Source organism: Paramormyrops kingsleyae, chromosome 6 (genome assembly GCF_048594095.1).
Source record: "Paramormyrops kingsleyae isolate MSU_618 chromosome 6, PKINGS_0.4, whole genome shotgun sequence".
In the NCBI taxonomy this organism is placed as follows: domain Eukaryota; kingdom Metazoa; phylum Chordata; class Actinopteri; order Osteoglossiformes; family Mormyridae; genus Paramormyrops; species Paramormyrops kingsleyae.
The window spans coordinates 30,981,027-31,120,244 of NC_132802.1; the positions used below are offsets into that span (position 1 = coordinate 30,981,027).

At 44.2% G+C, this 139,218-nt stretch overlaps 2 protein-coding genes across 4 annotated transcripts; both read right to left on the reverse strand.

The window, feature by feature from the left end:
- Positions 1-65,344: 65,344 nt before the first annotated feature.
- tbc1d22b (TBC1 domain family, member 22B) lies at positions 65,345-103,189 on the reverse strand. Of its 3 annotated transcripts, XM_023826716.2 has the most exons (13): positions 102,908-103,189; positions 98,129-98,185; positions 97,048-97,388; positions 96,494-96,661; positions 94,953-95,023; positions 91,601-91,729; positions 89,744-89,809; positions 87,305-87,419; positions 77,194-77,300; positions 76,156-76,231; positions 74,413-74,540; positions 68,909-69,004; positions 65,345-67,849 (listed from the first exon to the last, which is right to left on the reverse strand). In XM_023826716.2, exons 1-13 carry the CDS (start codon positions 102,961-102,963, stop codon positions 67,721-67,723), a joined length of 1,539 nt encoding a protein of 512 aa, XP_023682484.1. In that variant the 5' UTR covers positions 102,964-103,189; the 3' UTR covers positions 65,345-67,720. The 3 variants fall into 3 exon arrangements, 2 of the variants coding, with proteins under 2 accessions (XP_023682484.1, XP_023682485.1); XM_023826717.2 differs by lacking the exon at positions 98,129-98,185; XR_002840062.1 differs by lacking the exons at positions 65,345-67,849; positions 68,909-69,004 and having other exon boundaries at positions 74,433-74,540; positions 75,987-76,231.
- Positions 103,190-115,824: 12,635 nt separating this feature from the next.
- On the reverse strand, positions 115,825-120,028 carry pim1 (Pim-1 proto-oncogene, serine/threonine kinase). Its single transcript, XM_023826718.2, is given in 7 exon segments — positions 115,825-117,285; positions 117,393-117,569; positions 118,646-118,720; positions 118,723-119,008; positions 119,104-119,154; positions 119,330-119,436; positions 119,625-120,028. Coding segments are annotated over 7 exon segments (942 nt in total). The 5' UTR covers positions 119,707-120,028; the 3' UTR covers positions 115,825-117,121.
- Positions 120,029-139,218: the final 19,190 nt, after the last annotated feature.

Consider the following 139,218-nt stretch of genomic DNA (forward strand, 5'->3'; position numbering starts at 1 on the left):
TGATCGTTTTCAGATAATACATACTGTGCCTCTGCTGGCTTGTAGACGAATCTGCAGCTTTTGTGTGCAGCAGTGATGCATAACCTCAGCAGTGGACAAAAGCTGCGCTTCAGACAGTGCTGCCTAAAAATGCATTTTAAATGGCAGGAAAAAAAAATTAAAATGTGAGCCTCACTAAAACTGGATATCTGAGTCAGTACCTTATATATCTGCTGAAAACAAAGAAATACACAAGTCTAGAGGTGGTGGGCCTCTCCCTTCAGTCGGGCATCTTGTATGATGATTGCACTGATGCTGTAAAAGCAGAAGGAGGAATTGATTTTGAAAGAGGTGCCTACAATTTCCTTTGGTCTGTAATGAAACACAGATTTCTCTCTGGTCCTACTAAAATGGAGAAATTCCAGCGATGCCACTCGATTTTATTAAAGGCAGACTTTATAATCCTGTAATGGACTTCAAAGTCTGATCTATGTCATGTGTCAATTATGGAGTTTTGCAGTGGAGAAAGATCATTGTTTTCCAGTGGAAGGGTGGTTTAAAATTGCTTGAAGTAAATCAAATATTACATGAAGTACTTTCTGTAGACCTGACCTTGACACATTTCGGTAGGTGCGACTTGATCCAGACACAGCACTGGTAACATTTGTGCAGATAACAATATTTTCTAAGAGCATTTATTTTCTGGTGTTTCAGACTCATTTTTACAACAGAATCTCATGCACCTCTGGATTATGTTGGTCCACAAAAGTACTGACAAAATCAGGGAACGTTGAAAACAACTCTGGTCTAAGCCCAGTTGTACTGTACTGTATGTGAGATGTATCTGCAAGCTGGACCTCGGAGCATAATTCTAAGCAAATGGAGCAGGGAAACGAGAACATCTAGGACAACTGTAATGATGTCCTAAGGGGGACAGTGAGCAGCTAGCATCTGCAACAGGACCACAGTGTTACATGCAGTGTAGCAGAACTACATTATTTTTTGTATTGCTTTAGTGTTCATTTTGAATGTTCCCTTCAGACTTATAACTGCATGACAGAAAGTGCAAATGTGTTGAAGACATACTGAAGTCTTGCATATTTTCTGGATGTTATGTAAATAAGGAGATACAAGAAAACAACACAAGTCCTGGAGCTGCTGTATGGCACCTGTGTGAGGACGCGGATAAGCATGCTTGTATGGGTTTAACACTTTCACATGCTATAACTTTAATGCTTCCTCAGTGAGAACTGGCATTAAAGCGGTGAGGCAACCCAGTGAATCTGCTCTGAACTCTAAATCCTATCCACTTCTCCTCACCATAAAAAAGGCTATATTACAGTATGTTTATTCACTTGTGAGATTAATCCCACTGTCACCATTTATGCTGCATTGCAAAATAAGATTTATGGCTAAAAAAAACAATGGTAAATTCATACACTATTGTTATGGGCATATTTCCATTTCCTTGGTTAGTAAACAAATATTTCTTTGTTTATGGCATGCCTTTTGGACCATTACCGAGATTTTAATTTTTACCTTTCCTTGGAAAATACGCTGTTTCACTTTCCAAAATGTCTACAGTGACTTGTCGGCCGCATTCAGCCACCATGTGTCACCTGAGGCTTGGAGTAAAGCTCTGGGGCCGGCAGTGCGATCAATAAGCCTTCCGTGTGGCTCGGCCTGTTGGATTGGATTTCCCGCTGGTGTTCCATCTTCTAAAGCATCACCATTAAAAACTGCCCTCTTGTCGCAGCCGTCCCAGCTCCCTCATCGCTCTCCTGTTGCACAGGGAGAACCTGTGTGGCTTTACACATCCCACATCTGGTGCACTGCTATGCGCTGTCTGTCTTTGCTGATGTGCAGCACTAATGCACTGCACTATGTGTCCATGCATGTTCACACCACCATCCTTTGTATCCACGGTAACTCACAATAATGTTATGTGGGCCCACTCGACCATCCAAGGGATTTTCTATGATTACTGTGATTATTTCTTTCTTTCCCTGCTCCGCTGTGTACAATAACTTGGTGCTCAGATGGAACACTGAGTGCCTGTTTTTCTGGTCCACTGAAATGGAAACCATGTTGACTCGAGTGATTTAATTTGTTTTTCCTTTAAAATCAGTATCCAGAACCAGGGTCTTGACTAGGTGGTGAATTAGAATGCAGGTTCTAACCTAGTGAATGATTTGTAGCTGTGGTACAAACTAATCTGACATAAAACCCTGATAAAATATTAATTTAAGAAAGAATTAGTTACATTGAAGGATCAAAAATATATTAAAAAAAATGTTTGAATTAGCCACACAAAGTGTTGCCAGTTCCCTGGGGCTACATCAATAAAAAAATCTGAATTATTTTCATTAGCAAGTTATGTAGAAAGCCTCCTTGTAAATTGAACGTGTCTGTGGAGTTCATGTCATGTGGGATTCCTCCCACAATCCAAAGATGCAGGTATGTTGATTGCCATCTCTAAATTGCCTATAGTGTGTGATTGTGGTTTTGGGCATGTGTCTAAATATGTGCCCCGCAATGGACATGGATGCATTTGTGGTGTATCGATGCCTTATGAGCCAGGCAGCCCAGCATAACATCCTCTCCCAGGGGAAGCAGTTGGAAGTCAGATAGATGGATGTACCTGTAGAGACAGCACATACTAAAGACTGCAGACCACAAACACAAAACATACCTTGATGACCATGATGACTGCTTTTATTGAAGACTTTATTATCCAGACAGGATGAGTTAAATCTACATGCATATGCTTTATTATCAAGGTTTTTTATATATATATATATATATATATATATATATATATATATATATATATATATATATATATATATATATATATATATATATACAATCACCTAAAGGATTTTTAGGAACACCATACTAATATGGTGTTTGACCTCCTTTCGCCATCAGAACTGCCATAATTCTACGTGGCATTGATTCAACAAGGTGCTGAAAGCATTCTTTAGAAATGTTGGCCCATATTGATAGGATAGCATCTTGCAGTTGATGGAGATTTGTGGGATGCACATCCAGGGCACGAAGCTCCCGTTCCACCACATCCCAAAGATGCTCTATTGGGTTGAGATCTGGTGACTGTGGGGGCCATTTTAGTACAGTGAACTCATTGTCATGTTCAAGAAACCAATTTGAAATGATTCGAGCTTTGTGACATGGTGCATTATCCTGCTAGAAGTAGCCATCAGAGGATGGGTACATGGTGGTCATAAAGGGATGGACATGGTCAGAAACAATGCTCAGGTAGGCCGTGGCACGTAAACGATGCCCAATTGGCACTAAGGGGCCTAAAGTGTGCTAAGAAAACATCCCCCACACCATTACACCACCACCACGAGCCTGCACAGTGGTAACAAGCAGGGGCGGATTAACGCACAGGCTAGATATGGCTTAAGCCTAGGGGCCCCACGTGTGCCAGCCTGCAAGGGGGCCCCCATTGGCGCGGAGGGGGGCGGGGTTGGGGGGCCCACAGACTACTGTAGCCTAGGGGCCTCTGTGCACCTTAATCCGCCCCTGGTAACAAGGCATGATGGATCCATGTTCTCATTCTGTTTACGCCAAATTCTGAGACCATTTGTATGTCTCAACAGAAATCGAGACTCATCAGACCAGGCAACATTTTTCCAGTCTTCAACTGTCCAATTTTGATGAGCTCGTGCAAATTGTAGCCTCTTTTTCCTATTTGTAGTGGAGATGAGTGGTACCCGGTGGGGTCTTCTGCTGTTGTAGCCCATCCGCCTCAAGGTTGTGCGTGTTGTGGCTTCACAAATGCTTTGCTGCACACCTCGGTTGTAACGAGTGGTTATTTCAGTCAAAGTTGCTCTTCTATCAGCTTGAATCAGTCGGCCCATTCTCCTCTGACCTCTAGCATCAACAAGGCATTTTCGCCCACAGGACTGCCGCATACTGGATGTTTTTCCCTTTGCACACCATTCTTTGTAAACCCTAGAAATGGTTGTGCGTGAAAATCCCAGTAACTGAGCAGATTGTGAAATACTCAGACCAGCCCATCTGGCACCAACAACCATGCCACGCTCAAAATTGCTTAAATCACCTTTCTTTCCCATTCTGACATTCAGTTTGGAGTTCAGGAGATTGTCTTGACCAGGACCACACCCCTAAATGCACTGAAGCAACTGCCATGTGATTTGTTGATTAGATAATTGCATTAATGAGAAATTGAACAGGTGTTTCTAATAATCCTTTAGGTGAGTGTATATACAGTTTTTTTTATCACTGTTCCAAAGACAAAATTTCATAAACATTATTCAAAAATTCTGTTCGATGACTATTTAGGTTCATAACTAAAATTTAAATACCAGGGGTAAGAAAAGTGCTATTACCTAAAAAGCAGCTATGATGAAAATCCAGTGCAGTAACAAGTGGGCCATATATTGATTATAATCACCTACCAAGTGTACTCTCCAGAGCAGGATTAAAGCCACTACGAGAACATTGAAAACATTTTTTTTCTGCTTTACTTCCGGTGCTAAGAACCTCTTTTGGAACATTTCCCAATTATAGTCATACATTATTTTCTCTTGTACTTATCCATGATATCTCCCAATATGTCCTCTGGCCCAAGAAGCAGACAGCACCCAGATCTCTAATAGGCTGTTTCCCCTGCAGCCCTTTTTTAAAACATGCCTAGTACTAAAAAAACATGTGTAGTAGGGTGAAGAAGATACATGCACAACATGTTGGATCCATAATCAAAGTGTGTTCAGTTGCTAAAGAACATCCATTTAAAATGGTATGTTTTGTAAAGCCAATTAAGGAGGAAACATTTAGAGAGTGATGTTTAGGGTTCTTGGGACAGTATTGGTCTCTTGGGCATATCCAAGGTCTGCTTCATCATTTTCAGAAGAGGGGCTGCAAAATTCCAAAAGACTGCGCCCCCTTTGGGACTTCATGTTAATTATAATGCAAATGTTAAAGGCCGCCCCCAGGTGGACAGCCCCACATGGCACGGGCGAGGGCGAACGGAACTGGGATTTTATTTGGGCACAGAGGCGGGGTTGGATTTGACGAAATGATTTAACGGGATGAAAAACAAAAGACGGCAGATTCAGATTCAGCGGCAGCTGAATGGCAAAGACACAAGAAATCCGAATGGCCTTTAGGTCTGGAGACAGAGCCTTAATGGGCTGCCTGCGGAAGCGTCAGTGTTCAGGCGAGTCGTACAGCAGAATGGAATTTTATATTATTGGTACCAAGGCTCAAGAGATGCTTCCATGACCTGACTTCACCTCAACCTGGGACACACTCCATACTGCCGCCAACCTTCCTGCTTTGTTATCGTATTCCCAGTGCTACAGTATGCAGGCACTTGCGGTACCACAGTCATCCGGTTTGGCCCCACGATTCTCCACTAACAAGCTGCTATCAGAGGATACTGGAGCAGCAAGAGTGTAAATATAATATCTCTGCAGGATCTGCCTGGAGTATAATTTAGCTCAGGTGGTCTGCTGTTCTGACTTTAAGAGCAACAGCGGTGTGGCTTTTACCAGCTCAGCATAGATCAGGTACTAACAGGCTGCAGCGAGATCAGGCCTGCAGCAGAAGGATTCCTCAGCACTAAATAAAAGCTAAAGAGCTTTCGTTAGACGTACTGGTGTTTTGGGCTTTCACTGAAGGGACTGGCAATCCATTCAGATATTAAGATTCCTTTAATGTTTTGAAAGCACCACTGTAATTCTGGGGATCACCAATAATATAATGCTTTTATCATCACTCAAGCACAGTGGATGCAACCTGCCAACATGTGGAATTGCAGACACCTTGTGATGCCTGTCTACATTCTCCATTGTCAATCAGTTGGAAATATGTACAGTGTCATTTTTGCCTATAAAGAATTGTTGTCCTTCACAAACAATTCATTGTCACGTTCATCACCTCGATGTACTTAGTGCCAAAGGAATTTGTTTAAATAAACAAAAATATTCACATTACACTTCTTGTACATTACATTACATTCTTCTTTCTTGGGGGGGGGAGGCCCTGAGGAAAATAATTCCTTCATATTACCCTTTCCTCTCTTTCTGCCATCTCCCCTAACCCCACCTAAAAGTTTTGTCAGCTTCTTTAAGTTTAATTTAATGCAAATTTTCGCAGTAATTAATCAAGCTCCGAATGCATTATCCCTACCCCTTGGTGGCTGTTGCCATAGAAACAGCATTAGACTAGTAAAGGCAGAGATGAGCCTGGACTGCCAAATCTCTGTCCCAGTAGTTAATTCTGCCCAGTTAAGTGGTCCGGACCTGCCGGTAATCACATTCTTTCTTACATGGTATGTCCCAGGGCTGCCGCTATAGATTTTGGACCCCAACCCAGACCAATCCGAAAACGTTCCAGAATTTTAGGACCACTGTCACTCACGGGACCTCGGAATCACCCCCCCCCCCCCCAAAAAAAAAAATGGAATCCCAGTATGTCTTTTCATTGCACCTAAAACTGTATGTCTACTTGTGTGTTTTACATAAAAAGTCACAAGTTCTTGATCACAATGCTATTCATTGCATATCTTTCAATATTTTCATATACATATGTATATTAATCTAAACTATAGAAGGTGTAATAGGTTGCCATGGGGTCTAACCACCACAGTCAACAAAAATGACTTGCACAACCTTTGATTCGTTTTTCGGATTCAGCTAATGTCCCAATTCCCAGAACCAGGAATGTAATTACACTCATCAAACCTTTACCTTGAGTAAATGATGAGTCTGCCGAAAGCTCTGTGGTCAGGTGCGGACTGCTGCAGGACTCTTCTACGGTGGCCGAGAGAGCTCAACGCGCTGCAACTTCAAGAAAACACATGCAAACATAAAAAAAACACAACAAATTAAGAAAACGTCTCCATCAGTTTCACAACACAGGCGCTGCAAACACACGAACGCGCAGCAAACACAAAAAACGCGCTGCAAACACAAAAAACGTGCTGCAAACACAAAAAACGCGGTGCAAATACAAAAAACGTGCTGCAAACACAAAAAACGCGGTGCAAATACAAAAAACGTGCTGCAAACACAAAAAACGCGGTGCAAATACAAAAAACGTGCTGCAAACACAAAAAAAGCGCTGCAAATAGCAGGCACCACAACGGAAATGTTTCAGGGGGACCTCAAAAAGTGACGAACCCATCTGGGAGCTGATTATTTGTTCAGTGGCTTTTGGTCAGAGTAGAGGTGTTGTGCGTGAACTAAAAGGTGTTTTTTTTTTTTAACAACCTGATCATACGATTCATTGGTCTTTTGGATATTATTAGACTAATCTGACGAATCACACACTTAACTGTGGAACGTTATTAATTTAATTGCCAATAAATATCTAAATAAATATATATGCAAATAAATGACAAAATTCTGCAGTGCTTCATTAATGGTTAAAATCAGGTCAAAATTCATTATAGATTGATGGAAAAAAATATATTTTACAATTTATTCAGACCCCTTAATAATAATGAACAACGGAATACAAATAAAGCATGCTAAAATCGGTAACATTGTTATTTTTATTTATTTATTTATTTTGTTTTTTCAGATCAAAATGTATTGTCCGTTCTGTGGCTTTCAGCGGCCAACTTTGCACAAATTTTGTAGCTCATGTGGGCGAAATGTTAGTTTTGTCGTGGAGAATGCCCCTAAACCTGCAGGTGAGGACCGGTGGCCTGTACTACGAAGTGGGGTTACTGGCTTATCGGGGTAACTTGTCGGATTTAAGGTACCACAGTTTAAATGGACTTCATATTCGTTCACTTACATTTTGCCCAGACTACCTTAAATCCGACAAGTTACCCCGATAAGCCAGTAACCTCGCTTCGTAGTACAGGCCACTGGTGTCATGCCAGACTGTGCCCAGAGGTAATATGAACAAATAATCAGCTCCCAGATGGGTTCGTCACTTTTTGAGGTCCCCCCGAAACATTTCCGTTGTGGTGCCTGCTATTTGCAGCGCTTTTTTTGTGTTTGCAGCATGTTTTTTGTATTTGCACCGCGTTTTTTGTGTTTGCAGCACGTTTTTTGTATTTGCACCGCGTTTTTTGTGTTTGCAGCACGTTTTTTGTATTTGCACCGCGTTTTTTGTGTTTGCAGCATGTTTTTTGTGTTTGCACCGCGTTTTTTGTGTTTGCAGCACGTTTTTTGTGTTTGCAGCGCGTTTTTTGTGTTTGCTGCGCGTTCGTGTGTTTGCAGCGCCTGTGTTGTGAAACTGATGGAGACGTTTTCTTAATTTGTTGTGTTTTTTTTATGTTTGCATGTGTTTTCTTGAAGTTGCAGCGTGTTGAGCTCTCTCGGCCACCGTACTCTTCTGCCCATATAAGCTGTTTCAAGGCAGATGTTATTAAGAAGCCGACAAAACAAAACTTTATGTTTCTATCAAGTCCACAGAGATATGTCATAGTCCTGAACTGAATGTGGCGGAAATGATGACCTTAATATTCTGTAAAGACTGGTCTGTGCACGAGTGCCTTCCGGATCACATTAGATAAGAATGAATTTCTGCCTACAAGGAGCACTTCTTAGGAAACTCACTTGTGAAAATGTACGATATTAATTTCAGATGCACTGTATTTATTTCAGCTAAGTTTGATCAGTAGATTGACTGACTGAAAAAAGGTTCTGTTCACATAAGTGTGTGTGTGTGGGTGTATATATATAATAATTTTTTTATATAAATAATTTTGTTTGTGAAATATGTCAGAATCAGCAGTGCCTTAGACACCCTGCTCCAGGCCTCGTTGCCCTTTGCCCCCGTCGGCTTCATGTTGATACGTGGTATGGAAGGATCGATGTGATGGCTTCACTTTTCTTGCCAATTAAATTATTTAGCATCCCTGGACATGGCACATGTTTACAGAGAGCCTAACAACAGATCATAGTTCAAAACAGCTCATTACAGCAACATGAGCACACATGCTCCAATTCAGACACACTTTTCCTAATAATTTTTATTAACTTCTTAAACATTCCAGATATTTCTCATTGTACCTACAACCCTTTTCTCTTCACTGTTTGTTTAGATTGGTGCCATTTTTTCAGTACTGATGTGTTTTTTCTAAGTGTCATATTAGGATTTCATTTTATCTCTATGTCTATAAACACTGAAACATAAAAGAACATAGCTTAAGGTGAGGGACACCTTACTCATATACACACATTCATTTACACTGCCATGCATTAAGGTCAATCTCAATTCAGAATCACCATTTCATCTGAAAGGAATTATTGCTTGCAGGGAAATGTTATGGAGTCATTTCCTAGAGGAAATATCTAGGCACAATGCTAAGGTATAGGCACAATGCTAAAGTGAATGAAATTAACCCTATACACTCTGAAGCAGCACAACCGACTTTCATATGCTTTCTGTAGACAGTGTGGTCCTCTTTTTCAAATGGGGAAACAAAAGTAACTGACCATTGATTGTACACTGTTACTGATTCAATCCAAATATTTCAGACATGTGTTCTTTGTCCAGTAAAACAAGGAATCCTTGTGTAAAACAATTTGCTTGTACAGTAAGAGAAAAGGAAAAAAATTACATGACTATACAAATGAAATAAATGTAAAATTTTTAAAAGGCTCTTTCCGACAACTTTCGTCTGGGGCATTGAACAGCCATCATAAGCTGTAAGGAGACAGGAAACAGCTGCATTTCTGATGTACCCAGTGAGCAGCTCTGTGCAGTTATTTCTGTGCAGAAGCTGCCGCTAAACAGAACACGTTTCTCCTCAAGCATGTTGAGAACATATTGTTTTCAAGAGACATAAGACAATTAAAAGTTCCAGTACACTAATGTCTTTGACAAAAAAAAGCACTCATTCGTGCTTGGCAAGGGGTTTGACTGCAACCTTGGTAACCTGCTTTGAAGAGTCATAACCAGTTCTGAGCAGAGCCGTTTTCAAAGACCCATCTCACATTTGACCCCCTCGCCTGTTCAGAGACAGATCATGCAGCACCTCGGATATGGAATTTCTTCAGGGTGATTATCCTGTAGAAGCCCATTAACAACATGCTCATCTAATTAGGCAAATATTTCTATACCTTTTCTAAAGAGGCTTGTGGGCTTCCCCTCGTGAAAGAACTCTCCTCCTCCCAAATTAGCTGGTGTTTGGCACATTCTTTTTCTAGTTAAGTGCAGAACGTTTATCCATCCATCCACGTTCAATCAGCTAATCGTGTTCAGGGTCACCTGGAACTAGTGCTGTAGTTCTCGAGACCGGTCTTGAGACAAATTTTTTGTGGTCTCGGTCTTGTCTTGGTCTCGACTCTATTTGGTCTCAGTCTTGTCTTGGTCTCGACCCTATTTGGTCTCGGTCTTGTCTTGGTCTCGGACATAGCGGTCTCGATGGGATGGGGAAAAAGAGAGAAAACAGCACATCCTCACAGAACAGTATCATTATTCATTACGCGTCTCAATTCAAATGCAACCAGTCAGATGCATCTACTTTAAAAACGTTACATTGTATACATTTTCTCAATGGACACAGTGCTTCACAGTCCACACACTTCATACACATCGCATGATAGCGAAGTCGGCAAAGAAATGTTCCAAAACGTCACCACGCGTCACCATGTCACATGGTACAAAATCCTCGTGAGAGCAAGACGACTTGAGACAGACCGTGCAGCACAAACTGGAACCGCCTCCGTAACGACACAACTTTGCCCATATTGGCTGAAGATTTTAGTCACACGCATGACGTTTGTATCCCAGGAAGTTCTAATGCGTTATCTGCTATTTCTCCCGAAAAACACATAAAGCAGTGAGAACTGGTTTCAGTTCATTTACTGGTAAAATAAAGTTTAAATAAATTACATAAATGCTCTAACAGTACACGTAAGTTAGTGGTTTATTTATTGTTAGTTACTGTAATGTTGTGCTGCTTTATTTGTTTAATCGTCAGACATACCCTTCAGAAAGACATACCTATCGGACATACCCATCAGAAAGACATACCTATCAGAAAGACATATCGATCAGAAAGACATACCAATGAGACATGCCTATCAGAAAGACATACCCACTAGACACAACTATCAGAAAGACATACCAATCAGAAAGACATAACCATGAGGCATGCCCATCAGAAAGACATACTTATCAGAAAGACATACCCATGAAGACATACCAATCAGACATACCCATCAGACATGCCCATCAGAAAGACATACCAATCAGACATACCGATCAGAAAGACATACCTATCAGAAAGACATACCCATCAGACATAACTATCAGAAAGACATACCAATCAGACATACCGATCAGAAAGACATACCTATCAGACATACCGATCAGACAGACATACCAATGAGACATGCCGATCAGAAAGACATACCCATGAGACATGCCCATCAGAAAGACATACCGATCAGACATACCGATCAGAAAGACATACCTATCAGACATACCGATCAGACAGACATACCAATGAGACATGCCGATCAGAAAGACATACCCATGAGACATGCCCGTCAGAAAGACATACCGATCAGACATATCCATCAGACATACCTATCAGAAGGACATACCAATCAGACATACCTATCAGAAAGACATACCCATCAGAAAGACATACCCATGACACATGCCCATCAGAAAGACATACCCATCAGAAAGGCATACCAATCAGACATACCTATCAGAAAGACAAACCGATCAGACATGCCGATGTTAACTCTCTGGGGTCGAGTATGTCGTCGGCGACATCGCATACTTTTCGCGTCTATTTCAGTTTATATCTCGCTGAAATCTTAATGTAGAATCATGAAAAAAACGCTGGCTAAATCCGTAATCTGTCTTCTTTTCAAAACGTCCATTGTTGGAAGTATAAGTTAAATCGGCAGAAAAGTAAACCATGTCATCTTACTTTGTTTTACCTGCATCGGGGGCGTGTAGTGCCACTCTCACCTGAAGATCGCTATTCACATTCTAAATAGCCGCATTAGCGCGTATTCAAATCGCATTCGCATGGTAATTTGATTAACAGCGCAACGGTGAAATGCGATCCAGATACATCCCCTTCAGCGCCATAAAAGGGGGTTGGGGACATGGCCAGGTGACAATGGCTCATTCATACACATGAAAGGTGCTACATATTCAATGAAAGGAGCCAGAAATAGTGACATGAGTTAGGTTTTTCTTATTTATTTATCCAAATGAATGTTGCATCTACACCATTTAGTCATCTTCATGTAGCCAAGACTTTGGTTAAAATAAAGATGAGTGTAATGGCAAAACAAATATATAAGAAATAATTAATTTGCCATGAATTAAGTTTATGATATTTGAAGAAATGTGTGATCATGCCCCAGTCAGTGAAAGTGTGTTTCCTACCCCTAGACCCCAAAGGGTTAATGTCCTGGAAATACGGCCTTACTCTTGGGTGTTATTCTCTGGTGTTCCTCCCTCAGTGTTTCACCTCCAGTGTTACTCCTTGATGTTATTGTCCTGGCAATACGGCCTTGGCACTGCTCTCAGATGTTACTCCCCCAGAGTTAATCTTCGGTGTTCCTCCCTCAGTGTATTACTCCTTGATGTTATTGTCCTGGAAATACGGCCTTACTCTTTGGTGTTATTCTCTGGTGTTCCTCCCTCAGTGTTACACCTCCAGTGTTACTCCTTGATGTTTTTGTCCTGGAAATACGGCCTTACTCTTTGGTGGTATTCTCAGTGTTACATCCCCAGTGTTACTGCCCCAGAGTTACTGGTTATTTCCTGTTGTTATTCTTCAGTGTTATTTCCTGGTGTTATTCTCTGGTGTTATTCTTCAGTGTTATTTCCTGGTGTTATTCTTCACTGTTATTTCCTGGTGTTATTTCCTGATGTTATTCTTCAGTTTTATTTCCTGGTGTTATTTCCTGGTGTTATTCTTCACTGTTATTTCCTGGTGTTATTTTCTGTTGTTATTCTTGAGTATTATTTCCTGGTGTTATTTCCTGGTTATTTCCTGTTGATAAAATGGTTATAAGAGAGGATTTCTGAGAATATTATTTTGTGTCCTGAACTGCCTGATGCCTCGTAACTATGACAAATCTGGGAGATTTTAAATGAGAGACATATGGACATATGGACAATATAATTGAAAAGATAACATGAATTTGATTTAATGAGTAATGACACTTTACAGCAATGCCTTTTTTCTCTACAGTTGATCTGAGTAATGTGATGTCGATTCTAGCCCTAGTCTGTTTTTGGTCTTGGTCTCGACCAGTCTTGGTCTTGGTCTCGCCTTAGTGTGTCTTGGTCTTGGTCTTGGACTTCGTCTTGGTACCCTCAAGTCTCGGCAGTGTCTTGGTCTTGATACCCTCTGGTCTCGGCAATGTCTTGGTCTCGGTTTAGGCGGTCTTGACTACAACACTACCTGGAACCTATATCAGGCAGTTCAGGACACAAAGTCATACACAAAGGTACACTCTGGACAGGATGTCAGTCCATCGCAGGGCACACACATAATCATACTCTGCTGGCAATGTGAAGATGCACCTAACATATCTTTGGACTGCAGGAGGAGCCCAGAGTACTGGTGTAACGACACCAGGGGACGGTGCTGGCAGGAAAAGGCGACGATCCGCTTATGGCTCCAAGGAACACAGGATTTATTTAATGAAACAATAATACAAAAGCAAAGGATCACAATGGGTCAGAACTAAACAAATGAAAGAAAACCAATAAGCTAACATACAAAAACAAACCAGCAGCACTAGGACCAGAATTAGGAGGAAACAGAGTGACACACAGTAGAATTAGCACTAACCTAACACAACGATCAACCGGGCATCAAACTAAGGCAAGAATTTAAATACACCTAGAAAACTGGAGCAAACAAGGAACAGGTGTAAGTTATAATCAATCAACCGAGGCAGAAGAACAACAAGAAGCAGCTGTGATACTAAACACAGAACAAAGAGACACAGAAAACACTGAAACTAGGAACACTAATCATACACTTGGAAACTTAACTTGGAACAAAAATACACACAGGGAAAACTTAAGAGCAAGGGAACCAAAACAGAGCATAAACATGGGGGAAACGGAAACACAAATAAATACTAGTCATCAGGTGAGGCTAGACAAAGGCTGGTCCTGAACCCATGACCTTGAGGTTTACAGGCTGAGCTGCACACTGAGCCCACTACTCTGTGCAGCAGTCTGGGGGAACACACAGGGAAGACTAGGAACCAAGACAGAGAGGGGGAAAGGCAGAATGGCCAGCAATGCCTTCTGGCCAAATGGGGGAGAGTCACAGAGGGCAGGGTCACACAGTACAGACCCTGACAAGTTGGAGGAAACCCACACAGTCGGGGGTAATCAATGCATAAACAGAATGGAGTGTGCCATCTACTGCATGTTTACGAAAATCCATATTTTAAGTCTCACATCTTTACATGACTGTCATAGATTTATATAGCCTTAGCACTCACTCTATTAGGTACACCTGCTCATTAATGCAAATAGCCTGCTCCTCCATTCAAATCATGTGACTGCAACTGAATATGTACAGCATGCAGACGGGGTCAAGGGGTTCACTTACTGTGTGGCGAAGCATTAGAAGGCCTAAGACGTGTGATGGATATGAAACATAATATGATTGCTGGTGCCAGACAGGGTAGTTGCAGCATCTCAGAGACAGCCCACCCTCCTGGGCTGTCCGGAGTTTACAGAGTTGGTTGCAGTTCTGTGTATTCTTGTTAACAGGTCAGAGAATTGCCAAACTCATCTCCTTCTGTTTATGCTGTCGGCGAGGAAGGGCTCAAGTGCAAAAATGACAGCTCAAAAAAAAAAAAACAACCTTAAAAAACAACAGCAATGTGCAGAAAGGGTTCCCTAAATGCACCACTAATCTACCCTTGAAGCAATTCTGATGGCAAAAGGTCCTACTTGCTAGCTAGGTGTGCCTTATAAAATGGCGACATGTACACACTTGTCTGATTTCCCATCATAAAAATTAGGTTAGTGCGCGAATAGCTCTCAAAAATGAAAAATTAAATGCAAAGGTCTTTACAGCAGTCTCCCAAACATTGTCTCATGGCGTGTGTGCCTTCATCTCTGCCGATTCCCTACACACGGCATTTAGCAGCTAACTGACACTCATGCTCTCTCTCCCTCTCCCCCTCTCTCTCTTTCCTTTCCTTGAAACAGTCAGTACATTTCAGAAGCACAGGCGGGGCAGAGGGTGTCACACAGAAATCGATAGCGAAGGCCAGTTGTGACAATTTGAACAAGTTCAGACTCAAGAGTTGCTTCAGCCACGGCCCGATCAGACTGTTGCTTCCTATTAGCCTCTGTAAAGAAAACAATAATGGGAGCAGTGGAGCGTCGTGCTAGAAAACACTGACTAATCAATAGGGAGAAAACTCATTTCAAGGATGATAAAAGGAAATCTTTAAGAGCTTAAACAAGCTGGGTAAAGAGGAATTAAAGGTTTGTGACGTCTCTGACACATAAGCAGAGGCGCAGAGGCACACAGATTGACACACACATCCAGAGAGATAACAGCTACCACATGATTTATAATGTAGCTCCAGCAAATAAGTGAATCTCATGAAGACTGATATTACAATGACTATGTTTTGGTGACAAAGTGACCGGCAATGTCAATCCTTCTATGTCGCTTATCCAGTAGAGGGTCACAGTGACAAAGATGTCAAGATTACCAAAATGATTCTGTTATTCTTACATTAATAATCACATGAAAGTTAGTAGAAGAATATTGCAGGATCTGCCTGGGAGTCCCGTCCATAACTAATACCACAGAACAGGAAGAAGCAGTAAATTATTCAATGACTATGCAGGATTTTTGCAACCTGTGTGTGAATGTTCACTTCAGCAATAAAGCAAAACATTGTGGGAGCCAGTGGAAGTCTGTCCAATGTTTCTTAAATCTCCACGAGGCACAATGACAAATGGGAGCCACATGATCTCTTCTGCCGGTTCACAGCAGCGCCTTGGGTCAGCTGTCTGAGCCCTGGGGGTGTGTGGGTATGTTCCTTTGGCCATGGTGTGTCGCTCAGCGGGTTACTACTCAGTGCTTGTGATCAGAAGGTCGCTCGTTCGAATTCCAGGGCTGGCAGATTAATGGCACAGTTGGGCCCCTGAGCAAGGCCCTTAACCCCCAGCTCCAGGGGTGCCGTACACCAGCTGAGCCTGTGCTGTGACCCCCAAGCTTTCTCTCACCTGCATTTGTGTCTGTGCATCTCATGGAGCAGGGAAAAGAGGATTTCACTATAGTGATCAATAAGGTATCATTATTCCATCCAATGCAGAGAGTAACTCTGTTTGAGTCCAAGAAAACAGTGTGTGTGCGCGCGCACGCGCGTGTGTGTGTGTGTGTGTGTGTGTGTGTGTGTGTGTGTGTGGTCACGTCTCTGCAGATTTTCGTGTGTGTGTGTGAGAGACATCTGTCAGTGAAGGTGAAGGCCAGGAGCTCGCCTTGAGTGCTTCCCAATGCAATCCAAGAATAACACAGCATTTCCTGGCAAGATAAAGTTGTTTTTTGGTGTAAACAAAAAATACAAAACAAAGGGAGGCAAATCATGTTAAAAGCCATGGATTGCATCCGCTAACGAAAGTCAGTTCCCCGTACAGTTGTTACTGAGGAAATAATTTTCATATATTTATGAATTACTGCTCCATTTCACTCCTTACCAATCTACTTTGTTTTATGCTGTCGACCATATAATACAGCAGATCTGAAGCAGGATGTGGGACCGTTTCTGAGAGAAATAAACAAGCCCCTGACAAGTCTGTTGTTGACATGTGTTTATGAATGATCGTCCTTGTTTTTCTACAGCACATTCAAGACAGAGGGAGTTCATTTAAATAAAGGCATTTAAATGTGTTACTGTTCATTGTTCTTGTCAATTCAGCCTTTTCACATACCTGTAAAATGGGAGTGAAAAGTTTCCAAAGAGGTTCTTCCTCCTTTACAACATTTTCTGACAACGCAACAGTTCATCTACAGAATGTGATTATGACCGACAAGCAGTCAAACAGTGTAGCACTGACTGCATTCTTTTTTCAATCATTAATTAGAAATTTATCAAATGAGACTGAATGTATAATGAGTTTCTCGGCTTCAAAGAATGTCACGATTTGCTCAAATAGAAACTAATGTTCCCTGGTTAATAACAAACCCACATGAAATACAGTGACCACATGTGTTGTACATTAAATTGAAATGTCTAGCATGAAAGTACTCTGTGGCTCCTAACCCCCCCCCCCCCACCACCCAAAGTACTCTGTAGCTCCTAACCCCCCCACCCAAAGTACTCTGTGGCTCCTAACCCCCCCCCCCAAAGTACTCTGTGGCTCCTAACCCCCCCCCCCCCCCCCACCCCCACCCAAAGTACTCTGTGGCTCCTAACCCACCCCCCCCCCCAAAGTACTCTGTGGCTCCTAACCCCCCCCCCACCCCCACCCAAAGTACTCTGTAGCTCCTAACCCCCCCACCCAAAGTACTCTGTGGCTCCTAACCCCCCCCCCCCAAAGTACTCTGTAGCTTCTAACCCCCCCCCCCCCACCCAAAGTACTCTGTGGCTCCTAACCCCCCCCCCCCACCCAAAGTACTCTGTGTCTCCTAACCCCCTAAATGTACAGCACATGTTAAATATTGAGATAAATAAATAAATAGATGAAAACATGCAGTCAATGCATGGGCATTAATAATTAGTGGGTAATGTCAAGGATCTAAGTTTAGACTTAAAAAATTCACTGCATGCATGACATTTAACAAAAGGTTTGATTTTCAGAGTTGAATTCTATCCATGGAAGCAGAATTGACTGTTGTATGGTATGAAACAAGCTGTGATGTCAATAAAAAGGGATCACGCTTACGGGAAGGGAAAATTGGACTTGGCTCCCCTTCACTTTCTTCATAACGCGCTTTTGCCAAAGTCATGACAGATGATCATCCCCAGTACAGAATGTCGCTGAGCCTCCATCAAAGTTTAAATTGATAACAAAAATAAATGTCCCATATAAAGGATGGTGGTAAAATGACACTCTTTTTCCCGCATTCGTTGCAGCTGTCGGAGAGCGTACCTTAGCTAAGGCCACTTCATAAATCCTCCCTCTCTGCTTTCTGTTTGTTCCCGTTTCAGATCGCAGCAATGGAATAGAGAGTAAAAAGAAAAACAGCACAAAGAGATAACAAATGCCAGCACACTCATGGATATCGATTGTCTTCTGCCTGTGAGCTTGACTCGGTTCCGTCTGATGTGGCGCTGACACTCCCTGCTGAACTCTTATTCCTGCAACAGGTTCACACACACAAACACACACACACGCACATCACAAACAGTACATGCACGTTCATACACACACACACGAACACTGTCAATACCACTCACTGGATTGTTATGCACATAAATGCCAGCCATTACCAAACTAATCATAGCCACAAATATATGGGGACATATAATATTCTGATGCTCACGGCAAACAAAAAGTGCCCCTTACTTTCAGGTCTCACCCTTCCTACTTTCTGTACTTTTTCATTCTTGCTGAATGAAGCCTGGCTTCTTTCCTGTAACCCTCTGCACACTCCCTTGCCCTGGAGAGGTGTACGGCACTGCAGGGCGACGACCGAACATGGGGCCTCGGGGCAGGGATTTCTCCTCTTTCAGCAGTAGAACAACACATGGGACTCGCCTGCTTGCCATCCATTCAGAGCCTCTGTCACGCTTCACTTGACTCCATGCTAATCAGCTTGAATTCCGAGGCCATAATTCCTTGTGATTAACTAAGACATCGTCTCAGCTCACTTCTAATCTCCATCCTTTCCAACTCTCTGAAGAAACTGTGTTTGTGTAATACTATATTCCGTGCAACTACCAAACAAAATTTTTCACAGCGAAGCCTCCTATGGCACTGATTTTGTGAAACCCGTGTCCCAGGCAGCATACAGCATAAGACTGGGTCACTCCACTATGTGCTGTTTTGAGTATTGATTAATTTAATACATAATATAATAGCTTTTTGTTCTTCCATTCCTAACTACAGTACATGTCCCACATAATATGACCATCTCACCCCCAAAACTGGCACCACATTTCATTTCTTGGTAATTCGTACCCTTTTATTTATTAAATAATTTATCTTTGTCTTTTTCAATACACAATATATATAGACTGCCCTTCACCACCAAATATTAATATAACGCATGGAGGGCGTCAAACATGATTGTTCCAGGCCAGGATGGAAAATCCTTGTCCATGGTGGAAGATCAGTCTCAAGGGATAGTAAATAAGCCATAATCCTTCTTGAATTCTGGGCTGGACAGAATTCTGTGGCCATTTGTTTTGTAGCAGCAGAGGGGGACATGATTGCAGCAGCCTTGCGGACATCCACAATGAGAGGAGATCAAAGACAGGAAGCAAATTCATCCTATTGAAGCTGAGAGTCCCTGTTGCCTTCGCTCAGAGTTATGGCCACGGCTTTGCTAACTACCTCAATCATGTGTCCTCAGACAGTTATATTCGCGCTTTTAAAATCAGCTGTTATTTTTTTACTGCTCCATTTCAGCTTAATAATTCATTTGTCCGTTTATTACCTCATAAAAATTCAAATTTATGCAAAAGGTGAGAGGGGATAATTACATTTGTTAAAAATGGTAAGGCTTTATGTTTACCTGTCAAAAATAATGTATATAGTAAGGGTGGCTTTTGTAGAGATTTATAAGACACTTTTCAGCCCACATGGTCAATATCTTAGCTAAAGTTATTTTGCAAATTAGAGTAGAAAGGAACTAATCTAAAAGCAAGAACAATGAAAACAATAGATCTAATTGCTGAATCATATAAAAAACATTACAATCTTAATAAAGCTGGGGATTGTGCAGTAGCTTGTATAAAACAATTTTTGAGCTACCAAAGAAACTGAGAGCCATTTATAAATAAACGGGTGATATAACACTGATTTTTCACATTTGGTGAAAGGATTTAAGGTCTATCATTTTTTGATTAGGTATTCTGTTTCTCTGTTAATTTGAACTCCTAATTCTTCGCATAAAGGTTCCACATAGACATGCACGGACTCACACACGAGCATGCAATGTGAGTAAGCAGAGAACATCATGGGTGTCTCGTGCCTTCAGGGCTGGATGTTCCAATCCCATCTCCGTTCTTTGTGTGGAGTTTGCCAGTTTCCACTTTGTAAGTAAGCTATGCTTGTCAGTGAAGTGACCAACTTTACCCAGGAACTAACCTGGCTTCTTATTAGATGCCAAAGCAGAAAATAAGAGAAAAGCTAATAGGCTTTTCTTTCTGCGTCTTGCCATCTAGATTTAATCCCACTCAAATCGGATTAAAGAGAAAATGCAATTAAATGTTTAATTAAACTGAAAATCAATTATTCCATCATTAACTGGGAAGTCTTGGTTCTGGGGTAACCACAGCGCAGTTAAAAATGTCAGCACTAGATGAATTTGTAGACGAAAAGCAACATATAACTGGAGTCAGCCAGAAAAGCAATGTTCCATGCATTTCAACACTTGTGGTTGGTGCTTTTCCTAATGTACGACCTACATAATTAATTAAACCCAAATAAATAAACAGTGTTTTACACTAGTGCTCTTTGTAAAGCTTTTTTTGCTAATGGAATTGCTTGTTTGTGCTCATGGGTTTGCTGTGTTATTTCAGCGTCTCCGTTTGGATCTGCACTGCAAAGCTCTGGCTCAGGGAACCAAACAAACAGGGCTTTACTGACCAGGACGAGCCAGCAGATACCCAAGGGCCAAACTGGTAACTTGCTTCCTGTGGGCGGCCGGTGCCCAGAGCTTTACCTGGCATCAGCATATGAACATTGGCAGCTGAATAGCTGGTGACCAACAATGGCATTAATGAAATAGTGAAAATTAGTAGCTGAATTAATTAATCATGATAAACACAACTGTAATGTTGCATTTCCTACCCTAATTTACAAACTTACTAATGAACATAAACTTACTTATAATAAACACATTTTTCAACACGCCAAATATGTGCTTCCTCTCTAACTACAGCAAATCATTCCATTCGAAAGTGAATAGAGTTAGGGGAGTATGACATCACTTTGGGCTACATGTTAAACCGTGTGATGTACACTTACAGACTTGTCAGTTATGCTGAGCGCCCACAGTTTTCAAGTACTGTATCTCGGATATCCCAGTACGTACTGAAATGCTGAATGTACAAAAACAGTCCCTTTATCAGCCATGCTAATTTGTATTTGCATATGGGGGGGCCACTTATGACCACATAGAGCCGAAGTCAGACAATGTGTGTGTGCCCCAAGTCCCAAAGCGATAAATGCTCCTCACTGCAGAATCGGAGCACAGCTGCACTCTCAGCAAGTAAATACAGTACTGCATAAACAGGGCTAATGCTGACAATTAGATTTAAGGACAGAACTGTGCAGTGGAAGGCTGCACAGTTAAATTATTGGACAAATTAAAGATTAAATAGCTAAAGGCAAGCTGGAGAATGAAGATTAATGGAGGGCAGAGGGGTTCCATTAAGAGAGAGGGCCACTGGCACTGTAGCTGCTGTGACCCTCAGCTCCCGGTCCACTCGTATCCTCGCTCAAGTTCACGGCCCCCTCAGCTCTCATGTGGTGCTGCTCTTTCAGACGTCACAGGACAGCCTCACAAAGCCCCCCCCCTCCCGCCCCATTCCACCATTAAGCAGCCTTTTGCGCACAGTGGATCGGTGAATACTCGATTATGGGCCCTTATCTCCGTCCTGGTGTCTCCATCCTCCATGCCCTTTTGTGAGCGTGTTCTGTGCCAGTACAGCTTCTGGGTCTGTTTCGGGAAGTTGGCTTAATGTTGGATTAATCAATGGCTAAGCATTAACTTCCCTTAAGGCAGGGGTTTCCAAAGTAGGGGCCGTGAGACACCGGTGAGCAAGATGATTTACAGGGTATGTTAATAAAAATGTAATTATTGGGTTATTAATTTGTTTGTTTTGATTTTAAAACATGAAAAAAATCCATTGCAAGCATAATGAGATAAATCAACTGAGGAGGACACCCCCCCCCCCCCCTCCCCATTGGTGAAATGTTCCGAGGTAGACTCCCGACACACCTCCAGGCAAGGAAATCTACCGAGGGGAGCCTATGCTATAAGGCATCATTCAAACTCCAAACTAGGTGCCCTTCCTTATAGAGGTGCCCTTCCTTACAGGTGCCCTTCCTTACAGGCTTCCTTATACAGGTGCCCTTCCTTGCAGGCTTCCTTACAGGTGCTCTTCCTTACAGGCTTCCTTATACAGGTGCCCTTCCTTACAGGCTTCCTTATACAGGTTCCCTTCCTTACAGGTACCCTTCCTTATACAGGTGCCCTTCCTTACAGGCTTCCTTACAGGTGCCCTTCCTTACAGGCTTCCTTATACAGGTGCCCTTCCTTACAGGCTTCCTTATACAGGTGCCCTTCCTTACAGGCTTCCTTACAGGCTTCCACAGGCTTCCAAGAAAAATGACCCATTTGTAAAAACTGTTCAGGAATACCATCATAAGCTCAGTCAGTTGTTGGACTTGAACACTGGACACCTAGAATGAATCATTTATTATATGGAGGCATAGAACTGGTCATTTTACTGGGGTACAGGGATCAGAGAGGAAATGGGCCAACACCATTCAGAGGGAAAACACGCACACAAAAAACAAAAGACAAAAAAAAGGATTTAATTTAATAAGTGTTATAACAGGAGACAAGACTGGTGTTGGGCCCTCAACAGGTGTAGTGGGGTAATGAGAGCCCCCATCTCACAATTACAGCTAAAAGATGTGTTTATGCATATAGATATATGTATATCTACCCTTCCATTTTTCAACCACTTGGGGTTTATGTGTATGGAAAGAATACAGCATTTATTAAAATGTTGATTTTACATAGATAGCAGAGAGGAGAACAAGAGGGATTCCAGCAGATGCAAATGTGGAATATTAATTAGACATTAAAAGTCAATGTTGTTTAACAGATTAAGGAGGTGCACATCTAATGCAATGCAGTATAAATATTTACTCATACACTTATACCTCCATCAGCAGGCTATGGCTAAGGCAACCCCCCAGCGATGATGGGGCTCCATTAAACCCAGGCATATGGAAGAATTTATCTGGCCCATTTAAACTTTTAAACTTCCTTTACATTCCAGCTGTGAAACTAAAATAAATGTCCTAATGGGAGAGATGAGGCTCAGGACAGGACAGCGAACAGAGCTGCGCGAGGCAGGGGGGGGGGGGGGGGCGGGAGTGACAGGAACTTTATTAGGGTTCGGAAGTGGAGAGGAGGTCCACACAACAGCGTGGAGGAATGAAAACAAAGGCCTAGTGTCTCTTTTGGCATCAGCAGATGGAGGAACACACAGGAAAGAAGAACAGGCACGGAGGCGCAAGGAGGATGGCATCTGTAGGGCTCAGGTATCAGGGCTGGGTGTGTCTTATTGGGGGAAGGAATACCGGATGGAAACAGTCTGCCCTTACTTAACAGGGTCCTCACTCCAAGCTTAATGAGTTCCCATTTGGTTAAAACCCTATAGTGACTGGCATAGCACAATACAGTAAAACCCCTTCACACTCACACATTTGACATTTGCAATTGTGGATATTCAGAAATTGGCCGTAACAGTTAAATTGGAATGTTTTTGGATCTTGCTGAAAGATTGCAGGAACCCCCAGGCAGAGCATGTGGCAAGAACAATACTGGAAATGATTTGGATCACATGAAACCATAGAAATCACACACACACCCACATACACACACACACACACATACAGTATATAGATACTTTTAATATTAAAGATACGGAATGCACTTGCAATAACAAATATTATTTCTTTTATATATATATAACAAATAATATTTGTTAGTGCAAGTGCATTCCGTATCTTTAATATTAAAAGTCTTGGCTTGGCTACACCACGCATCATTGTCTTGGTAACCAGCCTCACTGATGTGTTAGTTGTCTTTGTGACCATGGAATCTCCCATTTCTCGCAGTGACTTTTCAGTGCCATTCATTTAGCATTTTTTATAATGAGTCAAAGACATAGTGCTCCCAGGGTGACCAGCAGTAACATTATACATACAGGGGCAGACTTTTGAGGATTGCCATATAATATAAAGGATAATTTCCTATATTTATTGGAAATGACTAAGTAATTTCAGATGCAAGGTGTACAATACAGTACTGTTTGTTTAGGAAATGGTAATAAATAGAGCAAATGATAATAAATAAATGGTTCAGGCTATCAGACTGTTATGGATTGAGGTTAGTGCTCAAGTATCATTTGCGATTTGTCACATTTGTAGGGATCTTCTGCTCCTAACCCTATGAAGGAATTAACAATTGAGCAATAGAAACTCAACCCACGTGTAATAGTGATATTTTCTCCAATTTGTCAATGTAACAATAAACCAGCCGAGATCAGAAAGTTCCTTACATAAAGCAGATTCTCATTACCTACATGTACCACAGCCTGCCAACAAGAATACCCTTCCTCCCAGTTAGCTGTGTTGGAATTTCACATACAGTATTAATTTCCAGAGGTGGAAAGTTCAGGTCCACAAAGTACAAATCCAGACCAAGATTTTTTTTCAACCAGCCAGTTGAATACAGAGTGATAGTCACAGAGTATTTGGGTGAAACAAAATCTTGGTCTGGATTTGTACTTTCTGGACCTGAACTTTGCATCCTGTTAATTTCAGGTCAACACACTTTCTAAATTTCCCTTCTCCAGCATGCTCAGTAGAGCTCAGTAGAGTAAAGCTGTATGGAGTTTTATTGCCTGCTGTGCTTGTGTCCGTTTCCACCCACGGTGGGAAACCTGCTGGTAGATGACCTGATGTCTCTAAATTGCTCGTATCATGCTTGAGTGTGTGATCTTGGGGTTGGGCTGGCATCCCACCCAAGGTATCTCCTGCCTCATGCCCTCTGATTCCCAGGATAGGCTCCAAGCTCAATGAGACCCTTCAGTGGGTTAGCATGTGGAAGATGGATGGAGGACAATCTGTTTAACATGTTGGCCATTGTCCTTATATCTTAAATAAGCCATCAGTCAAGATTACAAAGGAAGAGTAGCTGAATAAATCAGAATTATGGTGATTTGTGAAACGCTGTGAATTAGCTTCATTTTATGAACTGATATTGATTACTATTGTTAAATTATGAGGATTTATAATTTTAGTTTATTTCCAAGTCAATCATTAAGGAAAGGGTTTAAAAATTACAATAAAAATGTGACAACTTTTGTTGCTGTTTGGATGGAGAAAAATATATATAACTTCCTCTTTATGTAGAAAAATGTGTTTACTGTTGTATTCTTACAATACAACCTAAACACTATGTTAAACATTGTGCCTCTCATATGTATACAAATTTATGTTATACATAGACTTTACACACACAAACAATAATAGAACAGAATATATACATGTGCGGGTTTGTAAGGTTATACTGTGCTATGTGATATATATCAGAATAAAATGAAATGGACGTACAGAACTGCAGGAACCCCAGAGCCTGTGTGCCAAGCAGCCTAGAGACGTGTTTCCCAACCTGGTCCTCGGCGACCCCCTGACAGTCCACATTTATGCTCCCTCCCAGGTCTTTGCCAGACAGTCCACATTTATGCTCCCTCCCAGGTCTTTGCCAGACAGTCCACATTTATGCTCCCTCCCAGGTCTTTGCCAGACAGTCCAGATTTATGCTCCCTCCCAGCTCCCGGTAGACTTCCATACCATTTTCTAAAGCAGGGTTTCCCAACCTGGTCCCCGGAGACCTCTAGACAGTCCATGTTTTTGCTCCCTCTCAGCTCCTGGACTGCTGGGGTCCCTGAGGACCAGGTTGAGTAACACTGGCCTTGAGCACAAGGCAGGGGAACACTTTGGATGGGATTCTAGCCCGTCACAGGGTGGGAAGCAAGACTATGGTGGTGGTTTGTGTTTCAGTGGGTTAGGCTGCTGTGGCTGTGATTAGAAGGTCACTGGTTCAAATCTCACTGGTAGTGCAATTCCATTATTTTCCCCTCAGCAAGGATCTTAACCACCAATTGTTCTTGGGTCTGTCTGTAGGTGCCCTCTTGAAAAATTGTACTATCTATGAAAAAAAAAATCTGCTTAATGTATTGCAAAATAGATGGACAGGTAAAAGTTCTACAATTTTTTCTCTCAAAAACAATTTCACAGCAGGAAAGAAAAAAAAATCTTTTTTGTTTTCCAAAAGAAGTTTGCAAAATGTAACAGTATGTGAAGATGAAGCTGAAGCTGATTATTAAATTGCGGCTTGAAGGCGACCCAGAATATATTCTGACAGGAGAATTGGCACAAAGGGTCATTTCTTGTATGATTAAAATATTCCATTACATCAGTCCTGAAGTGCAGGGAGGAGAGCAGAGGATGACTGTTCAGGACTGAATGTTCTGTAAAATGCATTATTTTTTCACTAAGGAAACTAGTATGTAACATTATGGTAGATCAAGTCCAAAAATGGCCCTGAATTACATAACATTTCTTGACAAGACATTACGCAGCATGTCTCCATCCACATTTATAAAATGAAAGGCAGAGGAAAGGAGAGAGCAAGTAAACAACATGCGTTGTGTGATGGGGAATCTTCAGGCAGGCAGGCGTCTTACTGGATCCTATACGCGGAGACTGCCACTCAGGCATCACCTACCGTATTCACCCTGTCAGCTCCTCTCACTGTAAAAACACAGGACCGACACAGGCTGCTGCCTTTCTAGTCAATTTTCACCTTTTACTGAAATTGCTTTCTGCTGCCTTTAGGTACCGTAAATGACTGTGGCCTTTTCAGCATTGCAAGGCTTCACATGTGCATGGAGAAATTCATTGAGCATGACTTTATTGAAATTAAAGAGTAGTCTGACATAGACTACTAACACCATCTTCTCTTTTAGATAATAAAATCTAAAACGAACAACAGGTTTCTAATATTGGTAGAAACAGGCATCGCTGGCAACTGGATCGTTCTCTATTTCACTAAACCTATATAACTTGCCATTTTACATACACAGCACCAGGTCCCCTACTTGTGTGACACCTTGCATGACGCCTGTCTGCAAATATGATCACAGCTACTCCGTCACTCCATCAAAGCTCTCCATCAGGATACGAAGATTCAGACTGTTCCTCGCCTAACTTGCTGAAAACTAGGGACATGGCAGCAATGTCAATCCTGGCATTCACTGAGAACGTTTCCTTGGAGATCAAACCACTACGGCTCAAAAACAAACAAAAAAAAACAGCTAAACCAATCTAGCCTTCAGACAACCCAAGTATCACAGATCTCCAGCGGTTCTATTATAACTCACATCAGATCCAACGTGTCTGTGCTGCCACATACTGCAAGAAAGGGCGCAACAAGCATGGCCTCTGCAGTCATTTTATCAACCTCCATCTCCTTGCCCAAAAACGTTGCTCTGCAAAGTTTCCCTTTCTGCCCTTCTTCATCAGGCCCCAATTACCTGTGTCACTGCTGTGAAGGAGAAAGCCCACAGTATCCATCATGAGTCTGAACCAGCCACTGCCTTCAGAATGCAGCACTTTGCAGATTCTGAGAGTCATTTAATGCTCTAGCCTTCCTGGATATTGCATTAACAAGGAAATTACTGAGCATATTGGGATTTCTGCGTGGAGATTGCCTAACAGTAATGATTATGCCTATGTTTGGTTATGGCTGTTACCCGACTTCCTACATTATATGCTGATTATCTTTCTGAAGAACGCGCTAATTTGTTTTTACATGTTCACAAGTTGCTGTCAATATAGGTTGCATCAAAGCACAAATAACTACAGGAAATTAATCGGGCTGTTTAGGTCCTGTGACTATAGCTACAGACTGGCCTAAATTAGAGAAAACAAGGTTTTGCAGCCCCATAAGCTGGGGGAGTGGATGTCAAGCATTATACGTTTCCTTATAAAAGGAAGATAATTGTTTTGAGCATGTTACTTGCTGCTTCTTGGTTCTGTTCCTTAAGTGTCGCATTACCCTTATATCGGAGCTCTTTGCATCCCATGAATAAAAGAGTGACATACAGTATGTTACTGGTGGCATTTTTTTTGCAGCCTCCTTTGATCGATCCAGTTTCCAGAACAACTCCAGGATTATACAAGATTACTTGAAATGACTGAGTTTCACATTTTTATCCACTAAGGAAAAGAGAAAAAAAAATCTGGATATTTAATACCACCAGCAATATTGCTGGGAATACCTAAGGAAGTGAAGGGCAAGATAATCTTGCATACAACACATGGAACGAAGAAGACCCAGAAAAACAATTTCAGAAATACCAGAACAAATCAGAACTCATATTATACCATTCTGCTATAGATCAAAAGAAAATGAAATCAAAGGAAGAAAATATCAGTTTGATAAAAGATATTTCTCCAATATTTAGATTCTGAATGTATTAATCCGCTCTATTCAACCTTTGCACCTTCCCACTGAAATGAATTTCTCAAGGCACTCAGAACAATTGAAAAAATATGTGCTCAATTTCAACTCCGTCTCTAGTCTTCTGTTGGCGGCTGGAGTGTTTTTTTTTTTGTGTGTGTCTTTAATGCACCTGCTGGTAAATGGCTGTTTTGTTCCTTCTCTGGAGAGATGCTGCTTTTTGGCACTATTGTATGTTTTCCATATGCCTTTGTACTGTTTCGATTATGACAAAGTATGCAAAAAACAGTATCAATAAACCCAAAATCTGGACATTCATCAAGGGTGTAGATTTGGGTATTGTGGGAGTACTCTGTGTGTTGGGGGGGGGGGGGGGGGGGGGGGGTTGGTGCTGATTTGGGGTCTGTGTCATGAAGCAGGATTTCTTGCTTAGTTGGATAACATGTCAGATTCAAGGTAGTCTGGGCTAAATGAAAGTGAATGAAGTTATCCAACTAAGCAACACATCTCACATTATAATACAGGACCTTGGTCCCTATCAATATTGAAATACATGCTTATAAGTTATCACAAGATAATTAATATGTTTAACTATTAACATGTGTATGGATGTATTAGGCATACTACAGAAAGACAGAAATATGTTGTCATTGGCATAGCAGGGAAGTACAGACGCTCCTCTACTTACGAACGAGATACGTTCCAAACGGCCAATCGTAACTTGAAATGTCCGTAAGTCATCATTCAACATCATTTTAAGTATATACGCAAGTACAAAGAACTAGGATGCTGGAAGTACGCAGACTACGCTGCTGCGCGGTGGGAGTAGCGGCCAGAAGTCGTACTAGGTGGAACTGGCGTGCAAAAAAAAAAAATTGATGTTGCGGACAGGAATCTGGAGCGCAATGAACACAATTTGGACTTACAGTCCTCTTCATTCGTAAGTTGAAAGTTTGTAAGTAGTGGAGCGTCTGTATTTCATTCACCGCCATGGATAGATTTTGAGTCTGATCATGGTGAAGAGACATCTGTATGTCAATGCAGATATTGTAATGCATTCTAATCCCTTATACCTGCCACCTGTAGGTGATTATGGTCTGTTTCAGTCTTTGAAACTCTATAAAGGTGCAATATAAAGGAATAAAAAAATCATAAGGGTTTGGAAACACAGTATAAGGCTAGGTAGCATGCCCATTACAAGGTCAAAGTGGGGGGTCGGGGGGGCAGCACAGCGCTCAAGGTAAGTGTAAAAAACACATACATGAGCACTCTGACACACTATGGGCAATTTAGTGAAGTCAATCCAGCTGACTGCAGAGTACATGGAGGAGGCCCTCAAGGCATAAAGAGGAACTCGACACACCCTGACCCTGCGGGGGGAGGTAACAGCGCTACCCACTGAGCCACAGCGCCACCTGGGCACTACATACGGAAATTACATCATACACCTTGTGATGCAGTGGATGCTATCAGGACACCATAAGGCAGTGAAAAGATAGATTACCTGTCTTTGTTCTGTGGTATATATACAGCAGATTGACTTATCTAGACAGTATGCACTTTAATCAAGACACGGCCTGTGTTTGCCACTTCCCGCATGACACGGCCTGTCTTTTATCTGAATCACTAACACAAGAAGGCCAAATCAGCAGGAATACACATTTAAATAAAACATCTGGTGACACACACTAAGGACAATTTAGAGACACCAGTTAACCCAACACCACAGAGACAACATGCAAATTCCATACAGAAAACATGGACTGTTTCGGGGTCCTCAAGGACAGAGATGGGAAACTGCTCTAGAAAATATAATGAAAACCTACTGGGAACTGGGAGGGAGCATAAATGTGGACTGTCTGGCAAAGACCTGGGAGGGAGCATAAACATGGACTGGAGCATATAGAGGGTTGGAGGGTTCCTCGAGGACCGGGATGGGAAACACTGCTCTAGGCTGCTTGGCACACAGGCCCTGGGGCTCCTGCAGTTCAACCCTGAAGGTGCGAGGACACAATACTTACTACCCACCAAGTTCCTGAGCCACCCACTCACCCTTTACACAAAAATACCTACGTGAACTCCATTTTGCATAGGAGATGTATACATACACACACGTATACATACAGTACACACACACACACACACGTGTATTCATGTCTTTGTGAGAACTGTCCATTTATTTCTATGGGAAAAAACCTAATCCCAACGAAGACAACCGTAACCCCTACCCCAACATAAATAAGCAAACAAAATAAAAGGTTTTGGGCATTTTTAGTTTATTGATTACAGTTACAGATTTTTATTAAATTAAAAGTTTCCCCTTGTGGAGACAAAAAAAAATAATAGGTTTTTATGACATTGTGGGATCATTTGGGCCCTACAATTTATTTCCTCTATGTATTTATTATACATAGAGGATCTTGCCATTTAATACATTGCCCATATTTGTACACATGTTCCTGATTCTCCTAAACATGTCACTGGTATATATAGAGAGAGTACCCCTAACCCAGAGAGAACATCAGTCACACCAACATGGTCATCATGAAGACAGCTGGCCCAGGACGGCTCAACTGAGTGTGAAAAAAGTCTATGCAAATGCATTCTGTGTAGAACACGGCGCTTTCAGTCTCTTTCTTAGTTCAGTCGCTCTATCAGTAGTTCTTATGGCTCATAATAATCATTTAAAATAGTGGTGGATTAAAACACAGAGAAATAAAAAAAGAAAACATACAGATTGCTAATACATTTAATTAACAATAACATACACCTCAACCAATAATCATTAATTAAGCAATAGCTGTGATGACAATTACACCTGGCAGCACATTTCCAAAAAGATATTTATATAAACACACTGGTCAGCAAGAAGAAAATCAGTAAATCATTTTACCCAGACAGCAAATCCTTTATAAAGATCCATATTGCATCCCAGCTGCTCCACATATGCAAAAATATAGATGGCTGCTTAACTGAAGAGAGCGTGTAGGGCTGTCAAAGTGCGTATGAAAGGCAGAGGAGAAAAAAAAACAGCTCTTTAAGAAACTGGCATTTAAGATTCCTCCAGCACTCGCTACGGTCACACTCTGATTGCCTCAGACCTATAGCACAGAGGACAAAAGTTGGACCGTGCTTGTGTCAGCTCTTTTACAATGGATAAAGCAGTCACACTGTGCTGGTATCAGTTGTGTGACATCAAGCAAAATTCACACTGCGCCTGTGTCGACTTTGTAACATGGAGGCACAAAATAGCACTATAATTGTCGTGGCTCTGTAAAACTGGAGGACTGAAGGCTCAGTGTGCCTCTGTGAGCCCCGTAAGGAGAAAATCTGTGGATGGAAGATGTTCTCTATGTGAGGGCTGTAATTGCGATGAAAAGGCAGTGTCAGATCGCAGCTGCCAGTGCAGCTCCAATCTGCTGCATAGCAGCACAGAGCTGCTCCCTCTACATTGTTCTCTTCACATCTATTCAGTGAAAGCTAATAAGTAGCAGGGCATTTGAATGCATTCGGATAGTTAGTCTTTGTTTTGAATGTGATGCTGACGCAGTAAAGCCCTAGTTTGTGTAATAGCGTCTAACACTATTACGTTAATGGTATTACACTAACGCGCGAGCTGGGACAACAATGTGCAATAACACTTCCCTCCTTTGGCGTATATACACAGCTGAAGTAGAAGCACTCCTTAGCAACAAACCTGTTCGGCTTGTGAATAAAAGGAGAGTCTTAAGATGAGTTTTGTTACACGCTTAATGTTCTATTTATAAGCTGCAGTGTCACTCATCATTTAAAGTCCTCCATTACTGAGACCTAGGAGCACATATATAATACAGTGATTTCCCACTAGGTTCAGAAACATGGATATCCATCCAGCGTGAAGATAACGCTTTATCCGCGCTGTTTCGAAGGGTGTAACAGTTTGCCAGAGCAATCTGCCGACACACTCCATCCTGCTGCGCAGCACCATCTCTGGGGAAGCGGATCACCTGGCCGGTCACCAGGGTCTCTGCCCAGAGCCTTGCATTGGGTAACGTGGACGGTCTCTCGGAGGTAAAATCGATCGCTTAGCGCAGCAGGTATCCAGATCTGAAGAATAAGCAGGTTTTAACTCCCCTCGGGGAAAACAAAGTACTTTTGCATTGTTTAGCGACGCATAATAAAGCTGGCCACGTCTCAATGCGAATACCAACTGCAGAACTAAACACCATAAAAGCATAATTTTTTAAGCAGACAAATTATCGGCTCAAACTTTATTACTACTGTAATATTTAATGTTGCCATTTTTCCAATTTAATAGATCCCTCATACTTCCTGAACTCAGCAGTAAAGTGCTGTTCTGTTTGAAATGGCTGTTACACACAGGTAGAAAGAGGGAATTGCCTGTGCAAGCACATTTATGATTTATTAGATTAGTTGAGTAGATACCTATTAACACTTGCACATTTATATTCGACTACTGTATTGGTTACTCAGATTACACAGTTGACAATACGCATCATATTTTGATAGAACTAGGTCTATAAACTGTGCATAGTTAAAAACAAAACAAATGACCGTTAAGGATAAGCAGAAACATACCATAACAACATATTTTATTTGCAAAGTCAAAAAATTATCGTAGGTTTGACAGATTTTTTTACATTTTGGTATTAGTTAGAGTGCTGTTTTGTATCATTTGGTTACATGAAAAAATGCATTGTGTTCCAAGTAAAGTCTTATTTTTCTCTACAAAGCAGCCAGTAACGTCAGTGTCATGACTTGAAGGACGAAGGACTCGAGGGCAAGCATGTTGGTGAAACAGGGGTTTCATAGAACTAACTGAACAGGGACAGTAAACAAACAGGATTCGGGGGGATCAGAAACTGGAGATCTAAGACAAGAAAGGCCATAGGCAACAGGAAAGTTTGACTAGACTGGGGAACACAGGACTGTGAAGCACGTATATACAAGACTAACGAGTGAGCTAACGAGAGGCAGCTGGAAGTGATTAACACGAAGGTTAGGAATGAGTGGTAAAACAAACAAGTAACAGGTGTGGTTTATGAGGGTTGTGCTTGAGAGGAGACATTAGGGTCAGGTGAACGTGGTGGGCTGGACGTGACAATCAGCAGTTACATTGTATACGGTTCTTGTTCGGGTTTGAATAAGTAATGAGAAATCAGAATTTATTTGCAACAATGGAAATTACAATGACAAAGATCCACTTATTTCTTTGCAGATCATTAATTAGACCCATATGTCTGGGGAATGTTTTAACAGTTACTTCTGTTTGTGGAAATTACCCTAGTTTCTGAGTTTTTGGTGAACACTTTAATTTGAATAAATTATTCTTGGACAGACATGGAAGTTATTGGTTGGAATTGTGGAGTTATTTTTTTATCCTTCCTTCATCCTTCCTTTCCATGCATTACACATCCGGCCTCCTTTTAAATTGTATGAATTGCCTTTGGCCAGTCTTGTGACTTCCCATAATCTGAATACATGTTCTTAAGCTCGAATGGTGAGACTGAATTGCCCTTAATAGGTGCCCATATCATCAAAGTGAATGGATTTTTTGACATATTAACAACGCATTCAGGATGCTCCTCTGAAATAGGATTCCAAGATAGGTGCCACAAAACTGGATGCTTTTTTTTACCTTGCAGTATTATGGGATGTGGTTCAGACGTTTTAATTACTTAGCCTGTTTGTTGTACCCATGCCTTTTGATTACCATAGTGGCCTCTAATCAATCATGGCTTTACCTTGTTTTGCTGACAGAGGTACAGTAGCAGACCATATGCAATGCACCTATGGAAATTCACTGTTGATTAATTAATTTAGTGTGACTATATAATATCAGTGGTATATCAATGCTCTGGTTATTCCCCATACAAAAAATTTAGATTTTTTGTATTTTTTAGAAACGTTCAAAAATTCTCAAGTCATTAAGCCTTAGACTTGAGCTAGACCTTAACATTAAGCCTTAGACTTGAGCTAGACCTTAACTTTATTCACCTTCTGTCTTACAACCCTGTTTCCAAAAAAGTAAAATGTAAATAAAAACAGAATGCAATGATTTACAAATCATATAAACCTGTATTTAATTTAAAATTGCACAAGGACAACATATCAAATGTTGAAACTGAGAAATATTATTGTTTTATGACAAATATATGCTCAGTTTGAATTTGATGCCAGCAACGCGTTTTAAACATATTGGGACGGGCAACAAAAGACAGGAAAAATTGTGTAATGCTAAAAGAAAACACCTGCTTGAATATTTCACAACTAATTAGGTTAATTTGTAAAAGGTCTATAACTGACTGGGTATAAAAAGAGCCTCGCAGAGAGGCAGAGTCTCTGTGCAGTGAAGATGGGGGGAGGTTCACCACTCTGTGAAAGACTGTATGGGCAAATAGTGCAACAATTTAAGAATGTTTCTCACTGTAATATTGCAAAGAATTTGGGAATTTCCTCATCTAGAGTACATATTATTATTAAAAGATTCAGAAAATCCAGACAAATCTCTATATGCAAGGGACAAGGTCCATCCATCCATCCATCCATTAACTTCCGCTTGTCCGAGGTCAGGTCGCGGGGGCAGCAGTCTTAGCAGGGACACCCAGACTTCCTGCTCCCCGGCCACTTCCTCCAGCTCCTCCGGGGGAATCCCGAGGCATTCCCAGGCCAGCTGAGAGACATAGTCCCTCCAGCGTGTCCTGGGTCTTCCCCGGGGCCTCCTCCAAGTGGGACATGCCCGTAACACCTCACCAGGGAGGCGTCCAGGAGGCATCCTAAGCAGATGCCCTAGCCACCTCATCTGGCTCCTCTCAATGCAGAGGAGCAGCGGCTCTGAGTCCCACCCAAATGACCAAGCTCCTCACCCTATCTCTAAGGGAGAGCCCAGCCACCCTGCGGAGAAAACTCATTTCGGCCACTTGCACTCGCGATCTCGTTCTTTTGGTCACTACCCACAGCTCATGACCATAGGTGAGGGTAGGAACGTAGATTGACTGGTAAATCGAGAGCTTTGCCTTTTGGCTCAGCTCCTTCTTCACCATGACAGACCGAGGCAGCGCCCGCATCACTGCTGACACCGCACTGATCCGCCTGTCGATCTCCCACTCCATCCTTCCCTCACTCGTGAACAAGACCTCGAGATACAGTACTTAAACTCCTCCACTTGGGGAAGGACCTCCTCCCTGACCTGGAGAAAGCACTCCACCCTTCACCAGCTGAGGACCATGGTCTCGGATTTGGAGGTACTGATTTTCATTCCAGCCGCTTCACACTCGACTGCGAACTGTTCCAGTGAGAGCCGAAGGTCACGGTCTGATGAGGCCAACAGAACCACATCATCTGCAAAAAGCAGAGACCTAATCCTGAGGTCACCAAACCGGACACCCTCAACACCCTGGCTGCACCTAGAAATTCTGTCCATAAAGGTTATGAACAGAATCGGTGATAAAGGGCAGCCCTGGTGGAGTCCAACCCTCACCGGGAACGAGTCCAACTTACTGCTGGCAATGCGGACCAAGCTCTGACACCGGTTGTACAGGGACTGAACAGCCCTTATAAGGCATTCTGGCACCCCATACTCCCGGAGCACTCCCCACAGGACTCCCCGAGGGACACGGTCGAATGCCTTCTCCAAGTCCACAAAGCACATGTAGACTGGTTGGGCAAACTCCCACGCACCCTCCGGGACCCGGCCGAGAGTATAGAGCTGGTCTACTGTTCCACGGCCAGGGCGAAAACCACACTGCTCCTCCTGAATCCAAGGTTCAACTATCCGACAGACCCTCCTCTCCAAGCACCCCTGAATAGACCTTACCAGGGAGGCTGAGGAGTGTGATCCCCCTATAGTTGGAACACACCCTCAGGTCCCCCTTCTTGAAGATGGGAACCACCACCCCGGTCTGCCAATCCAGAGGCACCACCCCCGATGTCCACACGATGCCGCAGATGCGTGTCAACCAAGACAGCCCTGCAACATCCAGAGCCTTGAGAAACTCCGGGCGGATCTCATCCACCCCTGGGGCCCGGCCACCGAGGAGCTTTTTAACCACCTCAGCGACTTCTGCCCAAGAGATAGGCAAGTCCACCCCCAAGTCCCCAGACTCTGCTTCCTCATTGGAAGGCGTGTCGGTGGGATTGAGGAGGTCTCCGAAGTATTCTTTCCACCGACCCACAACGTCTCGAGCTGAGGTCAGCAGTGCACCATGCCCACCATAAACACTGTTCATGTTGCACTGCTTTCCCGCCCTGAGACGCCGGATGGTGGACCAGAATCTCCTCGAAGATGTCCGGAAGTCATTCTCATGGCATCGCCAAACTCCTCCCATACCCAAGTTTTTGCCTCAGTGACCACTAAAGCCGCGTTACGCTTCATCAGCTGCTTCCGGAGTCCCACAGGCCAAAAAGGCCCGATAGGACTCTTCAGCTTGACGGCATCCCTCACCGCCGGTGTCCACCAGCGGGTTCGAGGATTGCCGCCACGACAAGCACCGACCACCTTACCACCACAGCTCCGGTCAGCCGCCACCACAATGGAGGCGCGGAACATGGCCCATTCGGACTCTATGTCCCCCACCTCCCCCAGGACATGGGCGAAGTTCTGCCAGAGGTAGGAGTTGAAACTCCCTCTGACTGGAGGTTCCACCAGACATTCCCAGCAGACCCGCACTATACGCTTGGGTCTGCCAGGTCTGACCGGCTTCCTCCCCCACCAGCGGAGCCAACCCACCACCCCCTCTCCTCACCCGAGTGTCCAATACATGCGGCCGCAAGTCCAATGACACGACCACAAAGTCGATCATCGAACTGCGGCCTAGGGTGTCCTGGTGCCAAGTGCACATATGGACACCCTTATGCTTGAACATGGTTTTCATTAGGCACAATCCGTGACGAGCACACAAGTCCAACAACAAAACACCACTCGGGTTCAGATCGGGGGGGGGGGGGGCGTTCCCCCCAATCACGCCCCTCCAGGTCTCACTGTCATTGAAGTCCCCCAGCAGAACAAGAGAGTCCCCGGGAGGAGCGTTATCCAACATCCCTTCCAAGGATTCAAAAAAGGGTGGGTATTCTGAACTGCCGTTTGGCGCATAAGCGCAAACAACAGTCAGGATCCGTCCCCCCAATCGAAGGCGAAGGGAGGCTACCCTCTCGTCCACCGCGGTAAACCCCAATGTACAAGCGCCCAGCCAGGGGGCAATAAGTATGCCCACCCCAGCTCGGTGCCTCTCCCGTGTGCAACTCCAGAGTGGAAGAGGGTCCAACCCCCTTTGAGGAGACTGGTTCCAGAGCCCAAGCCGTACGTTGAGGTGAGCCCGACTACATCTACTCGGAACCTCACAGCCTCGCGCACCAGCTCAGGCTCCTTCCCCACCAGAGAGGTGACATTCCATGTCCCTAGAGCTAGCTTCTGCAGCCGAGGATCAGACCACCAAGGTCCCTGCCTTCGGCCACTGCCCAACTCACACTGCACCCGACCCCTATGGCCCCTCCTACAGGTGGTGAGCCCATGGGAAGGGGGACCCATGTGCCTTGTCCAGGCAAGGGAAATCGTGGATCCAATATTTTGTTCATCATTAAGGGTCTTGCCCCAGGCAACTTAGCTCCTGGGATCACTGGAACACGCAAACCCCTCCAGGTGTCGGCTCCAGGAGAGGAGGGACAAGGTCAAAAACCAATATTGGATAGCTGTGATCTTCGGGTCCACAGATGGCGCTGCATTAAAAACAGACACAATTATATAGTGGAAATCACTACATGGCCTCGGAATGCTTCCGAAAACCATTGACTGTGAACACAGTTTGTCGTTGCATCCAAAAATGTAGGATGAAACTCTACAATGCAAAGAAAAGCCATATCTAAACATGATTCAGAAACGCTGCCGACTTCTCTGGGTCCAAGTTCATTTAAGATGGACTGAGGCAAAATGGAAAACTGTCCTGTGGCCTGATGAATCAAAATTTCAAATCGTTTTTGGAAATAATATACACCACGTCTTACGGGCTAAATCAGCAGTCAGCATCCATGATGGTATGGGGGTGCATTAATGCTGAACGATATACACTCACCTAAAGGATTATTAGGAACACCTGTTCAATTTCTCATTAATGCAATTATTTAATCAACCAATCACATGGCAGTTGCTTCAATGCATTTAGGGGTGTGGTCCTGGTCAAGACAATCTCCTGAACTCCAAACTGAATGTCAGAATGGGAAAGAAAGGTGATTTAAGCAATTTTGAGCGTGGCATGGTTGTTGGTGCCAGACGGGCTGGTCTGAGTATTTCACAATCTGCTCAGTTACTGGGATTTTCACGCACAACCATTTTTAGGGTTCACAAAGAATGGTGTGCAAAGGGAAAAACATCCAGTATGCGGCAGTCCTGTGGGCGAAAATGCCTTGTTGATGCTAGAGGTCAGAGGAGAATGGGCCGACTGATTCAAGCTGATAGAAGAGCAACTTTGACTGAAATAACCACTCATTACAACCGAGGTATGCAGCAAAGCATTTGTGAAGCCACAACACGCACAACCTTGAGGCGGATGGGCTACAACAGCAGAAGACCCCACCGGGTACCACTCATCTCCACTACAAATAGGAAAAAGAGGCTACAATTTGCCCGAGCTCACCAAAATTGGACAGTTGAAGACTGGAAAAATGTTGCCTGGTCTGATGAGTCTCGATTTCTGTTGAGACATTCAAATGGTAGAGTCAGAATTTGGCGTAAACAGAATGAGAACATGGATCCATCATGCCTTGTTACCACTGTGCAGGCTGGTGGTGGTGGTGTAATGGTGTGGGGGATGTTTTCTTGGCCCCTTAGTGCCAATTGGGCATCGTTTAAATGCCATGGCCTACCTGAGCATTGTTTCTGACCATGTCCATCCCTTTATGACCACCATGTACCCATTCTCTGATGGCTACTTCCAGCAGGATAATGCACCATGTCACAAAGCTCGAATCATTTCAAATTGGTTTCTTGAACATGACAATGAGTTCACTGTACTAAAATGGCCCCCACAGTCACCAGATCTCAACCCAATAGAGCATCTTTGGGATGTGGTGGAACGGGAGCTTCGTGCCCTGGATGTGCATCCCACAAATCTCCATCAACTGCAAGATGCTATCCTATCAATATGGGCCAACATTTCTAAAGAATGCTTTCAGCACCTTGTTGAATCAATGCCACGTAGAATTAAGGCAGTTCTGAAGGCGAAAGGGGGTCAAACAACGTATTAGTATGGTGTTCCTAATAATCCTTTAGGTGAGTGTATATATACAGGTTTTGGAGCAACATATGCTGCCATACAGACAACGTCTTTTTCAGAGAAGGCCTTGTATATTTCAGCAGGATGTATTACAGCAGCATGGCTCCACAGCAGAAGAGTCCAGGTGCTAGACTGGCCTGCCTGCAGTACAGGCCTGCCATCCATTGAAAACATTTGGCGCATCATGAAACAGAAAATATGACAATGGAGACCCCAAACTGTAGAGCAATTAAAATTCTATATCAGGCAGGAATCGGACAATGTTTCACTTTCAAAGCAGCTGGTCTGCTCAGCTCCCAAACATTTACAGAGTGCTGTTAAAAGAAGAGGTGATGCAACACAGTAGTAAACACACCCCTGTCCCAACTTTTTTGAAATGTTTTGCTGGCATCAAATTCAAATTGAGCATATATTTGTCATAAAACAATAAAATTACTCAGTTTCAACATCTGATACAGTATGTCATCTTTGTTCTATTTTCAGTTAAATATGAGTTTATATAATTTGTTAATTATTGCATTCTGTTTTTAATTTACATTTTACACAGCATCCCCAACTTTTTTGGAAACGGGGTTGTACTAAGAGCACAAATTGTACATCCCAGGTCTGAGCACCAATGAGAATAAATGTCATGGGTGAGTCATGACTGCCACTCCCAAGTGAGTGGTTAAGGAAGACATATCTGAGAGCACTCTTTGGTGTCCTTCAGCTCCGTGTGGGAATGCAGGACCCTCTCGACCCCCCTCAACGCTCCTCTGCATTGCACTCTCTCACCGGAGGAGGTTTTCAACCCGCAGTGTGAGACTCCAACGGCATCTCCCTACCTTCGCACTGGACTGGATCCTCGACCGCCCCCCCCCCCCCCCCCCCCACACACACACACACACACACACACACACAGTCAGACACACACACTGAGTCCAAATCTGGACACCTCTGTGAGTCATCCTGCATGAACTTCATACACTATAATCACAGCAGACAGCTGTAGGTGGGTGTGCTTGTGTGCACTCATTTTTATTTATGTAAATTTGTTGATGCCAATGTGGTTTCCTACTTCTGTGTGAATGATTGTTCTAGATGAGCACATGATCAGCTATCCATTAAATTGAAATAGAAGTTCTACTTATTTAAAATGTATTTTTTGATGTAAGTTTGCAGAAGTACTTTAAACATGTAAAGTGAATTGACTATATTTATAATTAATGCCCCATTATGTCTAAGAGTGTCCTGCTTAAAACACAATGCATGAGCTGAAGGCGTAAAGTCCTTTGTCTGTCTGATCGCTGTAAGGTGTTTTGACAGCCGGCTAAAGTGCGGATCTCTCTAATGGCTCCTTAATTCTCTCCACTCCTTTGGACAGCACAAATAAGCCACTCACACTACTGATTAAACCGGAACACAGCTGAGAATTAGCGCGCTAAATCATCTTGTGCTGTGTAAGCCTCTCTCGAGTGAGCTATCTTGTCCACTGTTGCTGAGCTGCTATAGGTGGTAACGATCGAGCAAGCGCTCAGTATGCAGCCAAATAAGCGAGATCACGTAACCAATGCTGTCATGGCGACAGACAGCAAACAACATCTGGAAAACAGATGCAAAAGAAAGATTAAATAGTTAAGCAGTTATCGCTTACGAAAACACATCGGTTCATTATTATGTTCTTTATTATGCAGTCCATGCATCCATATTCATATTTTTCTTATATAGCAAATAAGGCTATTTATCACAGGCATGCTAAATGGGTTGTCATTACTTGTAGAAAAACTAGTTGCTGTTATCCATTTGGAAATTCATTACCTGTTACCTTTTGACAATGGATAGAAATGTCTTTCTTTGGTAAACTCATTTGGTATGAGAGCCTTGCAGGGAGGATATGTCGTACACTGGAATTAAATCCGGAATGTAGAGCAGGATGAGGAAGGGATTTGGAATCAGCTGAGATGGGCGGGGGTTTGTGTGAGTCCCTCAGAGAATTACAAAATATGAAGGATTTATTTTTACTGCATATGCTCTTCTGCTGCTCTTAGTTATACATATGAGCAAATTCTAGTACAATTATCATAACTGAAAGATCAAAGGGCAGAAGTTTAGAATTCTGTTGCAGATTCCTTTCTTTACATTAATACCATTATGGCATTAAATCCCAATGCAACGAAACACAGAACTTTCACCACAGATGGAAAAAACTACACTTATCTTATTTCACTGTAATGCATTATTTTAAATACTCTGCAATGGAGTCACCCTTGTCCCAAACAGTCTCCTTTTTCTCATTCCCTGACCTTCAAACCACTCTCTCCAGCTTTGCCTGATGCAGAATTAAGCACAGAAACAACTCCATTCCTTCATATAAGCAATTTGATGTACCGGAGGGGCTTTGATTATTCATAACTGAATGGCTTGTCAGGCGAAATGTAGAGTCCAGCCACTCATGCGCACCACGCAGTTCTTGATGTTGCCTGTTATTCGAGGGAAGGAGCCATGGAGGGAGTCTGGCTGGGTCTTCATCCTTCGGCCATCACTGCTGCTGTGCCACAGAGCAGGGCCACGAAATGGCAGTCATGTGCGAGAGATGGCTGTCTCAGTCATCATACTCTGCACGTTTTACTTATTGTACTGCTAGTTGATAATTTAAAAAAACAACAACAATAATAATTATATATGATGATATCTGGTGTGTGTGTGTGTGTGTGTATGTGTGTGTGTGTGTGTGTGATATGATGAGTGGTCCGGTGGTGGGAGTCTCCGCCATGGCTCCATGTGTGTGGAATCGTGGAATTTGCATGTTCTCCCCGTGTCATCATGGGGTTTGCTCCTGGTACTCCAGTTTCCCCCCATGGCCCAAAAATATGCTGAGTTACCAAATTGCTGTCATGACCTGCTCATCCGATCCACCAGTGTGCCATGCCCGCTCATTTACCTCGTGTGAAATCCCGGTGTTCTCAGTTGTGTGTAGTTGTTTTTAATCTATTTTGGTATTTAGTGCTTCCAAGTCTGTCTTACCCCTGTCCGGTCATTGACGTTCGTACGTGTTTTGTCCAGCATTTTGGTGTTTCCTGAAATAAAACCCCGGTTACCCGGCCCTTCGTGTCCCTGCTCTTGCTTCCCCATTTCAGACCATAACAGAATGACCAAACCTGAAAAGAAGACGCCTCCCCTCAGCGAGGCGGAACACCTCGATCTTTTGGACAAGGTAATATACTGGCTCGGACAGCCCGAGGTATTGCGGAGGAGGTGCGGATTCATTTGACCCGGCTGAGAAGCTGAGTTGCTGAGGATATGCTTCAGCAAGTGACCATAAACTGTGGCTTTCCTCCTCCCTTGCCGTGCGAGCTTATATAATTTGTTAATCATTGCATTCTGTTTTTAATTTACATTTTACACAGCATCCCAACTTTTTTGGAAACGGGGTTGTACTAAGAGCACAAATTGTACATCCCAGGTCTGAGCACCAATGAGAATAAATGTCATGGGTGAGTCATGACTGCCACTCCCAAGTGAGTGGTTAAAGAAGACATATCTGAGGGCACTTTTTGGTGTCCTTCAGCTCCGTGTGGGAATGCAGGACACTCTACCGTGGCAGATCCCGGCCGGGACCTCGGCTCTGTCCAGAAGAGGGAGAGGACACCTGTGCAGGGGTCGGTTCCCGCCCACCCTGCCCACTGGCTCGCTTTCTGTCCCCCTGGCTCCGGCTCGGTGGTCAGCTGCGGTCCCCCTGGCACTGGCTCGGCAGTTAGCTGTGGTGCCTCCTTCTCCGAATCGTTGGTCACCAGCGCCTTCACCAGCTGTGCCTGCACCTTCGTTTCCTGTGGCTTTTGCTTCCTCCTCGCCTCCTTCGTTAGTCCCTTCACCTTCGTCCTCGCCCCCTTCGGTGTCTCCTCTGGCTCCTGCCTCACGGTCTCCGAGGGTCCCGCCTGCTCCGCCCTCGCGGTCGCCTGTTGCCCCTGCAGCTTCCGCCCACTGGGATTCCCTCTAGCTCCCTGTTTCCCCCCGTCCTTTGCTTCCTTTCCTCCTGGTTTTGTGCCCCCTGTGTTTGCTCCCCATCCCTCTGTTCTGCCTTTGTTCCCTCCTGGTCCTTTTGTTCCTCCTACTGGTTTTCTGTCCCCTGGTGTGGTCCCTTCGTTCCCGTCTCTGGTGCCCCTGTGTCTCTCTGCGTTCCCCGTGGTTTGTCTGTCCTGGTTGATGTTTTGGTCCTTGTTCTGCATGTCGGTACTGTTTCCCATGGTGCGTTGACATTCTTGCTTTTGTTACCCCAGGTCCTGTCCTGTGCTGTCCCCCGGTTCTGTTCCCTCCGGTGTGCGCACCTTTGGGGGGAGGTTCTGTCATTATCTGCTCATCCGATCCTCCCATGTGCCACGCCCGCTCATTTACCTTCGTGTGGAATCCCAGTGTTCTCAGCTGTGTCTAGTTCTTGCTAATCTATTTTGGTATTTAATGCTTCCAAGTCTGTCTTACCCCTGTCCGGTCATTGACGTTCGTATGCGTTTTGTCCAGCGTTTTGGTCTTTCCTGAAATAAAACCATGTTTACCCGGCTCTTCGTGTCCCTGCTCCTGCTTCCCCGTTTTGGACCGTAACAATTGTAGGTGTGCATGTGTGAGTGGTGCTTGTGTCTGTGCCCACTGATGAGTTGGTGCCCCATCCTGGGTTGTTCCCTGCCTTGTGCCTGTAACCTCCAGGATAGGCTCCGGACCCCCTGTGACAGTGAATAGGACAAGCGTTTCAGAAAATGGGTGGCAGGATATATACAGTGGTACCTCGGTTCTCAAACTTAATCCGTTCCGGGCTCCGGATTGAATCCTAAAAAGTTTGAGTTCTGATCGAATTTTTCCCATAAGAAATAATGGAAAACCAATTAATTGGTTCCCGGCCCCCAAAAATTACACCTAAATATGTTTTTTTTTTTTTAGCATTTAAACATTATGGAAGCCCGTTTCCGCCACCGGGGAGAAAAATAATATAAAATTTAAGTAAAAATTTTGACTTAGTTATCTCGTTATTTCGAGATATTATCTCAAAATTTTGACTTCTTATCTCGAAACAAGTTTCTAGCTTTAATAACTTTTCACGGAAGGTGGGGTGTTTTTAATGATAGAATTGTGTTGTTGACTTCACAGACAACGATGCACACCGATTATGAAACACGTAATCAAGCAATTCAGCTGTGATACATTTGCTTTGTCCCACGGTGCACTGCCTAAATCACACTTTACAACTTACTTATGGATTAATTTGTGTTAATTGATAACTGTCAATATGTATGAAATGGAGCAATGGCATGTAATATGGATACAATGTAATAATAACTGTTAGACAGAAAGTGATCTTGAAAATCCAAGGGGTGTGCATTGTCCCCCAGGTCTCGCTGATCCATGCACTTCATAGGACGTGACTGTCCCATTTTTTTTCACAGCTAATACATTCGAACATTAAAAAATTAATTAAAATTCGTACGTAAAGCAATCTGGGAAACAAAGGGGTTTGCATCAGTCGCCAGGAGCCCAAAATGCTAAACCACCATGTCATTACAGCTGACAGCACCTATAATATTAGCTATTAACACGATTTCGCACAAATCACGAAATGGTTTGAAGCGCAAAAATAATTGGTGTGCATCGTTGTCTGTGTACTGGACAACACGATTCTGTCATTAAAAACGCACCACCTTCTGTGAAAAGTTATTAAAGCTAGAAACTTGTTTCAAGATACTAAGTCGAAATTTCGAGATAGTTGTCTCGTTATTTCGAGATAATAAGTTGAAATTTCGACTTAAATTTTATATACTTTTTTCTCCGGTGGCGGAAACGGGCTTCCATACAAAATGAACAGGGTAAAACAAGGAGAGTATTTTTTTCTTAATGGCTTCCAAAACGATAAAGATCTTATCCCAACATTACCCCTGTCCTGCCCCGATCGTCCGCTCCTTCCATGTGCCACGCCCCCTCGTTAACCTCATGTGGGATCCCCATGTGATCAGCTGTTTCTGGTTGTTGTCATTAGTCCTCTGTATTAAGTCCACGTTTCAGTTTGTTTCCCCAGTCCGGTCATTGGGTGCGTTTGACTTGCTTACAGCGCTGGCTTAAAGCAATGCATTCTGATCCTGACGCAATGCATTACGGTTAGATGCATTGTGATCTCTCACCCGGCTGCGCAAACTGGAACCGCCTCTGTGACGACACACCTTTGCCTTTATTGGCTGAAGAGTTTAGCTACACGCATGACGTTTGTATCCCAGGCAGTTCCGATGCGTAATCTGCTATTTCTCCCGAATATCATGTAAAGCAGTGAGAACTGGTTTTCAGTTAATTTACCTGGTAAAATAAAGTCTAAATAAATGACATAAATGCTCTAATAGTACACGTAAGTTAGTGGTTTATTTATTGTTAGTTACTGTAATGTTGTGCTGCTTTACTTGGTTAATCGTCCAGTCTGTGAAGAAGGCATTCAAGTAAGAATTGCATTGTAGTCTGTACATGACAATAAAAACTTTGAATCTGGTCCATTGTTTATTTTTATTATTACTCTGTATTCGTTAATTTGTTTGTGAATAGCAAACTTTTAGGTTGTAACATTTGTACAACTATTACGTAACTTTTTGGTGAGTAATGGCTAACAAAATGATATAAAGTACAGTGTATTACCTGATACAGTGTTTTCAATAAAATAGCATTATCACCAACAATACTGCATTTGCTGCTACTACAGCAAATGCGAGGTTGACACTGAAGCGTTACCTTTTGTTTCCGCTCAGAGACATGCCGTGTGACTCATTTCCTGGTCCGTACAATTTATATTAGGTCAGCGTTCGACTTCTGATATTCAGATCAAGTTCTAGGTCAAACTGGTTTGTTCGACTTTCAAAAAATTTGAAATTCTTTGAATTCTTGTTGCGTTCGCCCAGTGGGCAGGAAGGCAGCGAAGTCGTGAAGTCAGGAATAGGGGTTTATTGACACGGACAGGGCAGACAGTGACAAACATCAATGACCGATCTGGGAAACACTAACTCAGACGCGGACTACATACACAAGATACGCAGAAAATAACAGGTAACAGGTGATCACAATCGGGGTAGTACACGTAGGTAATGAGGGGGCGTGGCACACACGAGGATCGGACAAGCAGGTCATGACAGTTCTAGTGAGTTTGAGAACTGAGGTACCACTGTATATGGTTCGGGTTAGGGTTAGGGTCACATACATAATAATAAACTTAAATCAATGCTTTAGAAAATTATGGATGTAAAATATTAATAAAACAGGTGCTATCAGACCAGTGTGGTTCCTAAAACATATGTCTGTGTGTGTGTTTATGCTTGTATATAGATATATCAGTTATACAGTTTTTTATATTTTTAAACTGTTTTTTTGCTGTTATAGAAATCTACACTGAATTTTCCGAGATCTGTGAATTTTGGTGACGTATGCTGATAACGAATGGGACTGCATGATTATTTGAATGAAGTCAGCCCCTTGAAAGGCAAGTAAATGCCAATGAAAGCCAACCTGAGTGCTTATACTCATCCTACAATAGAATGTTTTTCTCATGAAGGAGGCAGAATCTCCCAGAATGACAACATCCCTATCCAGAAGGCATGAAGGAACATGAAAGCAAGATTTTAAGTAGATTCATTCCATTGACATCCCAGTCATGAATTGGTAGCCCAAATATACACTTGCAGAATATTTCTGAATGACATCTAAAGTAGCATTTTTCTATCATCATAACAAAACATCAAATTATCATATTCTTCTTCTTCATGAGAAGAGTGACATTCCAAAATACTTGTATATTCTGTACTCAGGTGCGTTGAAATAGTTCTGGAGGCTGAAGAAAGCTTCATGTCCTATTAAAACACTTTACGGAGACTTTTCCCTTATTTTGCAAGTAACCTGCATGTTCTCCAAGGAACAGCTCATAATTCAACAATATTCTATGTGGTAATATTAATATTTTCTTCCTTACCACCTTATAATTAAAGTTTTCAAAACCGTTCATCTCTAAAAGCAATGTGAAAAAAATTAATAATAAAAAGTAGGGACAGTTTTCAATGACTTGATATCATTCTACACCCCAGTCAGTGTGTGGCCCAGGCTAATTTCCTGTACTTCCGCAGATTGAAGCAAGACTCAACCTGACCCTGTACTGTGGAAGTGGTTAGAGGAGATGGATGGATGGATGGTATTACTCTTGATGAACTAAAAAACAGAATGTAAGGTTAGGTAGTTTTTAAGCCTAAACACACACTATTCTCCCATGTAACTTCTAACAAGGAATAACACACTGGTTCTCACGAACATCTTCCAGGACTTTTCTGGTAGTTAGTTAGGCAACAAAATAACAAATTTGTTCTGTGCACTCAGGCGCAACAAATTTACTAAGAAGCCAGTTGCAATATAAATGTTAAATAAATATCTCGCATTAGTCAATAATGATGGATATTTGTCCCTGGTGAAGAGCGGTTAATTTGACTTACTGAGCACTCTTCAGGCTTGACTAAGCCACTAATTAGAGGGTATCTGCATGTTGTAGACTGAAACTTTCATCTCACCTATTGGCAGCTAACTGAAGACACATAAATCAATATACATTTTCAAGTTATTTCTGAGAAGACAGTGAATTTACCTCATGAACAGACATGAACTCACCCTAATTAACTGACTGGGAGTAAATAATGACTATCAGCTGGCATCTTCCTGCAGCATCGCTTTGGATTAATGTGAAGAAGACACTCACTGCATTTATATACACACAACAGCCATAACATTAAAACCACTGACAGGTGAAGTGCATATCATTGATTATCTCATTACAATGTCATCTGTCAAGGGTGTCATTATAAATTAGACAGGTGAAAAGTTCTTGAAGTTGATGTGTTGGAAACTGGAAAGACGAGGAAGCGTAAGGATCTGAGCGACTTTGACAAGGGCCAAATGGTGACAGCTAGACGACTGGGTCAGAGCATCGCCAACATGGCAGGTCATTTGGGGTTTTCCTGGTATGCAGTAGTCATTGGCTACCAAACATGGTCCAAAGAAGGCCAACTGGTGAACCAGTGATGGGGTCATGGGTGACCAAGGCTTACTGATGTGTGTGGGGGACGAGGGTAGCCCGTCTGATCTGATCTCACAGTAGAAGTACTGTAGGACAAATTGCTGAAGAAGCTAATGCTGGCTAAGATAGAAAGGTGTAAGATCACACCATGCATCACAGTTTGCTGCGTATGTGGCCGTGTAGCTGCAAACTGGTCAGTGTGCCCATGCTGACCCCTGTCAACTGACAAAAGTGCCTACAATGAGCACATGAGCATCAGAACTGGACCATGGAGCAATGGAAGAAGATGGGCTGGTCTGATGAGTCATGTTTTCTGTTACATCAGGCAGACCCCTTGGTATGTGTTCATCATTTATCTGGGAAAGAGATGGCACCAGGATGCACTAAGCTAAGAATACAGGGTAGCAGAGGCAGTGTGATGCTCTGGACAATGTTCTGCTGGGAAACCTTGATGGATGTTACAGTACTTTGACACGCACGTACCACCTACCTAAACATTGTTGCAGACCAAGTACACCCCTTCATGGCAAGGGTATTCCTCGATGGCAGTGGCGTCTTTCAGTAGGATAAAGCACCCTGTCACACTGCTAATTTTTATCAAGGAATGGTTTGAGGAACATGAAAAAGAGTTTAAGGTGTTGACTTGGCCTCCAAATTCCCCACATATCAATTTGATCAAGCATCTCTGGGATGTGCTGGACAAACAAGTCCAATCCATGGAGGCCCCACCTCACAACTTACAGGACTTAGAGGATCTGCTGCTAACGTCTTTGTGCCAAATACCACAGGACACATAAAGAGGTCTTGTAGAGTCCATGCCTTGATGAATTGGGACTGTTTTAGTGGCTCAAGGGGGACCAACATGATATTAAGCAGGTGGTCTTAATGTTATGGCTGTGTTTTTAATTCTCAGACTGTCTGAAATCCTGCAATCATGTTTTACTCCGGCTTTGGCCTCTTCATTTATCTCACATTCCTTTATATATTTTTGTAAACCAGTGACACAGCTTAAACCCAGGTTTCTCAGCCACTGGTCCATGAAAATGTGTCTGGGATATGCTGTATGTACGGAGGCGAGGGGGCCCTCCCCTCCTGTCGCCAAGGCTGCCGACATGATCAATGACGAAAAGCTGGACCTTGTGTTTGGAAAGGTTGAGAAGCCCTGTCTTAACACACAGCTGAACCCCCCCTGTCCCCATCTGATTAAGTTCTTTTGTCAAACGTCTTCTCCTGCTTGCCCTGAATTGATCAATTTTCAATATTGAAATAAGCAGACAAAATATTCCACAAGTAATAAATGACTGTCAACACTGAATATACTGATAGTTGTTGTGTCCTTTAAACATAGTTTAAAGGATTTTATCTCTGAGAACTGCACATCAGATTCTTATGAATAATAGCACTGTCCCCACAGAATATCTCACCAACTACTGCATGAAACACAAAGAACTCACTGATGGATTAAACAACCGAATAGTCCAATTAAATAGCTGATATAAACTAGGAAAAAAACGCTCAACCGATCAGCGGCAAGCTGTTATTACAAGCTGTCAAAAACAATGGTCTCTGTTTCAATCATTTCCTCCGTGGCGCTCTTTGCAAAGACGTAGAGCAGCATGGTGAAAACGATGCGTGTGGAAATCGAGTGACGTGTGACTGCTGCTTGAACACGGGAGTACCGAGTCACAGCAGCCACACAAAACATGGCTTTGAGCACCACGGGTAAACGTCCACGCAGATCCCCAGTCCAGGATGATCAATGGAGTCTTGGTGACGGCTCCCAGGATGGGGTAGCCCGTATCAGAAGACTGGCAGCATGTGGGAGGCATAGCCAAGGCCTGTGTCTGTCTGTCTATCTATCTGTCTGTCTGTCTGTCTGTCTGTCTATCTATCTGTCTATCTATCTGTCTATCTATCTAATCTTGATAACTAGCTTAACTAAGACATGAAATTCATGCTTGTGCCGTTTGTTTGTGTAACTGACAGAATGCCCAGTTTAGGTTTGAGCTGTGGCTCCCTTAAAGCCATCGTGGTCTCAGAGTGCCGGGGAGGGGGGGCTGCAGCGTCCCCTCAGTGCCTGTGCCTTCGTCACATATCTACCCCAACAGTCATCCTGTGTCAGCGACGGGGCGATTCTCATCCAGCAGCATTAGTCACCGCAATCCCCGCAAGCCGCTTTATCTTCGTCCATTTCTCTCCCATAGAGGTGCGAGGGGGTTTATCGTGCCAAGACCTTATCTGCTGCTATGTGTGCGTGTTTCAGCTGCAGCCTCATGTTCTTCATGAGTATTAGCCTGCCGGTACAGAAAGCGGCTCTCCAGATACCAGACCATGGTTTCCAAGTACTATTGACATATTACTGGTTGCCATGGTGCATTTTGTTTTGATCTATAAATACTATTCCTATCTCCCTTTCTTTGCATTCCCCATAAAAATACAAAAAAATAACCGAATCTACCAAATAGCCTGCAGAAAATTTATCATGAGGACCACATGAAGTCTCTCCATGGACGGCTGATTACTCATATATAAATATCACATATCAGTAAGGCTTCCAGGGCCCTGCTGCATTTTCTCCACGATGAACCGCCTTTGCCATTCATGTAATATTAGTAACCCTTGCTTTTCATTAAATTTACCTCATTGTAACACAAAATGTAAGTGTGGAGGGTAGGGGGGGCAAATCAAATTAAACCCGAATCCACCATGGAAACTCAACGAATCGCATGATCCCATTTTTCACCTGGAACGCTGATCCTGTTCTCAAGCCCCTTTAGTTCCAGCAGTTCCCTGTTCCTTCCGTCCTCCTGCACTCCTATCTCCTCCCCTCAGTCTCTCCATGATCTACAGGCCTTTCCCAGCTCAGAATCAATTTGCCAATTATCATTAAAGTGCTTTGGTGCGTGACAGGCGGACTTGAGTTAATGAATGAGAACTATGTGCATTTCTTAGGCTTTTTAGGGTCCAAGCTTTCTGACACACTGCACTGAGGTAATCACTTGAGGGGGATTTTTTCACTATTTTATTTTATTATTTTTGCACTGCTCAGTTGGGGCTGGGCTGCAGACCACTGTCCTGTGAGGTGTTGAATGTTCTTCACTGCTGCTCCTTCCTCCAGCACCAAGGTGAAGTAAAAAAAAGAAGAAAAAAAACAGCTGAATACGTGGCTGTTAGCTCTTAACGCTGAGGGCTTGAACTATTTTTATACCAAATCAGTCTGAAAGATCTGTCCTTTAACACTCATGTCAACTCCTTACGTAAGGCAAGCATCCCGCAACTCGGAAATTGAGTATCGCATAAGAAGATGCTCCGAATGAATACATGCATTTGTCTGCGGCAGATTAAAGTGCAGCAGAGCTTCACTCTGAGAAAGTGCACACTCCGTAATCGGCAGCAGGCTCAAAGTGCTGCATCAAACCACGTCAGGTCTGCTCCCGTGTCTCTTCCCTAGCTTTCGGTTTTAACTTCAGGACGGACTGAGAAATGTCTTTGCTCACCTATCTGGCATCGGAAGGGCAGGCTTCTGCTTATCTAGCCAAGCTGATTAGCGTGCACGGTGTGGGAACACGATCTCAGATGCAGCTCCTCTCGTAATCCAAGCTCAGCGTGTCTAGGCTGAACACCAATTATTTTAGTATCATTTACATCCACAACTCTGATGGCTCTGCTGTACTTGTACATCCATGTATCGTCTCTGAGGGTCACTGCTGACCAACTACTGGGCAGGTATCAGCTGAGCTTCAGCTGCAAGACCTGTACTTCAGCTCACTTCCGGGGTTCAACAACCCCACAAGCTGGACTGCTGATCATCACTAGTTGTCCTAATATATGCCTGAAATGAAAACTACTCATTTTTCTCCCAACGACACACACAACTGTTATTTTTTTTACTTCTTTCTATTGCTCCTCACCACTGTCTTTTGCTCCTCACTTATAATATTACATTTCAGCTGTTCTTATATTCACCTCCTGTGCTGTTATTGTGAGATTGTATGAAGTGCTGCTGGATACTCTGTTGGAAGGGGCTCCATACAAAAATAAATTCAATTGAGTTTAATTGAATATGGATAGAGGAGTTCAGCCCGTAATCTTCCCCTTTAAATGAGATGAAGGTGAGCTGTGATGGTAAGCACACTTTATAGAGGTGAAAGTCAGGAATGCCCTGCTGGTTGCGCAGCGAGATCATGGCTAAGGTCCCAGAACTGTTTGGCCTACAATTAAAACACTTTTCTCCCCAATGTCTCTGTCGTCAAGGACTAAATTTGGTTCAAGGATACTTTTAATCATACTGGACTTCCTGCCCTTTTCTCCAATGCAAACATCTATAATCCACATTTCCGGGACTTCAGGAGTTTGTAAGTAACCTACTTCTGTAACTAATTAAAACAACATTATAAATAAACACTATAAATATGTTAGATGTTCAGAATAATGGACTCCACTAGGCATCAGCACATCAATAGTGCTGTAGAATCTGCTTTTTTATAGAATCTTTTTTATCTCCTCCCACACATCGTTTCTGGCACAGACTTGCTTTTTCAGCAAATGTTTGGAAAGATTGCATTTGTTTAATTCACTAGCTACCAAAAGGAATCCCCACCTATTTATTCATATGCATGCCTCAAACCACACCTTTTTCTTAAAGTGTGAATTTATAAACGTTTTTTTGGAATGCACACCCCTTTTATAACATACCTCTATTTTGACCCTTTCAACCAAAAAAAGAGAGACGTTTTAGAGCTGTACTGTTGTATCCGGGATTACTGGATACAGCCGTAAACAGACACTTGCAGCACTCATTCATTCTTCATATGTGTACTTAGAGGAAAGGTGTCCATCAGAATCTCAAATCAACATGTTAGAAGTGGGACTTCTACAGACAACGAGTACAGAAATGTTGAGCAAAAAGGGATGGAGAAATGGCTCTGCATCTGTGAATATATAAAAAGAAATATGTTAGCATCACTGTACTATGCTAACATTTATTAAAAATAAATTTGGAATTAATTAGGAATATTAAGGAGGTCTGACAGAAAAATGGAACTTCCATTGTAGGGTTAATTTCAGGATAATTGTTATACAAACTATAAGCAGGGATGCACATAACTGGTACACAAGTATGCATTCGCTATATAAAGCAATATGCGCTGCAATTTCTTGTCATAACAGTGCAGGTGCAAGATGTGTTTTATGTGCATTTGCGCTGCTATGACAAGACATTGTCACATGCATTGCTTTATATGGCAAATGCATACTTGCATACCAGTTATGTGTCTCCCAGTCTATATCATATTATATAACTTTTCAGAAGTATACAGAAAATGTATTTAAAAATAAACATGAGGCACCATGGACAATGTGCAAATCACATCAAAGCATCGTGACATGTTTACCTATAGGAATTTCCCCCACAATAGGGAGATACTTAAAATCTTTAAAAAAAAAACAATAAACAAACAAATGAACAAGCAAACAAATAAATAAATTCACAGTCATCATCCAAGGGGTGTGCATCAGGTCATTTAATATTTACACTCCCCAAAGTCAAGCACCTGGACTTCCAAGGTGCGATGTAGGTTGTGCTGCCTGAATACAGTTTCATGTCATTTCATTTTGAGTTAAAGTGAAATATAAAGTAAAACGCTCTGTATTATTACTGTATTTTTGGCTGCCAGAACTCACACTAAAAGCCCTTTAGCTAAGTGATGACATTTTATACACAAAGAATTCCATGACACAAGGTATTTGTTAATGTTAGCTTTGAACATCGTAGAATGAAGTGGTGTACATTTTAGCTTTCACCATTGTGGAATTACGTGATGTTAATTTCAGCTTTGGCCATCGTGTAATATCGTGTATTCATAGTGTATTCGTAGTGTTAATTTTAGCTTTGAACATCGTGGAATAACGTAGTGTTAATTTTAGCTTTGAACATCGTGGAATAACATGCTAGGCTCATTGTGTCTGATTGTGTCTTGTGGAGGAGCTTCAGTCTCCTCAGGCATAGACTTTAATACACCAGTAAAACTGCAGTCGGCCCTCCACATCCACGGATTCAACAAAACGCCGATCGGAAATATCCGAAAAAAAAATCCTGGAAGTCACAAAAAGCAAAACTTGCATTCATATTCTCTGTTTTGATATTTTCTACATGTACTACAATGTATAGGTTGTGTTTGTACTGAACATGTACAGACTTTTTTTCTTGACATTATAAAGTATATAATATTAAGAGTAATCCAGAGGTGATTTAAAGTGTAATGCAGTATGCGAGTAGGTTATATGCAAATACTATGCTATTTTACAAAGGTACTTGAACATCTGCAGATCCTGGAACCAATTCCCACATATACCAAGGGATGACTGTAATGTGACAGTATTGTAGCTTTACAATTTAATCTCAACCACATTGTATTACCTCTGCATACACACACACACACACACACAGGTTTGTAATTATATCTTTGTGGGGACTCTCCATTGATTTCTATGGGGAAAACTCTAATCCTAACATGACGACCCTAACCCTTACCCAGCCCTAACCAAAAAGTAACCAAACAAAAGACGAAACTTTTATTTTTAGTTTTTTGATTGAATTCACAGATCTTTGAGGGGACCTGAAAAATGGTCCACATAATGTAATAGAAACCTAACCCACACACACACACACACACACACACCAAAGGGTTCTACTGACTAACTTTCAATTGAGACAAACTTGCTAGATTTCAGAAAGGAGAGAATAGAATTAAGAAAACAAATAACACGTTGCACAGTCTCCTCTGTACTCTGCACTATTCTGGATCTTTGTAACAGATTGTCTTCATCAGACAAAGCAGCCGGTGACGACATCCATGCATCTAAAAGAAAGCAAGAGGGGCTGTACAGTCAACGATTCGTGCAAAAATAAAGCTGGACAGAAACAGGCAGCTAGAATTTCATTTATGGAAAATGCCAGAATAATATATGTGCGGCAGCAGTTCAATTCAAGTTCTAGTTCAAGAATTAGTTTGGCGCTAATAAAAAATGTCAGGCCTTTACAGGGAGAGCAGAAGGTGGGGAGGGGAATAAATCCTAGGAATTTTTTATATTGATTATTAGTAACAGACCACAGTGGATTCAAATGGCGCATCTGCATGCATGTGCTCAGGTACCCGTCCTGCCTTCTGCATTTGACACCATGCGCCTGGTTCCCACCTAACATGCCCTACATGTTCTCTGCAGTCTGAGGTGGTAAATCAGTTTGAGTTCTGATCTTCTGTGGACTATGAACAAATCACTGCAAGACCTACTCAGCCATACCACCATTGCTGGAGCAGGAGAGGTGCAAACCTAATGAACAGGCGGAGACCCCGGCTGGCGAGGATCTGAAGAGGTAACACAGTGTTCCTGTACAGAATTAAAAGCTTTTGTGAGGACACTGGCGCTGAGGCAGTCCCGGATTAACAGACATGCTTTGAAAGTGGAATTCCGCCCTCCATTCTGTTCATGAGGCTCGCCCCGTGCTCCTTCCACTTTCAGCACAAAAATGTTGTCATTGCTCCCGGCGCCAGGAACATCGGGCACAATGGCCCAGCGATTCCATTCAAGCGTGGATCACAGTCCGCGGAAGTGGACTGAAAGAAGCATCCCAAGGATGCGTAATGCAGACCAGCATTCCTGGAAAAGTACGCCCAGTTCCGGGTGGAATAATTGTACATGTATCCTCATCACTGAGGGTGAAGCACAAGGAACGGGGACAACAACAGCATTTCCCTTCCTTTATTGCCAACAGCTGAACTGGTGAGAACAACCCATTAGCTCCAGTGCAATCGATCCTTCCCACATGTTCAGATGGGCTGCTTGCAGGAGCGTAGCATGTCATCTGTTCTGAATCCAGCCTTTCACATGCTCCCTCCAAGCCAAACCAGATCCCAACAACAGTGAATAATCCTATTACTCATAGCAAGAGAAAAGGAGCACAACACAGTGGATTCTGCAGCTTCATGTGCCAGTACTGTGCCATAGTACCTCTCCAGAGCACCAACCACAGCATGGAACACGTTTTAAAAGTATTTTCATATTGGGGGTCCAGCTGTATTAAATGGCTGTAATGCATTCTTTATGCAGGCTCCGTGATTTATGTGCTTAGGGTGGAGGTTTGCAGGTACTTGGGACTGAGAGCTGTGATTTTAATTAGCGTAGGTAGGACAGATACAGTATGGCAGAGGATAAATAGATCTGTGTGATCACTAACTCCCAACTCCCCATAATATGATGTAGTATACAGAGCTATCAATCTGGCATGTGACAATGTCGTACAAACACAATTATCTCAACTAACAGTGAGGCTGAAACTGAAAAGTAACAATAAGTACGACTTACATGTATGCGCTACTAATCTCATAAAATGGCGCATACTTAAGGAAATATCCAGCAAAAATTGCTTTTTCTCCTGCCTTTGAAGAAGGCAGCCTCATACCGTGCTCTGGGCAGCGCAAATATAAGATGATAGGTTGAGTGTTTCAGGCGGAGAATGAAAGCTTTCTGTTTCCACCTGTAAATAAGTGGGCAGGTGAAAGGGTGACGTATGATGTGAGTCGCCTTGGAACGCTGGATTTCAGGCACAGTTCTGCCTGTGGGAGGTGTTGTGGGTGGGAGATAATTCTGTGAGCTAAGAGTGTGTCTTTGTGTGAGTGTGTGTGTTTAGACTTTACCTTTATAAATAGCCCTGTTGTGAGAGAGATGTGGGGATGCTGTCCTCACAGACCAGCCTCGGCACTATTGAGTAAATGTCATAATGCTCCCATGATGTCTCTCTATGGCGGGAGTCACTGCTGGGTGCCTGCGGTTTAGCTGCGTAATGAAATATGTCGGTCGTGATGTATTGCTGGAGGAGAAGTCCGAATCGAAAATTGAATCACGCTAACTTAATTTGTGGTCAAGGCAATCAAATTACTTGTTTTGGCTGGAGTATTTCAGTACTGCTGACGATGAATTCATCTTCATGGTGGGCCTGTCAGAGGTGGCAGAGGGGGCGGAGTAAAGTGGCATGGACAAGGGGGCGGGCCCATAATGGGGGCGTGGCTCTGAAGGGGCGGTGATAGGGGAGCCCAGCTCCTAGGCTACAAGCTTTCCATCCTCCCTCTGCTAATTATGTAACAGAAGACAATGCTTGGATATGAAGTTGCTTCAGTCTGCTGTAAATCAGGTGCTAATTTAATTTCTGTATTATTCACTGAATAGATCTACTCTAAAAGCCAGCTGGACTCCGGTCCTGAAGGACAGGAATTGCCCAACCTATTCAGAGAGTGGGAGTGATAGCAGACCATCTGCGAGCGATGAGGAGGCAGGAGGGCCAGGAAAAGAGACTGAAGGGGGCGCTGAGGACCACTAACTCCGGAGGAAAATGCAAAAAAGGTATTCATTAAAATCAAAAAAGACAAACTTGTAGCGGCTGTGAATGCATCCGGCAGGCAGCACACAGACTACACCCCCTCGCGGGACCAAGACGTCTCTCTGGATCCAGCTGTGCTGACTTTACCAGAGACTCCAGCCCACAGCTGCAGGTTCCAGCACAGCTGGTGAAATCCAAAGAAGTATACGCTTCACTAATTTGACAGGGTAAATTAAACTATGCCGGGAACTTCAATAACAAAATAAAACAAGTGGAATAATATTGCCCCATTAAACGCCATGTGCACTGAACGTGTGCAGTGGATACATACCCCTACAAACAAAGAATCACACTTTTACAAAAACAGGATCACCAACCCCAAGTACAACTACCCATCTCCCTGTGACACCAGCCTCCATTGTCTCATTTCATTCTAATTAGAGATGTTTTCGTCTATTTCCTCGCTTCTCCTTGTGGCCTAAAATGAGTGTCACTGACGCGAATGGAGAGAGCAGCAGAGATGGAGGAGAATAGGGGGATCATGCCCTCCACTTGTGTTGCAGCCCCTGCAGATAATCCCGCTGCTTTACAGGAAGACAATCAATCATATCAACAGGTTTACGTGTCTCTCGCAGACTCGCTGATTTTCTAATGACATGTTGCTATTTATTCTCGTTCTGTGACCGAGCTGCTGCCTCTTGTCTTGCTCCATTATGCTGCTCTTTTCCCCTTTTTGATCCTTTCTCCATTCCTCCCCACCGTCTCCCTCCTCTAACATCCCTCTCTCTCTCTTGCTCTCTCTCCATTGTCCTCTCATTGGCCTCACACCCAGTCCTTCAAATACACCCCCCACACCCCCAGCCCTCATACTTCCCTCCTAAGGATACTGAATCCACAAGAGCAAGGTGCCTTATCCAAGCCAACCGGTTGATGTTTAAGCCACTGATGTGCAGAGAGAGCAGAAACATAGTGCTAAATAGTAATTAAACCTTCCTATATATAAATGGCAGTCAGTGAAATGGACTCTGCATACCCTTCTGTAGTTTGTTAGCTTTTATGTTAGTATCAAGCTGTCAGGATAGATGCATGCATGCAGAGAACTTTCAGCGATTACCTTCCTGCCATGGGAAACTGGCAAAATGTCTGTTTTCCACCCTACTCATCTCTCAGTGACCAAAAAGAAAGGTCAGTGTACTTGTTTAGTGATGAGCGCTGACCTTTTGACAAAAAAAATCTCACACACACACACACACACACACACAAATAGCCATAGCCACCAAAAATAAAACAGAAAGTCAACATTGAAGACAAAATAAGAAAAGCACTGTGAGTGACAGCATGCATATAGAAAACACAGCTCATGACCACTCTGTCATCGTGGCAAACCTGGGGGTAGATATCCCCTTCCCATGTGACCACATAGCTTTTTTATTCGTGTAGAGCATCTTAGCCTGACACTTGACCTTTATCTGTGGCTCTAGAAGGTTCCAGCTAAGCCTCAGAACATGGCAGCATCCAAACTTGGAAAGCGATATATTTTTGGGGTCTGCGTAAAGTCTGTTTTCAGATGGGTTCCACCTGTGCTCTTGCGTTCTACCTACCAAGTTCCTGCTGTGGCTCACATTAGTCAGACCCCTTGGGACATTCGATGTTTCTATTACATTTCCGCTTGCCAAGGCTAAAGAGACACTCCATCAGGCTGTCCTCATGTGACAGCCATTTAATACCGGGGGCTGACCACAGTGACCTTTTCTGAACCTTCCCTTTGTGGTGACCAGCGCTGAGCACAGTGGACAGATCGTAATGCTATTCTTCATGTCATCGGGCACCAGTGCTACCATTTACTTTCAGGCGTCACACAGAAGCATTTATTAGTATTTTACAGAAAATCAAAATATAAGATACTTTGCATCTCATTTTTCTTTGGTGGGAAACAGCCAAGTTTGGTCTGGCAAGGGGGACGACGTTATATAGTAAGTTGTGTTCAAACTACTTAACCTGTAGAGCGCTGTATATCTGTTCACAGATCAGTAAGATTTTATCAAGGCTAGGCTACTGAATTTAATGCTCAGTCAAGCATTCATTTTTTTGTGTGCATTCTGTGTGAAACATTTTTAATATAGGGATTCATAAAGTTTATGAATATGCACCCAAATATTCTAACATTGGGGAAAATGGTTAAAAAATTCACGAAGTCTGACTTCTGCTATGAAATTTTACATATATTAAAACCTTGTCAAAGTACCTAATCAGTGACAGAAGAGCACTTTAAGTAGTAATCACATTTATTGTTTACAGTGGAATACATAAACGTGGTGAAAGGATCTGCATTTATCTTGTTGTTATACACTCTCCTCAGTTCAGCACGAGTGCACAAATAAGCAGCAAAACCTCTTCCTGCAGAGAGGCAGATTGTGTGACATTCCTTTAAGAGCAGATACCAAACAAACCAAGACGACTGCAACAATGCGAGAGACGCACGTCCCCCATTTGTGAACAGAGACAGCGAAGAGGGGTGTTACGCGGCCGAGTGACGGGATTCAACCCCTCAGCCCAGTGGGGTGCACCATGTATTTCTGCAGGCCAGCTGTCACACGATGTCCTAACAGCTATGACATCATGTGTCCTTATGTCAACTGTGAATCCTTTTATTAAGATTCCATGGAGTCAGCGAGTTGCCATAGGTAGGTGCATGAATAACCATGAACACATATCCGTGTGACACGTCTGACTCTGGGCTATTTCAAGCTATTGCCATGTTTCACATGACTTGTACAGGGCAGCAGCGTGTGTGTGTGTGTGTGTGCACCAGTTCCCCAGTTATGGTACTTCTGCATTTCAGCAGGTTGTTTAAATCACTAACACTCACAGAAGAGGACAGAAACTATAAAGTGAAGATGATAATTAGCCCAATTAGGACATTTTGTTGAAAGTGGAGAATAAATTATCAGACAAAACCCCTGAAGACCAAGACCACTGCCTCTGATTAAAGGCAAACACAGGGATGAAAGAAGATGAAGACAAGCACAGGGACCGCATGCTGTTAGATGTTAATGGGCAAACAGCGACTCACATACGATTCGCATGGGAGTGTGTGGAGTAATAGCCGGTGAATATAAACACAGCCGCACACAGCACCATGAAAACATAAGAGAGAAAGGCCACTGGCAGTTCCGGGATCCATCACCGGCACAGGGTCATTAACCTTGCGAGATGCTTAAAGGCTCCTAATTAGCACTGACATTTCCTGAGGAGGAGATGAGAGCAGACTCACTCCCCACACTGCACACGCTGTACCAACAACCAGGTTTTTGTATTATTGTTCCTGAGTCACGAGCTTTACCTTTCGGACACTCATAATCACTGTTTCACTTCAGGAGGAGGCCAAATCGACGGCAAGAACACCAGAACGGAGGCTTGCACTTGTGATGCAAGGAAGGGCTGCAATGTCCCTCAATATGACTTAGACCACAATCAGCAAATACATATTGAGAGTTTTTGTTTTCCAATTCAAAGGCCGTAACCAACTTTAGCATATATGCTTGGTGTATGGTTTTTCTTTTTTCAAACACAACACAAACTAAAAATCCTGTGACCCTGGCCAGCGTCAGCGATTAGAAAATGGATGGACAAAAATAAATAAATGAGCAAACAAACCAATAAACAAACAAATAAATAAATAAAGATAGACAGCCCGATAGATAGGTAGACACAGATATACCAATAGACCGACAGACAGATAGATAGATGATAGACACAGATGTACCGACAGACAGACAGATAAATATAGACAGACAGACAGATTCAGATATAACAGACAATAGAGACAGACAGACAGACAGATGATAGATAGATAGATAGATAGAACCTGAAAATAGGCAGCCTTGGGTGAACTGCACTCTCATTGCAGACAGTGCCTTTATAGAGAGAGACGTGCAATTTTGCAGGCTTTAATATGGCCGACAAAGGAAATGTCAGATTGTGTTGCTTTACTGGGAACTTGGTAGCAGAGGCATCCTGGGAAGGAGGGGTGACCCGCATGGCCTCCATACAGCACTGCAAATATCAGACTGTGCAGGGGGGCAAATACACGTCGCACACGGGGAAAAGCATAGTGACCCCATCCATCCATATCATCACAAGGCTGCACTATCTATAGTCCATTGTGAAAGGTAACATTGTCACTATGGAACGTTAATTCACTTGGTATTACTACGCTCCATAATTTCACCAATTATGGACAATGTATGCATGACACTACATATAATTCTAATTAAGAACTTATGACTCACAGCTGGCACAAAAAAAACACTGATGAAAAGTGACACGCACAAATCATATTACGAGAAGATAGTTTAATATAAACAAAAGGCAAATATACAGCAAGTCACTCTTCTTTCATTAAGGCTCAAAAACAGCATTGACCACAATAAAAAGTAATGACTATTTTGGCATACTTCACATGGTGGGGGGGGGGGGTGACAGAAAATAAAATTGGTAACGTCAGAGGTACTTCGAGTTCATAATGGGACAGTGCGGGTAAATGGACGCAGAACCTGCCAGACTCCTGATGGACACGGGCCTTCAAGAGGCGAAATTAACAGCCACACCAAACAAAAATCCAGGATAAATGAAATGCTACGGTTCACCGTACAAAACCAAAGCAATAACGTGGCATTAAACACCATCTTTGTTTTACGTCGAAGGCAAATATTTAACATGTCATAGTTTGTCAATGGCAGTACTGAAGGACCAAAGTCATTCAGCTGTGTATTTGTTCAGCATGCTGACGTCTCTGTGTCAGCGGCTCAGCCGGGGCGTCGTGGGCTGGGAAAACCAGGAAGCAGACGATGATGAGCAGCACCGGCATAAGATCTGCACCCGGGGCGGCTCTCAGGTGCACGCAGTCTGAATGAGGGGTTTTCACCAGTTTGACAGATTCTTGCATGTTTGTACCAACAGGGCACAAAATTCTCATATATTTCTGTATCATCTTCTGCGAACAGACTAGACATGACTATAGTTTTATAGATTGGCCTTCATAATCATGTTTTTTTTTAAATTAAGCTAATTTATTTCCAACCTATTATGTAGACTAAAGACTCATGCTTGCCCAACAAAGCTAAAGTGTGCTGCTTTTTTTGCTGTTATGAATTATTATTGTTGCTGCTGACTAGAATGACCTGCATCGTACCTCTTTCGTTAGCAGGAAATCCTATGAGAGTGATTCCAAAGACGCAGTAAGTACTTTCTGAAACTTGAACCCTTAATTTCTGTCTTAATCCTCTGCTGCCTGCTTCCTGATTCAAATCTCTGCCTACTTTGCCCTGCATTTAAACTGAAAATCAGCTAATGCCGACTGGCAGTCTTAAATGTCTCTGTTCTGCATGGGAACAGATTGGTTTGGATCGACGCCCCTTCCCAGGTCTGTATCTCAAAATCACTACTGAATGTCACAGTGAAGCAGCCTACAAACACTGCTTCCAAACCAACTTCAAGCTTTAATATAGGCCAGTCAATTACTACTGCCTTCAATATGTTACAATTACGTTTATATTATAATAATGGCTGGGTCCAAATTACATAACCAATATTAAGGATACTTCTGGGATTTCTTGACATCATATTGCATTTTAACTAGAAAGAAAACATGACACAAAGGACCGGCTGCTGACCTCAGGCATGTGGAAAGCTGGATCGCTATTACTGCAAACAATATTGTGCCATACAGACAAACAGAACCCATATCCAATCACTGCCATGTTCTTACACTTTCTTGAGGATTACCTAAAAAAGTGAAATGGCAATATTCTGACAGCTCACTCCTCCCGTAGGTTAAAAATAAGACCACACCAGTAAACACGGCCGGGAGGAATTTGACGGCAAGCTTCTAGAAAAATCCTCTCCCACTGCTGAAGTGGAAATAAAACTCAGATATAAATTGGCGGTGTACTCCTAGTGCTGCGCTGCAGTTCGGACGCAGGAGAATAAAATAAAAATTATCGATTAGTCGGCAGAAAAGTGTAATTCACAACAGCCGAGGAAAATTATTGCTGTAGGAAGAAGGGAACGTATTCAAACAATGCAGCGCTGCTTTGGAACCCATAGAAAATAGTCATGTTGAAGGGGGCTGTGCTGTGAGCAGGCAAGGTGAAGGCAGGGGGGGGGGGGGTAAATGGCAATCAAACTAAATCTCTTAAATACTTTTTATAACCATTCGACACATAAAAATGTTCTGAAGTACAGAGCCATTGTCAATAGCCTTTCAAAATCAAGAATTTCGATTAGCTCTCGGGTACAAGTAAAAATTTCAGGTAATCAAAAACAAATGATTGAATTTGTGAATGCGGGGTGTTGTGAATGCAAGCAAATTCTCTAGTAAATTCTTAATAAATATATAAAACAATTATGACAAACATTTGACAGCCCAGAAAAAGCAAGCTGCAGGGAGTTTTTCTCCAATGAGCGCCCTCTGCAGGTAAGAGGGGGACAGCACAGGAGGAGGGCGGGGGGTTCTCCCGTAGCCGCCCTGGCTGGACCTCGGTCTCCGCTTGCAAGCTAAGCATCTGCTGTAGTCTCACATCAGACGGCATGTAGGAGGACGTGTCCACATCAGCAACAGCCATGATCTACCCAAGAAGCCAGTTATTAGGCCTGGAGTTGCCGTGCTGCAGATCCCACAGAACGTCCCAGCCTGCGTGAGCATCCCCTGAAAAAGGAGGCTCTCCAGCCAATTTCAAGACATTCCCAGTATCCTTATGTCGCATTAATGATTTCTTTGTAATAAATGATTTCACCCACCAAAAAATAAATAATGATGCCAAAATGTATTAACACTAACAGACTCATAACCTTGATATGCTTCAAAACTATCTTCACCCATGCATGGGTCTTTCTACTGCAGGGGCCGATGGAGTAATTGCAGTAACATCCGCGTGTGATCTCATTTATCCAAGAAGTCGGCTTCGCAGAAAGTCATATTCTGTTCCAAGGCATTTCGACTGGCAGCCCATTCTGCACCAGGGAAATGTGCGGCGGCATGAGATTTCCCCCAAGGAATTTAAGCACACCAGAGCTGTGCGTTATGATTAAAGGCACTCTTATGATACCACAGAAATGAAGTCCCACACAATCAGCAGGGCATTCCATTCCCCCTGTTTTTGTTTGTTTTCTTTCATTACTCATTACTCTAAAACAATATATGAAACAAGTTTATCCCCCCGTGCAGTCAAGAAAATCCTTCATTGTGTGAAAATGTTCCAAATTTTTTATTAAAATCACTAATACACTGTTGAGATGGGATAAGAGGTTGTTTTTGATCCCCAGTATCACTTTCAGGCTTTGGTCCAACGTTACCAAGTCCAAAGGCAGCCAAAGTCAAATCCCTGTGACACCAAATTATTTGAATTGTCTGCATTTCCAATGAACAATTAGTGCAAATCAGCTATGCTACTCCTTTAAGGGGAAAATGTCTAGCGCAGGGATCTTCAACTCTGGACCTCGATTCCAAATCCAGGCCGTGTTTTCAGTTCTCCCAGGTAGTTGTTTAATAATTACTGATTCTGATTGGTCAGAGGCTTCACACCTGACTGACAGGTAAAGGAAGGCTGGAAAACCAGCAGTGCTCAGACCTCGAGGACCGTGAGTTGAATAACCCTGGTCTAGCGGAACACAGTACATCTTTTGTAGCACAGCATAAATGATTAATGTTTGTTGATATATGTCTTTTATATGTCCTATTTCACAGTCCAGGGCCAGGCACCTGTGCATCGCACTGCACAGTGCACTGTGTATGTAACAATTAAACTTTAAAACTTTGATAAAAGCACAACAGGAAAAGTCTACTGATTTTCTGCAGGAAGATGAATTCTTAGACACTTTCTATCCAAGGCTTTCCACACGATCAGGGACTTTCAGATTGTCAAAATAATACACAAGGTTAAAAAAATAAAAAATAAAATTCAGCCTTTGCTACACTCTCCCAAGAAATCTCTATGGCCATCTCTGTCTATAAGGAGACTGTGGGAGCAGCACTGCTGGGGTGGGGGGTTAAGGCAAACAAAGAGTGAAGACTCTGCATGACAGAAGGCAGGCTTGGGCTGGGGTCTGGCCGTCGGCTCTCACCACAGGGGCCGAGGCCCAGGCTGGCCAAACTGCCCCACAAGGCCTGGCCTCAGCTGAGTGCAGCAGCCGCCAAGCCAGGCAGCAGCTGCCTGTTTCACCTGCACTGAGCCGGACAGAAGCGGCAAGTCGGGGGCCTAATGTGCTGTTTCACTGATAGCTGCATGTCTGGAAAAGCCATAACTCTAAATTTAATACACTAACACCATGCCCACAGTTTTAAAAATCACTCCCATTGAATGGCAGCTAATGCACAGTTAAACTTTTCTCTATTTTTCCCCCATTTCCATAGAATATTTCCTCTCCAGTGACTGACTTCTGTAGCTGATTCAAATAGAATAAGATTATCTATAAGTATTTACAGTACCTCTATATTTTGTTAGGTTATCCAATACAGACTAAAATAATAACAAAAAGATCCCAGAGTGAGAACCAAGCACACCCGCAGTGATCCTTTGCACTGATCTGTTTGCACTGGTTACACAATGCCACCAATTTTGCAGCGAGTGTGGCTGGTCCTCGTGTTCACAGGCTGAATACAGTGGAGGAGACTGAGGGCAAAGCTCACACATGATTGCCCACCCACTGTGCAGCAGCTGCACAGCCTTACAGCTGTGCACGGCCTCCTGTTCCATACAGCAGGGCTCTAGGACGGCTGCGCAGATGCGCCCCACAGCCTGGCAGCACCTCAGGTCCTGCGCTGCGTGCATCAATCCCAGTACAGCTCTGCAACGCTGACCAGGCGCACTGTGCAGACAGACTGCAAGAGCTGCAGTCCATGCAAACGCTAAACTGTAACAGACGCAAATAATGCAGATTGGAGGTCAGGGGAAGCGAACGGTGCCGGGAGCAGAGTCACGTCTGCTGTGGAGATGCAGGAGAGATGGGGGGTACCGGACCAAGCAGAAGCTGCAAGTTCTGGACGAGCAGCTTCAAAATGACAGAACCAGAGTACATCTCTCTGTTTCCGTACCCTTGAGGGACAACACCACAGAGTTTTATGCTTTACGCCCCTAGGCAGGTATCATAAAGGAAGAGAGAGGCCTGATGAATTATATCGGAAGCGTTTTCTTTTTTTTTCCCCCAGTCCCTGGCAATCAGAGTGCTCGGTCCTCCAGTGCTTCCTGGAAGTGAGTCTGCTGACAGCCTGGGAATGTCCAGCCGCTCTTTGAGTGCTTTATCAGAATCTGTAACAGACAAGTAGGTAGACAGTTCTAACCCATGGTTTTGAAAACTGAATGCTGGGTCCAAAGGAAATTTTACCAGGCCCATCAGAGACTGGGGAGGAAATGCCCAAATAAGGGGCAATCAAGGGATTGGCACCCTGCTCCTTCAGCCATGGGGCTACATGTGCATTTTCTGTGCATGTATGATAGAAATTGGGTCTATGTCTGTAAATGTCTTATGTCAAAGCAGGAGGACTTGAATTCCTCATCCAGCACGTTCCAAAGCACATCCGTATCACTATGGAGGTATACACACTCCATCCGTGGATGGAATTATCTTCGGTAGTGGTTGGGCGCATCTGCGAACATGTACTTCAGCCTGTAGGCTTCAGCGAGCAGCAGTCCCACTTCTTCGTTGCCCCAGTGAATTGTGGGTAGGTTCTGGAGCAGCATGAGCAAGCTCTGGAAAAGACCCGAAAAGATTCCAGTCTTAGTGAAGTTAAAACTCTGTGGGAACAGTACAGAGATCTGTGCTCTCAAAACACCATAGAATTTATAGATTTAGTGGATGTGGTCAAGCAGCACAGCAAGGTCAGGGGGGGGTTACGCTTCTAATGGCCAAGCATGAGTGATGGGGGAAGAAATCACCAGAACCATCAAAGGTGAAAGAGAAAGTTCCGGAAAATAATAACTGAATTTTTCATTTCTCATTTGGTGACCACTGAGCTATGAAAACCATTAGGGTGTGAAATATGTTTGTGAGATGCCTGTTAAACTGGGAGGCCAATTATTTCAACTGCAATGAAGTGTTTGACCAGCCATGGTGGGTCAAAAGGTTTCATTTTCGACAGACAGACAGGCAGGCAGGCATGTATATATACATACATACATACGTACATACATGAATATATACAGTATCTCACAAAAGTGAGTACAGCCCTCACCCTGCAAGGCGTGTGGCGTGCCGGTGACATCCAGCACAGATACGTAGTCGGGATTATTAATAGTCACGCATCTGGTCAGATAAAGTTGGATTACTACACGTACAATATAATAATCTATACCACAAGTGTGTCTGCTGAGGTGTGGCATGAGTAAATGGCGTCCTGTAGTTGTGTTCTGGGCATATAGCAACTCTGGATATAACAGACCTTGGATATAACGGACTGATTTGCCAGGTCCCTTGAAGTCCGTTATAACTGGATTTTACTGTATTTTGAGGGGACAGCAAATTTACACTGATATACAAGCTGTTCACTGGCTACTTTACATTGTATCAAAGTGTCATATCTTCAGTATTGTCTCATGAAAAGATATAAAATATTTACAAGGACGTGAGGGGTGTACTCACTTTTGTGAAACACTGTACGTACATACATACATGCATACATACATATGTACATACATGCATACATACATATGTACATACATACATACATACATATGTACATACATACATACATACATACATATGTACATACATACATACATACATATGTACATGCGACTGGCTGTGTGTACCTGGAAGTCCACCATGGACAAGATCTCCTTCCTCCATTCAATCAGAAAGGCAGCGCAGACATAGAGGTGAAAGTGAGAGAAGCCCTCAGCTTCAGCCTGCAGAAACATGTGGATAAAATGTCTCAATAAAAAGCAACAACACCAACACACGTGTGTACACATGTGCAAGCGCGCACACACACACACACACACACACATAAGGGATAACTCAATATCAACCCACCAACAGTAAGGGCTACCCCATCAACAGTAAGGGCTACCCCATCAACAGTAAGGGCTACCCCATCAACAGTAAGGGCTAAACCACCAACAGACAGGGCTAACCCATCAACAGACAGGGCTACCCCATCAACAGTAAGGGCTACCCCACCAATAGTCAGGGCTAACCCATCAACAGTAAGGGCTACCCCACCAATAGTCAGGGCTACCCCATCAACAGTAAGGGCTAACACACCAATAGACAGGGTTAACCCACACAGCACTAACAGCCTCGCAGCTTTGTGTTTCATTCCAAAAGGAAATGCATTTGCATTCTCTGCTAATCCAGGATGCAAAGGTTGGATGTGACTGCAGCTCCAGCACAGAGCTGCTGTCATACCTATAAAATGGCGGCCTCTCGGCCAAGCCGCCTCTCCCCATTTGGTCTCCTTCACTCAGATCATTTTCCTTTATTCCCAATGTGCGCAGCTCACTCTTCAGACACGAGAAACAAAAGCATTCTGCCGTTCGGTTTTGTTTCACTCGACCCATCGGAGAGGCTGTCTGTGAAACATTCATCTGCTATGAGGTGGGGATGATGGGAGCTGGGGCGAGATGGCGTGCGCCGTGAGCCCGCTTTAGCGCACCTCGCTAATGGCCTGTCACGCTAACAGCCTGCGAGTGAGAGGAGGCGCCGCTGCTTTACCTCCCCACCTCTCTCTGGCCCCCCCTCTTCCTCCTCTTCACACATTCTCAGAGTAGCCAACCTCCAAGACGTCCTCTTCTGTGTGTCTTGTTCTGATGCCACAATAAGCCCACAGACTTCATAAAGGACTGTTAAGGAAAAACAGCTTCAAGACTTGGAGGATATAATAGAGCTGCATAGCTGCAAGCACCAGGCAACCTAAAGATGATCCAGGAACCTGGGCTGTTCCTCTCTGCACAAACACACCCAGGTACTTAGAAAACTACGATGAAAGCCTAAGCCACGCTTATCTGACCTGAACTTAAAGGGAGATGGTGGCTAATCTGGAGTTTGACTGCAGTACCTTGGATATCTGCGGCATCAAAGTGCACATTGTCCCTGCTTGATATACATTACTGTCCATATACCACCAGACTGGCAAGGGTGATGGAGCTGAAGTAATCAATGGATTAACCTTAGGGGGAGGGCTGTAGTCTCTTTAAATGCATCTGACCCCCCACCCCCCCACCCCCCCACCCATGTTTGTGCAAATAGACAGAGGAGAAACCCTGACACCAGCCGCAAAGTGGGATGCTCACGGCTCCCGTCACTGACCTGATCTCACGACAGACCAGCAGGGCTTCAAATACTGAGCAGGATTGCGACAGAAGTGAACGGCAGCGAGGGCAGCAGCAAGCGGGGATACCAGACAAAGGACGAAAATACGGAGAAGAACCAACAACAACAATAACAAGAGATCACCATAGCTGGCTCTCAACTTTAATCCTCTCACATGGATTAATCTTTTCAAGGCTGGCTGCACTGTATCTCCGAGAGTTCAACCTCACTGCAAGGGCAGCATAACACAGCGTGATTCAGAATCTGCTCACATCCACTAATTACCATTAGGATCAGTGTACTGAGTTCATAATAGTAATAGTTAGTCTTTCACTTTTGAGGAAGTGTTTTCAACACTTGAATCCAGTGGTACTGCATGCATGAACTGGCAGTAATTACTATACATCAGCTAACTAGCTGATACAGCCTCTGCTCCAGAGAACTGGTTATTTTCACGGTGAAAGCTGGGCTTTGAACTCCAGGAGAGGAGACTGCCTTGAACAGATTCAGGCGTGGGGGTTACCGAGAGCACTAGGGGAATACAAAAAAGATCGACACTGAGCTTCACTGCAGGAAAACACACTGGCCGTTTATAATCGCTATGCGACCACTGGTACTGATTTGGGTGAGGCTTGAGAAAAGCTACCTTGATGATAATGGGAGATGGAGGAGATGAGAGAAGGAAGGGAGGAGCACAGGGGGGCTGTAAGGGCGTCCCGTAGTCCCCATAAGGCGCAGGACACTTGGGGACCAAGCTGGTACTGCAAAGCCAGCCCAAGCAGCTATGCGTGGGTGGGGAGGGACGCCCGAGAGTCCAGCCATAGTGCAAGCAGTAAGGCTCCCTTCAGATCAGCAGTGGCGATAAGGAAGAGCAGAGAGGTTTCTGGTCCTGAGAGCTACTGGCTTACTCTCGCATGGGACGCTTCTACCTGCAATGCCTACCCAGGGCTATAATCGTACGGTGGGCCGAGGGCACGGGGTGAGGCGGACACATGCACGGCGCTGTCGAGGTTCGAGTACAGTGCAAGTGCCCGAGGCGTGCCATGTAGTGGGCCTGCGGGGGGGCACTAGCACTCTGATCTTTCAGGAATCCCATTAAGCTGAACGCGTTCATGGCTAAACTCCCCACCCCCTTCGAAGGCTTATCGCTGTCATTCTGTTCTTGACTCCCCTCAGCCTTGATCAGCTTTAGTGACCCTTGTGTGTGAACCTTGTCTTATTACCTCATTGCTTCCTCCCCCATTAATACCCCCCCCCCCATACTCCAATCATTTGGAGTCTGTGTCTACCTTGCCTCTAATTTCCTATTCCCCTTCTGGGACGTCGGTCTTCTCTCTCTTCATCCACCACGCTCACGCCGCTTCTGAAAACTGATACTTAAACTGAACGGTCTTAAGATATTTTTTCATATCCAGATGATTACTGAGTATTTATGAGTGGACATACATATGTATGCTAGGGCTGGGACGATTATTCGACGTAATCAACATGTCGATTATAAAAATGCGTCAAAGTGGAATTTCAGTGTCGACGCGTTGTGTAAAACTACGTAAATGTTTTGTAACTGCAATGCACTAATTCATAAGCTAAACATATTGTAAGGGCGCACGTTAACACTGTCCTTTTAAGAATCGCGCAACAGTCTGCTAATAACTGAACTTTACTGTCCACCTGATGATCTTTACTCGAGAGCTACAATATTTTATTTATTGGACCTGCAGCATGGTTTTCATTTACAATACAAAGTTATTCCGTTAAAAAGCTGGCTAGTTGTTTCACTGCTGGCACCATTAAAACTATATCAATTATAGACTGAATTCCGATATAGTTTTGTCTAATATCGCCGGTGCCGGCAGTGCCGCGCTATTTTGTAAGGCATGCACTGGCCAATCATGTAGCACTTCTCTCATAAATATTAATGAGACATCACCTACCACCCTGCAAAAAGGAAATTTGCCGTCCGCCCCGCCCCCGCGCACGAGGCAACGTGGCTGCATCTACCAGCAGAGCTCCGGAGCCTCTGGAGAAACACGTAGCAAGAAAGGCTCGCACGCGGCCTTCTAAAGTTTGGTAATACTTCAGTCATGACACCTTTTCTGCATCTCTACTGTAGCTGACGTTAATGACGCTGTTTCAGCCGTTTTATATTTTCTGTTTACTTATTCTGTCATGTAATAGTGAGACAAATTATCGTTTACGACTACTCTTACACACTATAGCCTAAATCGTTCCTTGTTCACTGAAGTAAGCTTAACTAGGCTATAAGCTACCTTTGCTAATGTTTCTTAATTTAAAACATGTTTCTCTAGTTATGAAATCATTCCATGTCTTAGCATCTATTTCAACATTAATGTCAAATTTGTGTACTGAAATAATTAAGTAAAAACTATTGCAGTGATTATTAACTTCAGTCTAAAATAGAAATCCTATTGAATCTCTTAAGATTTGCCCTTTCCATAATGCTGTAATGTTTAAGAAATGTTTAAATAAATTGAAATGTTAATGAGAATTTCAGATTTGTGTGTGGGGGGGAGGGGGTGAATTGCACTAAAGGACTAAAATAATTGCTTATCAATAAATTTATCAGATCAATCGAAAAATTTGTTGTTAGATTAGTCGAAAAATCGAAACAATCGCTAGATTAATCGTTTACAGAATAATCGTTTGGGACAGCACTAATGCATGCATATATGTTTTACCTTAGTGAGCAGTTGCAGATGGAGTAACGTTACATTAAATGACAGACGTGAATACAGGTAAGTATACAAAACACAGGGTCAATGCAGAGGGCAGCAGGTGGATCATGGCATAGCCCTGCAGCCTCATGCTTCCAAGGTTAAGGGTTCAAATTCAGCCTCTGGCACTCCCTCTGTAATGGTTTCCCATACAGGTCTATGTATACGGCAGGCGGGACGGCTTCCCGTACAGACCTGCGTACACAGTATGTATGACGGCTTCCCGTACAGACATGCGTACACGGTATGTGTGACGGCTTCCCGTACAGACATGCGTACACGGTATGTGTGACGGCTTCCCATACAGACCTGCGTACACGGTATGTGTGACGGCTTCCCATACAGACCTGCATACACGGTAGGTGTGACGGCTTCCCATACAGACCTGCATACACGGTATGTGTGACGGCTTCCCGTACAGACATGCGTACACGGTATGTGTGACGGCTTCCCGTACAGACATGCGTACACGGTATGTGTGACGGCTTCCCATACAGACCTGCATACACGGTAGGTGTGACGGCTTCCCGTACAGACATGCGTACACGGTATGTGTGACGGCTTCCCGTACAGACATGCGTACACGGTATGTGTGACGGCTTCCCATACAGACCTGCATACACGGTAGGTGTGACGGCTTCCCGTACAGACATGCGTACACGGTATGTGTGACGGCTTCCCGTACAGACATGCGTACACGGTATGTATGACGGATTCCCGTACAGACATGCGTACACGGTAGGCGTGACGGCTTCCCGTACAGGCCTGCGTACACGGTAGGCGTGACGGCTTCCCGTACAGACATGCGTACACGGTATGTGTGACGGCTTCCCGTACAGGCCTGCGTACACGGTAGGCGTGACGGCTTCCCGTACAGACATGCGTACACGGTATGTGTGACGGCTTCCCGTACAGGCCTGCGTACACGGTAGGCGTGACGGCTTCCCGTACAGACATGCGTACACGGTATGTGTGACGGCTTCCCGTACAGGCCTGCGTACACGGTATGTGTGACGGCTTCCCGTACAGGCCTGCGTACACGGTATGTATGACGGCTTCCCGTACAGACATGTGTACACGGTATGCGTGACGGCTTCCCGTACAGACCTGCGTACACGGTATGCGTGACGGCTTCCCGTACAGGCCTGCGTACACGGTATGTGTGACGGCTTCCCGTACAGACATGTGTACACGGTATGCGTGACGGCTTCCCGTACAGACATGCGTACACAGATGGTGTGTGAAGGTGCCGGCATTCAGTTTCCCACCTGGTAAGTGTCCCAGAGGCGGATGGTGCAGCGGAGGGGAAGTTCTCGCATTAGGAGGTTATTCATCCACCGAAAGGCAAACTGCAGGTACTCCACTTCGTACCGCTGGAAGTGGCTGTGCACGTCCTCTGCGGGGAGAGATGCAATGACAGTCTGCCAGCAGGTGGTGTGCTGGTTAAGGACCAGAATGCTGCAGGTTTAGTTCCCTCTAGCTTGCTATTTAAGTTGGAAAAACTCTAAATAAAAATTAAAAGCTATGCATGTGTTGGTGATCTGCTACATAACAATATGACATGACATGAATATCCGTGCACTTAAGCAGTTACAGTACAACATTGACAGCATTGTGTGACGTCTGTCGGCTGTCCAACTCCATTCTGTTTGAAGGAATCCATCAAGCGGCTTGTAATTTAGGGCGTACTATCCGGGCAGGCCCCCAGGCTGCCGCAGACTACCCCATCGCTCACGGCGGACAAGCCCAGAAGCAGCTGGGAGACTCCCACAATAAATCACGCCACGCTGTGTCTTTACCTCGCACCCCAATTAACCTCTTTATCTCCAGACTGGGGGCCTCAGTCAGCAGGCAGCATCTTAATCACGCGCTCGAGCCCCCGCTTGTGAACCCCGGCGTGGAACTCAGCCACCACCTCTCACTTGATTCTCACTACGACACAAAAACTTCTTTGGTTTCTTTGAATGGGGCATCTGCGGGGTGCTAACCCCGGCCACGCTCATCGACGGCACCTTGAGCTGTGCTCCCTCTCACCACCAAACACTCCCGTGTTTGATCCCAATGGCAGCCAAGAGCCATAGACAAAGAGAGCGAACTGCTGCGGTTTGGCCGCGGACGGCGTGGGGCTGTGTTTTTATGCTTTCTTCTGGCCCCTATTAATCAGCTACATTAGACAGAAAGAAAATTTACTTCCAAAAGAGAAAAGCATGCTGCCATTACCGATTAATGCTAGCTGGCTTATTGGGGACGTTGACCGAAACGACGAGGAGGGAGGAAGAGAGGTAAGCCTCTAACGTGCGAGTCCGGCCTGGTCTGGACCTGACACGGATGCAGGGAAAGGGGTGGGACTGATGGCCACGCGCTTAACGGTGGGGGTGACGGCCGGTCCTTCGCTGTTCGCCGGCGTGTTCTTTGGTATGAAGCGGTAATAGCTAGTAAGGGACCCGGGCCGCGGCAGAGCTCCGAGCAAACAGATTCACTGAGCTCCATATTGCCGCCCCCATGACGCACGCTCATTCCTCTGCGGCGTAGTGCTGGTTACGCCGTGGCGGCGTCGCCGACCTCGCCAGGCGTTGATTGATGGCACGCAGACGCCCCCCCCCCGGCGGCCGCTGCCTTTTACGGGCCCCGCTGTCGATCGGCATTCAGCTTATTATTGCAGCAAACAATAACAGCGGCGGCAGTAACAGGCGGGTGGTAAATCAGGGCTGTGCAAGACGACAGGCGGGACCAAGGCTTAGGAGCGTAGGTGACTGTGCGGGAGGGACCCGCCGGGGAGCCGGGGGAGGCGGCGGGAGGAGGCGCCAGGCGGTGCACACACCGACCGAGCGACGCTCCTTACTGTGTGGCGGAGGACAGGCTGGCTCTCTACAGCGATTCGTGCAGATGACTCAGAGCTCCGCGCATCTCGGTGCGGACATCCATCCAGCATCCCGGCAGCGAGGTTTAAAACGAGCCGCGTCCCCAGAAGACGGATGACGACGACGGCGGGTACGGGGCAAACATCTCACCATCGATCCTGCTGACCAGCTCCTCCAGGGCCTTGACCTTGATCTGGATCCCGGGCTGAGCAAAAGTGTAGTTATCCTGCCCGAGAGCAGAGAGAAAGAGCGGGGTGGGGGGAAAACAAAAAGCACAAGAAGTTTAAAGGTGCTGATCAATCTTCCCCTTTTCCTTTTCTCTTATCCATCTTCTTCCAGCCAACAGAGAAAATGGAAAACTCCCAGCATCCCTTTCTCTTGCCCATTCAGAGTTTAACTGATTTTGCTGCAGAGCTTCTGGCCACCCCTGTAGACTAATAAATCCAGAGGCAAGAGCCTGTGTGTCTGGGACCCGACACTGAAAGCCATGGAAGGCGTGTCGGACCGTGAGGTCAGGCTGTGCTGACCATTAAGGAATGTACCAATACTAGACTTCAAATATCAGCAATGGAATCATACTGATTTTGGCTTAAGAGAATGGACCTTCACATATCTGTTTATGTGCCAAGAAATGATAAAATTTGCATAAAAGTTGATATGTTTAAAACTTCCCACTGACATTGCCGTGTCATGGAGAGTGGCGTGGGCGGGGAGGAGCAGGCAGAGCGGTGCAGTTGGAGCTACACAGGCGGAGCTACATCGATGGTGCGGTGCAGGCGGAGCTACGCAGATGGGGTGGTGCAGGCGGAGCTACGCGGATGGTGCGGTGCAGGTGGAGCTACGCGGATGGCGCGGTGCAGGCGGAGCTACGCGGATGGGGCGCTGCAGGCGGAGCTACGCAGATGGGGCGGTGCAGGTGGAGCTACGCAGATGGGGCGGTGCAGGCGGAGCTACGCAGATGGGGCGGTGCAGGCGGAGCTACGCAGATGGCGCGGTGCAGGCGGAGCTACGCAGATGGGGCGCTGCAGGCGGAGCTACGCAGATGGGGCGCTGCAGGCGGAGCTACGCAGATGGGGCGCTGCAGGCGGAGCTACGCAGATGGGGCGCTGCAGGCGGAGCTACGCAGATGGGGTGGTGCAGGCGGAGCCGCACAGGCAGAGCTACACAGGCGGGGCGGCGCAGACAGACCTGGATGCCATCCAGAAGCTTGCTCAGACACCAGAAGCTGTCCGCCTCAATGTTCCTCTGCGTGTCCAGAGGCAGCGCTGAAACTTCAAAGTTTTCCACATCTTCCTCTGCATACACACAAAAGAGAGAGACGCGCAGAGCATAAGCTGAGTGTTCCCGCTCGGTGTCGTGGGGAGTCACGTGGACACCGGCCAGCTCCCTGTACAGAGCAGCGGCGGGAGGGAATATCTGACAGTATCAACATGCACTTGTTCTTGACATTCATGAGGTCCTTCTCTGGGGTCCCCTCACAGCTCTGACCTTTAAATGGTCTTTAAACAACAGCACCAAACTGCATCCATACACAGATGGGAGAAGCGAGACCAGCATTACCCCGAAGGGGATCCTCAGCACATGCTAATAATTTACGTAGAGGCATGAGGCTAATTCCAGGAGAAGAGAAAAGTAACCGGCGAACATGGAGGTGCACTCAGATACCGTAACGAGTGATGTATGACACCGATGAAAGGAGTGGAAGAAAGATGACAGATCTAAAAGGCTGCAGTGATAAGAGGACAAGCAAGAACGTTCAATATGGAGCATCAGTGCCTTGCTGTTGTTTGTTTATTTAGAAGCAGCTCGGCACAGAAGGCGACGCTGTACTGATTATTAAGATGTTTTATTGCATTTCTTCCGAGTGCATAGTGCTGGAATGGTCAGTGCATACCAATGAGCCGGGATGGGGGGGGGGGGGGGGGGTTGGGGGTGTCCCATTTAGATGTCAGGCCACAAACGTACTCTGCTGTGTTCTGGAGACAGGGGGGCAACAAATACACCCTGCAGAGCCGCAAGTCCATAGGCCGACTGCAGATTAACACGTGGCAGGAAGTCGCCCCCGCTAACGGGCACACACACGCACGGCAGGAAGTCGCCCCCGCTCACGGGCACACACACGCATGGCAGGAAGTCGCCCCCACTCACGGGCACACACACGCGTGGCAGGAAGTCGCCCCCGCTAACGGGCACACACACGCGTGGCAGGAAGTCGCCCCCGCTAACGGGCACACACACACGCGTGGCAGGAAGTCGCCCCCGCTCACGGGCACACACACGCGTGGCAGGAAGTCGCCCCCGCTAACGGGCACACACACACGCGTGGCAGGAAGTCGCCCCCGCTCACGGGCACACACACACGCGTGGCAGGAAGTCGCCCCCACAATACCTATGCGGGTTTTCCCACATCACTGCCACTGCTGTAGAGGGCAGGCACTATGTGAATGTTAAGCAGAGGCAGCCCCCCCCACCCCCAGGACCTGACATCATAACCGTGACCCTGCCCCAGTCCCCAGCAAGCTTCTGCGTCACAGCCTGCTGCTGCTGAGAAACTGTCCTCTCACATTCATTCAACCCTTGGGACAATTCTCCGTTCTCCTTGTGAGCAGAACACGAAAACATGAGGCCCCCTAACCAGCAAAATACAGTGGTCCCCCGTCCCACCAAAACACAGGGGCCTCCTCCACAGAAAAACACAGGGACCCCTCCCACCAAAGCATGAGCCCCCTTCCCATCCACCACGCACCAGAGCATGTTGAAAACATTCTCATTCTTCCTTTAAACAGCAATTTGTCTGTAACCACACAGAACGAGCTGCACACAACCCCCCTTCCACCCTCCAGGATGTGGTCGCATTCAACCCCCCTGCCCTCTGACTCACTGGCAGAAGGGAAAGGCCTCCTCTTGAACTCCTGATCCTGTACAAATTGTCCGTTTTAAGCCCTTTTATTGAATTTCAGTGCCGCACGGACACGCAGCGCAGTTGCGTAAACACGGACACAGGCACTTAACCCGAGTGTTTAGGCTGTGCTCCCCCAGCCGGGCATCCTGCGCCCCTCCCTGCCTGTGGGCTAAAAGCCCATAATTGCCTCCATGGACACAATGGCAGCAGTAACATGGAGATGGGGGGTAGGGGGGTGCAGGGAAGGCTGGGTTCTGGCTAGGGATGGCACGGTTCATGAAAAAAAACCGAACCGTTCGGTTCGCTTGTCTCGGTTCGGAGCATGCATGCGTCGCACGGTTCGATGGTTCATGACATGCGCAATGTAGCCTCGTGCCCCGTATGTGACGTCAGTGTGTTTCCCTTTCGTGCGAAAGAATAGGCTATATGCACAGAGCGTTGTGACGTAGTTCCGGTAAAAGTTCAGCCAGCTAAGTAATTTCCGGTAGCCTTTCGTTTGCTGCGTTTAGCTCGTGTTTTCGGCGTTACCACCCAGTCTCTGAAGAAAACGTTAAAATTTCAGCCAACCGATAGCACAACATCTGAACACTGTTGTGCGCCTTTGTTGTGTGACTTTATTTAATGTGCGGTTAGGCACTTTGTTAAAGAAAATTAAGTTAAGTTATCTGTGACAAAGCACTCCAGTGAGTGTCATGCCTCGATCGTCCGCTCTTTCCGTGTGCCACGCCCCCTCGTTAACCCTGTGTGGATTCCCCGTGTTTACCAGCTGTTCCTGATTGTTGTCAAATTTGTCATTACTCCATTGTATTTAGTCCGTGTTTCCGTTTCTTTCTCCAGTCCGGTCATTATATTGTAATTCTGCTTTACCGCTTGTCTGTGTTCCTTTTGCTCATTAAACCCCGCATTCCCCCGATCCTAGGTCTCCTCGCCTCTGCTTCCCCGGTCAGCGTTGTAACAGTGAGCCTGCTTCCATGCTGCAATGTGAACATTTGCCATGTTCCTAAAAATTCTGTTTATTGCACAGTGTCTGACCACACAGACCTACAGTTTGACCCCCTTTCGCCTTCAGAACTGCCTTAATTCTACGTGGCATTGATTCAACAAGGTGCTGAAAGCATTCTTTAGAAATGTTGGCCCATATTGATAGGATAGCATCTTGCAGTTGATGGAGATTTGTGGGATGCACATCCAGGGCACGAAGCTCCCGTTCCACCACATCCCAAAGATGCTCTATTGTTTTGAGATCTGGTGACTGTGGGGGCCATTTTAGTACAGTGAACTCATTGTCATGTTCAAGAAACCAATTTGAAATGATTCGAGCTTTGTGACATGGTGCATTATCCTGCTGGAAGTAGCCATCAGAGGATGGGTACATGGTGGTCATAAAGGGATGGACATGGTCAGAAACAATGCTCAGGTAGGCCGTGGCATTTAAACGGTGCCCAATTGGCACTAAGGGGCCTAAAGTGTGCCAAGAAAACATCCCCCACACCATTACACCACCACCACCAGCCTGCGCAGTGGTAACAAGGCATGATGGATCCATGTTCTCATTCTGTTTACGCCAAATTCTGACTCTACCATTTGAATGTCTCAACAGAAATCGAGACTCATCAGACCAGGCAACATTTTTCCAGTCTTCAACTGTCCAATTTTGGTGAGCTCGTGCAAATTGTAGCCTCTTTTTCCTATTTGTAGTGGAGATGAGTGGTACCCGGTGGGGTCTTCTGCTGTTGTAGCCCATCCGCCTCAAGGTTGTGCGTGTTGTGGCTTCACAAATGCTTTGCTGCATACCTCGGTTGTAACGAGTGGTTATTTCAGTCAAAGTTGCTCTTCTATCAACTTGAATCAGTCGGCCCATTCTCCTCTGACCTCTAGCATCAACAAGGCATTTTCGCCCACAGGACTGCCGCATACTGGATGTTTTTCCCTTTGCACACCATTCTTTGTAAACCCTAGAAATGGTTGTGCGTGAAAATCCCAGTAACTGAGCAGATTGTGAAATACTCAGACCGGCCCGTCTGGCACCAACAACCATGCCACGCTCAAAATTGCTTAAATCACCTTTCTTTCCCATTCTGACATTCAGTTTCGAGTTCAGGAGATTGTCTTGACCAGCACCACACCCCTAAATGCATTGAAGCAACCGCCATGTGATTGGTTGATTAGATAATTGCATTAATGAGAAATTGAACAGGTGTTCCTAATAATCTTTTAGGTGAGTGTATATATAAAACGAACTGAATCAGGCTTCATCAAGATAGGTGATCTATCATTTTAACGATCCCCAATTAACCCCGTGGACCGGACAAATACAAAACGAATGATTAAACATTATATGCGTCTCTTTTTGTACGTTTTCTAAATAAGACCGCGTGCCCATACCCAACTGTAATAGCGATTAAAGCGATCTATTCTTTTAGTATTTATGTTAAGGCAAGACTTTTATTTTATTACTGTTCTGGGATTAATAATGTTTAATAATTTTAATAATGTGCTTTAAGTCAAGTCAAATTCAGTTTATGCATGATTACATGATGTAACATTTTTAATACTGTATCCTAAATTGTGGATAATTAAGCTATATATCATATGCTGAAGTACATTTCTGGAGTGTTAAAGATTAAAAGAAAAAATAACAAGAATCGTACAGAACCGAAAACCGTGACCCTAAAACCTTGATACAAACCGAACCGTGGGTTTTGTGAACCGTGCCACCCCTACTGTTCTGGGATTAATAATGTTTAATAATTTTAATAATGTGCTTTAAGTCAAGTCAAATTCAGTTTATGCATGATTACATGATGTAACTTTTTTAATACTGTATCCTAAATTGTGGATAATTAAGCTATATATCATATGCTGAAGTACATTTCTGGAGTGTTAAAGATTAAAAGAAACTTAACAAGAACAAGAACCGTACAGAACCGAAAACCGTGACCCTAAAACCGTGATACAAACCGAACCGTGGGTTTTGTGAACTGTGCCACCCCTAGTTCTGGCACCTCCTTTCCCAGTGAACCCTGGACATGACCGCCAATCGTCACATGCCTGCGGCTGTGACCGCCAATCGTCACATGGCTGCGGCTGGGACCTCCAATCGTCACATGGCTGCGGCTGGGACCGGCAATCGTCACATGGCTGCAGCTGGGACCGCCAATCAACACATGGCTGCAGCTGAGACCGCCAATCACATGGCTGCAACTGGGACCACCAATCACATGGCTGCAGCTGGGACCACCAATCACATGGCTGCAGCTGGGACCGCCAATCACGAGCGGCCATATTTCTGCTGCTATAATATAGAGTAATAGTAAAGGCTAGAAAGCCAAGCAGTGGCATCTATGTCAGGCCACCCTGGCCCCTCCATATGGCTCAGGTAAGAGAGATAATAGTGTATCTGGGACATTGCTGAAATCGGTCCCAAACGCCTGCCAAAGACTTCAGCGTCTCCTGGCCCTCCTCTAAATGCTGCACTCTGTGACACAGAGCAGCCTAGACAGGAGCGAGACGGGGGCTGCAGTGAAGCTGGGGACAGTGAGCTCAGAAGGAGCAGCGCACATCTGCTAGTCAGACATCTGCATGACACTCCAGCCTTCTGTACAGTTTTTATGGACAGTTGTGTTACATTTTACAGTGAATCTCGCAGGTGTGTTTGTTGACCTGCCTTTTGTAATGGGCTCCTGCCAGTGGACCCCTAAAGCCAAGAATGTGAGTGTATCACAGCGCCCAAGGTTACAGGGGCCTCCGGTATGTCACGCCCCACATAAGAGGCCTCCGGTATGTCACGCCCCGCATTAGAGGCCTCCTGGAAGTCACGCCCCGCATAAGAGGCCTCCTGGAAGTCACGCCCCGCATAAGAGGCCTCCTGGAAGTCACGCCCCGCATAAGAGGCCTCCTGTATGTCACGCTCCGCATAAGAGGCCTCCTGTATGTCACGCCCCGCATAAGAGGCCTCCTGTATGTCACACCCCGCATAAAAGGCCTCCTGGAAGTCAAGCCCCGCATAAGAGGCCTCCTGTATGTCACGCTCCGCATAAGAGGCCTCCTGTATGTCAAGCCCCGCATAAGAGGTCTCCTGTATGTCACGCCCCGCATAAGAGTCCTCCTGTATGTCACGCCCCGCATAAAAGGCCTCCTGTATGTCACGCCCCGCATAAAAGGCCTCCTGGAAGTCAAGCCCCGCCCCTCACCACTCCTGGGCCAAATGACGCCCGGGCCCCTCCCTGCACACAGCAGCCGGCTCTCTATGCAGCTATATCCATCCGATCGATGCAGTCCATTCCACATGAGCTATTGTGGTCCAGCCGCCCCCGCCACGGGCACTGTGTGTGGGGGACGAAAAATACTAACACATCTGAAGGGGCGTCCATTTAAAAGGTGTGTAGTCAATAAAGGACTTTGTGAGTAAAGAGGGACAGCATGACAGGGAGGTGCTGGGGCAGTTCGGCTGCCATTGATCGACACTGTGGACTAATCAGCATTACCGTCCCTGGCTGTACAGGGGTGACATTGCTGGGACGCTACATACAGGAAGAGATCAATAAGCCATCTTTGTTCTCCCCCAATCCTTAAGCACCTATGTGTAATTAACCTTCCCAGAGTATGAAGCAGAGTGGCGGGGGGGGGGCACTTTCATTCCGGATCGGTACTGACGCGGGTCGGTCCGGTGCTTTGGCGCGCCGCCAGGCATCGGCCCCTGGGCTTTTACCTGGTGTTTTCAGAACCAATTAGTGGGCTTTGCGGGTCAACAGGCAGTGCCTTTCACACAGTGCAATCTAAAAGCTGTTAAAAACTGGATGGTGTTTATGGAGGACAGGGTCAGAACCTTCTGTTCGGTGCTGGAACAATTTGGATTTCTAACAGTCCATTATAATTCTCTTTTAGAAAGGAATAGTGAAATTTAACTCAGACCTAAAGAAAACAGGGGCTCGATAAGTAGATACGGTACGCACCCCTCTATCCATCTTCTAACTGCTTATCCTGGGTCACGACTCCAGAAATGGGAGATGAACCCTATCCTCTGAGGTCTATGGCAACCGTGCTACCCACTGAGTCACCACACCATCTATGAAGTATTCATTCATACACCATAACACAGTTCTGCAAAACTAGGTTTATGCCCAATTTTACAGCAATGGGGGTAAACAGAATTCTGTCATTTTAGGAATACTAATACTATACAGCAGCCTAAGGGTTGGTTTATATTCTAAGCGTGCAACACGTGCATTTATGCATGTTGTCGCTATGCAAGCAGTGCTACTGCTGGTACTTACATGCGTGGTTAACATCAACCTGGAGGAGTAAAGGTTATGTCCACCAGGGGGCAGTGTGAGAAAACCGTCTTGGTCGGCTCCTTTGTTTCCAGCCTCACTTGTTTGTATGAGGTTGTGACATGAAAAGTTTTACACTCGCTGCCTCCACAGCGAGTTGCTAATTTTGTAATACTGCTGCAGCATTCTCTATATTTCACCATATGCTCCACATCGTACAGGGAATGTTCTGTCACACATCGTTTTACTACTTCATGCTGAATGTTGCATTTTATGTTGTTAGATATCTCATGGTAGTTAGTACTTCAAACAATTTTTTGTGATAACTATTGCAATATTTACAATGCAAAATTAGTTCAAAAGAAATTTCTCACAAACAGGTGAAACCAGGGTCCCCCCAATTCTAGCAGAATAATGCCATGACTTTTCCAGTACCATAAGAAAAATTTCCAAAACCCAAAAGTTTGTAAAACTAAAGTAGAAAGAACAGTATAAGGTAGTTAACTATTGATTTCCACTCGCACATTTCCAGGAAGCGGGAAACAAAAATGAACAAGGTTAGTTTCCAAAACTTTTCTTCTCTATCCAAGAATTTCAAAACTTATCCAGGGCCTGGAAAAATTATTTAAAAATTCCACAACTTTTCCAGGTTTTCCATGACCGCGAGTACCCTGTTAAACATATACTAGAAAATCCTGAAACGGAGTGGTCATTAATTTTGCAAAGCTTGCTAACTTTTGTTTCCTATAACAATATAAATGTTCTAGCGAAACGTAAACCGCACACTGTTGGCGAATTTTATCACCAAGATTAAATCCCAGAACTGTACTGTAAAATACTGCCGCTTGTGAAAGTTAGAATATTAGACATGACACTGCTTTCTGGCATCAGATTGAATTCGGAAGCAGAAGAAACTTAAACTGCCATTAAATTGTGAAGAAGCTGTACACAGAGGCACACAGTAGTCCTTGGAATATTCTCTCTCACCTCTGGAAATGTTCAGTTTTGGCCACTCATTCTTATAAAAAAAAAAAAAAAAAAAAAAAAAAAAACAGTTCAAGAGTAAAGAATGTGGCCGCTCCGAACTCACCCGTCCTAGTAGGTACTTTAATACTAACTGAACCATATAAAAACACGTACTGTAGGCCCGTGACAAAAGGTGACCATACTGCCACCCCAATTTTTGGTGGTACTGCATCTCGCGTACACGTCACGTTTATTCCTTGCGTAGATACACAGACTGCATGGAATCAATGCAGAAAACGCACGCCGGCCATGATGCAGACATGGATGCGTTGTATTAACCAGCCCTAACACACATCCTTATGGAAACACAAAAGAAACACAATCTGGATGACTTAAGGGCACAAGACACATTTTCCCCTGTTTTTAAAAGTCTTCCGTCTCTTAGCAGCAATGACAGCCTATTCTCACTACACCTCAGGGCCAGTTTGGGTAACAGCACAAACGACAGGCTGCCCTCTCCATCTGCCAGCAGCTACGCTTACACCAGCCTGTCCGTGTCTCCGGCGCCATCGATATAACCCTGGGGAGGTGCGGAGGAGCCAGACACGTCAACCCCGCTACTGACAAAAAAAGGCAGCTCTCCATTAGACTGCAACACTGACAAAGACAAGCGAGGCGAATGTCCGTCCTCAGTGCCACTCAGGGGATGAAGCCAGTGAATCCAGGAAGTGAGGAGCGGGCCGTGGATGTGAGCCGCCGGCTAGCCGAGGCCCCTTCGCGGACCTGCCTCTGGGACAGACAGACGGAGCCGTACCTCCGGATTTTACCCAGGCGGCTTTGATCTTCATACTGTCCCTTCATTTTAAGTAGAAATTCCATCTTAAACCCATTTGATCTTAGACATGCATACAGTACTGGTCCAATGGTTACGGCTTGAAAGCTTGTGCTCCACGTATTCAGTTCATAGGTAGCAGATTTATACCATTTAACTTCTTTTCTGATGACCCTGGCGCTGCCGGGTTCACGTCGATTAACGTTATCACAGACCCTGAAAGGTCAGGTCAGGTTGGGTATATGCACTGATGCAGCACGTCGCTACACCCACCACATGACAAGAGACCTCGGCATCCTGGCTGGGGACCCCCCAGGCAGACACACAGTTCAGTCCCACGCCCCAGAAATGACCATCCATCTGCCGCAGGGAGCTGGTACACGGGACTGGTTCAGTCGCCTGGGTCCTCAGCAATGAGGATCTCACGGCCCGGATCACCCACAGGGAATCGCACCACATGGCTGTAGGGCCCTTCTAAAGCTTCCATTTATTTCTCATCTTCCTTGCCTCTTTATCTTTGTAAACCATTTCATTTTCCCAGCAAACAGTACATATCTATGTGTTTTCACTGCAAACATATTAAATTGTTCATATTTCTTTTGTATTTACATCATGTGACAGTTTTACCAAAATGTCATTTTCTGCTCTCTACTGTCACATCATTCTGTTATTATGGTCTGTCTATCTGCATGTGCGATATTTATAAGCCTGTTGGACAGTTACTTTATTATTCACTCTAGTCCAAGGCAACATACAGCCACTGCACTCTAGAGGCAAGCAATGAATGACATTTCTGATTTGAGACTTTCATGCACTCTGTTCTGTCGGTACATCTGCTTGTTGTGCCACATTTGGCAGTGAAAGACAGATGGTACAGGCCACCCATGTTTTGCTATTTAAAGAATGATTTACAATTCATTAAACATTAGCTGCTTTCCAAGACACACTTCCCAAGTGTGGGATATGGGAACTGCACAAACCTTAAATAAGCATTGTTTTGTTTTGAACAATAACCGAAACAATATTAATGGAAACGAGCATTGAAAGCAGCACCACTTCTCTGGAGGAGTCCCTAGAGAAATTTTAAGAAACTCAATCAACCTTACGACAAGACCAATTACTAAGGATTCAAACCAAAATAAATGACTATACGCTACCAGATTAGTGTAACATCAGAAAATAAGGCTGATTAAAAAGATGCCTGAAAGAATAAAAGGTGCATATGTAAACAGAGACAGAATCTTAAAAATAAACTTAGGAAAAAAAAAATCACTTCAAAGTTTTTGTAAATATCTTGTGCTGGTCAAGATACCAGGGGAGACTTACCCACAAACTCAGAAAGGAAGACCACAAAGAATGGGGTGACCAGATCGTTGATGCCTTGTACATAGCCACTGGCGGGGTGGCGAATTGCCCAGATAAACAGGATTCTCTCAAACACCTAGGTGGCAAACAAAGACAAGAGACCCGGATGACGATAATGATGATTGTGCATCAGTGATGATGTGTCATGGTGATGATGACTGAGATTGTGGTGGCTGTATCAGCAATGATGACGACTGTGGTCGTTGTATCAGCAATGATGATGATGATGATGATAATTGCGGTTATAATAGTACCCATAATGATTATTGCTTTCTGAATGCTTGCATCAGCAATGATAGTTATGATGGTTGCTGTAGTGATGAGGGTGAAGATGACTGTGGTGGTGATGATGATGATTCTGAGTATTGCATTTTATATCCATAACTCAGGGCTGTAAATATCAGGATTGTAAACGCTTGCCAAACTAACACTTAGCTTTAAATTTGAAATACAAATTTAATTCAGTCCATTGGTAAACCACTGTACCTGGGTTACTTTCATTCTAGTCCATTCTCTTTCATTGCCACTCCCTATACGTGTCTCTTATTCTCTGAAATCAAAGCAGTGAAAATAGCCTGAACATGGCTGATGTCATGACGGCTGGAGCAGCTGATTCCCAGCAGGGCTGGAGCGTGAGCACGCCGCTGGGAGACGCCGGACTGGAGTGGGGGGGGGGAGAGGGGGTGCAAGTGGAGGAAGAGGGGGAGCGTCTGCTGTCCCTCCGGGGAGAGGCGGCACTAAACTGCTCCCCCTGGAGGCACCGCCGGAGCGTGTCAGGGACAATGACGGGTAAATAACGCACACGCCTCCCCGAAGGAGACCGCAGCGAGCACCGCACTGTCAGGCAGCTGCTTCGGAGGGCCCTGCTTTAAATCTGATCACTCTTCCTTCTTTATATCTTCTTCCTGTAATTGATTACCACCGGCTTTAAGGCACATGAAGGACGACTGGGATGTGAAATGCGTGCCTGCATTAACAAGAGGACACGGAAGCAAACCGCGTTCCGAGGGGATTCCTTCCTAACTCGGGCTTCCCGGCCTCGACTGGCAGGTCTGCCTAACACTCCTGAGTCTCCCTTATGGCTGACAGTGTGCTGCTCGCTTTCAGTACGTGGCTGAACTTGCAAAAAAAAAAATTGTTCCTCCTATATAAGTACAAACGGAAAATCTGATTTTACAGAGTGTCTCTGCTGTAAATGGCCATATCTTCCTGTTATAGCATTGTCATCTTGCGGCTGCTTTTCCAGAAGCTTCTACCCCCTACAATATAGCTGACCTCTGTTCAGCCTGAACCTGTGGCAGTTTTAAAGCAGAGCCTGTTGCCATGAGGACAATTCTCCTAAAACAGCCTGTGGAGCCCAAAGTCCTTCACACTTAAGTTTAATTTCCTATAGAATGAAACAGTCTGTGGGCCTCTAATCTCACATGCATGCGGCACAGTGTGAAAGCTAAGAAAAATATATATTCTGAAGAAATTATCTTCACCAGAATTATTCTAGAACCATATTAAAGTTTAATGTAATTTCCCAAAGTTCAAGGCAAATTGAATTATCTGATTTTTGCATTTTCTCTATCTCAGAAAGAAAAAAATGAAATGGAAAGTATGGTTATGAATAATGATGGGGGGGGGGGAGGGGGGGGTTCAGAAATTCTGTCTGCTGCCCTTTGACCCCGTGCCTCTACTTTTCCTTACCAAATCAAGAGGGACAATTCTTACTTGGACAGATATTTTCTGACACACCCACAGCACCCCCTGCTGGGACGTAGCATTAATACGTTATACAGGCCCCCACCACACGCACACCCAAAAGAGCATCCATCATTGACACCTTCCCCAAAATAACGTACTGAAACACCTGCTAATGCATGCTTGTCAAGGCGCGCACACACCAACATGCAAACAGATACACACACACACACACACACACACACACACACACACACACACACGCAAATGTGCACACACACACACACACACACACACAAATACAGGCACATGCAAATGTGCACACACACAAACTAGCTAAAACACACCCACATACACATGGAGAAACATGCATACATGTGCAAACAGGGGTAAACACACAAAGGTGCAAACATGGGCAAAAATGTACACACACACACACACACACACACACACACACACACACACAGGATCCTGCACACACATACAAAGACAGCCTTTGCACATGCCTGCCCTCCATTTGCACAACCCGCAGATACACGGCTGCAGGAGACTCTGCTCGCTGTGACCTCTCCCATTAACACCATGTTAACACCCTTCCGCCCCACTCATAATCACACGTCTCAGCGCCCCCCCCCCCACCACAGGAGACCAGCAGCTGACTGTGTTCAGACATGTTAGGCGTGCTGCTGTACACTGGGGGGGGTTGCGTCTCACCTCTTGCACCAGCGGCTGCTGGAAGAGTGGGATGAGGGGGTTCGTCCGGGGGATGTCGATGTGGATCTGCGGAAGAAAGCAGCACGAGGGTGTGAGCGAGCAGATCGCTGCTGAGGGACTCGGGGCCGCCGACCTTGGGGTTAATGTGAAGGTACCTCACACACACAGCCTTTCTGCTGAAACCCTCAGGCAGGCAGCCCAGGCCCCGCCCACTATGCCATGATGTCATAGGGGACACAGCGGTGCCGCACTGGAGGTGAGGGATGGCAGCACAGGTTAATGCCAAAGCAACACGGGCATCCCATCGCAAACGGGGGCCTTAAATTACACAGAATGAGAGTGCTGCCCACTGGAGGGGGTCCTTTTTAAAAGTCTGCTTGGTCCTCTTAGACACCTCATTCAGCGCTACATACAGCTAAAGCCCCCAGCAGAGTGGGTCATACTGGGGCAGGACGGGGGTCGATGGCCACCCCGAGGGGAGGCCTTCGGGGGGGTGGGGGTATCAGTGACCGGCTCCAGACCGACAGAGGCCTCGCCGATGAGATTCAGCGGGCCATAAATGTACAAAGATCTGATTTACTCTTGGCGAGGGAGAAGCTCAGAGGAATCATGAAGGGAGAGTGAAGCAGAGGTAAAATGCAAGAGACACAGAGCATGAGTGCTGCACCATTAACTTGAGTTTTACAGGCTGTGGGAGTATCGATTTTGCCCAGACTCATTAATGAAACGCTGTTTAAAATAAATAAGTAAATAAAAATAAATAAATAAAGTAAAATTAACAAACAAAATAAATAAAGGAGAAGGTCACTCATTTTTGTAAACATTTCTGTGGCTCCTTTAAAAAGGTCCAAAGCTTCCTGGGACCCCAGTTTCCTGGAAGGGGGACTGGGCCCGGGTTCGAGTCCCCAGACCATGCTGATCCGGCTTCCCCCCTCAACAGGCCCCTCTGCCCCTTCAAAAGCTCTCCTGGAAAATTTATACTGCGCTTCAAACTCCCTTCCAAGCTGATACATATTTAACAACTTTTGGGAAGGTGAAACCGAAGTAGTCGAAGAAAATAAGGTAAATATTTAAAAAGGGGAGATCTTTTATCACCACGAAAACCAGAATCCAGCAGGCTCTGCTACGCCTCGTTGCTGGGAGAGCTAATTTAATGATGGGGAGTAACCATGCAGTCTTCAGCATGCGAGGCTGTAATGAAGCCAGTGGTCCCTTCCTGCACTAACGAGGAATATTTGATTATTGACAAATTCATGGTCTTTGCACGTCCATTGCAACCACTCTTGAAATCCACAGAGCAAAGCGGAGTCTGGCTGTCTGTCCGCACTGGTTTGATAGTGCTCTCTTAATGCTCTTCCAAGCACACCTGTGATGGTCAGACCAAGGTCTCTGCAGGTGGACTGAAAGGAGGAGATCTGAAAGAGCTCGGCCAGCGTCGGTGTTGCCTGCAGCCACACTGTCACCAAACAAACCGCCAAATCACAGACGGGGGCTCGGGGTGTGACGTGGGACTGTGGGAGAGCAGCACCGGGCGAGAGCGCCGGGGGTCTGCGAGGGCAATCGGGCTGGGCGGAGGCTGCCACTGTACCGCTCTGTCATTTGAGTTTGGCCCCATGAGGGAGTAAACTGTCAGGTCAGAGAAGCGTGATCCCGCTTGTCTGGCTCTCCTTCAGAAGACGCGTGCGGAGCCTTCAAGGCACTGGGCCTCCCCACAAGGCTGCGTTTTCCGTGCCGTGTGTGATGCCGTGCAGAGCACTGGGGGGCAGGGATGGGCCCGCTCTCACACTTAAGCAACCCGGGAGGAAACTCATCAGCTGAGATCTCCATCGCCTCCTGGTGGTGGGGAGGGGGACTAACCTGCCTGTAGGTGTCCCTGTGGTTCTCGTCCGTCCTGGAGTGGTAATACTGCTCGATGAAGCCAAAATACTCCTCCCTCTTCCGCTTCAGCACCAGCTCCCTGCGCTCCATGTTGGCTGGAAGGTAACCCTAAGTGGGAGGGGAGAGAGTAACAATGACCTCGGCGTCTGCCGTCACTCCGCCTCATCCTCTCGCTTTGCGCTGTGACTCATCGCACCCCTGGGCTCGCAGCCTGCCGGGCCGCTAATCCCTCCACCGGTGCTCGCGCTCTAATGCCCACATCAACGGAAGTGATGACACAGACTGGCGACATTCCGAATGCAAACGAAAAAGCTCGGCACAGGGACACGGCACGGCAGTCGCACACATGACTGAAGATGCCCTCCTAAATCGAGACCGTTTTGTCTGCTCTCACCCAGCCGATCTCCATTTGTCCCTCTCTCCCCAGTCCCCGCACATTCCCCAGTCTATCCCTCCCCGGTTTGTATTCCTCCTAACTCATATTCAATCAGGAGCCAATTCAAACACCTGGTCGGCATGGCAGTGCGCAGGGCCCTAACGAACATTCCCAGTCACGGCATCTACGTGGTCTGCTTATCTGTAGCCAATCATGGCCTAGAATGGATAGCAGGACTCCGTACCCCTCGTACAGGTTGTGAGCCAGGCAGCTGTGCACATGGGTGGATTTATCACTGCCAACCACCAGGGCGGCGCTTCTTCAGCTGGATGCTTGCTTGGTTATCACAGACTAGGTCTGTATCCTCCTGCACCCAAAGGGGAGGAGACCCCAGATGACTCAGCCCAGAAACAGATCAGCTGTCATTTATGGTTTCCAGCTTCAGATGCCACCCAGTGCCAACCCTACTGTGCTTTATGTATGAATAATATAGAGGATTTCATATGACAGATTGGGGCCGCTATACGCCTTTCATGTTTCCCATTGGCTGCTACCACGTGCCCGTCTTCCCTGCCAAACATCTCAGGTGAATGCTGTACATGATGAGCAGGGATGACTCTCGCCGCAGGGTAAAGCGGCATACTGCAAGTATATACCAGTACACAAACTCCAGTCACAGAGCTGGCCCACTTTCTACATCCACATACCGCATCCAATCCGGGTCATCTTAGGACTGCAGGAAACCAAAGCACACAGAGAAAACCAGCCCAACACAGGGAGGACGTGCCAACAACAGAGCAGGCGCGGGATTCGAACCCGCAACCCTGGAGGTGTGAGGGCAGCATGTCATCACTGCTGGTAATTATGATTAATATGGTTGCTCCAGGCCTGATCTGTTAAGGTCATGTGCAGATTTATCAGCATATCGCAGAATTCTATTAAAATAATTATCACTGTAATTTAACCTTTTGCCAGCTGCCCCTGGTGTTTAAAAACACAGATGTGGAGAATAAAACAGGCCGATCCGTACTGTTGGCCTCTAAGACAGGGCATCTTACTGCTACATAAAACTAGACCAGATCACTTCTGATTTCCGTACTGAGAGCTATGCAGGAATGATGAGCGAACAGGCTCAGGATCAGTGGCCGACAAAATGAGCAGCGTGCCTGTGACCCCCCCCCCCGGCACCGCTCTGCGAGACCTTGGGCTCCAGGCACCGCTCACAGACAAGCAGGCATCCCGGGGAATGGCAGGACTGCTGTCAGGGAGATAAAGATTCCTATATGACGGTCAATCCATTGCGAAGGAAGAGTTAAAACGCGTGGATAAATAAAATATATCAATAAACTGCTGTACAAGCAGGCCTGAGTATCCAAAGCGGAGTGTCCGCAGCCAGCCTGAAGTCTGTGTGTGTGTGTGTGTGTGTGTGTGTGTGTGTGTGTGTGTGTGTGTGTACGGGCGCGTGCTCACAGCACAGTGCCGTTCGTCTAACCCTTTCCAGCAGACTTACAGTCCTTGGCATCTGAGCAGCACACCTCAGCTACAGCTAGACAGCCACATTCTCTGCTCGTGGGACTTTTACTTACAGTACATGAAAATGTTCTTAGGGCAGAACGAAATGATTGTTTCTGAGGGACAACCAAACAGATTGTAGAGGAGGTAGGTCCAAGCAAGTAGAGGAGGCAGGACCAAGACATTTGATTTGTTCTCTCTCTGAACCAATCAATTATTTTTTTTCATTCTGCCCTCAGAACATTTTTTGTGTAAGTGAAACTCCCATGAGCACTTTCCCTTTGGACATTATGCTAAACCTGCAGGTCTCACATATTCAAAATTCTTACTGATGACACATACTGGGGTGAGAGCTGATTGGACGCTATGGAGCAGTGAATGTGAGAGAGTGACATCAGGCATCGGCCCTCAAGCTCACCTGTGCAAACACTCAGATGCGAGTCTGTCAACTTGTGTTTCAGTGTGTACTGGATACGATTATGGATTTTTTACTCCACAAAGGCTCCACGCCCCCCCCCCCCCCATATCAGTAAGCAGCAAAGACAAGGTCACTGCCTACAGAGAGAGGACCAGCAACACAGCATTGCCCACTCAGTCAAAAAAACAGCAATCTGACTTGGGGGGCAAGTGGGTAATTAACCTTGCACAAAGTGGATCCTGGTTACACAACACGCCTTTTGGATTGTGCCCAGGATTTTGGGCAGGAGACCCTATTGGTGGATCCCTGTCTAATCTGAATTATGAAGGACTCCAGAGAAAAAGAGAGAGAATCCAGCAGGGGACCATAGACGGCTGACAAGACCCAGCTGACCTCTGGCTTTCTGTCAGCTGACGGTACACAGTCCTGGAACCACGGGCCCCAGCTTCAGGTCTTTGACCAAACGCTGGCCGGCTCTGCTCCGCCTCCCTCATAGAATAAAACAAGTGGCCTTTCAAAGGCCACAGTCTGCATTGTGACCACAACTCCTTGGCAAGTACAGCACCTCCCCTGCTGCGCTTTATTGTTCTGTAAAATATCACACATTGCCAAGCTCTTTCTCTCCTGTGCAGCTTTCCTGGGGTTAGGTGCATAATCCCGGGTCCTCCAGGACTACAGGGGGCACTGGTTTTCACCCAGTCAGGCAGTTATTTGGATCTTGAACCACCTCCAGCTGCCTTTCAGTTGCCAGTCAAGTGGCATAAAAACACACTCCAAAAGTTTGAATTACAACCTAAATTACCCCAAATCAGACAATATTCTAATTCCTCGTTTCCGTTTTAACACGAACAGCATAAACACAGTGAGCTATGGAAGCCACCCCAGATCAACGTTACCCGCCACCGAGAGTCGAAAGTTCTGTACCTGACCGTGACGCCCAAGCCGGCCGGAGGTTCTCCACTTTCCTTTAGCCACAGGAAAGACAGATACCTACGTAGCAACGGGGAACGGGCAGGGAGACTCACCGATAGGAGTCTCCAAGTGACGGGCCGCACCTCCCGCGGGATCCCGGACCAGCTGTGCTTCCGCAGCTCCTCTGCGGAAAGAAAGAAAGCAAAAAAAAAGAATGAGAGCACTGATGCCGGTACACAGGAAGAGGAGGAGCACACAGACACCCAAAGGAACCAATCTTCAAACGTATATACTGCTAGATTAAAACAGAGTGTATGTAAAACCTTCAACAAAATAAAATACTGCATGTATGAATCATCTTCAGCCATTAGAATAATGAGACAGGTGATGCATATGCTTACGAAAGATGGAGAAAGCGTGATAAATCATGCTCAGCAAAAGAATATAAATCTAAAATAATGCGATTGCCTGTGCATTTGAAACCACTAGAAAGGGATGTCTTCAAAATAGCTAAACAAAAACAGAGGGTGTGTGTGAGGGTGAGTCAGAGAGAGAGAGAGAGAGAGAGAGAGAGAATGCACTAGAAGGCTGGCATAATAGGCCCAGTCTGATTTCCTTTGGCTGGACATTAACATTGATCTGACTGAGTCCCGGATTAATGCTTTGAAAAATGATATTTAGCAGTGTGTGCGCTATGAGTAGAATAAGGCCAGCCGCAGAACACAGTCCAAGAAAACACAAAGCTTGGTGTCAGTTCAAAGGATTGTAGAGAAGCAGCTCTGACTGACTGGGAACCACTTGCCCCGATTTACTGTCCTTATGAAGTCTAGTGGTGGAGCACTGGCTCCCTCACATGGTACTAAGGTAAAACTGCAGGTCTTTGGGCAGTAGTACTTTCACATTAGCGACAAATAATAATGATAATATCTTTAACCATGTCATGCTGTGTTTGAATGTTTAAAAACTGTAGACTTCCATTTCAAATGGATGAGAATTCTGGGACCCTCTCAGTGTGCCACGTGCCATTGACACCCCAGGACGCACAACAGCACTGACTGCTCTCTTGCATGGTATAAAATCCCTACTGAATTTCTATTCCATTAAAATTACCTATCAAAACTAGATGGATTGAAATTACTTAATTACTTGAAAACCTTCAAATACCTTTACTATAATCAAATGGTCTATATATCAATGTAAGATGACTGGAATGAATTAAAAATGCTGGTTATAATTATTATTTTGACATTACATATCTGTAGACTTCTTACAATCTGCCGTCTATACCCACCGTAAAAATTCCCTAACATGTTTGCTCAGTAAGAGTAACACAATCACTCTGACAGTGATTTGTCATAGGGACGATCTCTTGCTGTTGCGATTGGCTCACCATTACGGTGTATGACGCAGTGAAGTGGTATTCACCCATAGCAATTCTATCGAGCACCATGTTTCCTTGACAGTGCAGGGCAACCTGATGCGTGGGTTTGCCGGAAGTTATAAAATTTCCTGTTCCGGCGAGTGATGGCTTTCTGCTTTGGACCATCTAATAGAAATAATTGCTACCCTTTGCTCTCTCGCTCTCGCTCTCTCTCAGAATCACACAGATGGCTGGGGAGGAGGAGGAGGAGGAGGCGGACGGGGCGGAGCTCACCCAGGTCTGTGTTGGGACTGGCCAGCAGCTGACGGAACTTGTCCAGTCGGCTCTTCTCCCGGACGGTCATGGGCGGGGCTCCAGAGGCATTCTGGTCTGAAATGCGGGCCACCAGAGGGATGATGGGACGGAGTGGGAGGGACTGCTGCTTCTGTAAGGGGGAGCGAACTGGAGAAGAGAAGGAAGCCGATTTTACACTAGCAAACCTGACAAATGCTACACTGTGCATCTGCTCTATTCTGCTGACCGTGGCAATGAAGTAACAAACACTATTATCCAAAGCATTAGAAATAACATGCGGTTGCCATCTCTGATAGACTTGGGCTGGTTTGTGCTAGTCCCAGTCCATACAGAAAACAATACAAACTACTTGCTGCCAGGGACAGGTTCCAGAACACTCCATGACCAGTTATAAGACTGGTGGATGATTTAAAAGAAGAAGTCTGAAACATATACTTATGAGCCAAAACATGATCACGCCCATGTGAAGTGAATAATGTTGACAATGTTGTAAAAATGGTACATATTTATGCTCAAAAGTGTTACATCATCACCTGTTGCAGTGCTGAGCTGGACCTCACTGTTCGACTTCACCACTCTCCCATTGGTCTGTCTGCTGCCCATCTTCCCTTTGTCCCGCCCATCTTCTGCTTTGAACTCTGCCTGTTCGTCCATATCCAGTGCTTCCGTCACACTGAGGCCGCCGGGGGGCGCCGGTGCCGACGTGGGCGCTGGTGGGGGAAGGGCCGTATGGCGGCCGGTTGCCAGGAACTCTTCGTCCTCATCGTCCCCGATGTCCCACGCGTCATTGGTGCTGCGGGCGAACTCGTGGAAGCTGGACACCTTCTTGGACTTTATAGAGAGAGTGTTTGGCTTGGGAGCTTCTTTCACAAAGCTGCAGGGCACAGGCAGAGTATGCGAGTTAACATTTAGGAAAAATATTAATGTGGAGGGCAAGGAGACTGTCTACTCTGAGCTGACAGCACTATAAACACTAAAATACTCATGATCTGGAGTCAAAACCAAAATCTGACAACTGGTTTTAACCCAGAAGACAGAAAAAGCAAAAAAGGGAGAAATATGAATTGAAATATGAAATAGGATTTGGACATAACTTAAGGCTGTGAAGGCTGTCAGGGGCGGTGTCTAGAACCAATGCCTGGCCTCACATCTCCCTTAGTAAGACTCAAGGCTAAACAAACACTCTCATTGAAAAAAAAGGGGGGGGGGAAGGGCTCTATAGACAGCAAGCATTCGCACCCATTGCTTAAACTGATCACATTTAACAGATGGGTATTAGCAAGTCGGATAATGAAGCATTAACTCAACAATATAGTCGGATCAAAATGAAGACCGGCATGCAACCCACGCGGGGGTCTTACATTCCCTTAAAGTACGTCACGGGAAATATGATTTTAGCAGCCCACGCAGCCCGGGGATAAAGGCACTGGATGTGACATGACGTAAATACGTAAGCCAGTTACGCACAAACAACTCAGACGTTCAAATGGAGCTATGTGCAGAATGTCAAGTGAGGCATTTCGAAAAAGCAACAAAGGAAACAAAGAAGAAGAAAAAAAGCGATGGGGGGGAGGGAACTTGGCAGGATGGGATGACAGTGCATGCAGCACTTACGAAAGTGATATCCGCGGGTCGAGGGGAGGATGCTGCGCCCCATACACTGGCTGCAGACTGCAGGGAAGAGAGAGCAGGCTGTGCGCACTAATGCAGAAGGGTTAGGGTGGGGGGACGACACCCCCGGAGAGCATCGCGGACACCTCCTGGCGACTTCCTACCATTAAACTTCACGATCAAACTTTCCCACGATCCCACGATTGTTAAAATGTAAGTAGGGTGAAGTATGGTAACTACGGAAAAATAATGAAAAGTAAACAATTAAGTTATTTCTATAGTGGTTCCGGAAGTTCTGGATCAGGGATCGGGTCAGTTACGGCAGTGCTCTCAGACACTGTCAGCATAACACCACCTGGAATACTCTGCAGTACAGCAGGATGAGCCGATAAACAGACTCAGCTTATTGCACCTTGGCGTTCATTGCACACACAGCTACTCTCCCGATTGCCACAACGTATACCTATGCAGAGGCGCGTGGCACCTTGGTTTCTGTCCTAGGAGCCAAATTCACAGGATCGTGAATAATATTTTGCAAAGTCAACCGAGCAGCAACACAAAACCGCATTTTTAGTAGTGATTTGCCATGACTGTAAAAAGAGAGCAGGCCCAAGCGCTGTACATTAGATCCGTTGTAACGCAGCGGGGTACAATCCAAGGGTGACTTCCTCCGGCCTGCCCCTGACCTCGGGCAGCGATCTGCCGATTAATCCCGCTTCGACAGCCCCTACGCCTTCAAACCCGACCCACTGGACTGCTAACACCGTTTCGACAGCAGGTTCCCATTCAATCGGAATCACCTAACCACCGAACTGGTGCGAGTTAACCAAGCTTCTACATCGCTACAGCAATTTAACGTACATTTAAAGTGAAATTAACAGTAAAAATCTCAACACTTGGAACGGTTTAGTATGATTGTAGCAGCTAAACACTTAAAAATAGTTGCCAGATGATGGATTCCAGTGGTTACAAACTCCTGGCGTCTGTTTGCATGCTAATGCTTTTCCCTGCCAGAATCCCACTTTACTTACCCGGACTACTTTCTAATAACAGCGCTGCTGGTCGTGCATATGACAGGGTTTCTCGAAAAGCCTTTCAATCTGCTTAACGCCAGCCACATCAGACCTTGTATTTAATCACCACCTCAGTCTGATGACCAGTTTGGCGTCCATAAGCTCGCCGACAGTTTCCGTTTTAATATGGCAAATATAGATCGTGATTTGTTTTACGTTTCATTACAATGACAAGAATAATTGCAGTACACGTGATGTCAGATCTAGGTACACCCCATTCGTGTCAGTATCCGTGATGCCAAAATTAGGAAACACGACTTCTGTCTGAACAAATGAAGTTTTCGATTTAACAGAGAAAACGATGTGACTTTAGCGTTTTTTCAGGGTAAGGGGTATGCCAAGTTAGTGTCAAGCGATGTGGATCCTTTCACCATTATTAAAATGCTACACTTCTCCGTGTTGATATACATCTTTAATTACTTGTGATAATAAAACATAAAGCGAACAACGTGTTTGTAATAAGATATGCATGCTCCCCAAACCACATTCTAATCTTAAAACAAGAAGCTTTCAATCAACTGATGTTAGACAATAAGCCCCTTAAGCCTTATCAACTGATTAAGGTACGTGCTCCGGTTCCTAAACATCAAATCACCTGCATTTAATAAACTATTCTGGCCAAGCAGTTCTAATGCTATTGACAGTGCACGCTGGTTATCAGAATTGTCACGCCATTCTGAAGTAATACCGATAAATTGTCAGTATCTTGTTAGCAGCAAGGGTTACGACGGCATCGGTCCTTGTGAAAATCTCCCGTCGAGCTTGTGTAACATGGAAAGCTCAATGGCGCAGGCTGCACAGTGTGGGCACCGGAGAAATAGGTGGCACCGTTCCACAAAGGGCCACACACTGACACCGCCGTGACCGAGAGTGCGCTAAATGTGCGGGCGGGCGTGCGAACCCTGTGCCGCTCTGAAGGAGCGCCTCATCCCAAGGGCTTGACACGACAACCTTTCCATTCGCAATGGCCCGTACAGCATCGTGCTTGGCAAGGGACTTAGTGTTGCACAATATGCGTCACCAGGAACACACCTGCTGTGTGTGCAGTGTGGACGGTACACGTGTTCAGGCTGCCTCTTAGGAGCAGCAAGCAAACCACATAACATTAAAATGCTATCCTCAGCAGTAAACATGACTCAAAAGTTTATTATATATATATATATATATATATATATATATATACAGTATATATATATATAGAGAGAGGCTATATAATATATATAGGCTATATAATATATATAATTTATTCATTTTCAAACTGGTTTGTCCAAGTGGTCATGGCTGCAGAAAAATTTTAATTTCTAGATGGCTGAACCCATGCAAGTAATGCCACATATTCGTGCCCTCTTTGCGCCCCCCCCCCCCAATTTTCTGCACAAGTGTCAGGTGAGTCACTTCTACTCCAACAATAAAGCCAAAGGCTGTACAGCCAATGGCAGTCCTGCATCGGGCAGCGAACTTGACCTCCCCTTTTCATACGCCACCTGTTTCTTTGAACTGCATGATAAGCCAGGTTAAGTATGAAAGATGACCCCGAAACAGACCCATGGTTTTCTGGACAACTTTCACTACATAAAAAAGAAAAACAAACAAAAAGGCACAAAGGGAGGTGTAAAGTATCCTTTCATTCCCACGACAGCCTCATTATTTTCATCCTTCTAAGTGTAACTATGGCAACCAGCACGATATCTTTTCCACAACAAGTGTGTGTAGTCATCCATTTTCACCAAAAACAGTTTATTCTCTAATGCATGCTCATAAGGCACAATTTCCTGGTTCGGTGTGCCAGAATCCTTTGCAATGCATAGAAACCTAAGCTTAAGATTATTTTTTTATTAATTGAACACTTGGTAGCACTGGTGCCTCTGTCTATCAATGGAGAGGAAGACCAGAAAAAAAAAATCAGGAGCACAAGCTCAAATGTCCATCTCTCTGCAATATTACACTCACATAGAAAGTGAGGAGTCTGAATTTTGTCTGACATTTCTACAATACTTCATGTAACACACAGCACTTCTCATCTGTACACCTCAGCCAGTCAAATTCTATCCAAAACTTATTTTCAGGTTTATCACTTGCCAGTTTCAGTTGTAGCTGACCCAGCTGATGTCTTCATCTTTTGCTAACTGGTTAAACCGACTCACCATACTGTTTTTTTTATCATTTATCAGTCAGTTCCACCTGATCACATTTCACAGCAGAGAGAATGACTCATCTCCATCTTATCATTAGCTGACCCTCAACCCACCTTGAAATAAAGTGGCAATTATACTGGTCAGTCCTCATTTACATCTGACCTTTTTATTTCCAAACCTGTAATGCTTAATGTAAATACACAGTCAAGTTGGGTTTAGAGTTAACCAAAGTTTTGGTTGTATGTGAAAACAAAATGACTGCAATTCTGAAGCTCTGCAACACCTATCAGCTTTACTCTAACAAAGTTGTCCAAGGTAATGATTAAGTTGCTTCTCCTAGTAGATATACAAAGGATGGCACAGTCAAGGACTTGATTGGCAGCCCCAGAAGATGCCTTGCAGCTGTACTTTTGTTTAGTGAAATCTACCTACATAAACTGATATATAATTTACATTTATTGTAATACAGTTTTTTGGATTCCAAACCATTTCCTATGATCCTGTATGGAAGCCTTGTCTCAGCCTGAGAATTTTACGTTACATGGCTGGAGTTAATGGCCGGTTTCTTATGTATGCTTTGTAACCTTCTCCTTTTTCGCAGCATCAATGATGCACTTGCCACCCAGCCTTCAATGCATTCAGGACAAAGTATCAAAATGCACTGTTTATCATACTCAGAATCACATTGCCTATAAACTGTCAAGGAAAAAAAAAAGTGTTAGATTCATGCAATTCGGGAATAATAATGAGCCCCAGATTTAACTCTTTCCCATAATTTGCATATCATATAACAGTCAATAAAACATCTGTGATATATTTTTGTGAGTTGAATAATATCACAGACTTGAAATAAATAATTTAGTTTTAGAGTACTTTATCTTGCTTTGGGAGGGCAACTAGTGGTAAAATATATATATTCCATTATCAGGACAATAAAAATGTTCAATATGTATTTAAAATACAGATATTGTATGATACACAAGACGTCAGTCATTGTACAGTATAACTACCCCATGCTTTCCATGCTCTATACTCAGTTTTGTGAAAGTTACAATCAAATAGATATATGTGGCGAGGTTTTATTTCTGTAAATTGGGCCAGTGTGAAGAAGTGTACCAGGACATTGGTAAAGCTATGGCCATTCCAGCGGACACTGTAAGCTAATGGGCTCACGTCACATGTCTGGAAAGGGCAGGATGGCTCTCCAACTGCTGCTAATTTCTAATATTCGGCTCTGTTCAGAGGCACCATGGAGCAGAATGACATATGGCTGCAACTTCATTTAACATGCACATCTGACACAGAATATTAAATACCATAACAACAGGCGTACTAAAGTCCACGGCGCGGAACTTGATTTATCTGCACTAGCTGCAATTAAAGCCGGAACATCGAAAATTATTTAAAAAAAAAAAAAAAGTTAAAGAGGTACCAAAAATAGCTAGCCCGGCAGCTAATGATGTCAATACTATATTACACGCTAGCCAAAACCGTAATTCTGAGGAACATATTCAGAGCTCTAGCGTGGCTGACTGTACAGTAGCAAACCAAGGGGTTGAGGAGGAAATGCATACCTTCCCGGAACCTTAGCGTTTCTCCTCCAAAACTGAATTTTATTATCGGTGGCCATACTCGAAGAAGTGTCCGGATTCCACTCAGTCTTCCACCGCGCCCGACCTCCAGCTAAAAGTAACCATTAGGCAACGCTGAATAGAAACAAAAGGAGGCGTCTACTATGATTTGACCCTTAATGGTATACTTGTATCTCAGGTGATAATATTCTTATTGTATTATTATTAACGAAGCGCAAAAAATACAGTAATGGAAGCCGCCATCTTGGAGCGTAGTGAGGTTGATTTGTGGTTGGAGGAACGGTTTGACAGGTGCAGGGAGGATAGCCAATAAGAATACAGTGTATCATAGGATGGGCGGGGATCGTCGTTTGATTGACATCGAGTACTAGCTACAGGTGTCGACTCAGTCAGGTGCGGTCTGTTTTAAGTTAGCTGGATTACCATCGATCCATCCGTGTTTTGTTCTCTCATCCTGGTTAGGGTCAGGCGAGCTGGAATTCTAAATGTATATTTAATCTAATAGGATAATATATTAAAAACTGTTAATTGGTTATGCAATATAGGTAGATTTGAATTCATACCCTACTGAAACTTGTAAAAACTGTTTACTAAATATTACATATTTAAATGTCTCACTTGTGCCATGTAATAATGGAAAAATGAAATGCTAGTCACTTACTTACATCATAGTAATATCATTGAAAATTTCTCTCCCATAACTTGTTTGCTCACCATCACCCTTCACGCAGGTAGAATGAACAAGACAACAAATGTCTGTCAGAACTGCTGAATCACTTCCTTAACTCTAAGGTGGAGACTCACTTTTTAGACTATTTGTCAGTCCTATAAATATATTCTGTCATGTTAAACTTAGCACAAATGAACACCTATTACACATCATTACCTCTTTTGAGTACTGTCTGTGCTACTGAGTTGTTGATGTACTGAACAGGACACAAGGATATCACAATACATTGGGTCCATAATACAAAGTGTAAGTCAGGGAACAGACAGTCCATTTTGTTTTGATGATTTATATAAGTCCTCAAAAATTCAACAGGAGTCATCTGGGCTCATTTACTTCAGCCATCCCATTATCAAATAATAATAATAATAAAAACATTCATTTTTGAATGAGAATCTCAAACAGCCCCAGTCAGTTGCTGCACTTTGTCTAAATGATCCAAAAAATACGTATTAAATTTTATCTTTGCATATTTCCAAGATCGTAGCTTTAAAAAGAGTTTCCATAAACATCTCAGTTTTTCTTGCCAGTCTAAAATTTAGCAATACTATGTTTTAGAATGTAGACCAGTTTGGTTGTAACTATCTTTATAGGCAAAATTCCTGTGTGGAACATTAAGATATAAAGGGTGTGTCTGTCCTTGAAGTAATCCATAGACCGAAACTGGAGCCAGTTCACACCAGTTTAGAGCTTTTATTTATTCTTTTCCATTGTCACGGGAAACAGGAAAAACAAGAACCGATAAAAAGGCCTGTGGCTGTACCTGAGGAGCAGAGTCTCTTTCAGTCTACAAATGTCTTAACGGCAGGCAGCTCATTATCATATACAAGTTTCTCTTCCCACCCTAGCAGGTCTTCCTGAAGTCTGTTTTTGATTGTTTTATCTTTACATGCTTGGTTTGAGTCCACACCCACGTGTGTTGGCTTGGACCATCGGAAGGGCGTTTCCCTAATGCAGGGATATCATAAATATGCAGAGAAAAGGAGAATAACCTGAATGTTTTAATTGCAGATTTCATAATTGAGACATATGTCTGTGTTTCTCATTTCTACATATTCTACAAGTATGGCATATTCTCAATTCTTCAAGTATGGTATTTTCATATTCATGAGGTGTAATCTGAATACTACAATATGTCATTAATCTTTTAAAAGTATATCTTATGTGTGTAACATGAGTTTTATTTTATGTGGGAACACTTCTCTGTTGGGAAGGATAGTTAAAGTTATGTTTCCCTTGTTTTTAAATAATTTGTCATTCTTGATGGTTAATCATAGTATAGTAACGAGGCAGAATTTAATCTTTTATCCACTGCAGAGTCACAGTGAACGTGTAGCTTATTTCCGGAAGCACCAGACTCGAGGCAGCGAATACTACTGGCAGAAAACCAGTGCATTCCGGTATTCCTATTTTAGTCAAAGACCGTGTCATGGTGGCGTTAAATCGGCGTTTTGCTGAGTGCAGTATATCATTCAACCACAAGATGGCAATAAATGATAACGACGGAGAAGGGATACAAACAAATGCAACTGACGCTTAACCGTGAATTTCCAGACAGCGAAACTCGTGTAGCATAGTGACGTTGACACGCTCAAGCTGCATAGATCACATTACTATGCATGATTTCATCAGGTGACCATGAAAACGTGAAAGCTTGCTAAGAATGTTGCTGTACCCCAGGGCTAAAACATATTATTTAACACTAATCTGGAAACACAGGACTGGAATTCGTTCTCTGTTTAATTGTTTTTAATGTTTTAGTAATTAAAAAAGAATGCTTCATTATAGTCCACATTCCAAATATTATAATATACTTTGCCTTAAGTATTGTAACTGGATTTTGTGGCATAGTTCTCTCTAATGGTCTGATGGCCTTTTATTTGTGTATAAAACAACAACATATTTACAGACATGAGTTTAGTGAGCCCAACCCCACATCAGCGTCATATATTTTCCCATCTCAGCTTTATTCACCAAGTTATGAAACTTGGCGGATGTATTACATTTGAAAGCACATTGTGTTTCAATTTCTAAGAGGGTCACTCCTGTACATGGCCTTACACAAGTCCGAGCACTTTTTATGTAAGCATCTGATTCTGATAGTCCATTGTGTAGGTAATTTTTTTTACAAACAGGTCAGTTGAATAAAGTGCTCTGGTCACACGATATGGTAGATTTTGTGTTGATTTTCCAGTAATCACAGTCAGCCAGCAGCCCTTTATTTGCTTTCATTGCCCTTTGAAGTGATAACAGTGGCCATAAGCCAATCCATTCATTATCATTTCTACTCCTTTTACCATGATGACTTTCTTTTTCAGTGAAGAACACGGCTTCATTTGATCGAAACAAGCGGCTGTGCCCGTGACTCCTTCTGATGAATGGACTGTGGAAGTATCAAACAGATGGGGGGGCATCTTCACTAAACTGAGGGTGAAAGAAACGAGTAGTTGTGCGAGTTGTTTGTGTGACTGTGGAAAACATTTTAAACATCAGCTCAGAGGAGGGGACAGATGGAGAGCGGGATGCAGCGTTTCCTGCAAAATAGCCGAGGGAAGTCAACAGTTGGCGGAGATTCTCAGAAAAACGGAATGCCCGGGGGGGGAGGGGGGCAGCATTGAGGTCCGCTGTCATCGCTGCGTCAGATGCAACAAAGAACTTTGCTCACTGCCTCCGAACTAGGGCTCAAAATGACATGTATGCTTATTGCAGTACTGAATGCAATTTTTGCGCCAGAAGTACTGATTGCAAACTTAATGTCCTCTCAAAATGAGAATCACCCTTAGGCCAAACTACCAAGTCCCTATTGTACTTTCTGACTGGCATTCAGCTATTGATCCAGTACAGGGTCATGGAGAGCATGACAGGAATTCCAGGCAGCACAGCGCACGAGATGGGAACACCCTGTGGTGTTTCTACTTTACCTAATAACAATATGAGCTATTCTCTTTTTGCGTTTTGAGAATTGCTGAGTAATTTTCCACGAATCATCATATAAGTTGCATTAGAGATATTATTATGGAATGTTTAGCAGAGGAAAATTTTTAAATAATTGCTGACGGAAAAGATTACTAACTGTCCGGCCAAAACCTGCGTATTGATATAATGAAAACATAGTAGGTCATGTGACCTTCACACACAACTAGCTTTTTAACAGGGAGACTAGGGCTTGACTGGCCATCTGGCATGTCAGGCATTTTCCCAATGGGCCAGAGAGTATGGTGGGGGGGGGGGGGTGAGAGTATGTGTGACCCCACACCCCCTCAAGTCAGCAAAAGTCCAGGACTGATTTTTATACCTTGTCCAGCCCTGGGGGAGTCACACTTTTCTCATAAACAAGAATCATCATGAAACTCGGTTGAGCAAGAGCTGAAGCAAGAGGTTACTTAGAGAGTTCAGTCTGTCTGAACTGGCTGTTTATCCCCGGTTATCAGTCAGCTGTGTGCTCATTTCCATTAATCCCCCCCCCCCCACCCCCCATGAATGTGCACTCCTATTGATCCCCTGCTGTGACACATTCCCGGATTGGGGTTATCGAACAAACCCAGTGACTACCACCGCTGGCTTCATCAACACAGCCCCAAAAGGGAAATTCTGTGTTCTGTCACCCCCCCTCCTGGATATTTCCTGGACAACATTCTTATCCTGGATTCCCAGCATGTTTGCTTTGGGGTGGTGCATGTGATTCTAGAAGTGAAAGAGTTTTTTATATATATCTTTTTCTTGTTTATAAGTGCTCACTTCTGATTTGTGGATGCCTTACCTCTATAAGTGTTGAAGCCTCACCATAAGGTTATTAGTTATGCTTGTATGCCTCAACACTATTTGTCGTGAGGTCAGTATGATGGGATAAGGTGAAGTGACTTGCTAGAATGACCTGACTGGTTATTGTAGGAGAATGCCAGCCACTGGTTTGGTGAGGGCTATTGGTCCTGAACTCCAGGCGGAATATTGGAGGCCTGTTATGTAAGTGGCCAATTTTGGGCCAGTAAGGAGGCCTGCAAAGTGGGTCATTGCATGGAGGAAGTGTGTCAGACTGTCAGGAAGTAGATCACTGTGCTTTCTCAATAAAAACCAGGAACAAAAAGTGGTTCTCCCTCACATTAACATTAATGCAGAATTAGACCTGCACAATGCTGCAAGCTAGAAGCAAATTAACAACTTCTATTTCCAAACATACTTAGCTCAGAGAAAAAAAATGAAGAGCTGAATCATTAAACACACAAATTCACATGTGTCCTTGGAGTAGTCAAGAATTTGTCCTGAAGGGTACATACCTTTTTTTTTTCACTGAGCTATACTAAGTTCAGGGCCAGTGTCATGATGAAGTAAACAACAGAGGGTAAATTTTGCTGCTAGTTCACATTTTTTTTTTTTTTTGTGGGGGGGGGGGGTCACTGCAGTTTTAGTTTAGGATATATGCAATATTTGGGCAGGGCCATAAATGAGTTTAGAAGGAGAGTTAACAACACAGATGTCCCAGTTTAAAGTTGCCTCATTTTAACATAGATGATCAATAAATGGCCCTTTGATGTTGGCAGTGTTTAGTTTGAGGCTTCCCCTTTCATGGCGATCAAAGGGCCGGCCAGCCCAGTGGTCCCGGTGCTTCCATGACAAATATGGAGCTTGTGTGCACAAAGGTCTGCTGAGCCCCATAAGCTCAGGAGACGCATGGCTTGGAAAACACAGCTACCCAGTGCTGATACTTTAGTGACAGCGTCTCCCTTACAGTCATTCATTACTAATCGATTGACAAGTATGAATTACTAATTGAATTACGCAGAATGATTTCAGTAACTTACAATATATTACACAGTAGCCTACATATTAATGTGGATAGTTACTGAAGTTATTTGCATCCATCAGCTTGTCCAAGGAAAAAGCTAATAGCTTCCTTTCTTTCCTGTTGTTTTAAGGTTAAATAAACTCCAGGTTGAGGTTTGGTTTCTCTTTTACACTGGAAATTAAGCATTATATGAGAGAAACATGTGCATGTGTGTCTGTGTACATGTATGTGCCCTGTGACTGGCTGACATTCCATACAACCGCAGTATCGCAGTCTTTTGCCCCATGTTACCCGGGATTGGTTCCTGACCCGACCAGCTCTGTTTACATGTTTTAATCTCAGCAAAATGTGTAATGAAATAAGATTAGTACTGGTCCCTAATGCCGACATCCATGTTTCCTTAAAGCGAGTGGCCTGTCCAGAGCTGTGGCCAACACTTACATCTGGCCAGGATCTGAATGTTCCTGTAAGGCATCAGAGGGCCTGAACCAGTAATGCGAACTCTCAGACCAGAATTTGGAGTAACTTTGAAACTGATGGTTTTGCTGAATCAGAGGATGACTTTGAGGAAAAAAATAGCAGAGAGGGGGGAGGGGGGCAGCCTTCCGGTGTTCTGATCAGATAGTGTCCCCTGTCAGCAGGCCAGGAGGTCCGAAGGGGGGTGTGCAGGAACTCACACCAGCAGCAGCAGCACGAAAGGCTGAGCGGATATCCACCTGGACAGGCAGGCTGAGGCCACGCTCCACGGTCAAAGGCCACTTGTGGGAGCATTGTGCTAATTTGAGAGCACATCCTGTTTTCAATCTAGTGATGTCAAGCTCCAAAGCTAAATGTTGTGCAATTTGGGTCGGGCCCATTTTATTTACACACACACACGCACAGGTTTGTAATTATATCTTTGTGGGGACTCTCCATTCATTTCTATGGGGAAAACTCTAACCATAACCATAAGTAACCAAACTAAATACAAGACTTTTGGTATTTTTTATTTTTTCATCGCATTCACAGAAAACCATCAGTTTCAAAATTTTTATAAATTTCAGTTTCCCCTTATGAGGGCCGAAAAAAATGTCCATGCAATGTAAAAATAACAGGACATTTGGACCCACAATATAATATATAAATACATACATACCTATAAATACATACTGTATGCTGTGTGTGTGTTGATTTCAGACATGCTGTAAAGGTATGACTTTAAGGTGCATCCTATTACATGAAGTTGCTTTGCCAAAAATGCCAATTGACAGTATCATTTCACGTGAAATTCCCATATTAATGATTAAAGGCTTATACATGAGAATACTGAAATAAAGTCACACATAGTTTGTGACCCTGGAAGCATGGATAGTGTCACAAACAAGCATGCACAGGACACGCTCAAAGGTGAAATTCGGTCTCCTATCAAGGCTGTAAGCCAGCTACGTGGCACACAGAGATTAGATAGGTGGCTGAAGCTTATCTGTACAGTAGGAATGCAGAGTGTAGGGAGTATCTGTCCCTGAATCCAGATCTCTGCAGACCAACTGCAGTGCAAAGTGGAAGCAGTCTGCTGCTGTTTACGTCAGAGGAGACAGGCAGGAATGGGGAAGTGAGCACAGTCTTACGGGAATCCAGTGGGAGGGCTTTTTGGGGGAAGAGGCGGGGACAGTATTTGAAAACAAATATGTCATGAACATATTGGTCTTCCTGATGGATTAATAAAACATTTTTTGCTAGTAAAAATGTTCAGTAATAAGACATTGCATTGCAGTGATGTAAGTCAGAGAAAAAATCACCGGAATGTGATCATATAAACAGGGTCTGTCACAATTTTCCAAGGATTTAATGTTCCACCCATTACTGCGATATCTATACCGTTACTGCACTACCTCTACCATTACTGTGATATCTATACCATTGCTGCCATATCTGCACCATTACTGCAATATTTATTGCATGGGTAAAGGCACCACTCTTTTTTCATTGTAATGCCATAAATTATAATTGTTGTAAATTTCCATGCATTGTATATTTGTAATTAACACAGTATTTACTATTTATGTTATTGACTATTTATATTATTTTGTTTGCCTGTGATTAAAAAAATTCTCCCATACTTTATAAAGATACAAAAATTATGTAAACCATAAAACTTGTCTAAACATAATGTCACTACATTGCATTAAATCCAAAAGAAAACTTTCAAATTTGCATCCAAGCATATGCACTGACGCCCTTGTCCCTGGTGAAATATAAAATGAGTGAGGTGGAGCAGTCATCTCATTCTGGGGACATAGTAAACAACGCTGAAGCCAGTCTTGTGGTAACGGCTATCTTCTCAGGACTAAGTTTCAAATTGACTGGGATTGTCGGCATGTTTGTGTGTATTATTTCAAATAAAGCAGTTGATCCTAGTCCCTCCCACAGTGAGGCTGCCAGAACTCTCCCACCTGCTTCCAGCGCTCTGCGTTTTCCTCAGAGAACAAGCTGACCTTTTCCCTCGATGACTGATCTAACTGCCGCTGTACATCACTGCGAGTCAGAGGGCGGGAATGTGCTCTGCTCCCCCGAGGACATGTCTCCACAGGAAAGTCTGACGAAAGCTCGCGGGGATAGACGGCTGAACAGTGCAAGTTCCTCCCACCCAAGCCTTGGAGTGTGTGGGGTCCCAGTCAGGTTCCTCCACGCGAATGTAATGCACCCCAACCTCCTTCAGCCTCAACCTTGCCCATTGTACCAGCTGCAGCACAGACAGTTGCATTGTTGTCCCCGCGTTTTTCGTCACCATAGCTACGCAGAACCTGTACCTACTGAAGATACCTGAACAGAAAGCCAAAGACCTGTTAAGAAGCCTCTTATTATTCCTGCACAGGGCTAAGGAACGGGTCAAAAATACAGTGCGTCCCAGCAGAAGGCAACACTTGCCACTGTTGCAGCTCTTGCACACAGTTCCTTGCTTTACACAGTCAACCTGTTTAGCTCATTTAACCCTAAGAAAGTCCTGCTCACAGTCTTTGAGCACAAGGCTAGCACACCTGGGCTGTTTCACTAACAGACCTGTGCTGTAGAGACAGGGAGCCCTTGGACTGTACCCAAGGGAACATGGCGCTCCTTCAGGCGGGAGCCACTGTGACCCAGAGCAGAACACACTGTTCTGATGTTGGTACAGCTAACCAGACACTATGAGACCAATTACCTGTCAGATTCTCTCCAGTGAGAGATGGTGAGCTGTGTGTGTGTGTGTGTGTGTGTGTGTCCGGGAACTCTGGCTTCCCTCTGGTGTCTACAAAACATGAGGTAAGGAAAACTGGGATCTCTGAATTGTGCAGAGTGTGTGAGTGTATCCTGCAATGGACTGACATCCCTTCCAAAGCTTTCCCTGCCTTCTGCTTATTGAGTTTCAGACCTTCTGCAGACCCTGAACTGGATGTTCATGGAAAATGGATGCGTGCATGTTTGTGTAAAGGTGTGCGAGGTGTACATCTATCTATGTGTGTATACGTCTTTACATAAGAAAGGACTAGCATGTGCTCGCAGTTTGTTTGTGTACATGTTTGTGAGTGTGAAAGAGTGGTTGTGAAGATCGACAGAGTGACCCAGCCCTTCCCTATGGCTGAAATTCCTGCTGGTGCTAGAGCATAGCAGACTGGCAGTTTCTCTTTCTGTTCTGCAGAAGTCAGGGATGAACTCCAGTAAAGGGAGGGGCCACTGGAACTCACATAAACAAGGGTGGAAAGTCATAAGATAGCAAATGAATTATGAGCCATAACACAAACCGTGTTAAAAGAATCTACAGAAAACCTTTGCCATTTTATCTTAAGAGTGAACTTTAATTGGCTGTGAAGTACCTCCGAACTGACCCTGGTAGCGGACTTTAACTTCTTATGGTCCTTCGCTCACATGTCTACAGCTCCTGTACACTCACCATTCACGTGCCCTGCAGTCCATAGATCTCTGTCCCTCTATTCTACATCTTAAACAGTTGCCTCCTGCAGTTATTAAACTGGTATCATTCAAGATATCTTGTCATATGTATTAAGTACAGGATGTACTACAATACAATGATATTCTTCCTTGCGCGTCTCCTAGCTGCCTGACACTTAAGTGATAGGTCAGCAAATCTTATTAATAATCAAATTATTAGTCAAATTTTTAATACTTTTCCCACTAACCTTCTCCCAACCCCACCATAGCAACCTAAGTGCTATGCTTCACTGAGAAGCATAACTGTGTATGTAGAGATCCGCCGGTACTTATCCTATAACACTTTGAGTTTGTGTGCTTTTTGGAGCCCTTCAACAGAGCTTTCATTCTCACTGTGTGCCCGCAGGTCATGGCTGCTGTAAAGCAGCTAACGACTTTGCAACCTGAACTGATTCAGTAAATTTGCATAAATTGTTAAAAATGCAGAATTAATTCAGTGTTATTCATTGACGTGGCCACTAAGCAAATATGTTATGCAGTTTGATTGAAATGTCCTGCAGATGGTTTTTCTGTGACAGACGTATGAATGGATTGTGTGATCTTCAGAAAACTATAGGGGTTTTTGTGCCTGGCAGAGCAGTGTTCCACCCAGGAAAACACAGTCACACCCAAAGCAGAGGCTGAAGCCCTCGTCTGTCTGCCTGCATGCCTCCAGCATTCCGATGACCCTCAGATAAGGGCCCCGTGTGTCAATAGCAAAACCCTCTGTGATCTGCACTGCAACTGCAGCATCATGCTTCCGTCCAGAATGTTTGTACTGCACCTGCCTGATTGAAGGTTAACTGAAATGATGAGCCAATTTTCATGGCTAAACTAAGTAAACCGAAGCACTGGGAGATGCAATGGCCTGGTACCTTCAAAGGCAATAAGACCTTCGACTTCCTTGTGCAGCGAGTCTGGAAGCAGTTCTCTGCATCATTCATGTTATGCATGAGGATGCTGTCTTAAGCAGGAGGAGATTCTATATGTCTGACCAGATCTACACATAATGCTTATAATAAGGGCAAAGGGTAACATTTTGTCACCTCAACCCTGTCCAGGATACGCAGTATGGAAGACGCATGAGGAGGCATGGTGAAGCAGGGGGTAACATTGCATGGTGAAGCAGGGGGTAACATTGCATGGTGAAGCAGGGGGTAACATTGCTGCTCTACAGCTGGCAGTTTGAAGCCAACTTCTACACTCTATGGATGGACTCTGTATGTGTGCTCCAGACTAACGACATGCTGGTCAGCTAATTAGTATCTCTAAATGTTCTGTGTGTGTGTGCGTGTGTGTCTGGGAACTCTGGCTTCCGTCTGGTGTCTACAAAACATGAGGTAAGGAAAACTGGGATCTCTAAATTGTGCAGTGTGAGTGTGTGTCCTGCAATGGACTGATTGGGTATGATATATACACCCTATCTTTGCCAAGCATGTTCCTACATGCCCCATAATGCACCTTGAGATTTAATGCAATGGTATTGGACATCCAAGCTGTTCTTTGGAGAGAAACTTCATAAGTATTTAACAGGAGAAAGAACAGTGAAAACGGTGCCTTGCTCGTCCCTTTAAACTGCGTGTCCCACGCATGCGCTACTTTTCGTGGAAGTACAAAGTGAATGAAAGGTCGATCATATCGCAACAGGAGAAAATTGAGATAAGGATGAACAATCTGATAATGCAAAGACCGTTTTCAAACATAGTACTACAAGCACGACATCTAATTACAGTAATAGTGCATGACAGGTGCGTGACCTTCCTTCCTGCAGCGATACCGGTATTTAGTGCGACTGCATGTGCCTGGGTGTGTTTGTACTTAACCCTGTATGCACACTGGGTTTTCTCTCCTTGAGGCCAGATAAGACACTTAATGTCTGCAGGCTGTGGATTATCAGGGGACTTTAGAATCATGAGGATTTAATGCCCTCCAAACCCCCTGTCCAAGGAGAGTGAAGATGGGGTTAGCAGCGTGGAGGGGGCTCTGTCATCAGGACTGGATGAAAATTCAGAGCTGGGACCGAATGGGTGCTGCGAAAAGGAGCAACAGGAAATGAATGAACGTCAAATGCCTTTCAATGCACAAATATATCCAACCCAATCTGCCAGTTTCTGCAGTGTGATGAGACTGAGTTACAGATGGCAGCTATCTCACTGCACACCCTAATTGTGAGGCCAGTACCCCCGCAGCATAATCATCTTTGTCTAAATGTGTCATTTCATCCTGATAAGCTGTTAATAGCATAATCAGTTCGATAACAGGATTTGCCAGTAGACGAACACCCGGTCTATGGCATGTCTGTAGCTGAACTCCAAAATCTGGTAATTGTCTGTTCCGGTGGTCCCCCTCCTTCCTGTCTTCCACACAGGGCAGCTAACCTTGAAGGGGGGAGAGGCGGGCAGAAGGATAATGCTCAGCTCCACCTCCGGAGAACCATGTTATCATCCTTACCACATTCTTCACACAAACGTCACGGCGTAAGCCTTAATTAAAAGCGGATTCTGCTCTCTGGCTCAACCTCTAAACTCAAGCCCATTAACACTGAGATTTATTTTGAGGATCCTTAAACCAAATATGCACGGCAGCAATTTTAACTTTTTAATTTTAAGCAAGTACTTAAGGAGGACAGAAATGCTGCAGGGCTTCTAACCTTGACAAACTAGCTGTAAGAATACATCCATAAGAATTAGGAAGTACTGAAACCGCAAAATAAGTAATGAATTACAGCACCAAAAATGTGTCTCGTGTTTCTTTAACGGGCTTCCCCCAGAAACTTCTGAACTTACAAATGGAAAAGCCTAATTTCGACAGCTGAAGTTAAAAAATAGATTTTTTTTTCCAATGGAATTCTGAATATGTGGGTGTGTTAAGCGACTCTTGACATAACGCATTGGTTCTACTGAAGCAAGCCAGCTGTACAACAGGTAAAATTGCACTAGATGAGTTATGAGTAACTAAAATAGACCATCGCCATTTCATTAAGCCCTGCAGACAGCGGGTTCATGGCACGGCAGCCTTCCTTTGAACCCAATGATACACTCCCCCCTCCAACTGTCCTCAACACCCCACATGCCACTGTACTTACCCAACAGCTCCTTGAAACACCATAATTTTGGTTACTTACACCTCTGAGATACAGTGCTGCAACCAGGCTAGTTTTTCTCCTACTCTTATATGCGTATACTACGAGTTTAATGGTAATATACAGAAATATGTACACATCAAGCAGTATTCAATGAGACGACCTGGTAAAAGACAAATACAGATGCATGTGTGAATGTAATGCTGAAATAACGTAATCCAATGACATCCAGTTTTCATTGGCTAGTTGGTGGGACAGCACTTTGTAATGGTGTGCTATCCTGGCCAACAGATGACCAACAGATGACAAAAAGGCAGTGAGAGAGGAATGACAAAGGTCTCTGAAGTGAAACAGGACTCAAATTAAGGCTAAAAAAATTTATTGAAACTGTATAAAAAATAATTTTGACGTATTTACAATTCTAATCCAATTCAAAAGAAGGGAAACGAACAAGCTGCAATCAAGCAACTTATAGTGGACACATATCTACACAAAAAAGTGGGGTACAATTTGATTGCGTTAAAAAAATCCTGCTCACCTTTTAAATAGGCATCCAGTACATCATGCATTAAAAACAGAAGTGCTCTGGAGGTTATCTACACAAAAATCTGCTTGAAAAACCCATTCAATCCATAAATATGAGATAAAATATATATTTAAATAATCTGTGGGCCCTTCAATAAGTGTGGAATGAAACTTGAAAAATTCTTTATAAATAAATAAATAATCCCACTAATTTTTTGTACAGAAAAAAATCTTTACAAAGCCCAAATTTTAAATCAAAAAAGCATAAAAAAGCCAAGATACAGTACATATATACACAAATCAGAAGTAACATCATGTAGCATTTTGTTACTGCGCTTGCATTGTTGTGTGCATTCATGACTAAGTGAGTGGTAGTTTTTTAGGAGAAGTTCTCAAGGTGAGGGTGGAAGAATGCATTAGTGAGGTAAGGCTGCTATCAAATGGAGTTTGCACAGGTTGTCTGAGGTCATCTGGTTGTTGTTGACAATGGGAACATGGACAGAGAGCCAAGAGACCCCAGTAAATGAAACCGATGCAAGAAAGAGCAAAGTTAAGGAACAAAGTGGTATAATAATTGTAATTTTAAAAATTCAAGTATTTCCGCAGTCCCCAGTGATTTAACTCACGTAAGGCACTATGTTAATCTTTAATCTGCATCATAGAAGTCCAGTACTGTAATCTGCTTTCGTTCTCTCTAGTTTTTGTCATAAAAAGTACAGTGGCTGTTTTAATAGCTGCAATACCGTAAGACAGCCAAAAAGGAGCACGCCCAGGACATGGTCACAGGCTGGGATATCGCTCTGCAGAGCACAAGGCTCACCTGGACTGGCCCACCCAAAAAGCCACTTTGGCCTTTTGTTTCTCCTTACAAAATTCTTCGCACCAAAGAAGGTGAACACAGTGGACACCTTGGGCGAGCCGCAACCCCCGGCCGACACCGCCAGCCCCGCCCAGATCATACTGGCATCATCCACCTTTGCATTGTTTCTACACAAAAACAAATATAAACCGGAACATTCTCCCTACAGTCCAAGTTGTCCTCATTGAGGAGAAACAAAAAAAAGCAAACAAAAAAATGTCAGTGCTTTCTTTATCTGAAATTGTCCAAATATCCTTCTTCCTGCAGCTGGGTGATTAATTAGTGGTCGAGGACTCATGGCTGAGACTATGTAGCCGGATGTCCGTGGGCTCTGACGGGGTCGACGTGCTCTGCATCCAGGGGTGGTTGATTATGTCCTCAAATGAAGGCCTCTCTGATGGCCGCAGTGACAGACAAAGTTTTATTAGCTGCTGACAATCTGTAAAAAAGCATAAAAAAATCATAAGTGCAATATAATGGACAAAAATTGAAGGATGTAACATTGATATTGTAGAAAGGGATTCTAGTTGCCTATCTCGAGCATACCTGGAGAGATTTTCCTGCGGAAAAGAACTTGACCCCGCAGTATTTCTTCATCTTGCTCAAAGGGGATGTCTCCGCACACCATGTCATAGAGAAGGACACCTAGAGACCATACCGTGGCGGACCGGCCGTGATATCGGTGATACTTAATCCATTCTGGTGGGCTGTAGACTCGAGTCCCTGTTAAACACAAAGTAAAACATATGTTAAGATTATAATTCTACTTGATTTTCTCGCAAAAGCCAGCATACACCATCAGAAAACTAAATTTAAATTTTATATCGTAGCGTAGGAGGGACTAAAGGATTAAAAAAAAAAAAACAGTGTCCTGTTCTGCCCTTTGTTGACTCATGTTCACGTGAGCCTAACAATGGCGCGCGCACGCGGTCGGCTCGGGGTTGCCATGTGACAGTGTTTACAAAACACTGTTGTAAAAACGCCAGTTCCCTCCGGAGGGTGGCGCTAAAGACGCGAAAGACGAGTCTGACTCCCCGCTTCTAGCCTCAAATGTGAACTTCCGACAATAAAATGCAAATATCCAGACAAATGTATCCCAGTCGATTGAATGTAGTGCGACTCGTCCCGCAAACATGCCGGCTTTCCGATTTCTGTTTTTAAATACAAGCATCCAGAGTCTTTCAGCATATTCTGTCAACAGCAGCGCAGACGCCCATAAACAAATACTACAAATACGGGTTTGCGTAATTCTTTCGGTGACAGGAATGTCGCCGTGTGGGCTTGTACGGTCAGGATTTCAAAATATTCCGGCGAAACGTCAGTGGAAACGCGGCAACTCCTTTGCTCGAAGCGGAGCTTTTGTTTTCGGACAGATGCTTCGTCGGGCATCTTTCTGGCTTATGAACTTGTAAACACGAGATCAAAGACGGAACGAAGCTCTGGAGATTTTTTTTTCTTGCCCAACCGCGCCGATCGTTTCAGCCGCTTCTGCTCGGCATAGTAATGACCTTCAGAGGCCACTTTAATCCGTCATATCCCAGTAATGCGAACGATCACTACAGCGCTGCGCCATGGAAATAAGCGGTGCAGGCGGAGACCCCTAGCGTTAGCTGGAGACCCCCCCGCCCCCAACCACCATAAACAAACCACGCTTCCACGAAATACAAAAAGAATACATCCAACCACACATTAAAACTGCAGCTTATTTTTTTAATAGTCTATTTTAGGGTGACACATTGGCATAATAATAATAATAATAATAATAATAATAATAATAATAATGATGACGACCGGCTTACCGTCAAAATCCGTGTAAACGGTGTCTTTGAGCAGAGCTCCCGAGCCAAAATCTATCAACTTCATCTCGCCGGCAAGTCGATCAGGATGTTCTCGTCCTTGATGTCCCTGTGCACGACGCCGCAGTTGTGGCAATGCCGCACCGCCTCCAAAATCTGACGGAAAAAGTTCCTGGCCAGCTCCTCGGGTAGCGCTCCCTTTTCCGTGATGAAGTCGAACAAGTCCTTAACGTGCTCCGGTCTTTCCATGACGATGATGAAGCTATCTGGCCGCTCGTACCAGTCCAGCATTCTTATCACACCCCGGAACCCCGTCCCGACTTTCTTCAGCAGCAAAATCTCCATGGGGACCCGGGAGCCATTGGGCTGAAATCAAAACCATGATAACACCCCGATTAAACGTCGTTCCAGACGATAATACGCAAGCCGTCGGTTTATTCCGGCTCGTCGTGCATCCTTACCAGCTCCCCCCAGTCGGAGACCCGGTCCTTGGCCACATGCTTGACTGCAACCTGCGTAACAGAAACACAACACACGGTAAATCGCCTAGAAACGCAGCGATCGCGGCCAAACGCCGCCGAGCAGTCCATTCTAAATGCTAAACTCTCCCATTTAAAACAATATAAGCATCCAATATCCGCATCAATTTAGATTTAGTAGACAACGAGGCAAATGGCTGAGACATACCGGCACACCGTCAGCAATTCTCTGTCCCGCATAGACTGTGCCGAAGCCGCCGCTGCCCAGCACCGAGCCGACTTGGTAAACCTTTTCGAAAGGTTCCCTCTCCTTGACTGCAGTTATAAAAATATATAGAAATCATTAATTAGTAGCATGTCATTAGAATATCCTCCGATCCCAGTCCCAGATGCCAGAAAGTGCCGGGTGTGCTTCGTCAAACACCCCGCCTTCCTCCCCTTTCCCCCCAACAACCACATTGATAGGAGAGGAAAATCCAAATAGAACATTTCCGCTGGCTAACCTTGCTGAACTTGAAGCTGGATCTTCGCCGGCATGTCCACCGTAGAAATATGAGCAAATGAGTTAAACTTGGATAGCAGCATTACTTGGATCTGGTAAAACGCAGGGGAAATGCCTCCGATAATCCCAGAATGCGTGCCGAGGTCTCCCGTCCGCCACTACAGATCCACGTAGAGACCAACGAAATTGATATCCCTTTTCATCTAGCAAGAGGATTCAGTTTACGTTTCAGTTTTAACCAACTTGTTTAAATGCTAGATACCAATACAAAGGATAACACAGGTATCCTGTAAACAAATACAAATGAGATAGAAATATAAATAAATAATGATTAAGGTATTGCCACCCTATCCTATCAACAATGACACCGGCTTCCTCTGATGGGGCCGAACTGCACTCTCTATCTATATATTACATCCATAGTAAAGGCTGAGCTTACGGCCCATGTGCGTCATCGTGGCCCCACCCCTCCACCAATCATCTGCCGGCATCAGCGTCCTGGGCGCAAGACAAAATATAAGAGAAAATAACCGACTAGACTTGACGTGGCGGGAATTAAAACGCGCCAAAAGAAGAAATAGGCTTTTCTTCATTTTTTTTTTGAGGAGGGGAGGGCGATAGACGTATTCAAAAAAGGAGTGTGCATGAAACTACATAATAGGCGCTCAGGCAGAACCTTTACTATACAGTTTTTTAGTATTTAAAGTGTGTGCCTGTGCTGCAGTATAAAATGGAAGATGCATTATGAATTATTGTTATATGTTATCAAATGCAGTATTAAATTTTAAACCTGTATATCCACCTTCCGTTTATTCGCTGCATGATACTTTGGGTAAGTTTCTGCACACGAGCTGCACTTAATTCGTATTCAAAGAAAGTGACTCCTTTTGGAAAACTGGGTATAAGAGGGAATACTCCACATAATTTACACCCATCTGCATAATATGGCTCATTAACATGCAGTTATTTTTTATCCTCTGACAATGTTCTGCTTAGTTGGTTAGACGAACAATGAAGCCTACTGGCCCACAATGAGTTATGGAAAAGAGGCGCATACCATGCATTTTTTCAAATTGGGTGGCCGCGTTTTCATTTGCTTGCAGGATGTGGGAAACGTCAGATAAAAGGGATTGCTTACACCACCCCCCCATGGTTTCCCGCGCGCTACATTGTGTAACGGCTGCATGCGCTTCACATAGAGAGAGAGAGAGAGAGAGAGAGAGAGAGAGAGAGAGAGAGAGGGGGGGGGGGGGGTCAGTTCAGGTTACAAAAAAATGTGTGCTCCCCGCTTAATATTTTATCGGGGTGTGTTATTAATGACAGATCAGGTGTTATCTTCTGCGAAACTTTTTTAACATTTATTTTTAGTAATGGAAGTATTCCGTATATATATTTGCATTCCTCACTATAATTCGATATACGCATTCAAATACTGTTATATTTAGTATTGAATAATATGTAGTATTCAAATACTGTCGATGGGCAGCTTATCCCGAATTAAAAACTATACCAAACTGGGAAAATAATAGTTTCCATTGCCTGTTAAGGTATATTATGAAGAGACCAAGAGTCAGAGTTTAATACTAAATTTCCATTTTTCTGCTGTAGTTTAAAACGTGCTGTTAGATCAATTGGTGTCTTTAAATTGTCCATAGTACGTGATTGTGTTCCTTTGTATCCTGCAGTGACCTTTTGTCCCGGTCTGGATGGGCCCCGGTCTGGATGGGCCCCATTCTTCCTGGCATAACCTCAAGGCTTGCCGTCAGCCAGTACTGCATAAGCTGTTGTGCAAGATGGGTGAATTTGAAATAGCGTATTATTTTAGCATATTCCAAAATACAAATGTGTAAATATAATATACAGCCCTGTAAAAAATGCAGAGACCACTACACAAATTTTTGTTTCACTCATTTCTCAATTTACGGGTGTGCGTCTGTGAGCTATATATATGTGTATGCAAACTGCAGCCTGGTTCTTCCCTGTTTCTCCTTGATGAAGGGCTTCTTCCTTGCTTTATGGTACTTCATTCCTGTTTCTAGCAGCCTGATATGAACTATCCTAGCAGTGCACTTCACACCTGCACTTAATGTTTCCCAATCCTTTTGAAGGTCACTTGATGTCATCCTCTGATTCATGAGAAATTGTCAGAAAAGTTAACAGTCATCTCTGGCATTAGAAAGTTGCTTCCACCCTTCACCTGTCTGGTTACTGGTTGTTCCCAGTGTCTCCTACTTTTCTGTATTCTTGTGTACTGCTGTCAGAAATTTTGAACCTGGAAGCAACCTGCTCAGTGTAGCCTTCTGCCAGCAGAACCATCATTAAACCAGGATTTTAAAAAATGCAGATTTTTGAAAAATATATATAATGGTCTCTTTTTTCCAGAGCTGTGTAGATGTGTATCCTCCAGTAAATCAGATTAAAAAATTGATTTTTTTTGGCAACCATATGACCATACTCACAATCACACCACATGTCTGTAATGCTGTGGAATTTTAGAACCCCAATTTACACTCTGTTGGAGATTTTTTTAAAAATGAATCTGTAAATTCACAAGTGAATGGGAGCTACCTGACGTTGAAATTTTAAGACAATAGAGGCCTGATAGCAGAAGAGAGATCGATGAGGCAAAAACGGTGTACGAAAGATTAGTGAACAAAGAAAGACCCCCGCCCCCACTGCTGTCAAGGGGAAAGACCTGAAATGTGAAGCCATGCTGTGGTTTTTTAGTGTTCTGCCAGTTCATGCTTCAGTCCCTTCATTATGTTGTCATCATTCAAGAAGTTCAGAGTATCCATGTGTGACTGGCTGTTTGCATGGTCAAGCTGCAATAGAACCATCAGCTGCTTAGACACATCAGACCCTAAACTTGGGACAGCTGAACTTGGATGGATGCCAAAGTGGCACGTTTGATTCACAGGCCCAACATGCCCCCAAAAAATGTGTATTGAAGCGTTTCCACTTATTCTACAGTTAAGCACACCCCTCCCCCCCCCCCAAAAAAAAAGATTTGCAGGTGGTCTGTGATAATATCATGCATATTTTCAGAGCAAAATTATATACCAGGTAGAATGAGTGAGGAGCTATAATATGCAATTGCTTTCAGTACTTAAGTGAGTGTCATCCCTTATAGGAAGGTGCAGTAGTTGGATGTGATTATTAGTAGGCAGCCTGGTTTTCTATTGTCACTCTGACTCATCTTTGATGACTAGGTGAAATTTAATCATGCAAAGGTAATTTACAGTTTGTTGCTTGAGATACATCGGCATGTAGAAAAAAAGTTTGTTTTTTTTTAGATTCCTTGGTGTGTTGCTGTTCCTAGGCATTCTTTGTATTTTTTTCTGTAAAGGAATACCAATCAATAAATAATCATGCGTGATAAAGGGAGATCCAATACGTTTGGGATTTATGTTGCTGTATGAAATGTTGGGGCCATTTCATCCAGGTAACCTCATAGGGCAATGCATTTTCCACTCTGGCTCTACACTTGTGCAGTTTGATGGGCGGATGGACTCAAGAGCCAGCAGTGTTCAAAAGCGATAATGAACATTTGGCCTGTTGTTATTTAATATCGCTGATCTAACTTCGCAACAGGCAGAAAAGACAGGAAACCGTAAGGTGTTTGCTGACCACCAAAATGTAAGTGTGAGTGTTGCACCCCCCCCCCCCCCCAAAATGTCTTGCCTCCCCCACCCCCTCTTTAACTAGTAGCACTCTTGTGATGCTTTTTATTTTGTAATTGCCCTTCCTCCACAATAACAATCACTGCCAGGATTCCAGGCAAAGACTTCTGCCTTCAGGGGTGAATTAGTTTAATTACTTTAAATTATTCACATATTTCTGTGAAAGTGGTCATTTGCTTCCATTAGGCTGGCCCACTGCTGAGTGTACTGCATACGTACTGCTGATTAAGACCATCATGATTATAAAACCAAATGTCGTATTACCTTTAGTTAGACATGCCCATGCCACATCTTGATCAAAAATGTGACATAATTTTAACATAAAAAATATATATATATTTTCACCGAGATCAATGTTTTCTCTCAGGTGTAGAAGTTCAGTATCATTTAAAACTTTGGTGTGATATCATTGGGGAGGTTTGATCTCAGAAATGGCTGTGCAGCTTTGACTGGGAAGCACGCAGTAACATAAGGACACTGTAAAAATGGCAAAGAGCCATAATGGGCCTGGGTAATCGCTGCTACGACTAGCGGAACTGCAGAGGCAAACTCTGTGCTTGCAGTGCCTGAGTATAACCTGTGGAAGAGAGGGCTGAGGTCACCAGCTTTGGGTGTGGGCTGGGAGTGCATTCCTAAGGTGACCTGCGTGGAACTAAGACAGGTAATCTGCAATATGTTTAACCCAAACAGAGGTCTGGTCTATAATACATCATCCGTATTACAGCTTTTCCTTTTTGGAAATTTGTTTTGAGGAAATTATATAATTAATATTATGATATTGTATTAAAATGCATTTGAAGGTTAAATACAAAACCGAATAACCATCTCAAACAAAAAAATGACACACCAGTAATACTTGAACACATGATGAAGTCGATCTGAAGTAATGTGACGATTTTAGCTTTGGGGCCATAACGCGGCAGCCAAGTACCAACCTAAGCTGCTTCATAACTGCCCAGAAATAGAAGCCCGACTATGACCTTCAACCTTGCTTGTTTGAATATGACAGATGAGCGGGAGAGGGGCATGGAATCTCAGTGAGCTCATCGCTGCCTGTGTTATACAGATAGGTGACAAGCACACAGCATACCCTGCACCAGCAGAGCCGCTTTCATAGCCAGGGTGTTACTTTTCAGTCAAAGCCCTTTACATCATCTCCGATACCTGTCATGTAGCTGGATATTTCACACTTCCATACCAATTACCTGGTGTCTACACAGGATTCTCCAACCTATCTGTGAATTGTAGTAAAAATAGCTTGACAGAGAGTAACCATTCTGGATTGTCTCCTTTTACTTGCAGGGACACTGAAATAGGGAAGAACTAGGACACCTAACACTTATAGCCAGAAATGCAGCCTGAACCCCCCCCCCTGCCAAAATGAGCAGTTCAAAATACCAGGGCTGCTCTGACCAGTAAGACCTCTGCTTCATGCTTAGAGACCACAGCCACATCGGAGAGTCCGGTATCTGTGTGGGAAAGTATTTTAGCTCACAGGCACTACCTGTGCACACGTCTGCATATTCACTGCATCCTCGGCTAGGAGAGTGTTAGCAGAGTCATGGAGCGAAGCTGTTTGACTGCCTGATCAGCAGAGCACTGGACTGACAGGGATATGGTGGCCCATCTGCTTAAAGCAGCTCAGTCTTTAAATAGATTTGCTCATGGAGACATGTGACAGACCAGCTGACGTACAGCTCCAGAATCGCTCTTCTTCATACAGTACTGAGCTTTACATTTTTTGCTCCTGCTCCAGCCCACCTGGTTAAGCGACACTCCCTGGTAGAAATTCTCAAACCACCCCCCCCCAAAAGGAAAAAAAAACATCATGTGAGTCACCTGAGAGATCAGAAAAGCGGGTTGCAGGTTCTACACCAGCACTCCCACAGGTATTAACTGCCCTCGCATACTGGCAACAGGGCTGACATGTTGGGCCTGGCTGAGCCGAAGCCAATCCCCAGTGACTCAGAGACTGCTGTGGGAACCTGCGAGCTATGCGTCTCTCATCGCATCCCACACTGACCTGCATGAAAGCCTCAACCATTGAGCAACAGTTGGATGGAGACGGACGAGTCCAGACCTCCGCACAGCAGGCCCCTGTACCTCCATATCATTACTCATTTTCAGGGTTACTGAGATGAGTGTGTGATTAACGAGAGACCATTTCAATCTGTATAATGAAGGGAGCAAAAAACAATTGGAGCAATTTCCTTGATTGCAATGGTAGATTAGTGGCAATGGTACTTTGTCTGAGTGTTGTTGTATTTAAAGTGCAAATCGCAATCCAGACATTGTGTGTTTATTTTTTTTATCACATCCATACCTTTTCTTTAGTTCCTCTTGCTTTTCATCTTAGTCATTTGTGAGATAACAGGGCTTTAGATCTCCTTTGGTTCTTAAACTAACAAAAAACATTAATTCTTATAATAGTATTAGTTTCTCTCTAGAGAATATCTCTTTCTGAAATGTTGATTTTGATACTCAGGGGGAAAAATTATGATGATCCTTTGTGGAGAATTATGAGATGTTGTTCAAATGCGTGAGGTGTGACGTCAGTCTCCATAAGACAAGTGCTTCTAGGATAGGCTATGGACAGAAGCATTGGAACTACAGCCTAAATCTCTCCACTCTATAAGCTTAATGACAATAACATGTAACGAAGGACAGCATCAGCGGATTGTGCGGGACATTTTATCAGTCATGATCCATTTTTATGGATGCAACTCTCCTGGAATATGTGAAGATTTGCACAAATGAAGATGTACACGTTTGAAAGGGACATTAGCTGGACAGAGATGACAGGCCCTGCTTAACCACTCCCTGCTCCCAAACACTTGTTTGCCCATCAATTAAAGGTGACAACCTAACACCCCACAGTTGCCTCGGCAGCCCACCTGTTTGGGGGCAGAGGGAAAACAGATAAGGAAGAAAACAGGCAAAGAAGAACATAAATTCTACTCTGAGATGTGTCAAATATCTCTTGTGGCTGGTTGAGCAAGATATGAACAGAGGTGTCACAGGCAGAAGCTCATGGCTTGTAAAATAACCATGATAATAAGTTATAATTTGTGGTTTTATCTCCTGGGCGTACCATCATGTGCTATGATGTAATGATAAACACAGCCCCTTCATTATCATTATATTCAGCGTACTATTGATTCCTCCACTAACTAAAAGTAATGATGCACGCACTTATGGTTTAAGAACTGTCTTAATAATTGTTTTGTTGATGTCTATTAGTGTGAGGAATGGCTGGAGAATCTCATCTCTCCATCTTTGAGCAAAAACAATCTAAGTGGAGTGTTAGAAAATAAGCAACAGCCATCATCACACAACGGACTAGTATAGGAGAGCAGGGATTTTCTCATCTTCTCATAATAACATGTAAAACAACACAACAGAGCAAAACAGACTGTTATTGACCTACAAAGCTCCCCCCAGATGATCATGATGCAGAACCAGGTTTCTGGTAATGCAGTAGGCTTTCTCAGCACAGCACATGGTAACATAATACAAAGCATAGATTAACCCTGCAAATACCTCTGCTTATGTACAGCTTGAATGATTTAAGACGTCAGTGATGTAGAAAAAATGGAAAATGCAGCTTGTGGTTCTGGGGTATATGCACGCCTTTCTGAACAGTAAAAGTACATTTTATTTTGTAAATATTTTTACAAGTCCATCCGTAGTGTAGAATTGCCTTTTTCTGTACTGCAGATCGGCATGATGCAGATTTAACAAAGTAATATTTTTGGAAAGGTTAAGCTTACATTGGGTGCCGCAGTGTTGCTTTACACCTCTGATACTGAGCTTAGAGTCTCAGTCCTGAATCTTTGTGTGGAGTTTGCATTTTCCATCTCTATCATCATCGGAGTTTCTCCGGTTTCCCCCCACGGTCCAAAAACATGCTAAGGTGAAGTTACCAAGATGCTTGTAGGTGTGAATGGTAGCTTCCAGGATAGGCTATGGACCCCCCGTGTCCCAGAATAGGACAAGCGGGTGCAGAAACTGGGTGCGAGATGGATGAAGGTTATACTAATGCTTGACATTCCAATGTCTCCTTTTTGAGGTGTGATCTACCTAGCAGGATGTGTAATGCATGTCTTCTTGTTTCTCAGTGAATCCTAAATGTGAACCTACTCACACATTCAGCCATGGAGTCTCTGGTTAATCCATGAGGAACGTAGGATTGTAAAGTGCTTTAATTTCCACAATCATAAACATTTTCACATGACTGAGTAACCTTTACCCTGCTGCAGACTGGACTGCATTATGTTGCTAAATCAACAAGTAAAGCAGTTTTCCAGACTATGCAGACCACCTGATTTCCAAATAGGGGGACACAAGCCAAGACAATGTGGCTCTTTACTTGTGTGCTGGTGCTGATAGGAAATTTATGAGCAACGTCTGGTGAAAGTCCAGCAAGGTTTGCAGGGATCTAATTCTAAATCATATTAGCATCTGCCATAGTTTGAGATAATTTTGAGATAAAATAAGAAATAAGTCTGAAGTGCCTTCAGTCAGTCAGTGAAAAAAATCAATGTGAAATTGCATGGGTCACTAAATTCGTTTTTCCCTTCTTAGACAAAACATTCCGTTTGTGATCAGTTCAACGGCTCTACCGTTATAGAAAAATTAGAAGTCTTTCGCCTTTTCTATCCCACTCCCAGCCTTCTGCTGCTAAATTAAGGGGATATGACACTGGAATTGCTTCCCAAAAAGGAAGCGAGGAGAAAAAAGTATTTTTAGAAGGATTTAGAGAAAGGAGCCGGGCCTCTTGCAGGCCCCCTATGTAGCCCCCTTATGGAGCCCCCCTATCTTCAGGTACCCGTACCCCCTGCTCAGGTTTCACAGGGTCTTGACCTCCAGAACGACAGGAAAGGCTTCTGGTCAACATCAAACACTGGGACCATGAGGGGGGGGTCTTTGGGGCTGCCATGTATTAAGGAGGGTAATTCACAACAGTAGCAGCCTGGTTCTATATTTCACCTTGTCTTAGAGAGCTGCTGCTGAGAAGCCTTGCATGGTGTAAGATGGGGCTTAAATAACAAGAGTTGATATGAGGATCTGGATGGGGCTCCTTCCTGGGTTTGCTATACATATGCAGCCAGCTCTCTCTTTCCAGCCCCTCCCCAACACCAGCCGCTTTTGTTTAGTCTGGATAGGGTCTTCTGCTACTTTTGTCCATGCTCTACTCTGTGTACCTGGGGAAGCCTGAGGTGTAATCTTAAAATGAGCAAAGTGGGAGTTCTTCTGAAATCCCTGAATTAGAAAATTGCCCGAACCCTAGAAAGTACAAAAAAGTCTAACGGAATCGAGATCCCAGTGTGACATCCATCTGTGGCCAGGCTCAAAGGATATGCGTACAGACATTGCTTCTCTTAATCAGCCCCATTATGAAAAGTAGAACAGTGAGAAAGTGGCTTGATATCTGTAACCTCTGATATCTAAAGTAAATAGAAGCATACTGAAAGACATAGTCAAGGAAAGGCACTGCAGTTAAGGAAATCAAATGCCACTGTATTTACATAGACGAAGAAAGATGACTTGCATTATGTGACAAATATCTGACATTGTTGTACTTGACAATTGAAAGGTGCAGGAAGCTTGATGGCAGGTGCATGGAGGCCCCCAGTTCATCCACACTACTGCATTTAGGATGACCGCACTGCAGATGTCTCCAGTGCAACATATTCAATTAGCAAGGAATATCTTGAAGCATAGATAATGTCTGTCGAATATCAGCTTCATGCTCGAATGTTGGCTTCATGTGTCGAATGTCGGCTTCGTGTGTCGAATGTCGGCTTCGTGTGTCGAATGTCAGCTTCGTGTGTCGAATGTCGGCTTCATGTGTCGAATGTCGGCTTCATGTGTCGAATATCAGCTTCATGCTGCAATGTCGGCTTCATGTGTCGAATGTCAGCTTCATGTGTCGAATGTCGGCTTCACGTTCGAATGTCGACTTCATGTGTCGAATATTGACTTCATGTGTCGAATATCATCTTCATGTGTCGAACGTCGGCTTCATGTGTCGTCATCAACCAGCATCACAGGAACTACAGCCCAAATCTCTCCAGTTTATAAGCTCAAGTTTTGCTCTTGCAGGGGGTGCTTTTTGGGGGAAGCATAATATTGTAATTTTCCATGACTTACTACCATAACAAAACCTTAAAAGGATGCACATATGTGACTAATTCTTGCTGTATTTTCCTTTCTCACTAAGTTTACCCATTTCTCTGAGGTACTTTCATTTTGTTGTGTTTTATCGGACTTCCTTATTGACTTTGATTCTATTTTTATATTTATTCTAACAAAGAAAGCTGGTCATGGTGGGGTTTTCCCAAGAAGGCTTTTCCTTTTTTGTCTTCAGGATCATAACAGTCCGTGGTTTTAAAGCAGTCACAGACTTTTGCTCTAAGACCAGTTAAAGTGACCAGCCAGAGATTATAATACAGTACAAACATTTTACTGCAGCAGACTGTCAAGCAGTCCTTCTACAGAATACCCGTTTTTACAGCAGTCTAAGGACACTGGATCCTTTGGAGAGGAGATCCCTTAAGAAAGAACAAGTCGTTTTCAAAATTGTAGGCTTGTTTGTTATTCATAAGGAGAGAGTGGGTTGATTACGGTACTCTCCATGTGCTCAGATCATGATCATTTTTTGAATCTGGACCATGTCTTTTGTTGATTACTCCCAGAAGCCCCTTGAGGTGAAATAAATTGACTTTTCTCCATCATGGTCAGAACCAACGAACCAGCAGCATTCCTCAGCTCCCAAGCACGAAATCGCATCAAGCCTACAAGGCATCACTGAGTAACTGGTTTCCAGTGGTGAGGATGACTGGCACACAGTATCTTTTGGTTAGCCATGTGAAAAGCAGGTGTAGTAAGTGGACAAAGGCCTACAGCATGCAGAGATTACTAAATTTAGGCTGAAAACCTTGATGAAAATTTAAAGATATATGCTATGTTAAAGAAAAGGGACACTCAATCTTACCAAATGGAGAATTACCATTTTTTTCTCCTGAAAGACATCGCCCTCAGATCTCACTCCTTACTCATAAGCGCAAACCAGTGCTGGGCATTTCAGGTCCAGAAGCTGCAAGATTTTGTTTCTACCAGCCAGTTTAGGACTCTTCTGTTTTGTAGAAATAAAATCTTGGTCTGGATTTTTACCTTCTGGACCTGAAATGCCACACCAGCACAAACACCCACATTATTCCATTACCTGCAATGCCTGGTGTTTTCTCTCACGTCCTGTCATGTCTGTCTGTCTGTCTGCCTGCCCGTCTGTCTGTCTGTCTGTCAGTCAATCTGTTTGGTCGTAATCTTATTATGGTGGTAGGGTTTGGGGTGAGTGGGTGCGAAGTAGCTTCTCCTGATGCATTAAACTGGCAATGGAAATTAAAATTGTGTTGTCCTCCGTGGAGGGGGAGTGTGGTGGGATTTATTAAAAAACAAAAAAAAAAGACATTGCCCTTAGTCTGAACACACAGTCTGGTGACAAACACACAGGAAACATCAAGAGTTAACCATACTGTCAAATGACTCCAGAGCAGAGATGTCAGACAAAACAAGCTGAAAGCTTTTATTTGAAGTTTGTGGCATTTCCACTTTTAAGAAACACTATTCAGGTTAAAAGCAAAAAGTTATTTCTGTCTGGGGTCACAGTCGCTTCTCTGAAGCCACATGTAAAGTTGAATAAATCCACGCCATATAAAACCTTGTACAAACCTTGTAATCAAACATGTTCAGATTTTCGCAACTTCACATGTATCTAAATAACATTTCCCTTCACAACAGAAGCGCATTCAGTGGTATAGCAGACTAAATAAAATCCTTAACTTCGGCTCAAAGTCCAGAATGATGCTTCTTTTATATCTACATACATTTAGTAAACATGACAGTCGTATAGTTCATTGTGAAGCTAGGGAAAGAAGCTATGAACACCAATAAAATGCTGCAGAACTGTACAGAATACCATGATATCAGCTCCAGCTAGCGGTGAAAGTGATATCCCAGAATCCCACATAATGTGCAGTTTGCCAGTGAGCTGCGGTGCCCGAATATGGACACTGGTCTGCCGCGCTGCTGCTTCCTACACAAAGCCACCACGCATTCTCCTCTTGGTCTTACGCTAGAGCTTCAACACCTACCTAGAGCAGTCTAGACCTCCACTACAGGCCTTAATTCCCTCGTAGATGGTTGATGGGCATTGGCTGTCATGTTGAGACTCTGCTGGGGGTTCCACGGGAGCAGCAGCTGTAGAAGACTCCTCACTAAGATGCCTAATCCCTAATTGCATCTCCGATAGGCTAAGCCCTCTTAGCATGGCTACTGGGCTCACTGCCTGAGACTGTCTTTTCCTAGTTGGATTTTCCTGCCGTGGCCTGATAATTTGTGCCATTATCTGTTTGGAGGTGAACCTACCTGCCTCAGATGGATCCAGCCTTCTGCTCGCAGGTTTTTTTTAAAAAAAAAACATGCCTCACAATAACCCCCCATCCCCCACTTGCTCCCAGGCCAATGGTGGCCTCCCCCACACCCCAGCCATTCTCGACAGCAGGCGACAAGTTCAGTGGAATGTGTGTGAGACTGTATTGGGGGCATGAAGGTGCGCTGGGGTCCTCTCGCTTCGGAGCCTGGTGTGACTGAGGCTGCACACATGAACGCCCTTCCATGCGGCTGCCAGGTCACATGCACCCCCTCCCCCCCCCCCAAAAAAAAGTTATCAACTGCTGATTACTTATTCTTTCAGTCAGAGAGTGTCTTTTCCAAAAATTTCAAATTTTGCAGCATTGTCACAGCACATCAGTTATGTAGGGCAGAGGTGAAGATTCCAGGTCCAGCGAGTACAAATCCAGACCAAGATTTTGTTTCAACTAACCAGGTGAGTACTCTGTGACTGTGACTCTTTATACTCAACTGCTTGGTTGAAACAAAATCTTGAATCTGGATTTGTACTCGCTGGAACTGAAATCACCTCTGGTGTAGAGTCTAATCAGTGGACGGTACCCACACGGTGTAAGTGATCACCCAGTTCACTGTTCCAGTGCTCTGTCAAGAACTCTCCATTCACATACACACAGCTTAATCTTAACATGCAGAACAGACGAATCTTATTCGCCCCGGAGGACTTCAGTCTGAGTGCAAAGACCTCTCTGCAAATAGAAGGAGCTCATTACAAAGCAGTCGAAATAGTTTGAGTTTTTTCACCCGTTATCAGCAAAGCGTAGCCCCTTCATCCTTCACCTTTCTGAGAAGCAGAGCAGTCGGTGCTGACACCAAACTAATAAGAGGGACCTTTCTCACAACCACCCCTATTTGACAAGTAGAATTCAGTTGTTATCCTGGCTAATTCCCCAAGTCAGCAAGTACTGATACTACACTAGCTATTCACTTCCCAGTCATCAGCCAAACATACACGCTGCTCTCCTTACAGCTGCAATGACCTTACTTGTTTTTCTCTGAGAAAATGGTAGGAAGCACATGGTGACTGTAATAGAGCACAAATCATTCCCTGCATTCTGGCACCCAGGAGGAGCTGATGGTACTGGAGGGCAGGAGTGCAGCAGAGAGGGGGAAGGGAGAGAGCAGAGAATGGTGGGAGAAAAGGCAAGGGCACAGAGAGAGGAAGGAAGGGGGATGGCAAGGAATAAAGGCAGGTACAGAAATACAGATGAAAGAAATGTTGGATAGGAATTCATTAATGTGCACACACAAAGGCACACACACATATGTATGTATGCATATATACATATAATACATGTCTATATATACTACATATATATGTGTATATATAGACATATATATGTATTTATATATATATACACACACACACATATATATATATACACACACACACACATATATATACAGTATATACACACACACATATATATACACACACACACATATATATATACACACACACACACATATATATATATACACACACACACATATATATACACACACACACTCACACACATATATATATATAAGTGTGTGTGTGTGTGTGTATTCTTGTTATATTTATATTGTTTTGAATGGCAGCTGGTTGAAATGAATAAGATGATCATTTCCCCTATGCATGCTCAATTTGGTCATCTGCGTCTAAAAATTGTGCGAATCACACACAGCTGCTGTGCGGCACATGGCCGCCTGTCTGAAGCCCTTGGTGCAGCCCGCAGCCACGGCACGCTCAGGGCAGCTCGGCGGGGGCAGGGCACTGCGTGTGCTTGGCCTCTCTCCGCAGTGCTCACGTGTTGGCCTGCCTCCCCGCTTCAGTCTCGCTGGGACCTGTGCTTCTCCCACGTGCGACTGCGTGCTGAGGGGGAGGGTTTGTGTACAGTCCACTCCGGCATATGACCAGGCTGCCGGCTTTCCTCCTCTTGTCCTTCACACTTGGCCACAGTGATCATGGCAGTCGGTAGGAAATAATCCTTACGGTTCCACAAGGACATCTAATAAATAAAAGTCCACAATGTCCAGACTGCATGTACGAAATGATACCCAGATGAAGGGTAATTAGAGTATTTTTTTCCACAACAGAACCAGGCTATTTATAGACAGTAATATCGCTCCCCTTTGTTCCCAACTCTGTCTCCAGTTTCTCTCTTCGTCACATAAGAGTGTAACCTTTTGCAAACAAAAATAAATCAAACAACTAGGTGGCGAAAGAGCTGGGAAGCGGGTCCAGCTCATGCTTACATTCAGATAGCCTGACGTCAGTCCTCGGCAGGTGCAAGTCAGACTGGCATCAGTACTGACACAGAGAGAGACAGTATTTGCTCACAAGCCAACAGGGACATGACAGATTCTGCACTGAATTTGTATGTTGCAGAGATTAAGAGTGAGTGTGGGTACCTTTGTCTGTTGTGACGGATGTGGATAGGAGTGCTTGCCTGTGTATGTGCTTCGACGTGTCAGAAACGCTCTGCTGGTGTGTGCATGCGGATACGCATGTGCGCATATATGGGTGTCAGTAAGCTTGCCCTGGTAATGCGACAGCTATCAGGATCACCTGACCCAGCAAGAGGTGGAAGAGATGGGGAACCTGAGCCTTCACCTGACGTCAACACCTGACACTGGAGATTCCCCGCTAAACCCCCACGCCCCCCCCAAAGCCGCCCGCAATCCTTCTCACTACCTCTTTTCACTCAGCCCTCTTCCTATTTCGTCCAAGTTTTCCCTGGGATCTGTGAAACGGAATTTGATTATTGAGGAACTTTGCCATGAAGTCAGTCACCTGCTGTGGAAAAAGTCCCTACAGTGATAACAATTATCTGATTTTTCTAAGGCAGAACTGTCTCTTTATAATTATTATTATTTAACACACTTGGCCATAAACATTTCTGTACATGAATGCACGCCCATGCCCTTCATTTATGACCGCAAAGAGGGATAGCAGCTAATATGTCTCATATGCAAGTATTTCTTAAGCCTTCCTGCTTCTTTCACAGTGAGGCATGAGACTACATGTTTGGTTTTGCCGGCTGAGTCAACTGCTCTTTCAGGTATTCTGAGTGCCAAGTTAATATTTGCCATCGCAGCGAAAGTGGTTGTGCGAGCCATTAAGTATTAGGCAGTGCATTGCGATATCCGTGGCACCTGCACACTGACTGATCTTTAGCCCCAGGTGCATACCAGAGATGCTTGCTGGGCCATCCCCAGCCTGTCCATATCCCCAGGCAGAGGTGCGTTTCTCAAATAGTTTGAGTACTTCACCAGTATGTTCAAATTGCACATTCCTGTTTCGCACCTTCAAGGAGACAACCTTTACTCTGCAGGTAAATCAAGTGCTTCTACTGTACTTAAAAAGGTAAATCCAAATTTGTGTCAACATCCCTTCAAAGTTCCTTCCTCTTTTGTTGAGTCCCGGATGAATGATTTTATATGAAGAGGTGCCGACTGCTGGACTCAAGCAAACGTGTGAGACACTGAATAATGTATATGGCAATGTGGGTAAGATGCTCACTTAACCGTGTGCTGGACACCCGCGAGTGATTAGGAGAAACCTGCACCCTAAAACGATTAAGAGGCGTGTCTTGAGAGAATGAGTGCTTGTAGTGGGTGGAATTCTCAGCATTCTTCAAAAGAACAGCCTGACACAGGCACATTCCTCTAAGTGTACTAGGTGGAAGAATCTGGAGATGCCAGCTGGCCTTCAACAAAAAGCAGGGTGCAGAAATGGAAATGACCGGTTTGTCTAACCTGAATTAAACTTTTTATGTTAAGCCAGATAAACAGCCCTGGACCAAGCGAATCTCAGGATGAACCATTTGAAAATTAAGGTCAAAATTAAGTGATAGATTATTTCAGACTATCTGAGGCATCTGGCACACACCATAGCCTGTCCATTACATGCATGTAGTTGTCCTAAACGTAGAGCCTTACCAGACCTTGACCTTGATAATATATAGAAAACATCTAATGGTATGGCACTGCATGTGACCAACACTGGGCAGAGCACTTCGTGGCAGCGTCCAATTAAATTGCTCCTGTCGCTGTGTCCCCTGGAGTTTTTTTTATTGCTTATTTCTTTATAAAGGTTGGTTTATAGCTGTGCTGACAGCTCACCTCCTTTATAATAACAAGGGAGATAGAAGAGAGAAGGTGTTGGCCAGGCCTCAGTGGAAACTGACAACGCAGAGAACACTGCACTGTGATTATGACAGCGTTATTCCCCACAAAGTGCTTCAGAGCCTCGCTTTAAAGCCGTCAGAGGAGTACACGTGTCCTGAGATGGGTATTTATACCACCCTCAGTTAACAGTGCATTATGATCAGAGGCTTTTGCTAAATATAGTAAGACGAACTATGATTTTATAATGATGACATGAGTACGGGAATGATGAAATCACAAACAACAATATCATACGTTTCACAATGATGCAAAGATTACAAACTCCAGAACAGGGATCATTTTCGAAAATACCAAATTTGAATTATAGATTATTGAATAAAACATGTCACTTGGGAATTGTGGCGTTTTTGTTTTAACTGCTAACATCTCACAGCCATGGAGAAGAGAAATTAAGGAGAATACACATCATGGCACTAGCCCAGAGAAGCGATCTGGGGCTGTGTGGATGGATGGTATATGCACTGTAAGCTAAAATTGTCATGATCCGCTCCGTCCGCTCCTGATGTGTGCCACGCCCACCTCGTTACCTTGTGTTCAGCCCTAATTGTGATCGCCTGTGTCCTGTTAAGTCTAGCTTGTCTCTTGTATTTAGTCCGCGTTCCCGTTTGTATCCCCAGTCCGGTCATTGACGTTGTGACGTTGTTTTGTTGCGTGCTCTGTGTTTTTGGACATTAAACTCCGTATTCCCCGATCCCTGGCTTCCGTGCACCTGCTTCCCCGATCCGTGCTGCACGTGATCATAACAAAAATAAAAATTCTGCTGTAGGCAGCAGTTTCTATACGTCCAACACTTCCAGAGGCAATAAACTGAAGCAAATGAAATAAACTGATTTTTCACATTATGCTTTTAGCAGTGAGTGTCAAATGTTCATACAGTGAACACTAATGGGAGCTAAGTACGACATTATTATGCACTTGCCATGTGCAGGTCAGCATGGTCTAGTAATATACTGTATATACGCACACACACAATATTGGTGAAAGTATCGGGACACCTGCCTTTACACACACACATGAACTTTAATGGCATCCCATTCTTAATACTTAGGCTTTAATATGAAGTTGGCCCACCCTTTGCAGCTATAACAGCTTCAACTCTTCTGGGAAGGCTGTCCACAAGGTTTAGGAATGAGTTTATGGGAATTTTTGACCATTCTTCCAGAAGAGCATTTGTGAGGTCAGGCACTGATGTTGGACGAGAAGGCCTGGCTCGCAGTCTCCACTCTAATTCATCTAGAACGGTGTTCTATTGGGGTGTTGTCAGGGCTCTGTGCAGGCCAGTCAAGTTCCTCCACACCAGACTCGCTCATCCATGTCCTTATGGACCTTGTTTTGTGCACTGGTGCTCAGTCATGTTGGAACAGGAAGGGTCCATCCCCAAACTGTTCCCACAAACTTGGGAGCATGAAATTGTCTAAAATGCCTTTGAATGCTGCAGCATTAAGAGTTCCTTTCACTGGAACTTAGGGGCCAAGCCCAACCCCTGAAAAACAACCCCACACCATAATCCCCCCTCCACCAAACTTTACACTTGGCACAATGCAGTTAGACAAGTACCGTTCTCCTGGCAGCCGCCAAGAGAAGCATTATTCGTCACTCCAGAGAACAGGACTCCACTGCTTTTGAGTCCAGTGGCGGTGTGCTTTACACCACTGCATCCGACAGTTTGCAGCTGCACGGCCATGGAAACCCATTCCATGAAGTTCTTTACACACTGTTCTTGAGCTAATCTGAAGCCACACGAAGTTTGGAGGTCTGTACCTATTGACTATCTGGCGACTTCTGCACACTGTGCGCCTCAGCATACGTTGTCCCCGCTCTGTGATTTTATGTGGCCTATCACTTCGTGGCTGAGTTGCTTTTATTTCCAATTGCTTCCACTTCATTATAATACCACTAACAGTTGACCGTGGAATATTTAGTAGTGAGGAAATTTCACATATGGACTTATTGCACAGGTGGCATCCTATCACAGTAACACGCTTGAATACACTGAGCTCCTAAGAGTGACCCATTCTTTCACATGTGTTTGTAGAATCAGTCTGCATGCCTAGGTGCTTAATTTTATACACCTGTGGCTATAGAAGTGATTAGAACACCTGAATTCAATGATTTGGAGGGGTGTCCCAATACTTTTGGTGATATAGTGTATATATATATATATCTCACCTAAAGGATTATTAGGAACACCTGTTCAATTTCTCATTAATGCAATTATCTAATCAACCAATCACATGGCAGTTGCTTCAATGCATTTAGGGGTGTGGTCCTGGTCAAGACAATCTCCTGAACTCCAAACTGAATGTCAGAATGGGAAAGAAAGGTGATTTAAGCAATTTTGAGCGTGGCATGGTTGTTGGTGCCAGACGGGCCGGTCTGAGTATTTCACAATCTGCTCAGTTACTGGGATTTTCACGCACAACCATTTCTAGGGTTTACAAAGAATGGTGTGCAAAGGGAAAAACATCCAGTATGCAGAAGACCCCACCGGGTACCACTCATCTCCACTACAAATAGGAAAAAGAGGCTACAATTTGCACGAGCTCACCAAAATTGGACAGTTGAAGACTGGAAAAATGTTGCCTGGTCTGATGAGTCTCGATTTCTGTTGAGACATTCAAATGGTAGAGTCAGAATTTGGCGTAAACAGAATGAGAACATGGATCCATCATGCCTTGTTACCACTGTGCAGGCTGGTGGTGGTGGTGTAATGGTGTGGGGGATGTTTTATTGGCACACTTTAGGCCCCTTAGTGCCAATTGGGCATCGTTTAAATGCCATGGCCTACCTGAGCATTGTTTCTGACCATGTCCATCCCTTTATGACCACCATGCACCCATCCTCTGATGGCTACTTCCAGCAGGATAATGCACCATGTGACAAAGCTCGAATCATTTCAAATTGGTTTCTTGAACATGACAATGAGTTCACTGTACTAAAATGGCCCCCACAGTCACCAGATCTCAACCCAATAGAGCATCTTTGGGATGTGGTGGAACGGGAGCTTCGTGCCCTGGATGTGCATCCCACAAATCTCCATCAACTGCAAGATGCTATCCTATCAATATGGGCCAACATTTCTAAAGAATGCTTTCAGCACCTTGTTGAATCAATGCCACGTAGAATTAAGGCAGTTCTGAAGGCGAAAGGGGGTCAAACACCGTATTAGTATGGTGTTCCTAATAATCCTTTAGGTGAGTGTATATATATATACACACACACACACACACACACACACCAGGGATAAAAAACAGAACGAAGGCAGTT

Bases quoted from the DNA above. Each gene is read 5' to 3' on its own strand.
- tbc1d22b (XM_023826716.2), bottom strand. From the start codon at position 102,963: ATGGCCACCGATAATAAAATTCAGTTTTGGAGGAGAAACGCTAAGGTT. The intron at 87,420-89,743 runs GTGAGACGCAAC...TTTGCCACCTAG, and splicing joins AGCAGCCGCTGGTGCAAGAG to GTGTTTGAGAGAATCCTGTT. The intron at 67,850-68,908 runs GTACACACAGCC...GGTCTTTTCCAG, and splicing joins TGTCCATGGTGGACTTCCAG to AGCTTGCTCATGCTGCTCCA.